We start from the raw sequence: 144179 nt of genomic DNA, 5'->3' as shown, positions 1-144179 counted from the left end.
GGACAGTTAGGGATAACTTCATGTATGGGGACCAGACCCAAGTCAAGGAGAATTCCTTTGCGCACGCTGCATCGCATTTTGCGATGCAGCGCACGCAAAGGAATTTGTTTTATTTATTTAAATGTGTACTTACCTCCGTTCATCCATATTCCGGTGTTTACATTTCCCCACTCTGCCCCTCCTCGGCCCTGCCTCACTGCCTCACCGAACTCCCTCCACGGACCGCTACCACATTGTGCACACACCATTGTGCTACATATGCCCACCCGTGTTTAGTTTACACACACAAATGCAATAAATTCACACAGTAGTGTGCAGTTTGTGTAAACCAAGATGCTGGGAATATTAACCGATGTGATGTGTTTTAAAGCCACACAATATGCTTCCTCGCAGAAAGCAATGCGGTTGCTATTTGCACCAATATTTTACCCAGGCATTATGTATCATGTATAATCCAATAGAATTTCCGTCTGTGTGGTCCCTCATACTGCATCATTAGGCAAATAATTTAAAAGTAAAAAAACAAAAAGCAAACTATCTTCTTTGGAGAATCCAAGGCCGCTTTTGACCCGATGCTATATCCAGTTTAGTTTCAAATAAAACATTATCTCAATATAGCTGACCTTGTGCAATTCAAATGTGGCTTAGCTAAGGCCGTCCATCTTCAGGTCTACAATGACATTGTTTCCAGCTTCTATTTATGGCACGATGTTAAAGAGTTAAAGTGGAAACAGTGCCAGCTGGTGGAACCTTGAAAAGGACTACGAAGGAAGACAATGGCAGGAGCACTTACCCTCATGTCCATGTGCTTTATATATTGAAATGCTATTTTTTAAGATGAAGTGGTCAATTCCCCTTCTAGGACTCCATACCACCGCAACATTACACATTTCAACTTTTTTTCCTACTTCAAACCTATTTTTTGAAGTCTGAATTTCTCAACTGAACTTTTTCTTTTAAAAAAAAACAATTTTAAGTGCCCAAAGTGACTAAAATAACCTCCAAAAATACGGTTGTGGGAAACCAAATTATTATTGCTTAAAAATTGTATGGCAGATCTATGTTGGAGTTGCGCCACTTTTATGCCGCCGTTGCGTCACTTTTGTGACGCAGCGGCGGCGTAAACCTTGCGCCACATTGCGCCCTATTTACATCGTGACGCATCTATGGAGAGGCGTCACGGTGTAAAGCCCTGCGCCACATGAAACCAGCGTCAGGTTTCTGTGGGCGTTTCCACGCAAGGGGGGCGTTCCGTCGCAGGAACGCCCCTGAAAAGTGACTCAGTGAAATCTATAAGATTTCACTGAGTCACTTTCCCAACGCTGATGCGTCAAAACCCTGTGCCTGCTTGAAGCAGGCGTAAGGCTTGACGCACCATGTTAGGTATGGGGTAGGTTGCAACAGTGCTGAAGTCGCGTCGCGCTTGCGACACAACTTCAGCACTGCGCCAACCTTACGCCGGCAGATACGTCACGCATCTGCTTGTCCTTGCGCCACGATGCACCGCATTGTGTAAATGCGGCGCATCTGCGGTGGCGCAAAGGCAAACTTGCGTGACGCATCTTCCCTGGCGCATCCATGCTGATTTGCAGGGATGCGCCAGGGAACATAAATCTGCCCCTGTATTTTTACATGTTGACAGAAGCTCTAAACAGGGCCCTGGTGGGGTATATAGAAAATGTTAAGGCTGCCATGTTAATGTTATTACGTCACATTACGTAACACTATCCTATCAGTCGGAGTTCTTTACCGAACTTCCATGCGCGGATGTGCTACAATATATCATGATGATGATAAAAAATACCAGTCATACTATTCTGTATATTAGAAAAAAATAGAGGAGAGAGAAAGTGAGTAAAGGCACTCAGTACGTCCTCCCAAAATCCAAATAGTATCACCGAAAGTACCAAGCCCTGACATGTCAAATATGATATGTCCTGCTCCAACTGCTTGAGTGAACTTTACTTTGTGTGAAAACTTTTTTTAGTGGATGGCTTTCCTGAAAGATTGCACAAGGTGTAAAAATATTTTATTTGAGAAGGGTATTACTACAGATTGTCAACGCTTTTTAATGCGTATGTTTTATATAATATTGATGGAACAATGTCTTTTAGAAAGATTGGGATTATAATATACCGAACACATATAACATTTTGCATACATATTTATATAAGTTTAATTTGTAATACACAGATGTCTGTCTATCTGTGGATGTAGGAAAGTGATATATGTTTTAATGCAACGATCTTGAGGTCAAAGGGAAATCGTATTTTTGAATGGTTTTGTGAAAAGGAAACAGAGACCTCACCTACACTGGGTGGCATGCTTCAAATTCGGGCAGCAATAGATTCTGTTATGAGGGCTCACAGGTCTTTTTGGCATTGGTATTGGATCTTTAAGGTGAGGTATTTTTATAGCTCAAGATATGCAGAGCTAAGGGAATCATTAGGTTAGGAAACTCTGATATCCCCGCTGTGAACACTATTTAAATAGTGAAGCCTTTCTAAGTGATCCCTTTGCCTGCTAGTGGGTTCACTAGCTTGCACTACACCCTTTAGAGACATAGCATCACATCTGAATGGGGTGGGCGTGCTAATGTCTAATGTGCGGCAGGTGACTCCACCACAGAAGTTGCAGCATGGTTCGGTTTTAGGAGTTTGTTAACGATCAATACACTTTTTATAACAAGGACCATACTTTGTTTATGTTTCGTTACAAGAATTCTGTAAAAAATAGATTGAAACGACATACACACATCATTATTACACAAGTAAAGAGAGAAAACGAACGCATAGGGTTATTTGAGATCCTGAGGAATGTCTAGAATCCTGCAGGCGAGATAGATAGGCAGAAACATGTTGACCAGCACTTAGAAGCCAGGAAGGGCCCTACTAACCTGATCCTACTGGTTTTTTATTCTGTAGTGGCAAGAAAAAGTTATTAAATCCTTTGACTATCCCTACTAAACATAATTTTAACAATAATTCTATTCAACTATCTTTATTCGATTTTCATGACAAAAGTCATAAAAGTGTACAAGAAATTACAATATCAATACATTATAAGTAAAACAGTGTTACATATATAGGCTAAAAACAGCAAAAGATTGAAGTAAATTATATCATCAAGTGCATGTTGCATAGCCAGATTCTTCATAAGATAAATCACAGACCACAAGTAACTGGGATAGGTGATATAAAACACTTCCTTCGACACACAAAATGTGCAAAAGAACAAAATGTGCAAAGTGCTTCGATTAGATGAATGATCAGAAGGACATTTAATTAAAACTTTCACCAATCATAGGTTTTAGGGAATGTTACCAAGCAATGAAGAATGTCAAATCTAAAACGAGTCATACAAGGTTAGGTTGCATGTCATTGGTAACAGGGACCATTTTGTTTTTGACAATGCTAGGTTTAGCTAGTTCGATGGCCATTCTGTGTTCCTCAAGAAAAGATAAACATAACTTTTTAAACTCCTTCCTACTGAGTATCTGTAATGTATCGGTTCACAAAATATTTAGCATTTTCCAAATCCAAAAAGGTCTATTTCATAGAAGTCAGCCAGGTAATTGCGAGAGAGGAGGATGATTGAAGAAAGTCATTAATGATCTTACGATTTGGTACAGAGTCATCACAAGACCAAATCGTGTGCCTTAGAAGAATTGGTCGGATTCTGATTGTGTGAATTAAAAAAGGGCCCCCGAGTTCGGAATGGCAGACCAAAGAGGAGCAACTCTTGGGGACTGAGAGGTGATTCTTAAAAAAGGCATCCTCTACCAGATGAAGAGGGTTGATGTTGCTGTATCCCCAAACTCCCACCCCATACAAAGCTGTTGACATGCAATTGACCTTATACATAGTTAGCCTTTTGTTCAAAGGTCTTTTGCCAAGTTTGGTAGGAACATTTACCTGCACTGTGGAGGCTTTCATAAAGTGCAACTTCCTGGAGTTAATGTCCTTTTTCCATGAGCTGTGTGCAGGATCTGCAAATAAGAACAAGCATTGGCATAGCCAACAGGTATCGCCTTTGGGACCTTATAAGTATTTAATTATGCAGCACAATATCCTTGGTGCAACATCAACTGTTGCATGGCTAAACACTTATAATGTCCCAAAGGCGAGACCTATTGGCTATGCCAATGCTTGTTTTGACTTTGCTTCTATGCTTAAGTTTAACACAGGACGGCTTAAAGGCATTTGACACAACAAGGACATCACATTTGATTGTTAGAGAAAAAAGAATATTTTCCATAAACACCCATTTCATACACTTGCATAATACTTTTCTTAAAATGTCCGTGAATCCTTGCTGATTTTTTTCATTGCTTTTAATTGTTATTGGTACGCATGTGGGTACAATGAAATTGTGCACATTACTTCTTTGCCAGTGGAAATTAGTTTAATCACAATTCTATTTAAAAACACAATGTGTCACCTTTGAAATACTCTACTACAATTAGTGACATATTTTCTTATTAACTCATCTATAATTATTGCGCCTTGGTTCCATGCCCTTGCCCTTTGGTAGTACGATCTTAGAGCATTACTGTCTTAAACGCCACTTCTTAAATATTACTCAATTCGGATTATTGTTTTACTTGCTTGAAAGGATGAAAGCTTGAGTCAGTCCTGCACATACTGAAACCTGTGACAAGAAGGTTGCACAGAGATCTCTGCAGACACTCTCAATGTATCTCACTGGCACTATTGGATTTGTTTCTATGAGGTGATCGAGTCCGCGCTGATCTAGCGACCCTTGGGTAACTTGTATCTGTTTCTCTCAGAAGGGTTTGAATTGAGTGGCTCTTGTTGTATGACAGCGGTCTGAAACCCTTCGATCTACTCCGGCCTGGAAATCTCTGCTCAAGCATCCAAAACACTGTGAAGATAGCTCAGTGGGTTTAGCGCCTATGATGGGGATCTCTGTGCAACCTGCAGCTAGCCGGTTTGATTGGGGTTGCTATTTACAGCGTTTGGAAACTGCAGCTCTTGGCATAAAGACCTCTGCCAGCAGGAGCAGCGCGATGTGGTCCTACCAGGGCTGCTGACGTTCACGGGTGCTCTGTGAATCGTCTGCATGGGGTGCGTGGCTCCCACAGCCGCGTCCAGTTTATCCTCAGGCACCAGCCTCATTATGACCACTAGGGGGCAGCGGAAGCTGGCAATGCTAAAGCAAGGCACCACCGTCTGGCAAAACAAGGAAGGAAAGAGCAGAGAGTGAATGAACCGAGGATGAATCTCAGACTCGTCATAATAATCGCATTACTTACAGGTAGGCAAGCTGGAGAATTCACAGAAAGCCATATACCCCACCCACGCACCCTTGGGGTATCGGAGAATGGGGCTATAGCACAGAGAAGGATGCAGAATAAACAGAAGCTAGAAAGTCTCGGCTTGGCTCTCTTTTGTCTCAAAATTCCCAGCTGACCTCAGGCCGAGCCAGAGCCGGACACCATGCTAGAGCGAGTCCGAGTCTTCAGTGTCCTGACCCCCGCTGAATGGCACCCGTGCAAGTTGTTTGATTTGCACGACAAAAATAACATGGAGTGACACACAGACAGTTTTTCAATATACATTTAATGGCACATATTCACTGTGAGTCCAAGCCTTAAGTGGGTCGGCTGTCACACCAGGCAATAAACAACAAGATCAGCGGCAAAACTGTAAGCGCTGCGATCACCAGGGCCAGCACGACCATCATCTGTTTCCAATTAATGTGAACACGAGAGAGGGGCGAGATAATTGGAAACAGATGGCGCTGATGCTCGCTCCCGAGCACCCCAGGCCAGGGGCGAAAGAAGGCAGGACATGCACCCGCCTTGGGCCAATTTCGTGCTGTCTTTCTTAGAAAGACGCATGCAAAGGCCAACCGCGGGTTAATTAAAAAAAAGCACACGCACAGAGTTCAGAGTTGAAAAGCCCTTACTAAATGCCTCGCAGAGAAGCGCATACGCGCTGGCTCAGGCGAGACCTAAAAAGTAGCAGAAAAACCTAGCGTGACATCGCCAACCTGAAAATTACAGCACTTCGTGATTTTCCACCGACGTTTCATTATGAATGTTTTTCCTAGGTTCACGTTTAGGTCCAGATACTGAATGTGATTAACAAAATAAGTGAGTACCCGGGGAAGCCCAGAGGGGTGCGTGACATAAGAATGGCATCGTCAGTATAGAGTAGGGATGGGATTGGGTGATGCCCAATCTGAGGGAGGTTCCTGCAATTTCGTGTCAAAACAGTACCCAAGCAGGCAATGTACAGAGTAAACAAAGAAAAGCAAGTGCAGAACCCTAACTAACCCCTCTCTGAATGCCGAATGCAAAAGTACATTCACCCCTGAGACCACTGAGTACCCTAGCCCTACTTCCCAAGTACAAGTCTCTGAGAAAAGATATTATTGGCGGGTGTACGCCAAGCTCTCACATAATACTCCACAATTTATCATGCAAAACACGGTCAAACGTGCTAGATGAATCAACAAATGCTAAAAACAAGTGTCCCTTCTTAATCAGAGTATACGTTCCAATTACCAAATTCAGATTGAGTACCTGTTCAATTGTCTCCAGAGCTCTGCAAAAACGATCCTGTAAATCAGAGACTATCTCACTGTTTTCCACCTTTGAGAAAGCCATCCTTTTTGGCCCTGTTCACCCTAATTTCTTAACTTATTTATTTTATTTATTTGGTGATATTTGACTCTGACTGTGCCCTGGGCTCTGGTAGCCAGGCCCAGGACCAGTGCTCTGATGAAAAAGGTATATGGTAATTAGGTATAATTATAATTGGCAATGACAGACCCTGTAAGTCCCTAGTATATAATGGAGCAGGAGGGATTCAAACTATCTATAATTCCCTAGTATATAATAGGACTGGGGGGGTAGGGCGGGTTTAGAGGCAAGTAGATTTCTTGCACTGGAGAGTGCATTACTGTGTTGCCTGCTGTCATTTTTAAAGACAGCCTTTCCTTGCAGACTGTCTTTAAAAGTAAATTATATTCAAATTTGGCTTTGGAAGTAAAGGTACTTCCAAAGTGGTAATCTACCTTATTTTTACATTACATCACCCCTAAGATTTCCCCTAGGTGCCCAGCGGTGGGATGCCTTGTAACAATAATCAAAGACATTTTAAAATATGTTTCATAAGCCCTGGTGTGGGATAAAACTGCCAATTCCGTATTCCCCATTGTAGATTATTAACTCCACAGGCCAACAATGGGATATGTTATTTACGTATAAATATTGCTGGGAAGGGGCTAAAAGATGACATTCAAAGATTTGAAAGATTGGCGATGATAAATCCAACAACTTGCTTCTTTGAATCTATCATAACCAGTACAGAGAAGAGGTTATAGAACTTTCTTTTTTGTGAGTCAAAATGCAGCCTAATACCAGCCTTTCCTGATTGGTCGGCCTTAAGAAGCTTAGCCAGGCTGCTTTGATGAGGTGATAAGTGGCCTGCATAGAGCAGAGGTTATTTGACGAGGAGAGCTCTGCAGCTGCAGAAAATAGGCCAGGTCGGGGGCTGGGTAAATCAAACTGGGCTTCAAAGAGAGCAAGATATTAAGGAATGTCAGCAAAGCCTACCCCTCCTCCTGTAACCCAAGCCAGATGGCAGGCCCGGGAATGGAATTTGCAGGAGATGGAGGGGGGGTGTTAATGGAAAGGAACTACACTAGTAGACTGGTTTAACCAGCTCTTACTTCAATGGAGAGCGAATCTCCATCTTGCATTTTAAAGTGCAGTGCTTTGTGGGACAAAAATATACCACACTTTGGAGGAAGCTGTTATGCTTTTGGGTGGCACCCGGCACCTCATTGTCCAGGGGTGCCCCACTGCTTGTCGTCCCAGATCATTGAATAAATATGTGAGATTTGCAAAGCAACTCAAATTTGCAGCCTGCAACTACAAGAAGGATTGCCCTCCTGGAGCAGGATCTGCTCCTTGAATGACTGCTCTTGTTGCACACTTGTAACTACAGCTCTGAGGACTTTGCCTTGCTTCAAAAAGTATTAAGGAGTGGACTCCCTGAAAGCAACAGGTAAACAGAGCTTCCCTGCACCATCTCCATCAAGAAGTCCCTAGCCTGGAGAGCATCCAGTGGACCGTTGAGGATTTGGCCGGGTGCATTGTGGGAATTGTAGCCCAGACGTCCACGGACCATCTCAGAACTTCTAGACTCTTAGATTTGTGATTTAGACCATTTCAACCCTCAAAAGGAACATCAGGAAGAAGTTCCAGGAATTTGTAGAAGTTTGAAGGAACTTTTGGAAAAAGTTCCATAAGTCCATCGTCGAGAATCAAGCAGACTACCTTCAACTGCAACACTGCTTGGATTTCAGATTAGCCCCACCGAAAGCTCCAGAGCTCTATACTTCCAAGATTTGATCGGGGTCTCAGGGAAAAGCAATCCAACAACGTTGCATCAAAATTGGCGTGCTGGAGGGGACCGCACAACTTTGAGAAAAAATCCCCCAGAAACGTTTCTGTCTTGAGGTAAAATTTGGACCGGGACCTCCCGATTGGTGGATCCGACCAGGGTTCCATTGCAGTCGGCCTCAAACTTTGACTTTGTCCCGGTCAAGCAGGACCAGATGTTCCACGTTGGCGCTCTATGTTTTTAAGCACTATAAAGTGGTTAGTCATTAAAAATTCATATCTCCAGTTCCCTATATTGGGGTTTTGTCATTTTGGTGTCATTTTCAAGATACAAATATTTATTGTTTTATAAATTGGTGTGGTATTTTTATTATGTGTTGTGTCTTACTTATTTAAGGTATTGGTGTATTTCAATGCTTTACATACCAGTCTCCTGAGATAAGCATGCCTTCTCACAGCCAGCTATCAAGGGTTGAGCCAGGGGGTAATGTATTGAGACCTTGCCTGGACCTTATATTGCTCGGGTGGCCTTATTGCTAGTGGTAAGTGCATACTTACCCTACCAATAACCCATCCTTCATCACTGCCCATTGATATAATCTGTTCAATAATATTCAGCCTCTGAAGTTCACCAGAGAATCGAGCAATGAGTTAGAACAATAGCAGGCTGGGTTTGAGGAATCCCCCCTTTTAAAGGTTGGGACAATTAAGGAATCCGACCAATTGTTCAAATAACAGAGCAACAACTCACCCCCATCACCAGGGTCAAGATTGGGCCTCAAAAAGCTATGTTAACCTTACAGAGATCAATAGAGATTCCATCCAGGCCGGGTGCTTTACTGCCCTTACTAGCCATGAGGGCCCTCCTCATCCAGGGGAAACAACAGACTACCATGGTTACGTGGGGGTTCCACTGCATCAGCAAGCCGCGGCCCTGGAAGGGCCAGACTGGGAATGGAATTGATGTTTAAGAAATGGATCACCCCGTCAGATTCAGTTAGGGCAGTCGCCTGTCTTGGGGCCCTGCTGTTCCTTAAAAGGGGACTGTTGATAACGTGTCAGAAGGCTGAGCAATCTTTGGTGTTACTTGATTGAAACAAGAACTCTCAGACTGCGATCTTTAACTCTTTTTTCCTTTATTTCAATGCTAATTTATAGTCACGTCTACACACCTTTACTTCTAGGCTGAACATCTTCACTTCCAGGCTGCACAAGTTCCCTTCCAGGCTGTCCACCTTCTCTTCCAGGCTGCACACCAAAACTTACAGGATACAAATACATTGACTATCCTTGCTAAACATAATTTTAACAATAATTAATTACCCCTGGAGCTATCATAATACTTCTCATGAACAAAATAAAAATAGAATGCAAAAAGGATCTTTTGGTGAGTCTGGCTATGAGTATTTGTTGCTTGCAAAGAGCGATCACAATGATGAAGCATGTCACCTAGCGTGCATGTGGAGTCTGTGTTCTTTTAATGGAAAATCTTCCACTGAACTTTTTTTAATAGTTGACGAAACGATGGTGAAGTAGGTAAGACCACGCTACCCTTCTCAGGCCTTAGTACCTTTGGTGATAGGATAATCTTCTGACTAACAACAGAATAGCAAACATGCCCCCAAACAAGTCAACCCAATAACAGCTGTGCTGCAATGAGCTGCAACCAGAAACCAATACAGTGGTTCCAATTAAATGTCAATTTAAAAAAGTTTATTTACATTTGCTACTAATAAGTTTTCATTATGTTATGTTATCAAAGAACAGGGGCCAGATCACACAAATGACATGGGGCACTTGTGCACTACAGAAAGGGCAGAGATACTTGTGTGGTCCCTTCTGAAATTCCAATTGCTCTGTGAGGCATTTTGTGCTTGAGTCACACGATGTTACTTACATGGGGATATGGCCCTGTGCAAATGAGGGACACAACTCCCATTCAAATGAGGAAATACCTTTGCCTGTGTGTCATATTTACCACCAGCAGGAGCAATGAGGCTGTCTGGAAGTACACTAGCTGTGCACTATCTAAGAAATGGAGTAAGGCTTGTGCACCCCAAAGGTTGACTTCTGGTAGGGGGCACAGAAGGTCCCAGGAACCCCTGAGGGTACAGTCTGCATCCACTTCTGAAGGTGCCCCTCACCCCAACAATGACTGTCTGTGTTCACCTGTAGTGAAGTGCTTTTTGGATCTCTGCTCTACCTTTCATAGCTGCTGACCTTCGGCTCCAGACTGGGACTATAGACCTGATTAAAAACAATTAGCCTCATTTACAAGAGAGTGCCGCAGCACGGCACCGCATGCCGTTTGGCTGCGCCACGCTGCAGAACATTCAAAGCACGAGATTCGACATCTATACAATAATATGTTGCATTCCTATGCTCTCCCCTGCGCTGGCGCACAACGGGCTGCCATGTGCCGAAGCAGGCACTCTTGCCCCCATGGTGCAAAGATGCCTGCGTCATAGGGATGATTGTAAATGTGCAAGAAGGGTTTCCTTTCTGCACATAAACAATCAGAAATGGCATTGCTCAACTTCTATGTGTGCTGCATTAGCACACGTTGAACTTGCAAAACGTTGTTATTGTAATAATTGTTTATGTGCAGGAAGGGACACCTTCCTGTACAAAAACAATTATCAGAGTTGATTTCATCATTCTATGTGTGCTGCAGAACACACCACACAGAAAAGAGGAAACAAACATGGAGAAATTAATACATTTCTCCTCGTTGCACCTCTCTACGTCTCCCCTGGGGAGGTGTAGCATTCAGACACATTTCCAGGTTTATTATTTCTTGTAAATCTGGAAATGTGTCAGGTTCCATGGGTGTTGCGTGGGAACACCCACAACACCACCCCTGGAATGCCCCTTTCATGCAAAGTGCTGCGTGTAAAGGGGCATATTTATATGGACAGGAAGAGTCACGCAGGAATAGTGAATATGGGGCAGCAAAATGTGCCACTGGTGCGTCACAAAAAGTGACGCACCGGTGCCGGTAGCACATGGGGCTTGTAAATAAGCCCCAATATACTCACACCAGCACCAGCGTAAACTCAGAATTTGTGCTTGCAATAGAGAGTGTGCATTTTCTTAAGTATTTGGGCACACATTCCCAATCTGCTCCATGCACACAAAGGGTTCCAATGAGGTTGTTTGTACACTGGCACAGACTGGGGCTTATATGTATTTGGATGTGAGTAGTGTTCCTCCAGCTATGACAGACATCAAAAGGAGCAGCACTGGATTAGCAGGAGTAAAGAGAGTTTATTCCATAACAGGCCTTAATGCACGGACGCTATTGGTCAAATACATCAATTCTAATGAGACATTCATGAATTCTCCCACACAGATCACCCTCAGTTCAGTTTGTAAATTAATCAAACAAAAAAGCAGCATGTTACTGTAGCACACTCAGAGTACTGACAACATAGCAGTCTGATTGCAGCATCTTTAATTATAAACATTTATTTTTAAATGCACTGACTTTCAGATTTTTAATTTTATTTATCTGTTTATATGAAGGTGCTTTGATTCCTTCATTATGCTAATTATTGATCCAGTACTTTTCACTGCACCAAAATACAATATAAAATATTATGCTAGGGTTAATATTACTGTGCTAGCTTTAAAATAACACAATTAGATAAATTGCCAATTTAATTATAGTCCTTGATTATTTGAAGAGAGTACCTCCCACCGATCTTTGATTCTTCACCATTCCCTAATATATAGCAAATTATTATGTTAAGTTGTTATTGCTGTGAACATTTTAAAAAGCTTCACTAACAAATGTTTTGATTACAAAAGAATTCCCAAACAAAATATGTGGACTACATTTTTTTATCTGTTTTTCTATATAAAAAATCTAACATGATGTATCACACTCTGTTGTAGGTGTTGTTTTCTCTGAATGGAGTTCACTGGGCATTGTGAGCTGTAAATCCCCACAAGCAAGTGCTTTTTTCACTGAAATGAGGGAACTACATTTAGTAGCATCTGAATTTATATTGTACTCTTCGAACGGTGTGGTCCTATATATTGAGTAGGAAATAACATTATAACTTAACACCACAGCATACCATTGAGGACAAACATTTGACAGGTAAGTTGTATAGATTTTCTGTACTTACCTATGCATTTATGTATCTTACAATATAAATATATCTTCAATGTACATAGATATGGAGTTAAAAATGGTAAATCTATACTTCCATATATGAGCTTACTTTTCGATATTTTGTCTCCGCTATTTTAGCTACTGTATTAAAGTATAACAATATTTGATGTTTAGTATTCAAGACTACAAGCCTTCAAATAACCTGGTGAAAAGAAATGTTTCAGAGGACAATGGTTGAACAAGAATTAGATTGACATTTTGCAGTCTACCAAAAAACAACAATCTGAAAATTATCCTTCAACAGATTTTGCTCATGGACTTTGCCCATTTGAAATCCAAGCTTTATTATTATTCATTTTATTTTTCTCAAGCTTTAACAGTGTAAAATGAAGTTATTTTTCTCATTCTTTACCATTTCATTAAGTATAGGGAGCTGATTAAAAACAGCAACGTTTTAAAAAAAATAATGTCTACTCTCTTGAAGAAAATGGTTACCACAGAATACCTTTTTTCCCTAGTACAACCAAAAAGTTCCAAATGACCTTTGAAGACTTTGCACTTAAACACATGTTGGGAGAAAATCAGTGGCAAGGAGATCTGAAACTTGAGAGCCAGCATTTAAAGATGAGAATAAAGCAAAAAATAATCAATGTGGCACTTATTTACACATCTCAAATGTTTTATTTTCTGGAAATTAAGATTGAAGGATAAAAAAGGCCATAGATTAGAGGATTTTGAGATTTGGAAGAATTTATGTAGTTGAGGAGTCATATTTATTATAGGGATTGACTGATTCTTTGCAAGATAGCTGGCTCCATCAGATTCACAAAGCAGAAGTAGATTTGGAAGGCAGATGGACTTGCAATAATATTGTGAAAGGCCTAGGTAAAAACACAAAATTTAAGGCCTGATGTGCAAACCTATTTTGCTGTTGTCATTGTTGTGATTTGCTAAATGGGTGTGTTGCAACCACAAAATATGTTATTACTGTGTACAAAACCCATTTTAGGAGTTTGGAAACCTATACTGACTCTTAAGACAGATTACAAATAGATACCAATTCAATATTTTGGAGGAGGCATGCTGTAGATATCCCTCCCAAACTGCAAATTGGTGTGTGAAGTATCAGTGCCAACTTTTATCCGGTTGCAAAGAATTGAAACATTAATGACTCCAGAGTTTGGTGGTAATGCAGCCGCAAAAAAGAAGGCCCACCAATGTGGAACAGCACTTCTTTTCTCGCTTGAAACTTCAAGTGGCATGTGCCTAACAGCCTGTTGAGATCAATTAACAGCTAAAGATTGGAATTTTTCTGGGGCCGTGGTCTGGCGCCGAAGAAGATGGCGGCTGGTTGATGCCACTCCGCTCTGAAACCTGAGGAATTCTGTTTTCCTGACCTGTTGCCGCATTTTCAATCAATCAATCAATCAGGGATTTGTAAGCGCGCTACTCACCCGTGGGGGTCTCGAGGTGGTAGGGGGTGGTGGAAGTAGCTCCGCTCAGTCGAAAAGCCAGGTCTTGAGTGTCTTCCTGAAGAGGTTCAGGGAGGGGGCGCGTCTGATGTTGATCAAGAGCTTGTTCCAGGTCTTGGTCATTATGTAGGAGGATCTTCCACTAGTTCCGGCCCTGCAGATGCGTGGAATGTAGGCGAGGGCGAGGTTGGTGGATCGGAGGTTTCTCTTGGGTGCGTGGAAGGAGATTCTGTCATTGAGGTATCGGGGTCTGTGTTGTGGAGGCATTTGTAGGCAAGGGTGTGCATCTTGAAAGTGACTCTCTTTTCGACAGAGACCCAGTGGAGGTTACGCAGGTGTTCGGTGATGTGTTCGGGTTGAGGGATGCCGAGGACGGGTCTGACTCCAGTGTTCTGTATGGTGTGAAGCTTGAGGAGCAGAGACTTGTTGATCCTGGAGTAGAGGGCATTTCTGTAGTCCAGTCTGCTGGTTATGAGTGCATGGGTGACGGTCTTCCTTGATTTGGGGGCGATCCATTTGAAGGTCTTGCGGAGGATGCGGAGGGTGTAAAAGCAGCTGGATGTGACGGTGTTGACCTGACCTGTCATGGAGAGGGAGGAGTCAAGAATGATGCCGAGGTTTCGGGTGTGGTCCGTGGGGGGGTTGCCGAGGGCGGTGAGCCACCAGGTGTTGTCCCATGCAGAGGGGGAGGGTCCGAGGATGATGACCTCTGTCTTCTCCGAGTTGAGCTTCAGGCAGCTGCTGCTCAACCAGGATGTGACGTCCTTTATTACTTCCTGGAAGTTGAGTCTGGTGGTGATGGAGTCCTTAGTGAGGGAGAGGATGAACTGGGTGTTGTTGGCGTAGGATACTATGCTGAGTCCGTGCTGTCTGATGATGGCTGCGAGGGGAGCCATATAGATGTTGAAGAGTGTGGGGCTGAGCGATGATCCGTGGGGTACTCCACAGTTGATGTCTGTGGGTTCGGAGAGGTAGGGTGGTAGGCTGATCCTTTGGGTTCTGCGAGTGAGGAAGGAGAGGATCCAGTCAAGGGCAGTTCCCTGTACGCCGGCCTCGTGGAGTCTGACGGTGAGTGTACGGTGGGAGATGGTGTCGAAAGCTGCCGAGAGGTCGAGTAGGATCAGGGCCGCGGTGTGTTCTTGGTCGAGAAGGGTGCGGATGTCGTCTGTAGCAGTGAGTATGGCAGTCTCGGTGCTGTGGATGCTGCGGAATCCGGATTGGGAGGGGTCAAGGATGGAATTTTCTTTGATGAATTTTGTTAGCTGGGCATTGACGATCTTCTTGGTGAGTTTGGCCGCGAAGGGGAGGAGGGAGATGATTCGGTAATTCTTGAGGTCCGTGGAGTCTGCTGTAGGTTTCTTGAGCAGGGGTCTGACTTCTGGGCGTTTCCATTCATTGGGAAAGTTGCCGGTCTTGAAGGTGGTGTTGATGGTGCATCGTAGTTCTTGAGCGATGGTGGTGGCAGCTCTGTGGTAGATGTGTGGTGGGCAGGGGTCCATAGGGGCCCCTGAATGGGTGCCTTTAATGGTCGAGGTGGTGTGTTTGGTGGTGACTGCGGTCCAGGAGGAGATGGTGGGTTGGCTGGCGTTGCTGGAGGAGGAGGTGGTTTCGGAGTCAGGTTGTTGAAGTTGTCGTAGAGGCCCTTGATTTTCAGATGGAAGTGGGATCCAAGCTTGTTGCAGAGGTCCTGGGAGGGGCTGATGTCCGTGATTTTGCAAGGGGGTTTGGTGAATTCCTGGATGACGCTGAAGAGTTCCTTGGAGTTGCTGATGTTGGCGAGGATCTTGTTTTGGATGAAGGTCCTTTTGGTGGATCTGATGCGCTGGTGGTATTCTGTCATGGTGTTCTTGTAGGTGGTGTGACTTGCTGTTTCTCCAGTTCTTCTCAAGGCATCTGCAGGTGTGTTTGGATTCTTGAAAGTCAGTGGTGAACCTGGTGGCCTTTCTGGGGCGTTGTCTGTCGGAGTTGCGTAGGGGTGCAAGCTCGTCTGCGCAGTTGGAGATCAATCTGTGGAGTTCTTTGGCTGCGAGGTTGGTGTCAGTCGAGGTGGATGGGGCGTTGCGGTCGAGGGTGGAGTTGAGCTGCTCTTCAGTGATTATGCTCCAGTTCCTTCTGGGAGGGCATGGTGCAGGCTTGGGGGCAGTGGGTTTGTTGACGTTGAAGTGTAAGCAGGGGTGGTCCATCTAGGGGGGTTGCATGGTGTAGCTGAAGTGGATGTTGTTACCTCCTACGAAGATGGGGTCAAGGGTGTTCCTGCCTTGTGGCTAGGGGTGGTGACGAGCTGTTTCAGTCCAATGTTGGTGAGGTTGTCCAGGAGGGTGGCAAAGTTGGGGTTGCTGGTGTTGTCGAGGGGGAAGTTCCGGTCTGCGATGAGTATGTAGTCCATGGAGGTGATGGCGTGGGGTGCGATGAAGTCAGTGATTGTTGCGGTGAATGTGGCATGAGGTCCGGGGGGTCTGTGAGCGAGGGTGCTATGGAGTGTGGTTCTCGGGCTGGTCTGGATTTGGAAATGAAGGTGTTCGGTGGTGGAGAGGGAGTCATTTGTGGTGGAGAGTCGGAGGGAGTTCTTGTGTGCGATGGTGAGTCCCCCTCCTGAAGGTTGGGGAGGTCTTTCCTCTGGATGGCGGTGGCGATGTTCAGTGCAGAGGAAGCGTTGGTCTATGTTTCTGTAAGGAAGACGACATCTGGTCAGAGGGTGTCAAGGAGGTCGCAGATCTCAATGGCGTGTCTGTGTAGGGAGCGCACGTTGAGGGGGATGCACCTCAGGGTTTCGGAGGTGTTGGCGTTTGGTGTGTTGGTTGGTGGCTGTGGGGGTGCTGATGGTGTTGAAGGTCTGGCGGCAGTGGAGGCACGAGAACTGTTCGTGTGTGGTGCTCAGCATGGATAGCTGGCAGTTGTTGTTCCTCCCGGGTTTCAGTGCGAGAAGGGTAGCTGAGTCATAGCGGTGGATGGTTGGAGATCCAGGGTTCCTGGCGCTGGTCACGGTCGGAACCAATAAACAAAAAAGTTACCTGCCTATCTGAGATACCTTGATAGGGCCCTAGACAGAGGGTCCCAAATGTTGCCTACAAGCACCGGCCTTGACAATAGTGGATACAAAATCCTCAAATGATTTTATCAAAAATATTTTTCATTTTTATTTCCATTTTATCAGAGACAGGATTGTCAATGTGATATTTAAACAATGTACATAAACATAAAGTCCCACAAAGCTCACTCAAAACTATCAGTCATACTAACATGCATTCAAATAAACACATACATTCATAACAATTGGGAAACAAATTTGTAACATCACAAATAAATCAAGACGGTGAAACTGTCATGTGATGTTCAAATGACAGAATCTCGGGCATCTTCCTGATGGTAAGAGGAATTACAGTCCATAAACACGAGATGGGTTAAACGCCAGCATGACAAATTCTCATGTATCATCCTGGTGGTGAAAGGAATTACAGTCCACAAACACGAGATAGGTCACGGTCGGGTCACGGACAGACGCAGAAGGCTTGCGCGGTGCGTCCACAGCGCTGCCGCGCAACGGCCGCCATTCAGTAAGGAAAGAGGGAGGGAAAGCTGAGTTGGAAGGCGGGAACGTGGGCCGCAGGGGAGAGGGGTTGCGGCGAAAACAGAATAACAGTATCAAGATAGCACAAACAGTTAAACAGGAACAACTACAAGAAAAAGACAAAATAGGCTAAATTAAACACAGGTGACACAGGAATAAAAAAACAGGCAGAACAAGGCAGAAGGTCACAGGGGCAGGCTCGAACCCTACCAGAGCAGCGGCAGCAGAGGCACAATCGTGGAGCCACTGGGGGAGAAGGCAGGTCACTTACCAGAGGTCAGGTCTTGCTCACCCATCCTAGCACCGGCCACCATTAAGTAGGGGAGGAGGGAGAAAAAGCTGAGCTTGGAGGCAGGAGCGTGGGCGGCAGGAGGAAGGTGTTGCGGTGAAAACTGAATAACAGTATCAAGATAGCACAAACAATTAAATAGGAACAACAGTACAATTTGGGAAAGGAAAAGGCAAAATAGGCAAAATTAAACACAGGTGACACAGGAATGGAAAAAGGGCACAACGAGGCAGAAGGTCACAGGGGCAGGTTTGAACACTACCAGAGCAGTGGCAGCGGAGGCACAACGGTGGAGCTACTGGGGGAGAGAGCAGGTCACTGACTGGAGGTCAGTGACAGGAGGTTTTGCCACCTGTTTCGACCCAAGGTTTCTTTCGGTGAACTGCTCTTGCATCACATGATGCCTTCTATTAGCAGCGGTAAGGGCCCATTAACAAGCTTTTTGGTATGAATGCTGTGGTGCGTCTCCGTGAAACAAATGGAAAATCTCGAAAATCACAGCAGACGTAACAACCTGCAAATCTATGGTTTTGCCGACGTATTGGAAGGCTCCAATCCTATATACTTCTTTCAGTCATTTGTTCCTCAAATATTGGAGTTTCCAGAATCCCCTCTATTAAATATACAAAGAGCGCATAGATTTGGCCGTATTCCTCATGCTTGAATACCTCAGTGCAAACCAAGAGGCATCATACTCTACTTCCTAGAATACACTGTCTTATTGAAAGTCTTACAGGCAGTCAAATTCAAACGTTGCATCTCCTGGCAATATGCTCTGTTATTCTTCTCACAGGACTATGCTAAAGTCACAGCAGATAAATGGAAAAGTTTCCTGGCCATGCATCCAGCATTACAAGACTTGAATTCCAGATTTGGCTTAATCCATCCATGCCTCTCTAAAGTGACTAATAAGAATAAAAAAAACACCTACGAAGATCCAGCTTTACTTCAATGATTTTTGAACAGCTGTAGAGAAGAGTCCATGAAAATTTGCAAGATCATCTTCTACTTGATATCATCCCTCTTCTACTATGACAAATGTAATTTTACACTGTTTCCATTAATTTTTTCTGACATGTCCTAAATAATTGTCTTCTCGCTTATGTTTCCCTCTACCAGGTGTTGTTTCCCCTGTTCCACCCACTGTTGTAATTCGTCTGGATTATTTTCCTCCTCGTGATCTCTCTCGGAGTTGTTTCACTGACTGTTGCGTGTTCTCTTTGTGGCCTCAACACCCTCCACTTATGTTTGAGTCTTTCCACCTATGTTTTCTCTCTTTTTTCTTCCCTTTCCTTTTTTCTTTCCTTTTTCGTCTTATCTTTCCTTCTCTGCATTTCTTTTATCTCCTTCTTTCCATTTGATATCTTATCTTATCTCTATTTGAGTGCTCTGCTTTTTGTTTTGCTAAGTATTGCAGGTTCTTTATTACAGCTACATTTGCTGTAATGTTGTACATTTTTACTTTATATAGCTTATAAATGACGTTACGTGTTGTTTCCTAGAATGTTAAAGGTTTGGGTAAGCTTATTAAAAGGCAAACTGTTCTTACCCATCCATCTAATGTCATATCAGATATTGTTTTCTTACAAGAACCCCACTTAGTTGCTTCAGAAGTCTTAAGACTTAAACACCAGTGGGTGTGGAATGTCTTTTCCTCTCCAGGTTTAAGCAAATGAAATGGGACTTTGATTCTTTGTCACAAAAAACTTACAGTTTCCCTACTTTCTCAAGATTCAGATGATGAAGGACATTGGTTAATTGTTCACCCTAAAGTTAATGATATACATATTTCCTTGTTTAATGTATATGCTCCTACTAAACCTGATGGTAATTTTTGGCCGCACATTTTTACTCTTTTGATGTCCATATGTTATTTTCGGTGGCGATTGTAACTTAGTTATTGACCCATACATTGATATTGATCGTACATCCAAAGCACCTTTTATCCCTTCTACAATGCACCGACACTTTACCACCCTAATTTCCCACAGGCCTCTTGTTGATTCTTGGAGATTTTGTAATACACAACTCTGTGAATAAACTTTTTTCTCACCTACTTACCTATCTCAATCGCGCATAGACTATTTAATTGTTTCTAAAGCATTAAGACAACATATATTGCAAGCAGGTATTGGACCTATATTGATTTCTGACCATGCTCAAGTAATTTTAGATTTTGAGTGACTCCGGGTTAATGTCACCAACAAAAGATGGCACTTTAAAACTTCTTTGCTAATTGATCAAACTTTCACTTCCTCTTTTGAGGCTTTTAATATTGAGTTCTTTAATTGTAACACATCCTCTGTTTCATCATTCTTTGTTGTGTGAGATGCCTTTAAAGCTTCAGCCAGAGACTTTATTTTTTCTTATGTTGCTAAAAAGAAAAAGAAAATTCCCAACGAGCACTTGAAATTCTCAAAAATATTAAATTACTAGAAACACTTTATACTACCACTAATTCCAAAGCCGATCTTAATAATCTCACTCTAGAAAAATTTAAATATAACAAATTATCTACAGAAAATGCAAACTCCTACCTTCTTAGAGGCAGTGCTCGCTATTATGGTGGCGAAAACTGAGCGCAAGCTCCTTGCCGCATATCTCAAGATCAGAAAAGATCGTACAAATATTGAAAATGTCTTAAACTCTGATTCATCTCCATCGACTAAAAATTTAGATATTCTGGAGGAATTCACAAATGAATATACCTCTCTTTACACCCCCGAAATCATCCAGGATTCTATTGACATAAAAAATTATCTTGCTTCGATTCAAAAATAACTTCCCACAGATACGGACTTTTCGCCATTGGAAAGTGATATTTCTGTAAAAGTAGAATTTTACTCCCACTTCTCCAAATTTCTTCTACCATATCTCCATTCTTTATTTGCACTTTTCATTTCATCTAATGCCTGCGTTGGTACCTTGCAAGAAGCTCTTATCTGCCTAATCCCTAAAGAAAAAAGAGATCCTCATTTTTGTAAAAATTACAGACCAATATCATTAGTCAACTCTGATTATAAACTATTTGCCATAATATTTGCACTTCGAGTAGAACCACTTTTACTGTCCATTATTTGTAAAGAACAATCTGGTTTCATTAAAGGTAGGAACATCTCTGACAACACCAGAACTTTATTTGATGTGTTGCATAAATCCAACAAGTACTCCCATTCACTTGCAGCTATTTCTCTAGATGCAGAAAAAACTTTTGACAGCATGGATTGGTCTTTTATTTTCTACACACTATCCTGGTTTGGTTTCGGGCCCAAATTTATTTCCTATTTTTCTCTATTTCGTATTTTTCTTTATTATATACATTACCCAAAGCTTATGTTTTTGCAAATGGTTCCATTTCTGATTATTTCCCTTTACAAAGTGGTGTCCGCCAACGATGTCCACTCTCTTCACTTCTTTTCATTCTTGCATTAGAGACTTTTCTTGCTACAATTAAACAAAACACTAACATATATGGTTTCCAACATGGTAAACCTCATATTAAAATGAGTGTCTATGCAGACGATATATTATTATACCTAAGCCAGAATAGTCTCTTCCAGCTTTCACTGCAGAAGTCAATACTTTCTCTTTACTTTGTGGTTATAAATTAAATCATGATAAATGTGAAATCCTCCCTCTCAACGTTTTATGTTTTAAACAAGACTTTGGTTCCACTAATTTCACATGGAACTCACAAAAAATTCAATATTTAGGTCTTTGGTTTGCTCCTTCTATAAAACATATTTTATCATTAAATATGACTCTAGTTCTCTCCACAATATCTAATTCTAAATGGCACCCTCTATATCTATCCTGGTGGGGGAGCTTGATACTATCAAAATTATGCTTGCTCCTGTTATCTTCTATATTATTTCCACTATTCCTCTCAATGTTCCCTCATAGTTTTTCAAAAAAATCTATTCAATTTTATCTACCTTTTTTTGCAATAAAAGAAAACATGTATGTCCTTAGTCATGCTTAAAAGCAACAAATCGCATTGTGGTGTAAACTTCCCTGATGTTCCAACTTATCATAATGACTTTCTTCTTAAACAACTTTCTAAATGTTTAAATCAGTCAACTTCAGATCCATCTCCACTGTGGAAGGACATCAAACTCTCCTTTCTTTCTCCTTTTTCACTCCAAGAATCTCTTACATTTACTCATAAGACACATTTTTCATCTTCTCTTATGAATAAAACAAACTCATAAACTATTTCAATCCATGCTTATTTCACACCTCCCAGACAATGACCGATTTCTTAATTCTTCAATTCGGCATAATCGCCTCATACAAATTAATAATAAAGCTATTTTATGGAAGACTTGGTGAGACAAAGGTCTGCGTTGGGTTCACCAACTTTACTCAAACGATACATTTCTTACCTTTCGTGAAGCACAGTCACTTTACAAGCAACCAAAAGCATATTCTAACAATTTTAAGGTACTGATCCAAACTGTATCTTCTTCTTTGTCTTCACTATCTTTGATTTCACCTCCTATATTATCTCAAAATATTATTCTTCCCATATTAAGTGCCCAATCAAGTGCTTCATCTATTTACAAATTCCTCAACAAACTCCCAGAACACAGAAATAAGACTAACATCGAACTACAGTGGGAACATGACTTTCATACTTCTTGGTCCACTACATTTTGGGATAAATTATGGCTAAAAATTCGGTAAGACCTCAAGATCGGTTAGTACGACACAAGCGCTTTTCTTTTCATACAACCGACTTATGTTTACTCCAACGTCCTTACATAAGTTCAAGGCTACAATTACCCCAAATTGTTGGTCATGTAATGCTCTAAATGCTGATTTATATCACATGCTTTCCTCTTGTCCCTACACTTACCAGTTCTGGTTGAAAGTATGGTCTCAGATCAATGTAATGTTTCACACTCATTTCTCTTTTTCACCTATAAACATTTTTCTAGGTATACTTTCTGAACATTGGCAAGCCCTTTCATGTAACAAGGACATTGTAGATTTATTTTTTGCAATTGCATTCTAACAAATAACAAAAAACTGGAAGCAATCCACACAACTTTCTTTTCAAGCCTGGTGGTATAGTGTTTGCTACAATCATCGATTCGATCGTGCATATGTCTCTCCTCTATCTCTACTCCTTTAAAGAGAACATATATAGTCCCCTGTAACTATTTTTCAGATGCTTCTGGTCCAAAATTTACCTAACACCATCCCTCATTGGAAGAAGTCCCCAAACCGCCATGAATCACCTTATTGGTATATTATATATTTTTTATCTTTCTTTTCTAAATTTATTTTACAGCAATCATTCCTTAAATTGTTGATATTTCTTTATAATGTATTAAGCTCTCCTGCTGCTTTATTATATATATAGTTATATTACAATTACATGATCTCCTTTTGGCTTTTTCTCTTTGACAGTTATTGTAACCTTTTCCATATATGCAACTACTCAGATTTTTTTCTAACGTTTGTATTGTTATTAGCTCACTTATTGTTAATAAGCACATTGCTACTTTACTTGATTGTATATATTTGTCTGAATCTCTTTAAAAAATAAAGTTTCTTTTTTCAAACTAAAAAGATTTGAATTTTCTAGTTCTAGGCTAAATGCACAGGGCTGCAAATCCTACCAATGTGCTACCTGTTGGAACTTCCTTCTGTACTTCTTGAGAGCTTGACCTAGCCTTCTTAAATTCTGATGTAAACATGGCTCTTTGAATAACTTGACCAATCTACTTAGGTTTCTAGTTCCTTCAGCAGCTGTGGACACATCACCCGTGGACTCTATCCATGAGTGAGTGCACGCTCTACAAACACCTATGATAAAATAAATACAAATATGTCAGATACTCACACTGGTTTTGGCCCAACATAGAATTTGGTTGACAGAGGTAAAATGGTAAGGGTGGCGTAGGACTATATGCCCGCCATCCTGTATTTAGTCTGCCGCCAAATTGAGAGTTCACTGCTGATCCAGTTCACTAAAAGCCACTGAAACTTCTGGTGTGCATCTTCATTGGTGGCAGATACTTACACCAAACCGTTGAGTTTTACATTTTTCAAAAACAAACTTCCTATGCAGGAGTGTGTTTTACAAAAATTTAAATTATTGGTCCCCCACGTCATGGGAGTTTTCTCCCATGATGTGTGAGTCATTTTTAGGTCTAGCTTTAGCCAAGACTTTTTGATTTACTTTTAATAATATTATACTTATTTAAAGGGACTTTCAGCCAGCTGTCTTCATCCATTGGTGTGTTGGTGTGCCATTCACATTTTGCTTCCGCCTTCTACAGCATATAGCATGGGGCCAGCCCACTTCAGCCACTAGATAGCATCACTATGAGTAATTGTATTTTGCTCTTTCCCAAGGAGCAGACCCACACAAAGTAGTTCTCTTGAGTGCCAGTGTTTTTGTTTTTACTTTATTGCTTTTGCCTTTGTGTTTAGAGTCTGATGCGATAGCAGAACATTTTCTGTCAGCTCTTCTATGTTGAGCACAGGGCACATTCCAGCCTTATCCATTCCTGTCTCCAGCTAATGGTGTTGTAAACTTCCTTTTGGAGTGGCATTTATTTATCTGACTTCTGCTATTTCACAGCATAACACATTGGGGGTAATTTACAGCCCTTTGTGCCACCAGTATGTCACTTTTTCCCATATTAAAAGTGACACACCAGCGGTGCAAGGGTCTTGTAAAAAAGCCCCATTGTGTCCATTTGAAACTGTTCTTCATGAAGCTGACAAGTTTTTTCAGTATGTTTTATGTCTGGTGTTAGCCAAGAACGTTTGATTTTGCTACAATTATGTGAATGTCATAGAACTCATCAGAGTTTCAGCCAGACTTCATCCATTAGTCAATTTTTTTGCCATTCACATGTTTCTTCCAGCATGCAGCATGCATCATGAGACAGTGGGATAGCACACTTCAGCAATTGGTTGATTTTGTCTTGATTTATTGCATGCTGCTCTTTCACAAGGAACACATCCCCACACACAGCAGTCCCTTTCACTGTCAGGGACTAGTATGGTAACTTGTGCTTTATCTAAACCCACAAAATATTTTTGTCTTTAATCAATGATTATTTCAGATAGATAGATGATGGACAGACTGCTACCCCAACAAGAGGATTTTTCAGAAACCATAATGGAACAAAAGAAGAATTGCCAAAACCAAAAGAGAGATGGCCAATGCCAGACCTATGGGCTTTATCAATGCTTGTTTTATTTTTACTGTCCCTCACGCCATGTTTACCTGGCAGTGATGGAATGAAAAAAAAGCCATGTGACTGCCCACTCTAAATTGGGCGCATGGTTTACCTCTGATGGCCTTTAATCAGTCAGGCTTTTGGAAGAGTATGGCAAGATATGGCAAGAGTAAGCTTTGTCATCAGCATTCTTTGAATGTGCCTAGTCCTAAATCTCACAGGTTGATTGAGAGTTTGACAGAGATAGTACTTTGTCACCATGGCGATGAAGTGCTCTCTCCATCAAACTCTAAATAGGGCCCTTATTTTGTTTTCAGTTCATGTGACAGTCCTTAATAACAGTGTTGAACACCATGGTTTCCCCAACTCAGTAGTGCTACTGTATTGGCCAAAAAAATCAATCATCACCCAAGATGCACTTCTACAATACCAAAGGCAGGGGTGTGTTGTGGCAACTCTCCCTTTCATTCTCTACACTGCTGACCAGTGGCATGTGCCATTTAAAACTTAACTACTTCCTCCTTACTGTGCAATGCCCCACTTGAGTGTATAATGCATGTGGACAATAATGAAATGAAATGAAATGAAATGAAATGAAAAAGAATTTCTAAAGCGCATGGCTGCCCTTGAGCGTCCCAGCGCTACGTGTACACACAGACAGACCTCCTCTGAGCCGCATCCAGAGATGTTAGTCATTCTGGGGGAAAAGGAACGTTTTAAGGGATTTTCGGAATCTGGTCAAGCTAGGTTCTTTCCTCATTGATGTTGGGAGGGAGTTCCATAGCTGACCCGCGTTTATTGAAAAGCGGCGTCCTCCGGTCCTTGTTCTTTTTGCTCTCGGGATAGATACCAGGTTTTCCTCGCCAGAGCGGAGCGTTCGTGCTGATTTGTAAGGGCGGATCAGATCTCTGAGGATCGGAGGGCCTGTGCCTTGGAGGACTCTGAACACTGTACAGAGCGCTTTGAATTTCACTCTTGCTCTTATGGGCAGCCAATGGAGCGCTTTCAAGGCCGGTTTTGCTGACGTTCTTCTGGGTGTGTTCGTCAGCAGTCTTGCAGCTGCATTCTGTGCCCTCTGGAGCACGTTCAAGGTGTATTCCGGTGCAGCCAGGAAAAGGGCGTTGTTATAATCCAGTCTTGACAGAATAAGGCCCTGTACCAGCAATTTCCTAGAGTCTAATGGGAGTAAGGGCATGACTTTCCGTATTGAGCGGAGCAGCCCATAGCAACACCCTGCAGTTTTTTTCGCCTGAGTGTGCATCGACAGCTCCGGTTCAAGCCAGACGCCGAGACTTTTTATGGATCCCTTCGGGGTCGGAGGATCTCCTAGACAAGTCGGCCACATACATTTGGGGAGGGAGGTGCAGAGATTTCCCAGCAACATCACCTCGGTTTTGGAGGCATTGAGCTTGAGTCTTGAGTCGGCCATCCATGCCATGATGTTGGTAAGGCAGGCGGCAAACTTCTCACCATGGCTTTCTGCGAGCGAGAGCGAAACAATCAATTGGGTGTCATCCGCGTACGTTGCGAGTTTCACTCCAAAGGGTGCGACCTCCCCCTCCAGTGGGGCCATGTAGACGTTAAAAAGCGTAGGGCTCAGTGAAGAGCCCTGCGGGACACCACACTGAAGGGGGGTGGGCACTGATCTATTGTTGCCCTCGCACACTTGATATGTTCGATCACTCAAGAATGACATTAGCCAGGTGAGCGCCAGGCCTCTTACTCCCAGCTCCTCCAACCGGTGGATCAAGATCTTGTGATCCACCGTGTCAAATGCCGCGCTCAGATCCAGGAGGACCAAGGCTGCTGATCCTCCTGAATCTAAGATGCACCTGCCCTCTTCTACCCCTTTGGGGAGCACCACACTAGGAATACAATAGTTATTGACAAATTTGGACCCAAATTCAGCGGGTTTGGGGGCAGCAAAGAATGGTCACTCCTTCCAACTATTCATACCTAGGGGTTTGAGGCAATTTTATGATGAACTGCTCTGTTGGTCAAGTTAGTGTACGGTCAAAGGTATGAATTGTATTAGCGAGGCTGAGTTAATTTCACATAGCATATTGGCAGAACACCTTTACCCCAATGTTGAAGAATATGAAGTTAAAGATGTACCCTCTACCTATGCATGTTGCAGTTTCCAATGTGGATCAAATGTTTGACAAGCTCTTCGTTATCAAAATATATAGCATCGTCAACTGCCAGGAATTAGAGAATCTGAAGCGAAATCCTAAATCTCATTGGAAATTGTTTTGCCTCGATGACCTACACAGTTAACGAGGACTTTCTAGATTATGCAGTGTCAATTTCCAAGATATTACACATGCTCTCTTTCTAGCTATGAGTGAAGAATAATCATTGGCACTCTTCTGGAAAAAGCAGTCACTTTTAAGGTACTTTAAGTTCTTGGAACCCCTGTATGATCTGAGGTTTACTCTAAAATCAGGCAAGCCGAAGTCTGGAATATCAGAGGATGAAATGCGGGTAAATGTCCCTCAGTTTAGGTTGAGGCAGACAGGGCAGAGATTAGAAGAATAAAAAGTATATGCTATGTTAAAGGTGAATGTACCACTCTATCATCCAATAATTCAGTATGCAGGGCCAAATAGTGTGCATTAACAAATGCTTAGTCCCAAAGTGCAACCAGTTATGAATAATGTATATAGGTTTGTAATGAAGTCATGTTAGATCTTCATTGTTATAATGGACCTGTCAAGGTGCCATAACAAATGCTCAAACTATTAAAATACTATAGTAGAAGATTAGCTGAAAGAAAGAGGATGCATGTCAGTGGGTTATAAATCCACCTTGGTACAAATTCTCATTTTACATTCATACAAATACGAGTGTCAGACAGCACAAAATTGAGATAGATTTGTTAAAGTCATTCAGAATCCGAACAGTTGTTCAAGTTCTGATCCATAAAGGCAATAAATGAGATTGATCATCACCAGGACTGTGCAACTCTGCAATGCAGCCAAAATATGTTATTGTCTTAAACAGATCATGCGATCCAACGTCGATTATTACAATCGCCACACAGCATAGTCTTATCTAACTTTCCACCTCTGATAGCGTTCCCGATATTAACATGTCTACATGCCCGAAGAGGAGATTCTGCTTGCAGGAAATCAAATATGATGTGCACTAATTGATTAAAAGGCATCAGGCAAGGGTCGAATATTGACAACTAATGTAAACAAAATTGGCAGTGTGCCAGATTTGTGTAATTTAGTTTTGTGTAATTCAGGGAAATTTAAGGGAAACAACACAAAATTATGCGAAATGCATCTCCACGTCCATTTTGGACACAAAGACACATTTTTAGCTAAAAAAAAAGCATTTGCAATGCAATCCGTCTCGCCTTTGGGACCTTACATGTATTTAGCTATGCAGAACATTAGCCTGGGTGCTGAAACATCTACTGTTCTTTAACATAGAGGGAGAGTAAGCACCAAACTTCATGACACACCAGGTATGGGAACACATGGAGAGAAATATTACCTTTCAGTGGTCAATGGTATAGTTCAAAGCTCTGTTTTTAATATAAAATCAGGACCTTCAGTGGCCATATCACTGAAAATACAAGATTTGAAAAACATATTATTGTCTACAGGTGCTTGTGCAAGACAACTTCTAAGGACTGGAATTTAGAGAATGCTAAAGTGATTCTGGTATTTTACTGACCTCTGCTGGTTGTTTTCTATCAAGAAAGTTAAATAGTGGCAGTTGCCAGAAAAATAAAAAAACGAAAGTCCCTCAGCAGAAAGCAATTCTGGTATTTTTCTGACCTCTACTGGTCGATTTCTATCAAGACAGTTAAATAGAGACAGTTGAACGAGCAGAAACCAATTCTGATAATTTATTGACCTCTACTGGTCGTTTTTATCAAGACAGTTAAATAGAGGTAGTTGAACAGAAAAAGTCCCTAAGCGGAAGTAGACAAGTTCTAGCGCTGATCTCCAGAGTCCACAAAGTTCATATACATATAGGTATATTCTAAAGTATATATAAGAGGTCTCAAATGCTCGACCTAAAAAATAGGCAAAAAACACAAGCATCACAACCTCAGCCGCTCCTGTTCTTGTCTTTCACGTTTCTCCCCTGCACTCATGTCAAACGTTTGCCATGAGCTACACCCTGTTATGCAACATGGTGTAACATTGCAGTTTCAGGAATTATGCATAGCAAATGCAACATGAAATTATGCAAAGCTACCTCTGTGCTAAGGAAATTTAGCCTAGGCCTAGAGAAAATTGACTTTTTTCAAAAGTGTTGCTTTGTAAATTTTGTTTTTGACTTAAGGAATAAGGACTGGCGGGGGTGCATCCAATTGGTAGATGGGGAAAATATAAAAAAAGCGGAATAAATTTGGACTGTCGAGAACGATCCCGAATCCGCCTTGGCGCATGCATGACAACTCACATGGCGCCGTCATGTGACACACAGCTTCATACAGTTTCACCCTTCGTCACACGGTGACCTAGTGAAGAAGCGCCATCACACAAGGAACTGGAGACCCTTCCCTTTCCTTTCCACCTCAGATGTGGATGCTTTGCAGAGTGGGGCTCCATTGAAGACCTCCGCAGCAGTCTGTACACATACATGTAGGCTGTGCCGACACAGTGGTGAAACTCCAGTACATATACTACTGAAATGGCGAGCCTTGATTACCCCTAGGACGAAATTGTTTTGCCCACTCTTAATAAGGACCATCATTTATACATATGAAGTCACCATGGATTTCTGTTTAAAGGCAATTACATATTTCGAGAAGGCTAGAGTTTCTAAATATATGAAGTTGCCTTTAGCATTGTCTAAATGCATTTCCTGATCTTCGAAATGGACACCGGCTAAACGTATATCATCGCAGCTACTGATTTTATTAGAATGAATGTACATATTTCAAAGGTGTTCTGATGAAGCTTATAGTTGTGCATTTTAAGTACATTATTATTTGGCTTGTGAGTGTATCTGTATGAGATTGATCATCTTAAACCTGCATTAGTATGCCTTAATCTGCTCCCTCCGATATTCCTGTATTATTTATTGTACACTGCTGTCGAAAGCTGAATGAATTTTGACACAAAATGAATGAGGTCGTCTTCCAAAAAGGGCTTTCCTTCTTTTGTTATTGTATCTGACATAAAGACAAAATAAAATACATTAAATATAAAAGAAGCCGTAGCAAAGCCTATACATCTGGTATACATTTTCAATTACCAGCAGAGATGTTGGCTTAGCCACTGCTTAATAAAAATGTACTCGATTTCTCAAATTAAAAAAAGATATATTACTTAAATTGACAATGTAGAGTACCACTGCCAACTGTTAACCTTTTTTCCCTCCAAGGATTTTTTTTTCATAAATTCAGATCCGTTTACTGTAAAGAAAACAGGTTGATCAAATTACTTTATTTAAACGCGATAGCAGATCTGATGGTCTGCTGTCTCCAGTAGGCCATCATCCCTGTGATGATGGCCTACTGGAGATAGCATCCTACTGGATTCAGGCTATCCTGGCTGATGAGGGGTGAAACCCCCAAACCGGTCCTTGAATGCGTGATTCTGGTCCAGAGAGGACCTAGCTTGGCCGTTCGGACTGGACTGTTCCCAGGAGGCACAGGGTCAAGACTGATTTGCATATGGCCAGGTCTAAACTGGGGTGGCAAGGTGAGCAAAAGAATGATGGATGTAACCCAGATCTCTTGACTGGGGATGAATGTGTTGATTTGTTCTGCATTCCGTCCATCAAATGTGTGTCTTTTGCATTCTCTAGACTAAAGCAAGGGACCTCAATTTTATTTGAAGATGAGTAGTCGGTTTTCCAGTCTAAATATGGTTTTCCTGGAGTCACAGTTCCACTGTGGGGATGGTGTCCGCCCAGCACTGTGGTGTACTACTGGCTAGCTGGAGGCACGATTTCTGGATAAGGGTAGGTGTTGTGAAGTAATCCCAGAGTCTACTAACTTCCCTGTGAATCTCGCCATGGTTTGCATTTCGAAACAGACACCATCCTAATAGTGTCTCAACTTCTGTAATTCCCACACAATATGAACTATATAGGTTTCAGTGCCCTGGCAGCTCCTGCACTTGGAGTCGCCCGAGATCTTTGCGTGTATCAGTCTGTGTGAAGGCCTGTTCTTACAGTGTAATATTTTATAATATCCCAGTTTCAGTCTGGCCACTCGCAAATGTTTGTTGTGATGCAGTAAGAGGTCAGTCCAATCTTCGTCAGTAAAGTCAAGGAGTAATCTGTTGGACCACCAGTTTTTCAACTCCGTCCATGTCTGGGTTGAGATGGTTGCATCACTGAAGAGTTTATGCAACCCCAAGACCATTCCCCTTTAGGTTCCTCATGTCCTGATATAAGATCACAATGGAAACTTCAACAAGGTAATGGGAAACGGCTCTATGGTTCACATTTGGCAATGTGCCTAATGGGCGAAACCTCCACGATAAATGGGGCAAAAGCTTTTATCTGGTACGAGCTTCTGTGTAGGACATCAGTCTGTCGTACTGGTCTAATTTTTTCACCCCTTTCTGAATGAAGTCTGTCCATGTGGGTTCCTGACCTGCAGTCTTAATTTTGCCATTGCTCCTCAAGGGGGTCCCCACTTGTATATGTCCATCTGCATGCAGTATTCGATGCTCCTTGCGTCGTGCATGACTCACAGAATTGAGTGAGATTTATTAAGTTTATGTTTATCTGCGAAGTATAACATACCCAAAACAGCAATTGTACCCAACGAGGCGTTTTTGATGGAGGCACACCTTGGGTGTTCCAGTGAGGAGTGTAGGACATAGTGTAGTTGTCCCAATTGCAATGACAACCAGAATATTCTGGGTTTTGTAGCTGAAGACCCTCGCGTTCCTGTGTTGGAATATTATTTTTTCATTTTCTTTCTGGATTTTTTCATCCCCAGATGAACAGCTTGATTATACGGGAGAGATCGACAAGGATTATTTTATGCATCTCTAATGGGATATAGATTTTGGCAACTTGTTCTTTGCCCCACAATTACGGGTTCAGGGCAGACCATTTCTCTATATCGTGTCTGACTTTGGTTAGTAGGGGATGCTGGTTGTCGCCCATTACATCGGAAAGTACTTCACAATACACTCTGGTGCCGATCACAATCCGGTAAAAACCGGGTACGAACCGTCGGACGGAGCATATTCTCCGTCCGACGCGTACCCGGTCGTCAAAATATACAAACATGGAATTACGATTCGCACGGGTACACCATTACCGTACGAATCGTAAAAAAGACCGACCGAACAAAAAACACCTACCAATGCGATCCGGGAAAGCGCCGACCTGACGTCGGGACGCACGCAGCCAGCCATTCACGACCCAGGAATCACGATTCGCACCGACGTCACCCCGCACGGTGAATATTTTGCGGCAGCCAAAAACTGCCGGGAAATCAGGACGACGCGAACAAGGACCACCAGTACGCGACGGACAGACGACGACGCGAACAAGGAGGACCAGTACGTGACGGACAGACATGGACCCGAACCTACGAGTCATCCCTGCCCTCATAGCAGTCCACCTCCTCTACAGGTTACGACGCAGACGCCGCAGAAGGTCAGAATAACTAAGGGAGGGGGGAAAGTGGGGTGGGGTGGGGGTGGCACTACCAGGGCAGGCCACAAAACAACCACATGAGTGACACACTACACATGGCCTGGACATACCTGACTCCCATGCCCTGGTCACCACGAGGGGGTGGGGGCGTGTCCTGATAATCCAGCGACCGCCACAACGGAAGTCCGTCACCACGCGAACCGGCAACACAACCAGACAGGTACGTCCCGTACCCACGCCTGAAGAGCGTGGGTACGAGTCGGACCACGCCCACACACGTCACCCCAACAATGGCGGGACGGATCGCACCCACGTGGCAAAGGCCTGGGTACGGGCCGCACAAACATCACATAGCGTGGGGACGGATATGTACGGACCCTACCCCCACCCCGTATGCAAGGAGCGTACCCCCCACCCCAACAGTGAAAGTACGACCCGTACCCCCACCCGCGTATGCAAGGAGCGTACCCCCCTGCCCAACAGTGTAAGTACGACCCGTACCCCCACCCACGAATGCATGGAGCGTACCCCCCATGCCAACAGTGTAAGTACGACTCGAACCCCCACCCACGAATGCAAGGAGCGTACCCCCCAGCCCAACAGTGTAAGTACGACCCGTACCCCCACCCACGAATGCAAGGAGCGTACCCCCCACCCCAACAGTGTAAGTACGACCCGTACCCCCACCCGCGAATGCAAGGAGCGTACCCCCCTGCCCAACAGTGTAAGTACGACCCGTACCCACACCCGCGGACGTACGGAGCGTACCCCCAGCCCAACAGTGTAAGTACGACCCGTACCCCCACCCGCGGACGTACGGAGCGTACCCCCAGCCCAACAGTGTAAGTACGACCCGTACCCCCACCCGCGGACGTACGGAGCGTACCCCCAGCCCAACAGTGTAAGTACGACCCGTACCCCCACCCGCGAATGCAAGGAGCGTACCCCCCTGCCCAACAGTGTAAGTACGACCCATACCCCCACCGACGAATGCAAGGAGCGTACCCCCCACCCCAACAGTGTAAGTTCGACCCGTACCCCCACCCGCGAATGCAAGGAGCGTACCCCCCACCCCAACAGTGTAAGTACGACCCGTACCCCCACCCGCGAATGCAAGGAGCGTACCCCCCTGCCCAACAGTGTAAGTACGACCCGTACCCACACCCGCGGACGTACGGAGCGTACCCCCAGCCCAACAGTGTAAGTACGACCCGTACCCCCACCCGCGGACATACGGAGCGTACCCCCAGCCCAACAGTGTAAGTACGACCCGTACCCCCACCCGCGGACGTACGGAGCGTACCCCCAGCCCAACAGTGTAAGTACGACCCGTACCCCCACCCGCGAATGCAAGGAGCGTACCCCCCACCCCAACAGTGTAAGTACGACCCGTACCCCCACCCGCGAATGCAAGGAGCGTACCCCCCTGCCCAACAGTGTAAGTACGACCCGTACCCACACCCGCGGACGTACGGAGCGTACCCCCAGCCCAACAGTGTAAGTACGACCCGTACCCCCACCCGCGGACGTACGGAGCGTACCCCCAGCCCAACAGTGTAAGTACGACCCGTACCCCCACCCGCGGACGTACGGAGCATACCCCCAGCCCAACAGTGTAAGTACGACCCGTACCCCCACCCGCGAATGCAAGGAGCGTACCCCCCTGCCCAACAGTGTAAGTACGACCCGTACCCCCACCGGCGAATGCAAGGAGCGTACCCCCCTGCCCAACAGTGTAAGTACGACCCGTACCCACACCCGCGGACGTACGGAGCGTACCCCCACCACACCAGTGTCAGTAGACTCGTACCCTCACCTCTAATGCAGTGTGCGTAACCCCACCGTGTATGTGCCAAGCGCACATATCCAGAAATCGGAGGTGTGTGTGCAGAGTCCACCCAGCAGTGCCCTGAGACAGGAGTGGTGGGTGTGGAGTCCTCCCAGCAGTGCCCTGAGACAGGAGGGGTGGGTGCCCATCACTCCCAGCAGTGCCCAGAGACAGGAGGGGTGTGTGCAGAGTCCTCCCAGCAGTGCCCTGAGACAGGAGGGGTGGGTGCAGAGTCCTCCCAGCAGTGCCCTGAGACAGGAGGGGTGGGTGCCCATCACTCCCAGCAGTGCCCAGAGACAGGAGGGGTGTGTGCAGAGTCCTCCCAGCAGTGCCCAGAGACAGGAGGGGTGTGTGCAGAGTCCTCCCAGCAGTGCCCTGACACAGGAGGGGTGGGTGTGGAGTCCTCCCAGCAGTGCCCTGAGACAGGAGGGGTGGGTGCCCATCACTCCCAGCAGTGCCCAGAGACAGGAGGGGTGTGTGCAGAGTCCTCCCAGCAGTGCCCAGAGACAGGAGGGGTGTGTGCAGAGTCCTCCCAGCAGTGCCCTGACACAGGAGGGGTGGATGTGGAGTCCTCCCAGCAGTGCCCTGAGACAGGAGGGGTGGGTGTGGAGTCCTCCCAGCAGTGCCCTGAGACAGGAGGGGTGGGTGTGGAGTCCTCCCAGCAGTGCCCTGACACAGGAGGGGTGGGTGCAGAGTCCTCCCAGCAGTGCCCTGACACAGGAGGGGTGGGTGCAGAGTCCTCCCAGCAGTGCCCTGACACAGGAGGGGTGGGTGCAGAGTCCTCCCAGCAGTGCCCTGACACAGGAGGGGTGGGTGCAGAGTCCTCCCAGCAGTGCCCTGACACAGGAGGGGTGGGTGCAGAGTCCTCCCAGCAGTGCCCTGACACAGGAGGGGTGGGTGCGGAGTCCTCCCAGCAGTGCCCAGACACAGGAGGGGTGGGTGTGGAGTCCTCCCAGCAGTGCCCTGAGACAGGAGGGGTGGGTGTGGAGTCCTCCCAGCAGTGCCCTGAGACAGGAGGGGTGTGTGTGGAGTCCTCCCAGCAGTGCCCTGACACAGGAGGGGTGGGTGCGGAGTCCTCCCAGCAGTGCCCTGAGACAGGAGGGGTGGGTGTGGAGTCCTCCCAGCAGTGCCCTGAGACAGGAGGGGTGGGTGCAGAGTCCTCCCAGCAGTGCCCTGACACAGGAGGGGTGGGTGCAGAGTCCTCCCAGCAGTGCCCTGACACAGGAGGGGTGGGTGCAGAGTCCTCCCAGCAGTGCCCTGACACAGGAGGGGTGGGTGCAGAGTCCTCCCAGCAGTGCCCTGACACAGGAGGGGTGGGTGCAGAGTCCTCCCAGCAGTGCCCTGACACAGGAGGGGTGGGTGCAGAGTCCTCCCAGCAGTGCCCTGAGACTGGAGGGGTGTAACACATGTGTGTGAGGCCAGAATTATCCACATGCATACTGGCTACAAGGGAACATGTCCCCATGAACTCATGTCAACAGACTCCACACACAAGTACAGTGATCACCAAGGATGCCACGATTGTCGCAGGTGGAGACATGGCCCTGCATGCATGGCCAAAGTAGAAGGGCTCCGTCACACACACAGCTCATGTAGACACAGCTCTGCGCTAAACATTGGGAACACCCTGCAGGGAAGAAAGCTGGGTACACAGAGGAAGGAATACACCCTTGGACAAGTGCACCATGCAGTAACTGCCTACATGAACAAAGAAAGTTAGCCAACACCTTGTGATGGCACACAGATCACAGGGTCCCACCAATGAGCAGTACACTACTACATATCCCACACACCCAAACCCTTACACACCACCCAAAACCATGTAGCAGCCCCACCAACACCAATACCAGCATAGCAGTAGTGTGATAATGAAAACAAAATTAAGCTTTATTCTGCAGGAGCACAATGTCCGTGGATCGCAGGCAGTTCAATCTTCACAAAGCCCATAGGGCAGTCAATGATTCTCAGCTGGATGGGGGACACAGTGGGATGCGTGTCCCCTACCTTGCCTGCACAGTCAAATGGCATCGTCTTCCACACTGGTGAGGGCATCAGGGGGGGGGGGGAGCAACAGGCACCGCAGGGACATCAGGGCAAAGGGGCGGCGTTGTGGGTGCAGGGATGGAGGAGTCCACCACAGGGGGTGGGTCAGTGCCAAAGGCGGAGGCCAGGATGGCACTACACACCTTTGCAAGGTCATCCAGGGAGTCCCCTGCACCCGAAGGGACCTCAGGCCCCAAGGAGGGGGGGGGGTCAGAGGGATGGGTCGCAGCGCCACCGGGGGAGGGTGGAGACAGGGGGGGAGACTCAACCACCCTGACCGGGGACCTCCGTGACCGCTTGCGTGGTGGTGTAACTGTGGGGCTCAGGGACAGAGCGGCCATGAAGGAGTCCTTGGGGGAGATGTGGCCAGGAGAGCTGAGGGGAGGGGATTTGGAGGGAGTGGACTGGGTGGAATGCGGACTCCCACTATGGCTGCGTGTCACACGTTTGCCCCCCGACCCAGTGGGTGTGCCTACCTCACCCTGTGTGTGCGTGTCAGGAGGAGTGCGGTGGACCTTCCCTGCTGGTGTGGTGCCCGTGTCCGTTGATGTGGGTGCATGCCGACGTCTGGGTGTACGTGTGACAGGCATGGGAGTGGGAAGTGTGGATGGGGCAGGGGTAGGTGGGGGGAGGTCGCGCTGCAGGAGACCCACTGCTGCAGTCAGTGTGGAGTCGATGGACCTCAGCAAGTTGCGTTGGTCAGCCTGCGATGAATGAATGCCCTCCAAGAAAGCCTCGATGTTGGTGAGGGTTTTGCCGTGGGCATGGAGGACATTAAGGATCGCAGCCTGACCAACCTGCAGTTGCCGCTGGATGTCCACAGACTCTGCATTGGCGGCAGCAGTGGAGACAGGGGCAGGGGGCGCGGTGCCTGGCAGGAAGGAGACATGCTGTGACCGGGCACGCTGGGAAGGGACACGAGCAAGTGGGAGGCGGCTGGTGGAAACTGAGGGGGCGGTGCGAGGTGTTGTTCCGCTGTCAGCTGCTGGTGCAGCCTCCGCCCACTCGGAGACATCGTCCCCGGACCTGTCAGCTTCGTAGTCTGATGTGCCAGTCGACAGGTCCTCGGCCACACTCTCCTCCGCCTCTGTCCCACTCGATGTGCCAGCCCCGATGTCACGGCTGGCACTGGTGCTCGGTCCCTCCGCCTGGTCTGTGTCCATGTCTCCCTCTGTGTCCCCCGACGATGCTGTGGGCAGGGTGGAGAGACAGAAATTATTCAGACACCTGTACACATCTGTCACATGAGTCCAATCTACATAGGTAACATTGCATGGCCTGAAAAGGAAGATCCCTAACATCTACTGAACAGGGTACCGATGTAGGGCATGCAACACACAGTTGGTTGAGCCACCATGCCACTGAAATACCATGGAGAGCATGAGACAATAGCGAAACACAGGAAAAGGAGTCTGACATAGCACCCAGGTCCTGGGGACAATCCAGCACTGCATCTGCACCACACAGCGTTTGCGAAAATACCGATGACCAGGGACCATATCCATGAACTTGAGACACATGCTGCATAGGTAATGCTGAAAACATGCACAACATGACTCGGTCACTGCACATTGCGTGTGTGTCCAGGCACATCACACACTGCCCAGACCCAGCAAGTGGTAATCAGGATTTAACACATAGGCATTGCCCGCCCCAACAAGACCCTACACGAGGCAAATTGTGGAGACACAGGTGGCACCAACATCTCATGGTCTGGGTGATACACACAGGGGCAGGCAAAAAGCAAGATTGGACGCCAAACAGCCAAGGTGCGCCTGTACAAATAATGAGGTACCAGTGCCCATCCTCAGATGAGTATAACAAGACACACAGGCACTGGCAACTGTGAGTATGAAGAAGGACAATCAGGTCAGGCTGCACAGTGGACACCTGTACAAATTAGCACGTCTATATACATGGTGACAGGGGACAATGGCACAGAGCACAACTTACGCTGTAGACACTGACAGTGGCCACGTTCATGATGACACATACACCACTGAGGAAAAGGTGCCCCAGGGGACAGTAGTGGGCACGCAACTACATGCTACTGAATGGTAATGACAGCAACACACGTCACCATCCCTGCACTATGTGTATCGCACAGTCATGCACATCATGTCACAGGCCACTACATAGGACATGCGCGCTGTAAGGCATGACACATGAGAGACCAACTCCCATGTCTGGAGTCAGCATCAGTGCCAACTGACATGGAACCCACATGCAGTGAACTTGACAGTGCACAGGCAAGGTCCCACAACCTGTTACACACCACCCCCACACATGATGCTACAGACATTGTTCCCGTGGACAAAGCGCCAGCCTACATTACCCTGGGAAGGAGTGACTACACACAGACCAGGGAACACATTGCAAGGAGGGGAAGGGTGGCAGGGGCACAGCGCTATACTGGGCCAAACAGGATCTGCACAGCACCTTTAAACCCTGCCAGTGGATTCATGCTACTGTGCCCTTACAAATGCCGGTGACACACAACAAACACACATGTACCTACCCCCTTCCGGCTGCTGCATCGCCTGTAAGCGCCTCTCCAGGTCTGGAAAGACCACCGGCAGCACACGCCTGTGGAGGTGGCTCAGACGGCGGCGGCCGCGGTTCTTGTGGCTCTCAGGTGAGTCCCCCAGCAGGAGCCGTGCAATCCTCCGCGTCCAGCACCGGATATCCTGCCAGCGTTTCCTCACCTGGGCCAGGCGCCGCCTCCGACCATCCACACCCCTCACGGCACTGACGGCGGTCAGCCAGATCTGCTCCTTGGCAGTGGCGCCTACCTGTGAGGAGGAACAAGTGACACCACATCAATACACCAGCCACATGTCACAGAGAGACATATGGGTACAAATTAGCTGGTAACAACAAGGCATGTCATGCAGCCAACGCATTGCACCTTTGTCATAGGGACATCATCCCCTGGTGAGGGAAAAAGCAGTACGTGCCACAGTGGGTACACAGGTGGAATGATGGCAATGTCACAATCAATGATCTAGGCTCACACTGTGCATCACACCCACCCCTCCTGGCTCAGGGCACTGCTGTGAGGACTCCACACCCACCCCTCCTGTCTCAGGGCACTGCTGGGAGGACTCTGCACCCACCCCTCCTGTCTCAGGGCACTGCTGGGAGGACTCTGCACACACCCCTCCTGTCTCAGGGCACTGCTGGGAGGACTCCACACCCACCCCTCCTGTCTCAGGGCACTGCTGTGAGGACTCCACACCCACCCCTCCTGTCTCAGGGCACTGCTGTGAGGACTCCACACCCACCCCTCCTGTCTCAGGGCACTGCTGGGAGGACTCTGCACCCACCCCTCCTGTCTCAGGGCACTGCTGGGAGGACTCTGCACACACCCCTCCTGTCTCAGGGCACTGCTGTGAGTGATAGGCCCCCACCCCTCCTGTCTCAGGGCACTGCTGGGAGACATCAGGCACCCCCCCCCCTGGGACCCCCCCGACAGTACATGGCATGTGTGTTACACCTGGACGCAATGGCAGAAGTCACAGTCACCACATAGGGACAGTCTGTGGCAGTGGCCTATGCACTCACCTGATAACCTGGTCGCCCATACAGCATGGAGTACTGTGGGAGGATCACATCCAGCAGAGCCATGTTCTCCTCCAGGGTGAATGGCTGTGTCCTCTCCACAGCCCTTGACATGGTTCCAGGGAATCAGTAGCAGCAGCTGGGTCGACGAATGCAAAGATGTGCAGGCAAGTGCTCCCTCATGGGACCTGGCTGCCTTATATGTGCCCTTCTGCCCAGTCTCATGCACAGGAGTACAGAGAGATTGGTCACTCACATTTGCATCCTATGTTTCCACCAATCCCTTCAAACCTAGCAGTCTGTGGGTTCTCTATCGGTTTCATTCTCCTGCATGATGTCAGCCCCACAAACACATTGCAACAAAGTAGACAAATCCCAACTGACTTCTGCTGTGCACCTTCCAGAACAATTTCCAATTTTGAACTTGGTCTCCATGACAACCAGCATGCATGTAGGCCTTAATACTTGTCCCCCATGTAATTTGGAGCATCACACACAGGTACGGTGCGTGTGGGGGCCCTAGGGCACCCCAAATGCATGGCAACGGCCCGTACATGCATGCCTACGCTCTCCATCACTTTTGGTCTGCACGCGTATGCGTACTCGTAGTGGTACGGACCGTACACTCGCATCTACGCTCACTATCACTATGGGTCTGCACGCGTATGCGTACCCGTAGTGGTACGGACCGTACACTCGCATCTACGCTCACTATCACTATGGGTCTGCACGCGTATGCGTACCCGTAGTGGTACGGACCGTACACTCGCATCTACGCTCACTATCACTATGGGTCTGCACGCGTATGCGTACCCGTAGTGGTACGGACCGTACACTCGCATCTACGCTCGCCATCACGATGGGTACACATACGGCAGCACTCCCACAGTGATTTGGGAACATGCACAGGCCCTCTCAGCAGCAGTACGGCGGATTTTACACATCACTGTGGTGATAGGCGACACACATGTCGGAATAGGGCGGACATACTTGTCCATGGATGGACATACTTGTCCAGGAATGGACACCAAGGCATCGTCTGTGCATTACCACATGTGTTGGGCACAGGTGTCACAGGCTGTGATGTGGAACATGTCTCCTGAGTGGAGAAGGCACCAGATGTATGATGAGATGTGTACATGTGTACTGTGTGAGGGTGCAATGTGTGCCAGGCATGCCCTTGACTCCTTTGACATGTGTGCATGTGGGACTGCGCACTTGGGGTGAGCTTCACTGGCATGGCACGGACACCAACACACGGAAGTGTCCCATGATGCCCGGTACAGGGGTCATGACACATGACTCATCACTACCCACAGTGCACAATGTGACTATGCCATATATGTGTCCGGGATTTACATCGGGTTGATGTTGTTGCACCCTCAAAAGCTGCAGCCGTTGCAGCAACCAACATGTGGCTGTGTGTAGATTGTCATTGCACACTGTTCCCAACACCATGCCACATGTGTTACCGGATGTGAGGTGCACATGTATGCAAGGGACACGGAGTAGCGTGACAAGGCCATGTCAGCAAACTCACAAGGAATGTGTGGGGAGTCATGACATGTGCACCTTCATGGCAAGGTGTGTGGGCTGGACTAGTGTAATGTCATGTGACCTGTGGCTCAAGTGTTCCGCTGCCAGTCTCTGCAATCAGCATCACACTTCTGCTGATGTGTGGGTGTATGTCACTCCTGTCTTGCGTCGGGCAGTGCACTTGCACTGGGACACAGCTATTCCCATGGCGTGGCATGGGGAGGTTCTCAATCACCGTGTGTAGCTGGGTCTTGGAAGGAGTGTCACCTTGCATCCATACGTGTCCTGGGCATGTAGCACATGCCTGACTCCCTATGTGGCATGTGTGTATTGGCAGATTTACATGTGCTCAGTAGACATGAGTTGTTCTCGTAGTGCACTCACTCTTCCTTGTCACTTCCAAATTACTGCAGAGCGCCTCCTGTTGCCCGAAGAATTCCAGACTTGGCCACCATGCAGGAGAATGACAGGATCCGGCTCTACCGCTTCACCCAACCGTTGATTCTGGAGCTGACGGCGAGACTGGCACCACACCTGCAACCGCAGCACAGGTATCCTACGGCACTGACACCCCAGCTGAAGGTAATGGCTGCCCTACATTTCCTTGCCACGGGTACCTTCCAATATACCATAGCTCATGTTGGTGGCATGTCCCAGAGCATGTTCAGCGGTGTGCTGCATGATTTCTTGGAGGCCATGTTGATTCACCTGGATGACTTCATCAAGTTCCCAACCCCTGAACAGATGACTGAGGTCAAGCGTGGTTTCTATGCCCTGGGAGGGATGGCCCATGTCATTGGGTCCATAGATGGGACACATGTAGGTTTGGTACCACCACACGCACGGGAGGTGGCGTACCGCAATCGGAAGCACTACCACTCCATCAATGCCCTTGTGGTGTGTCTGTCCAACATGGTGATTTCACATGTCTGTGCTCGTTTTCCAGGATCAGCACACGATGCCTACATCATGAGGCGTAGCGGGATGCCTGATATGATGATGCAGCTGCGCAACGAACGTGCATGTGTTGTTGGTGGGTACAGTCTGTCTGTCCTGTATTCTGTTTGGCCGAGCAGCACTACCGCTTCGCCAGTTCTAACGATATCCATGTGCTTTCCATTTAGGGGACGCTGGCTATCCCAACATGCCTTGGCTGCTGACACCTCTCCGCAACCCCATCACGCCGGCCCAGCTCCGCTACAACACCGCCCATGGCCGGACAAGGCGAGTGATAGAGAGGACGTTTGGCATGCTGAAGAGCCGATTCCGGTGCCTCCACAAGACCGGCGGCGCACTCCCATATGCCCCGGCGAAGGTCTGCAAGATCTTCATGGTCTGCTGCATGCTGCACAACATGGCAGTTGAAAGAGCTGTGCCCCTCATCCTGGATCAAGATGACGAGGACCATCCACCCGTGGAGGACGAAGGGCTTGGCAATGGGGCTAGTGATGTGGAGGATGTGGAGCCGCAAGAGGACATCCGGACTCGGCTCATACGCGACTTCTTTGCTTAGTGGTGAGTACCAGGGTCTGAGTGTGCACGCATTGGTCCCCGTGTGGCATGCGTTGTGATGTGTGTCTCCACCTGCATGTATGGCACGTGGGTCAGAGGTGTGTGTGGGTGTGTCACTGGAGTGATGGTGGCAGTGATGGTAGTATTTCCCCAGGCATAATTGTGACCTAGCATGTTGTCATACATACATGTGTCGAGTAAATGCACATGCAAGTGGCTGTGCTTCTTGTGGCTGACTTCTTGTGTGTCTCTCTTCCCCAGGTACCTGCGCATGCCGTTTGCTGGTTGCATTGTTGTGGCACTGCTATTCCTCATGGACATGGCATCGTGGGCTGACTCAGCGTTACAGGCACGGACACGTTTGGAAGTCTCCATGGGGTAAGGGATGCATCTGGGGTGTATTGGGTGTGGCAGTTGTTCACGATGTGTGCACACTGCCCCGGTCGGGGTTTGGGTCCTCTGCAGACATGTGGCATCCCCATGGGACACGACATGCAGCTGGGTACACCTGAATAGATGGGCTGCCTGGTTGTCAGTCATCAGTGATGGGATGGTGGATTGTGATGAAGGCATCAATGTGTGTGACACTGCCCTCGGACACATACGGTTAACATTGTCTTGACATGGCGTGGGACTTCCACATCAGCGGATGTATGGTGTATGGCAGGCTCTCCGTGAGCAGCTGTGGGTATTTAGCTATTATCCGACACTTGTGTGCCAGTTCCATGGCTATCACGCATTTGTGCTGCAGAAGGGGGGTGCCAGTGTTGGAGCCACATGTTACTCCACATGATGTGTTCATGTGTACTTCAAGTTGCCTCTGCAATCCCAAACACATGACTATTAAAGGTGTCCCTATGCCTCCAAGGTGCCTCTTCTCAGTCAATGCTGGTGTGTTGGCACGGTGCATCCTGCATGTCTGGCATGGTATTCCCTGATTGTGGCTATGTGTCAATGTGTCGAGTGGCAAGATGCAAGCTGTGTGTGTGTGCTGAGACTGTGTAATGGGCATGATGTCCATGACTGTGTGGGTATTGTGACATGTGCCATCCCCATGCATCCAACGTTGTCCATGACCCCATTCTCTGCATCCACCGGACTCAAGCTTGCAGGACATGGTTCTGCCACCTGTCTACACGTACCTGGGTGCCCCCCAGGACACGGGCCAGGATCCCTGACCTCTGCGCATGAGTGTTGCTGTACTCAATGTGTCTGTCAGCACGGTTGTTCGGCCACCCCCTCAGCTGGTTCTGACCATCACGGGTGTGTATGGTGCTCCATGTCTGTCTTGCCTAGAAAACTGTGACCCATGTGTCCTGTGCCAGACTCAGGCCCCAGGGTGTGGATGGTTGAAGTGAACAGATGACTCAGGCATGTTTAGACTGTACAAGACACATGTTAGGTAATAATGCTACCAGCAGGCATCTACTCTTAATAGTGTGATTTATTATTGGGGGGGGGGGGCCAAGTGAGGGCCTTTCCGGGATTAGGGAATCCAAAGTTCAGTAGGGGAGTTGGTGTCCTTGCCATTGGAAATCCTCAGAGTCCATGCCACAGTCTTTGTCAACATTGGTCAGCCAGTGACCAGCAGGGCCATGTGGCAGAGAATGTCTCTTGATGCTGTGATGCTGTTGCTCCAGTGGGCCAGGTGCCAGGCCAGGTGTCCTGGGAGATGGTGATGTAGCAGCCACCCTCACGGTCCTTTCCGTGGACGACCCGGCTTCCTGCGGGGAACCTCAGCAGCAGGCCGTGACGACGTCTGGGATGCTCCGTCGGATGTTTCCTCCTCCTCCTCATGATCCCTCCCTGTGGGTGGTGATGTTCTCCGCCTTCTGGCACAGGGAGGGTCGGCCATGGTGTCGGCCATCCGACGGAGTTCAGCGTGAATCCCCTGGGACGCCGTCACTTGCTGAGCCTGTCTGTCCTCCATCCTCCGTTGGTGTAGCTGTAGACAGGCTATTAGCTCCGCATGTTGCTGGGCCTGCTGGACCTTGATCCCCTCGAGGACGGACACAACCTGGGCCATGCCCGTGGTGTCCTGCCGGTATGAGTCCAGGATGTTACGGACATGGGAAAATACCGGATCCCCAGCCAACTGGTCAGGCTTGCGCCTCCGCCGCTCTCCACTCCCACCACCCCTGCCCACTTGCGTCTGGCCTGCACTTGTGGGCACATGGGGTCTCCGGGACCCCTGAGGGGTGGCATTGGCGTTGTCGCCTGCCTCCTCCTGGGTGCCCGGGACACCGTGTCCCTCCTGGCGAGCCTGGCTGCATTGTGGTGTTGGGGCAGGGATCCTGGGTGTCTCCTGGGATGTGGCAGGAGTGGGGGTGGTGGTTGGCACGGTTGTACCTGACGCAGGTGCTGCAGGTGGTTGGACACCAGAGGGGCCAGGTCGGTCGGGGTCGTCCGCAGAGTGGTGAGAGTGGTCGCTGCCGGTGGGATCGGTCTCCTGCAGATCCGGGTCCTGTGAGTGTTCCCCCCCAGTGTTGGGGGGTGCAGCACGACGTTGACCTGTGTGTGAGAGAGACAATGTTAATTTTGATCCATGCAACATCCATGTTTCATCCGTTACAAAGTTGGCACATTTCCTCTTGGAATTAGGATCTGTCTTGCATTCCACTCACAGTGCACTTGTGCATGTGTGTGTCCCTTGGGCACCAATTTGGCCCCTTTAACTATGTGTGGCACAGTCTTACTTGCTGCGTCAAGTGTGACTGCAGTCAGCAGTGGAGTGTGCATGTGTGCCGAGCTATGCGTTTGCGCCTTCCTTGTAGCACTGTACATGTGCACATGGAGTGGATCCACACACTCATATGATGCAGGTGGCTGTCCTTGTGCTCGTGTACAGGTTGTAACATGGCCCTGCGTTTTGCCATGATGAAGAGGGGGGGTTCTGGCACTGGGCACCCTTGTCTACATGCACGCAGTCCACCTGCTGACGAGCAGACATTCCCACACACCAAAGGACTGATTTGCTCTCCCTGTGTCTCCCTCCTTCTCTGTCCCCCTCTCCCTCCCTCTCTGTCCCCCTCTCCCTCCCTCCGTGTGTCAGCCTACTCCCTCTGTCCGTCTCCCTCCCTCTCTGTCCCCCTCTCCCTCCCTCTCTGTCCCCCTCTCCCTCCCTCTCTGTCCCCCTCTCCCTCCCTCCGTGTGTCAGCCTCCTCCCTCTGTCCCCCTCTCCCTCCCTCTCAGTCCCCCTCTCCCACCCTCTGTGTCCCCCTCTCCCTCCCTCCGTGTGTCAGCCTCCTCCCTCTGTCCGTCTCCCTCCCTCTCAGTCCCCCTCTCCCTCCCTCTCTGTCCCCCTCTCCCTCCCTCTGTGTCCCCCTCTCCCTCCCTCCGTGTGTCACCCTCTGTCACCTTGGCCCAGCTTCCTGGGCACACACTGTTAGCAGATCTTTGAGTGGCCCTTGGCCTGTTGATGTGAGTTTGTTTCTGATCTCCAGGCACCCATTTTGTCTGCTGTGTGTCTGTGCGCTGCTGCTGTGGTGGTGTGTGCTGCCACTCTTTCACACTGTTGGCTGTTCATTAGCTGCTGGCATGTGCAAAACAGTGCCTTCACCCCCATGTGTTGATGCAAGGCGTCCGCCATTTGCTGGCAAGTCATTCCTGTGTTGGGACACAGTGTTTGTCTGGCTGTGACCTAGGCCATATGGGCAGAGGGCATTGTTGTCTGCTTTGGAGTCGCACTATGTGATTCTTGGTGCCCAGCCTCCCGCCATCCGGGTTACCGTGTCATGTGTTGTTGTCTTCTGTGGCCTGTGACTTGACATTGTCCAGCTGGGTGCATGGGGCATGGTGGCAGCAGTGGCATGTGCCTGCTCATGGAGTGTGGTTGAGTAATGCGATGGCTTGTGGTGGTTGCGTGCCTGTTATTGATTTTGGTTGTGGTTGCAGTTCCCCCCATGTGAGGTGCGTTGTTTGTGTACTCACCCGGGTCTCGGAGTCCTTCTACTCCTTCAACTGCCTCCACCGGCAGTATGGCCATCACCCTCTCCTCCCAGGGATGGTACTGTACGGCTCTGCGGGAGGGCCCTCCTCCGGTGGCGTTGGCCTGGTCGTGTTCCTCCTGCCTCTTGGCTCTGACCCTCCTCCGCAGATCGTACCACCTGTTCTGGCAATCCTGCTTGGTCCTCCTGGTGTCCGCAACAGCATTCACAGCATCGACGATGGTCTGCCACATGGCTGTTTTGGCTGCCTGGCTGGTGCTTCTGACCAATGTTCCAAAGATCTGTGGCTCGACTCTAAGGATTTGATCAACAAGGACCTCCAACTCTCGGTGACTGAACTTTGGATTCTTGGTAGTGGGCATGGTGAGGGGTGTGGGTGGGGATGGTGTGGGTGTGGGGGGGGTGTGGATGTTGGGGGGGGGGTGTGGATGGTTGTGTGTGTGTGTGAATGTGATGAGAGGGTGTTTGTGAGGGTGGTCGTTTGAAGGTGTGCAAGTGTAAGGTGTGGTGTAGCTTGTAGTCTGGTTCTGTGGTGTCTGGCAGCAGTGAGTCTGTTGGAAAGGCTCATGGTTTGTGTGTGTGGGCCCTTTTTATTGGTCCATGGGTGGGTGTGGCAGTTTTTGAATTTTGGGTGGGTGTGTTATAAGGAGTGGTGGTGTATTGGGCCTCTGTTTGTTTTTGGCAGTTGCAGGTCAGTGATTGTGTTATTTAAGTGGTTGTTGGCCATGTTTAGTGGCTGTGTGCCTTTCGACTGGTGTATTCTTGTGTTGTTTTATTTTGTCCTGGTTGTGTACGTGCGTTTTGAGCGTGTGTACGGTGTGTACATGGGCCATTTGGTTGTACGATTTTGTCCTTGTGTGTGGCTTTGTAAGACTCGTACATGCGGTTGTGATGTTGGGGCATGGGGTGCGCTCCGTACTTAGGAGGTTGTGTTGGGGGTGCGCCAGGAACGTACTGGGGTGGGGGTACGACTGGAACGTACTTGGGTGTAGGTACACGGGGGGTACGACACGTACAGGGGTGGGGGGTGTACATTGACGGTGGTACGACACGTACTGGGGTGGGGGTACGACTGGAACGTACTGGGGTGTAGGTACACGGGGGGTACGACACGTGCAGGGGTGGGGGGTGTACATTGACGGTGGTACGACACGTACTGGGGTGGGGGTACGACTGGAACGTACTGGGGTGTAGGTACACGGGGGGTACGACACGTCCTGGGGTGGGGGTACGACTCGAACGTACTTGGGTGTAGGTACACGGGGGGTACGACACGTCCAGGGGTGGGGGTACGACTGGAACGTACTTGGGTGTAGGTACACGGGGGGGTACGACACGTCCTGGGGTGGGGGTACGACTCGAACGTACTCGGGTGTAGGTACACGGGGGGTACGACACGTACTGGGGTGGGGGGGTGTACATTGACGGTGGTACGACACGTACTGGGGTGGGGGTACGACTGGAACGTACTGGGGTGTAGGTACACGGGGGGTACGACACGTACTGGGGTGGGGGTACGACTGGAACGTACTGGGGTGTAGGTACACGGGGGGTATGACACGTCCTGGGGTGGGGGTACGACTCGAACGTACTTGGGTGTAGGTACACGGGGGGTACGACACGTCCAGGGGTGGGGGTACGACTGGAACGTACTTGGGTGTAGGTACACGGGGGGGGTACGACACGTCCTGGGGTGGGGGTACGACTCGAACGTACTTGGGTGTAGGTACACGGGGGGTACGACACGTACTGGGGTGGGGGGGTGTACATTGACGGTGGTACGACACGTACTGGGGTGGGGGTACGACTGGAACGTACTGGGGTGTAGGTACACGGGGGGTACGACACGTACTGGGGTGGGGGTACGACTGGAACGTACTGGGGTGTAGGTACACGGGGGGTACGACACGTACTGGGGTGGGGGGTGTACATTGACGGTGGTACGACACGTCCTGGGGTGGGGGTACGACTGGAACGTACTTGGGTGTAGGTACACGGGGGGGTACGACACGTCCTGGGGTGGGGGTACGACTCGAACGTACTGGGGTGGGGGTACACGGGGGTACGACACGTACAGGGGTGGGGGGGTGTACATTGACGGTGGTACGACACGTACTGGGGTGGGGGTACGACTGGAACGTACTGGGGTGTAGGTACACGGGGGGTACGACACGTACAGGGGTGGGGGGTGTACATTGACGGTGGTACGACACGTACTGGGGTGGGGGTACGACTGGAACGTACTGGGGTGTAGGTACACGGGGGGTATGACACGTACTGGGGTGGGGGTACGACTGGAATGTACTGGGGTGTACATAGACGGTGGTACGACACGTACAGGGGTGGGGGGGTGTACATTGACGGTGGTACGACACGTCCTGGGGTGGGGGTACGACTGGAACGTACTTGGGTGTAGGTACACGGGGGGTACGACACGTCCAGGGGTGGGGGTACGACTGGAACGTACTGGGGTGGGGGTACACGGGGGTACGACACGTACAGGGGTGGGGGGGTGTACATTGACGGGGGTATGACACGTACTGGGGTGGGGGTTCGACTGGAACGTACTGGGGTGTACCTAGACGGGTGGGGGTATACATACACGGGGGGTACGTGTCGGACGTACGGGGGCTGGGGGGAGTGTTGGGCGCGTATGCGGGCACATGTCTCCATGGTTGCTATGGGTGTTCGGTGCGGACGGTGTTTTTTCCATACGGTTGTACGCTCGGACGCACGGGATGGATCGTGATTCCTCGGTCGGACTTGGCTTTTCACGTTTGTAAGGTAAATCGTCCGAGGACGTGTCGGACACATTTTCCGACCCGAGGACGTGTGGGGAATGATTCCCAGTGCGGTTCGTATGGACTTTTTACCATGCGAATCGTGATTGCCAGTTCGTACGGCACTTGTACGATTCGTACGGTAAAAAGACCCGATACGAGTCGCACGGGGGAATTTTTTACCGGATTGTGATCGGCACCTCTGTATTCATTCAGTCTCATCAAGCTCCAACTCACACTAACTCACCCTTGTCACTAGCTCTTGGTCTTGCTGACATCAATGCAATCTTGCATTTATTCATTTACTCAAAATTCACCCACTCACACTAATGTAATAATGACCTACACTCATACAATAAACCATAATCAGCTTATTCAAGAGCCTTACTCCTGCAGTAATTCACATGCGTACACTTATGCATTCATTTACTGTCTCACAATCATACGTTCACACCAGCTCATCTGCGACCCGCACTAGCTCATATCAACGTCTTCAGGCACATGATCAGCAGAATTAAAAAGGCTATCACACTAACTCTAGTGTGGACCTCACTCATACATTCAGGGCACTGCCCTCATGCACCCAGTCACACCAACTCACTAAATGTCCACAATCATGCACTTCATTAAATTAGCAGACTCATGCAGTCACTTAGTTTCTAATTAGGTATCCACTCACCTCAGATGGTGGTAGGAAGTTTTAAAGAGCAATGAGAGCTGTGAAGGAGCTGAGTGGGGGAGTATGAGAAGATATAGTGTGATAAAAAAATAATGCGATGCAGAAATATTGTTGTCAAGAATATCTTTTCTTCAGGTAAGTAATATTGTTGTTAATATAGTTTCCAATAATACAGTTTAAGAAATATAGTTTTGTATATATTTGATTGTATTTTAGTTCATATATTTATTGTATGTGTTATTTTTTGGCATAATCATTTTATTTAAATATAGTTTGTAATTTCAAGTAATATATAATGTGTAATTTAATTGCTAATAGCAATGTATAGTACTATAGCAGGTTATTGGATTTTTTTATGGGGATAGGGTGGGGAGGTATGTAAGTAATAAATTATAAATTAATGAATAATTCATAAATAAGTATGTGATTCATATCAATTATGTACATTATGTAATTCTGATTTATTGTAGTTATATTTTAGGTGTGGGTTGCTAAGTTTATAGGGGTATAGGGTGGGAAGTTAATTTAGTAATAATTAATTAACAATAATGTATTAAATATTTATATATATGTAGTTAATATTTAGCTGAATAATATTTATGTAAATTGAGTAATAACTATATATTTTAGTTATATTTTAGGTGTGGGCTTTTGGGTTTGTAGGGATACAGGATGGGAAGTATTGTTAATGAACAATTAATTATTGACTATTCATTATTTAATTGATGATTAAAAATGTACATAATTTAATACTGATGTATTTTAGTTATATTTTGGGAGCGAGTTGCTAGATTTGTAGAGGTATGGGTTTGGAAGTTAATTAAGCAATAATTAATTAGCAATTAAGGGGCCGATTACGATGCAGCCCGCAAAGGCTCCGACCCCAGAGGCAATCAGAAAGTAAACCGCACAGTTATTTTGGCTGGCTCACAACTGGCTTGGAGAGCCCATCAGCCAATCAGAATCTGGCTAGTAATCTCAAGGGCGGGCCTTTCTGCCCTTGAAATTACAATGCACGGTTTCCAACATGGTTTCTATGCCGGCCTGTCCGGCCCCCTGTTGATTCATGCGCCTTGTGGCTGGCACCTTGAGGTGCGTGCCACGGGGTGCAAGGATGAACTACACCTCCCTTTCTTTAATGGGAGCTTGTGTTACGCTGGTTTAAGGCCATAACACGAGCTCCCATTGAGGAAAGGGAGCATGAGACTGAACAGTGTTCGATCGCATTGAAATGAGTCGGTCCAGACTGCTGACCGGGTGTCGGTCAGTCCCAGGACTGAGTCGGTGTCGGGCGGAACATATTCTGTCCGACATCAAAATAAGCCCCTAAACATTAATTGTTAAATAATTATACTAATTCATTTTAGTTACATTTTGAGTGTGAGCTACTAGGTTTGTAAGGGTATAGAGTGGGATGTTAATTACGTAATAAATGAATTCATAATGTTTATTAATCAGGTGAATTTGTTATATATATATATATATTCACTGAAAAAACCATAGGTTACACACATGTTATAGTTAGCTGGACATTTCACTCGTGAAAAACCAATGAAATTCCCCCGTTATAGTTAGTTCAGCTAACTATAACTCGCGCCCCCGCAATGCACTGCTGATGACGTCACATATTACATCACTCATGACATGGTCAGTGACATCACTCATGACATCACTGATGAACAGTTTTTTTAATTTTTGCAATTAATTTTTCTCCACTTTTTTTTTTTTATATAAATTCTTGGGGTGCGCGCTCTGAGCGCGCTCCTAGTACAATTTCGTACGTTTTTTATGAATACCGTCGTACGTTATTTACGTACGCATATATACGTCATAGTGCGCGCTGGGAGCGCGCACCCAGTACGTATGCGTACGTACGTACGCATGCGTGCGTGCGTCCTACGCGCTCCACGTGGTTTACTTCCGCATACGCTTAAATTACGCGCAATAACGGTCGCGTATACGCGTGTTCAACGTATGCGCGCTACATACGCGCATATGACATATGCACATGCGCACCTACGCGTTCGCGCATACGTAATCACGAGGTGCGCGCTCGGAGCTTGTGCAGTGCGCGCACCTCGGGTATATGCGTAATAAAACAACACTTCTTATTGGTTATCATTACTTTCAGTTTCTGATTGTTTCAACACCACACCCAATCCCCTCATGGCAAGTCATGTGATCAAGAATCATCACTTTTGATTGGTTTGAAGTACTTTCAGTTCCAGATTCTTCCCAAACCACACCTACTCCCCTCATTATTAGTTCTGATTCCTTTGGAGAAGGAGCTATTCTGTTGTTGAGAGACAATGGCTGAACAGCAACCATCTTCAGACAGTGACCAGGACACTCTTGAGAGGCAGAGGAGCAGGAAGCAGAAAGACAGCTTTATATGGCTGTCCACACGCTGCACTGATTGCGGTAAACTTATTTCTGTGTGTGAGACCAGTCTTGATCTCATTCAGAGAAAATTTGATGCCCATGAGTGCAGTAGGCCATAGATGTTTTTTCTTTTTTTTCGTTTTTCTCTTCCGGTTTCCCTCCATTAACTCAAGGGCTCTTTTAAGAGCCACTTATAAACTTAACCCCAAAAATTTTTTTGGGCGGATTTTTTTTTTCCTTTTTTTTTGGGGTGCGCGCACCCTGCGCGCACCCAAGGTTTTTAAATAATGTTTTTTTTTTTTTTTTTTTTAAATTTAATGTACAAAAAGAGGAGAAGAAATGGAAGCATGAAAAGGGAGGATTGAGTAATACTGATATTTTTCACTTATTTAAAAAAAAAAAAAAAAATTTTAGAAAAAAAAAATTTAAAAGTATTTTGCAAGGGAACAGAATTAATATTTTTTTTTCTTTCCAGTTCTGCAAAAAAAGAAAAAAAGTATTAATATTCAATCATACATTACAAAAAGCATTACATGTTTTTACATATTTTACAAAGCAATTTTTTGCCCTTTTTTTGCTGTGTTCAGAATTTTTCATTTTTCACTTAAAATAGTGAAAACAATTGTATTCATCATTTAACAGCGGGCAAAAAAAAAACAATCTGAAAGATTGCTTAAAAAAAGCCCTAAAACTTTCCTCACTAAAATATACCTTGTTAGAAATATTACATATATATTACAAGTACTTCTCTAGATGAATAAAAATTTTCTAGACAAACCGTCTTTAAACCTTGTCGCAAAAGCACACATGCCAAAATAATTTCTGTCAAAGGAGTCCACAATTGTTTTTATTACTTTTCCTTTAGGCCAAATAGTAATTTTAAAATCCTTTTTAAGTGATATCTTCAATTATAATCCTTTAAAAATACAAAAAATGCTTTGTTCAGATGCAGTTTTTAGTTTTCAAAATTTAGGTTTCAGAAAAATTAAATAAGAATTGGGTAAATCATAAGGCAAACATTGCTTGAACATCAATTGGGAATCATTACACAGTGTCCAGCCTTTTTCACATTTAAGATAAACTGTGTAATGCCCAGAAGTTACAGTAGGTCCTTCATGAAAAATTATTGCAACTGTAACAAAAGTTTTTCCAGAAATTGATAATTGTTGTCCTGTAAACTTCTTTATTAAAGTTTCCAATTTTGAACCATCAGCTCTACAACGTTGCATCATTAAAATTACATACTGACCATATTTCTGTAAAAATAACGTGGAAAACATGTCAGATTTGCATTCAGAACATTCCATGTTATGATTGGCATCTTTAACTAATTTACTAAAAGTCACTGATTTACTCTCTGGTAATGGTAAAAATATGAACCTTTCTGAATCAACATTACTACTACATGTGTTCATACAGTTTTCACAGCAATGTTCCCATTTGTAAGAGACACCAAATACATTTTCTACTTCTACTCCTTCATCTTCAAGTACACTCAAAATATATATCAAGAATTCCTGTGCATCTTGCTGGACATTTTCTTTAAACTGTGTAGAACCACAACATACATCTAAAAGATTTCTAACATCAGTAGCGCTTTCTATTTCAGTTTTATCATTACTCAGCTTCTCATAAAGGAGACTCAGCAGAGAACACAATCTTTTTCCATGATTTACTGTTATCTGTTCTAGCAACTTTTCAAGATAAAATACAACATTCAGCACTACATTTGCATAGCAGTTGACACCAGAGCTATTTTCAAAATGGCAACCAACAACGTCTTCAACACTGTCCTTTTTCTTTTTCCTTGCTATCACATCACTGTCCTTTTTTTTTTGTTCTGTTCATCCACATTACAGATATTTTCAAATCTCCTTTTCCGAGAAACAACATGTTTTTCAATCACAGGATACTGACCTAAATGAGGAGCATAGGTTCTTCTTCATCTATTGTACTCCTTTACACAGTTTGTATCAGCACTAACTTTTGAGTCATCAAAGTCTATCATAAATAAACCAGATAATGTTTTTACTCGTGACAGAGCAACATATGCCATACCTTCTTTGAACACAGTAGAACCAATGTTTACAAAAGCACTATCTACAGTCAATCCTTGCGACTTGTGAATAGTTACAGCATATGCTAGAGAAAATGGAAACTGCTTTCTACGCACATATAAGTCTTTTACAAGCATGAAACGAACTGAACAACGACAAATGTCTTTAACTTCTTCTATCTGATCAAATTTAATTTTCAATTCCTTCTTTTTTCTGGTAATTAATAAAACCCACAACTCTTCCCATAGCTCCATTCACTAAACCTTTTTCTACATCCAAATTTCTCCTTAAAATCACTCTACAATTCATGCAAACATATAGATTTTTTTCTAATCCAGCTGTTTTGGAAATGTTCTTCTCTAGTGAATCCAATTTATTTTTCAGTTTGCCTGTTAATGTAAAAGTAATTCTTTCATGCTGAATTTTGTCCTCTGCTTCCATTTTCTTAATCTCTTCCTTTTCCAATTTCAAAAGTTCCTCATTGAATATTGAGCACTCACGTAGTGTTGGCATTAAGCAGATTACAGTATTTTTTTCTGCAATGTTCTGGTATATTTTCTCTGCAACTATTTCTTCATTTGGAAATAAATTATGTAGCAACCGACTCTGTAATGCTTTTTTGCCAACTTCTGTGAGTAGTCCAATTCTGATATCTTTCAGAATATTTGCATAATCTTCATCGTTTGCTTGTCTCATATTGGTAGTGAGTTCTTTGCACTCAAAGAACGACCAAATATTCGCATTACCAATGCTTCCTAATGACTTCTTCGTGTCTTCATGTGTCACAGTATTAAACTCTGGTTGTCCTTTAACTGGAGTGAGCTGCAGAAGATCTCCAAAAACTATGACGTGTTTACCTCCAAATAACACGTCATAGTCTCTCTTAAGAATTTGTTGCATTCTTAAATGCACAAAGGCAAGCATTAAATTTGAAACCATGCTCACCTCATCAATAATGAGAACTTGCATCTTCTTCAACACTCTTGAAACTTCGAGGCATGCTTCTCCAGTTAGCTTGTGGTATTCTATTTTGTTCTCATGCTCCACTGGTAACATTAGCAAGCGGTGTAAGGTAATTCCTTTTATGTTATAGGCTGCTAACCCAGTTGGAGCAGTTACCACACAAGACAAATTTGAAGCTGTTTTTTGCTGTAGGTAGCTTCTGATGACTTTTATTAAGAAACTTTTACCAGTTCCAGCTTGTCCACTCACATACATCCTGTTTGGTTCAAATGATGTGCATGAGCACTCTTTCTTTTCATGTAGTAATCCATGATCAATTTTTTTGGTGACTTCTTCATAAATTTCTTTTTGTTCTTCATTCAGTTGTTGTTCCAGATTTAGTAAGTCGATTGAATCTTCCTGTGCTTGATTCATAGCCGTTTCTACTTCAGTCATGGCTACTGCAGCTTCATTGTCTATGATTGGTTGTCCTAGGGGATCTTGACTAAGTGTTCCTGAACTTTGGCTGTCTTGAGAACTGTCTCTAGCTACTTCAGCTGCAATTTTTGCTTCCTGTTCATTTTCTTCATTTAACATTTGGACATAAGTTGTGAAAGTACTGCATTCTATGCTGTCTTTGCTAACATTAAAGGAATCTTCATAGCTCTGAAATTCTCCCAGTAGTTCGTCCTCTGAACGCCATGGTTTAAACAGCTGTAAAAGAGCCAAGTAGTAAAATTCCTTTTTGTCAGTAGTTTCGCAACTGAGCTTCCTGTGATTTATCAAACTTCCTTTTGTTTGCTTCACCAAACATCCTTCCTCACCAATGACTTTATATTTTCCATTGTTGATGTCTTCTGTGGCTTTCCGTGAAAAAATGTAGTTCTGCAGCACTTCATAGAGACACATGTTCTCAAGATGATGACTTCTCTTTGGGTAATATGTGTCCAACATGTTTGATTTCAAAATATCTGTACTTTCTGGGTCATTCTCGGCCAAATATTCAATTTCTCCAACAGATTTCAGTACCCGATTTCTCATTCCTGCAAGGCCTAAGCTTACCCAAAATATTCTTCTGGAGTTCGAGTACAGACTTGCAGATGATAACCTATCTGAGCATTCGTAGGATCCAATTTCTCGATGCGATAACATCTTTAAACTGAAACTGTACAGCTTCTTACTGACAGTCTTTTCATGAGAAATCTCTTCCCACATTTCCTTCAATTCTGTTTTCTCAGATTTAGTGATGTAAGATGTCACATACCGAGCAACAAAAATAGAATTGTCTGCCAAATACTGAATATCCATGTTAGCATTCCACATGGATAAAATGACTGGGTTGAAATCATTTATACATTTTGACTCTTCTTTTCTTTTTAGGTTGTAGGTATTTTTGGGAGATTTTCTGGTTATAGTATGTCACACAGCTGACATAAAACTGTTGACTCTTCCTTTTGAAAGAACAGGTCTAGGAAATCCAAATCGACACTTTGTGTAGAATTTATCTTTGGTCTTGTACTTCCGTCGACAGTATTTTCCACAGCGATGACTTTGGAAACGTAAAACTTGTTCTTTTAACTTTTTCTCTTCTGTGCTTTTAGGTATAGCACATGTTGCATATTCTTCAATGAAAGATAACACTGCTTCATCAGTATCTGTTCCAAACTTTGGGGCATCCTTGATCCACAACAGCATATGAATATGAGGAGCACCTCTTGCCTGGTACTCTTTTCTCCAAAAGAAATCCACTACTTCTCCAAGAGGTGGATTTTTTTTATTGCAGATGAAGGACATCATAGCCTCAAATCTATGATTGAAATATCTGCAAACATTAACTGGATCCAATGAGCACAGTTCTCCTGCTGTCTTGTATTCAATGTTTTTAATGTTTGAATTTGCCTCTCGTAGAAAATCCAGTAAATCATCCGAAGCGTACTCGGCACAGCTTAGGGTTAGAAACCATGTAGGAGTTCCTAAATTCCGTAACATGCATTTTAATTCACCATGGCGTCGGTACCAATATTCATTTGTCCCACGCTGACAAGCCATCAAATTGATCAGTTGTGTTTCCAAATGATCATCTCGGTGCTGCACTTTCTCCATAAAATCCTTAGCAGACACATTTTGTAAATATACTCCACTTTTTAAAATGTGATTTACTGCATAAGATAATGCAGACAAGTCGCTTTCAAATAAAAGATGGAACAAATAAGGAATACTTTGACGAAATCTTGGATCTTCTGCATATAATCTTGTAGTCCGATCCTAGTTGTAGGACACCCCCGCGCCGCACGGCCACCAGCTGCTGCGTGTGCCCCCTTGCCTGCCCGTTGCCTGCCTCGCTGCTGCCGCGTGACCACGCCCCCTCCTTCGAGCGGCGTGGTCCGTGCTCGCCTGCTGGTGTAACTCTGTTATTGTTTTCATTGTTTTTGTTTTTGTCGTTCCTTAGTGCCTGTTTAGTATTTCTCCGATCGTATTAGCGTTTTCCTTCCTGTTTGCCCCCTGGTGTAACTCTGTTATTGTTTTCATTGTTTTGCTTTTGTCGTTCCTTAGTGCCAGTTTAGAATTTTTCCGATCGTATTAGCGTTTTCCTTCCTGTTTGCCCCTTGTCTCGCCGCCCTTCGTACTCCCTCCCCGCTTCCCGCCACCGCCACTAACCCCGCCCCTTTTCCCTTCTGTACCCTCCCCGCTCCCGCCTCCCAGCTGCTCCGCCCCCCGCGCACTTGGCCATATATGGCGACCATGCGACGCAGGTGAGTGTGACCTAGTTGTAGGACACCCCCGCGCCGCACGGCCACCAGCTGCTGCGTGTGCCCCCTTGCCTTTCCTGCCCGTTGCCTGCCTCGCTGCTGCCACGTGACCACGCCCCCTCCTTCGAGCGGCGTGGTCCGTGCTCGCCTGCTGGTGTAACTCTGTTATTGTTTTCATTGTTTTTGTTTTTGTCGTTCCTTAGTGCCTGTTTAGTATTTCTCCGATCGTATTAGCGTTTTCCTTCCTGTTTGCCCCCTGGTGTAACTCTGTTATTGTTTTCATTGTTTTGCTTTTGTCGTTCCTTAGTGCCAGTTTAGAATTTTTCCGATCGTATTAGTGTTTTCCTTCCTGTTTGCCCCTTGTCTCGCCGCCCTTCGTACTCCCTCCCGCTTCCCGCCACCGCCGCTAACCCCGCCCCTTTTCCCTTCTGTACCCTCCCCGCTCCCGCCTCCCAGTTGCTCCGCCCCCCCGCGCACTTGGCCATATATGGCGACCTTGCGACGCAGGTGAGTGTGACCTAGTTGTAGGACACCCCCGCGCCGCACGGCCACCAGCTGCTGCGTGTGGCCCCTTGCCTTGCCTGCCCGTTGCCTGCCTCGCTGCTGCCGCGTGACCACGCCCCCTCCTTCGAGCGGCGTGGTCCGTGCTCGCCTGCTGGTGTAACTCTGTTATTGTTTTCATTGTTTTTGTTTTTGTCGTTCCTTAGTGCCTGTTTAGTATTTCTCCGATCGTATTAGCGTTTTCCTTCCTGTTTGCCCCCTGGTGTAACTCTGTTATTGTTTTCATTGTTTTGCTTTTGTCGTTCCTTAGTGCCTGTTTAGTATTTCTCCGATCGTATTAGCGTTTTCCTTCCTGTTTGCCCCCTGGTGTAACTCTGTTATTGTTTTCATTGTTTTGCTTTTGTCGTTCCTTAGTGCCAGTTTAGAATTTTTCCGATCGTATTAGCGTTTTCCTTCCTGTTTGCCCCTTGTCTCGCCGCCCTTCGTACTCCCTCCCCGCTTCCCGCCACCGCCGCTAACCCCGCCCCTTTTCCCTTCTGTACCCTCCCCGCTTCCGCCTCCCAGCTGCTCCGCCCCCCCGCGCACTTGGCCATATATGGCGACCGTGCGACGCAGGTGAGTGTGACCTAGCTGTAGGACACCCCCGCGCCGCACGGCCACCAGCTGCTGCGTGTGGCCCCTTGCCTTGCCTGCCCGTTGCCTGCCTCGCTGCTGCCGCGTGACCACGCCCCCTCCTTCGAACGGCGTGGTCCGTGCTCGCCTGCTGGTGTAACTCTGTTATTGTTTTCATTGTTTTTGTTTTTGTCGTTCCTTAGTGCCTGTTTAGTATTTCTCCGATCGTATTAGCGTTTTCCTTCCTGTTTGACCCCTGGTGTAACTCTGTTATTGTTTTCATTGTTTTGCTTTTGTCGTTCCTTAGTGCCAGTTTAGAATTTTTCCGATCGTATTAGCGTTTTCCTTCCTGTTTGCCCCTTGTCTCGCCGCCCTTCGCACTCCCTCCCCGCTTCCCGCCACCGCCGCTAACCCCGCCCCTTTTCCCTTCTGTACCCTCCCTGCTCCCGCCTCCCAGCTGCTCCGCCCCCCGCGCACTTCGCCATATATGGCGACCGTGCGAACGCGCAGCAGTCACGCGCAGCGGGCGCGCCGATTGTGCGCCGAAGGCGCGCCAAAGGTAAGCCCGTCTGCGCCCGTCCACGCCTGGACCGCGCCCAGTGCCAGGACCCCTGGCCCTCGAGGACCCCGACCGACCCGCCTGACGTACACCGCCGCCACCCTCATCGCACTCAACACCGGCCGAGTCCCGGGATGCTACCGAGCCACCCCACGACGCGTCCACGGACCCTTCAGCTGCAACACCTGCAAGTTCACCTGCATCCGGACCTGCCCGACACCAGCACCTGCCAAGCCGAACACCAGCAGCAACCACCTCAAGTGCATCCTGCTCAACACCCGCTCCGTCCACAGACACGCCATCGAACTCTGGAACCTCCTAGACACCACAGCCCCTGACGTTGCCTTCATCACGGAGACCTGGATGAACGCCTCCTCAGCGCCCGACATCGCCATCACCATCCCAGAAGGCTACAAGATCACCCGGAGGGACCGCAACGCCAACCAGGTGGGAGGTGGCATCGCCATCATCCACAGGAACACCATCCGCATCACGACCAGCACCGACAACACCCCACCCTCCGCCGAACACCTACATTTCCAGATCCACACCGACCCGAAGACCACCCTCAGAGGCACCCTGATCTACCGACCTCCGGGACCACGCACTCAATTCAGCGAGGACATCGCCGACTTCGTCAGCCCGCACGCCCTCCCCTCCGCCGACTACATCCTCCTGGGAGACTTCAACTTCCACCTGGAGAACAACAACGACTGCAACACCAGCACCCTGCTCGACAACCTCGCCAACCTTGGACTCAAGCAGCTGGTGTCCACCCCCACCCACCTCGCCGGACACACACTCGACGCCATCTTCTCATCCAGCAAAGACATCACCTTCAGCCACGCCACAGAACTCCACTGGACGGACCACAGATGCATCCACTTCACCTTCAGAAGAACGACGACCCACCACCACCAGCAACAGGCTGCCCGAAGTAGCTGGAACAAGATCACAGCCGACCAGCTCACCGCTTCCCTGAGCCAGCACCCTCCGACCAGCTCAGCGAACCCCAGCCAGGCCGCCGACAACCTCTCGAAGTGGATCAGCAAATGCGCAGACGAACTCGCCCCTCTGAGGATCCCGCCCAGCAGACCCGGCAGTAAGAGAGCCCCATGGTTTACCGACGAACTCAAGAGCTCCAAGAAGAACTGCCGAGCCCTCGAGAAAGCCTGGAGAAAGGAACCCACGCCGGACAACAGGACCACCCTCAAGCTCGCCACCCGGAAACACCACCAACTGATCCGCAACGCCAAGAAAACGGCTTTCAAGAACCGACTGGACAACAACGCACACAACTGCAAGGAACTCTTCAACATCGTGAAAGAGCTCTCCAACCCCAACGCCGGAAACAACGACATCACCCCATCGCAAGACCTCTGCAACTCCCTCGCCTCCTACTTCCACAACAAGATCGCGGACATACACAACAGCTTCAGCACTCAACCGGCGCACGCCACGACCGCAGCAAAGCCGCCCACCACCACCCTCCGCGCCTGGACCCCGGTCAACACCGAAGACACCGTCCGCATGATGAACTCCGTCCACTCCGGATCTCCGACCGACCCCTGCCCTCACCATGCCTTCAACAAAGCCGACGCTGTCATCGCACCCCACCTGCGGGACATTATCAACACCTCATTCGACACCGCCACCTTCCCCGAGAGCTGAAAGCACGCCGAACTCAGCGCTCTACTCAAGAAACCTACAGCAGACCCCACCAAACTCAAGAATTACCGCCCCATCTCTCTATTCCCGTTTCCTGCCAAAGTCATCGAGAAGACCGTCAACAAACAGCTGGCCGCCTTCCTCGAGACGAATGGATCCCTCGACCCATCGCAGTCCGGATTCCGTGCCAACCACAGCACCGAGACCGCCCTCATCGCCGCCACCGACGACATCCGAGCCCTGATGGACAACGGAGAAACAGCGACCCTCATCCTCCTAGACCTCTCCGCGGCTTTCGACACGGTCTGCCACCGCACCCTAGTGCAGCGCCTCAGCAACGTCGGAATCCAGGAGAAGGCACTGGAATGGATCGTCTCCTTCCTCGACGGAAGAACACAGAGAGTCCGCCTACCACCGTACAAGTCAGAGGCCACCGAAGTCATCTGCGGCGTCCCTCAAGGATCCTCGCTGAGCCCTACTCTCTTCAACGTCTACATGAGCCCCCTCGCGGCCATCGCACGCCAACACAACCTCAACATAATCTCCTACGCCGACGACACCCAGCTGATCCTCTCCCTGACCAACGACCCCGCCACCGCCAGAGCCAACCTGCACGAAGGGATGAAAGAGTTAGCCGAGTGGATGACGACGAGCCGCCTGAAACTGAACTCAGACAAGACGGAGGTCCTCATCCTGGGCTCCTCGCCCTCCGCCTGGGATGACTCCTGGTGGCCCCCCGCCCTGGGCACCGCACCCAAACCGACGAACCACGCACGCAACCTGGGCTTCATCCTGGACTCCTCCCTCTCCATGACCAGGCAAGTCAACGCCGTCTCCTCGTCGTGCTTCAACATCCTGCGCATGCTTCGGAAGATCTTCTGGTGGATCCCCACGGAGACCAGGAAGACCGTCACCCAGGCCCTCGTCACCAGCCGACTGGACTATGGCAACGCACTCTACGCCGGAACCACCGCCAAGATCCAGAAGAGACTCCAGCGCATCCAGAACGCCTCAGCCAGACTCATCCTCGACATCCCACGACACAGCCACATCTCTGGACACCTTAGAGACCTGCACTGGCTCCCGGTCAACAAGAGAATCACCTTCTGTCTCCTTACCCACGCACACAAAGCTCTCCACGATCAAGGCCCGAGCTACCTCAACAACCGCATCAACTTCTACGCTCCCAAACGCCACCTCCGATCTGCCAGCCACGCCCTCGCCGCCGTCCCACGCATCCGTAGAACCACTACAGGAGGAAGGTCCTTCCCCTACCTGGCCGCCAAGACCTGGAACTCCCTCCCGGCCGACCTGCGCCTGACCCAAGACCACCTCTCCTTCAGGAAGAAGCTCAAGACCTGGCTGTTCGAGCAGTAGCGGCACCCCCCCCCCCCCAAGCGCCTTGCGCCTTGAGACCCTACGGGTAGGTAGTGCGCTCTATAAATGTCTTTGATTGATTGATTGATTGATTGATCCTCAGAAGCAGGAATCTGTTCTGGGCGTTCATCGTATCGTCCACCTTTTCCTGTAGGAAACAGCTGAGGAAAACATCGAGCTTCCAAGCTCTTCTCCCATACACTCACGGGAGTTCCTTTTGCTTTCTTCATCTGAAACAGATCAATAGTGTCTCCCATAACTTCTTTTGAATGAAGAGGATGTATGCTAAAATGTTCATAAATTTCTTCTTCCTTTGACTTGTCCACTTTTTCAATTTGACCAGTTGGTGTTTCTGTGTCTTCTTGTAAATCTTCTTCTTCTTCATCTATATAAATTGATTCATACCATTTATTATTTTTTTTCAAATACAAATTTGCTCTTTGTACTTTTCGTACATCCACCAGCTCCTGCCAAATCTTCTTATTCTTTGTAGGTACACCATTAACCAGAATTACTAATGGTTCAGTTTCCAAAGTATCTGCATCAATAGTTTCCATATTATTTTTTTTCAAATCCAAGGGCAAATACACCACTCTTCCTTTTAAACCTCTCAGTAAATCAGAAGGAGGTAATTTACCAGTTTTGGGCTCCATACGTACTATGGTCTGGAACGGATGAACACATTGAATGAGTATAGACTCATATGTATTTAATTCAGAAAGTTTGGCAGGAATAGCATCCAATTCTAAATTATTATGTACAGCTCTGGTCGGCATTCTATTTTCTTCTAACTTGTTATAACAGTATTTACAAATACGCTGATCTTCACCCAATTCAAAACAATTTTCAAGAAATATATATGTTGCAAAATCCTTCCACTTATAATTATCTTCATTTTCACTTTTTTTATACAGATCAACATTCCTTGTTTGAATTTTATAATGACTTCTGCGGCAACAAATACAAGTAATATTTGGTCTTTCATTAGAGGTGATAGTAAATTTTGTCATTTCATCCTCAAAATTTTTAGTAATAATGAGTTCTACATTCTGTTCCTCATTTTCCTCATTTACTGTGTCCTTTTCTGCACTTTCTTGTTCTGGACCAAAGTAACAAAACTGAATCTCATCAGTAACCTTCACTACATCTGATACAGATCCACGGAACAGAGCATTATTTAACTCATTTAACTTTACTGCTGAACTTTTAGCAAAATACAATGTTCTCACAAACTTTCTCATTTCAGTATGATGAACAGCCAGCATCCTAAAATGATGAAAAACACTTTTACACACTTTTCTAGATAGACAAGCCAGAGAATGTCCCTGCAAACCAGTATTCTCTCTCACTCTGCATGGATCTAGTGTTTGAAGCACCTTCAACTTCTGTTTTACACTCTTTTTACTATATTCTCTTAGAAAGTCACGTAATTTATCAATAGATTCCTGACGCACAGTACAAATACTACTACAGTTCCAAGTGTACACTGGGGCTTTTGGACGTCTCCCCATAGCCTCAGCAGCCATTACTTCTTCCTCATTTCTTGGGACCATTTTCTCTTTTTCCATCACACAACCATCCTTAACTTCATATGCTCTACCATTGGTGTCAACTGCATGCAACAAACTATTACTTTGAAGATAACTCTCTTCATTAACAATGGTTCAGTACTTGAACTGTGTTTCCATTCTCCCAAGAACACTTTACAAAAGTTACTTTTTTTCACTTCTCTTTTCCTTTTGCTTTGTGACTTCATTGCATTCAGTAATTTATCTAATCTACGCATCCTATTCAAAATTAGAATAAAAAGTTTTCTTTTTATTTCCAAAGCCTTACTTACAATATTTTCTATAAATTTTTTTTTCTTTATAAATTTTGTTTTTTTCTTATATTTTTTCACATCCTTTAGCAAATTTAACATCACTCTTCTCTGAAACATTTTTCGACGAATGTTTTTAAAATCTAATTTTCGTGTTACATCAGTTCGACATACTTCTGATTGTACATTAGCTTTTTTTTTTGCTGTTGACTGTGTTGTTGCTTTGTACATAAAACACTGTTTGTTTTACAGTTATTTTTGCCATTTTTTTGTTTTTGGAAAATCTTTTTTAAAAAATCTCTTCTCTGCTTACCAGTAGACTTTTTCTTTTTGCCATCACCAGCTTCTCCTCCTATTTTTTTTTTCCCAGTTTTGTCCAGATATACTTGTTGTTGCTTTTCTTTCCTCTTTCTTGTCCTTAAAGGCATTTTTTTTTTCACTGTTGCTCAGCAATACCTGCAAGGAACTTAAAAAAAAATCCTTTTTGTAATTATAATTCATTAAAATATTTTTTTTTACTTTTCATTAATTTCAAATGTTTTTCCATTTGCCTCTCATTTGTGATTTACTAATTTGTGCACAGTGCTAACCACCACAGTTGAAAAAAAACAAGGTGCCCCTTTCCTGCAAGTGCATGTTTTACAGAACAACTGCAACACAAATTATATCTGTGGCCACAATTCCTGTGCGCACACAGCCTCATGGTGTGCTTCTAACCAGAAAACAGAATTTGATTTGCAAATTCAAAGCACATTTACTACTCTGGTAGATCAAGTGATAATTGCTGTTACAGCCTTACACATTTTCCTTGTAGATCACAGAGGCAGAAAAGAGCACATTTCCGAACAGCTACTTAATACCATAAGCATCTGCAACCTGGGTGAGTGTTTAGAGTAGAGCAAAGAAAATGAGACTTTGGTGACGTTGAATGTGTTTGCATTACACACAGACCTGAGTAGTACGCATGGGAGTGTTGGAGAAGCTGCTGCGTGTGACCCAAGAGTGTGTTTCTGCAGACTATGTATTGTCAGCTGCAAGAGACATGAGCAAGGAGATTTCCAGAACTGCATGAAGACTGCAGGGATGTACGTAACAGTGCATGTGTGCTAAGGGATAATTTGTGTAAACACAACAGGCTGCCCCTTTCCTGGGACTGCATTTCTTACTGAACAACATCTTCACAAATTAAATCTCTGCCCACAATTCCTGTGCGCACACAGACTCATGCTATGTTTTTTGGAACAAAACAGTGTCCCTGAATAGTACCAAATTACTGTTACAGCCTGACACATTTCCCTTATCATTTACAGAAGCAGAAAACAGCACATGTCCTAACAGCTCCTTAAGACCATGACTATGTGTTACAGGGTGAGTGATTAGACTAGATCAATTTAAATGAGGCCTTGGTGACGTTGAATGTGTTTGCATTACACAGTGCTATCTGAAAAAGTACACAGAGCTGAGTACTACACATGAGAGTGTTGGAGAAGCTGCTGCGTGTGTGCCAAGAGTGTGTTTCTGAAGACTGTGTATTGTCTGGTGCAAGACAGATGAGCAAAGAGACTTCCAGAACTGCATGAAGACTGCAGGGATGTATGTAACAGTGCATGTGTGCTAAGGGATAATTTGTGTAAACACAACAGGCTGCCCCTTTCCTGGGACTGCATTTCTTACTGAACAACATCTTCACAAATTAAATCTCTGCCCACAATTCCTGTGCGCACACAGACTCATGCTATGTTTTTTTGAACAAAACAGTGTCCCTGAATAGTACCAAATTACTGTTACAGCCTGACACATTTCCCTTATCATTTACAGAAGCAGAAAACAGCACATGTCCTAACAGCTCCTTAAGACCATGACCATGTGTTACAGGGTGAGTGATTAGACTAGATCAATTTAAATGAGGCCTTGGTGACGTTGAATGTGTTTGCATTACACAGTGCTATCTGAAACAGCACACAGAGCTGAGTACTACACATGAGAGTGTTGGAGAAGCTGCTGCGTGTGTGCCAAGAGTGTGTTTCTGAAGACTCTGTATTGTCTGGTACAAGACAGATGAGCAAAGAGACTTCCAGAACTGCTTGAAGACTGCAGGGATGTATTTAACAGTGCATGTGTGCTAAGGGATAATTTGTGTAAACACAACAGGCTGCCCCTTTCCTGGGACTGCATTTCTTACTGAACAACATCTTCACAAATTAAATCTCTGCCCACAATTCCTGTGCGCACACAGACTCATGCTATGTTTTTTTGAACAAAACAGTGTCCCTGAATAGTACCAAATTACTGTTACAGCCTGCCACATTTCCCTTATCATTTACAGAAGCAGAAAACAGCACATGTCCTAACAGCTCCTTAAGACCATGACCATGTGTTACAGGGTGAGTGATTAGACTAGATCAATTTAAATGAGGCCTTGGTGATGTTGAATGTGTTTGCATTACACAGTGCTATCTGAAACAGCACACAGAGCTGAGTACTACACATGAGAGTGTTGGAGAAGCTGCTGCGTGTGTGCCAAGAGTGTGTTTCTGAAGACTCTGTATTGTCTGGTACAAGACAGATGAGCAAAGAGACTTCCAGAACTGCTTGAAGACTGCAGGGATGTATGTAACAGTGCATGTGTGCTAAGGGATAATTTGTGTAAACACAACAGGCTGCCCCTTTCCTGGGACTGCATTTCTTACTGAACAACATCTTCACAAAATAAATCTCTGCCCACAATTCCTGTGCGCACACAGACTCATGCTATGTTTTTTGGAACAAAACAGTGTCCCTGAATAGTACCAAATTACTGTCACTGCCTGACACATTTCCCTTATCATTTACAGAAGCAGAAAACAGCACATGTCCTAACAGCTCCTTAAGACCATGACCATGTGTTACAGGGTGAGTGATTAGACTAGATCAATTTAAATGAGGCCTTGGTGACGTTGAATGTGTTTGCATTACACAGTGCTATCTGAAACAGCACACAGAGCTGAGTACTACACATGAGAGTGTTGGAGAAGCTGCTGCGTGTGTGCCAAGAGTGTGTTTCTGAAGACTGTGTATTGTCTGGTGCAAGACAGATGAGCAAAGAGACTTCCAGAACTGCATGAAGACTGCAGGGATGTATGTAACAGTGCATGTGTGCTAAGGGATAATTTGTGTAAACACAACAGGCTGCCCCTTTCCTGGGACTGCATTTCTTACTGAACAACATCTTCACAAATTAAATCTCTGCCCACAATTCCTGTGCGCACACAGACTCATGCCATCATTTTAGGCACATAACACAGGCTGCTCCTTTCCTGGGACTGCATTTCTTACTGAACAACAACTTCATAAATTAAATCTCTGCCCACAATTCCTGTGTGCACACAGAGTCATGCCATCATTTTAGGCACATAACACAGGCTGCCCCTTTCCTGGGACTGCATTTCTTACTGAACAACATCTTCACAAATTTAATTTTTTGCCCACAATTCCTGTGCGCACACAGACTCATGCTATGTTTTTGGAACAAAACAGTGTCCCTGAATAGTACCAAATTACTGTTACTGCCTGACACATTTCCCTTATCATTTACAGAAGCAGAAAACAGCACATGTCCTAACAGCTCCTTAAGACCATGACCATGTGTTACAGGGTGAGTGATTAGACTAGATCAATTTAAATGAGGCCTTGGTGACGTTGAATGTGTTTGCATTACACAGTGCTATCTGAAACAGCACACAGAGCTGAGTACTACACATGAGAGTGTTGGAGAAGCTGCTGCGTTTGTGCCAAGAGTGTGTTTCTGAGGACTGTGTATTGTCTGGTGCAAGACAGGCTGCCCCTTTCCTGGGACTGCATTTCTTACTTAAGAACATCTTCACAAATTAAATCTCTGCCCACAATTCCTGTGCGCACACAGACTCATGCCATCATTTTAGGCACATAACACAGGCTGCCCCTTTCCTGGGACTGCATTTCTTACTGAACAACAACTTCATAAATTAAATCTCTGCCCACAATTCCTGTGTGCACACAGAGTCATGCCATCATTTTAGGCACATAACACAGGCTGCCCCTTTCCTGGGACTGCAATTCTTACTGAACAACAACTTCACAAACTAAATCTCTGCCCACAATTCCTGTGCGCACACAGACTCATGCTATGTTTTTTGGAACAAAACAGTGTCCCTGAATAGTACCAAATTACTGTTACTGCCTGACACATTTCCCTTATCATTTACAGAAGCAGAAAACAGCACATGTCCTAACAGCTCCTTAAGACCATGACCATGTGTTACAGGGTGAGTGATTAGACTAGATCAATTTAAATGAGGCCTTGGTGACGTTGAATGTGTTTGCATTACACAGTGCTATCTGAAACAGCACACAGAGCTGAGTACTACACATGAGAGTGTTGGAGAAGCTGCTGCGTGTGTACCAAGAGTGTGTTTCTGAAGACTGTGTATTGTCTGGTGCAAGACAGATGAGCAAAGAGACTTCCAGAACTGCATGAAGACTGCAGGGATGTATGTAACAGTGCATGTGTGCTAAGGGATAATTTGTGTAAACACAACAGGCTGCCCCTTTCCTGGGACTGCATTTCTTACTGAACAACATCTTCACAAATTAAATCTCTGCCCACAATTCCTGTGCGCACACAGACTCATGCCATCATTTTAGGCACATAACACAGGCTGCCCCTTTCCTGGGACTGCATTTCTTACTGAACAACAACTTCATAAATTAAATCTCTGCCCACACTCCCTGTGTGCACACAGAGTCATGCCATCATTTTAGGCACATAACACAGGCTGCCCCTTTCCTGGGACTGCAATTCTTACTGAACAACAACTTCACAAACTAAATCTCTGCCCACAATTCCTGTGCGCACACAGACTCATGCTATGTTTTTTGGAACAAAACAGTGTCCCTGAATAGTACCAAATTACTGTTACTGCCTGACACATTTCCCTTATCATTTACAGAAGCAGAAAACAGCACATGTCCTAACAGCTCCTTAAGACCATGACCATGTGTTACAGGGTGAGTGATTAGACTAGATCAATTTAAATGAGGTCTTGGTGACGTTGAATGTGTTTGCATTACACAGTGCTATCTGAAACAGCACACAGAGCTGAGTACTACACATGAGAGTGTTGGAGAAGCTGCTGCGTGTGTGCCAAGAGTGTGTTTCTGAAGACTGTGTATTGTCTGGTACAAGACAGATGAGCAAAGAGACTTCCAGAACTGCATGAAGACTGCAGGGATGTATGTAACAGTGCATGTGTGCTAAGGGATAATTTGTGTAAACACAACAGGCTGCCCCTTTCCTGGGACTGCATTTCTTACTGAACAACATCTTCACAAATTAAATCTCTGCCCACAATTCCTGTGCGCACACAGACTCATGCTATGTTTTTTGGAACAAAACAGTGTCCCTGAATAGTACCAAATTACTGTTACTGCCTGACACATTTCCCTTATCATTTACAGAAGCAGAAAACAGCACATGTCCTAACAGCTCCTTAAGACCATGACCATTTGTTACAGGGTGAGTGATTAGACTAGATCAATTTAAATGAGGCCTTGGTGACGTTGAATGTGTTTGCATTACACAGTGCTATCTGAAACAGCACACAGAGCTGAGTACTACACATGAGAGTGTTGGAGAAGCTGCTGCGTGTGTGCCAAGAGTGTGTTTCTGAAGACTGTGTATTGTCTGGTGCAAGACAGATGAGCAAAGAGACTTCCAGAACTGCATGAAGACTGCAGGGATGTATGTAACAGTGCATGTGTGCTAAGGGATAATTTGTGTAAACACAACAGGCTGCCCCTTTCCTGGGATTGCATTTCTTACTGAACAACATCTTCACAAATTAAATCTCTGCCCACAATTCCTGTGCGCACACAGACTCATGCCATCATTTTAGGCACATAACACAGGCTGCCCCTTTCCTGGGACTGCATTTCTTACTGAACAACAACTTCATAAATTAAATCTCTGCCCACAATTCCTGTGTGCACACAGAGTCATGCCATCATTTTAGGCACATAACACAGGCTGCCCCTTTCCTGGGACTGCATTTCTTACTGAACAACATCTTCACTTTGCCCACAATTCCTGTGCGCACACAGACTCATGCTATGTTTTTTGGAACAAAACAGTGTCCCTGAATAGTACCAAATTACTGTTACTGCCTGACACATTTCCCTTATCATTTACAGAAGCAGAAAACAGCACATGTCCTAACAGCTCCTTAAGACCATGACCATGTGTTACAGGGTGAGTGATTAGACTAGATCAATTTAAATGAGGCCTTGGTGACGTTGAATGTGTTTGCATTACACAGTGCTATCTGAAACAGCACACAGAGCTGAATACTACACATGAGAGTGTTGGAGAAGCTGCTGCGTGTGTGCCAAGAGTGTGTTTCTGAAGACTGTGTATTGTCTGGTGCAAGACAGGCAGCCCCTTTCCTGGGACTGCATTTCTTACTGAACAACATCTTCACAAATTAAATCTCTGCCCACAATTCCTGTGCGCACACAGACTCATGCCATCATTTTAGCCACATAACACAGGCTGCCCCTTTCCTGGGACTGCATTTCTTACTGAACAACAACTTCATAAATTAAATCTCTGCCCACAATTCCTGTGTGCACACAGAGTCATGCCATCATTTTAGGCACATAACACAGGCTGCCCCTTTCCTGGGACTGCAATTCTTACTGAACAACAACTTCACAAACTAAATCTCTGCCCACAATTCCTGTGCGCACACAGACTCATGCTATGTTTTTTGGAACAAAACAGTGTCCCTGAATAGTACCAAATTACTGTTACTGCCTGACACATTTCCCTTATCATTTACAGAAGCAGAAAACAGCACATGTCCTAACAGCTCCTTAAGACCATGACCATGTGTTACAGGGTGAGTGATTAGACTAGATCAATTTAAATGAGGCCTTGGTGACGTTGAATGTGTTTGCATTACACATTGCTATCTGAAACAGCACACAGAGCTGAGTACTACACATGAGAGTGTTGGAGAAGCTGCTGCGTGTGTGCCAAGAGTGTGTTTCTGAAGACTGTGTATTGTCTGGTGCAAGACAGATGAGCAAAGAGACTTCCAGAACTGCATGAAGACTGCAGGGATGTATGTAACAGTGCATGTGTGCTAAGGGTTATTTTCAGTCTTGAACATATGGCATCTACATGTGCCTTTCCTATTTTGAAAGGGAAATCTACCCTGTTGGTTTCAAATTTTTTAGCTTTTACCTCCAATTTGCGATTAAGTGATTTCTGCTGAGTGCTAACCACCACATTTGAAGAAAACTAGCTGTCCCTTTCCTGCAAGTGCATGTTTTACAAAACAACTGCAACACAAAATACATCTCTGGCCACAATTCCTATATGCACACAGACTCATGCTGTGTTGGTAGGCACAAAGCACAGGCTGCCCCTTTCCTGGGTCTGCAATCCTTACAGAACAACAACTTCACAAATTAAATCTCAGACAACAATTCCTATATGCACACAGACTCATGCAGTGTTGGTTGGCACAAAACACAGGCTGACCCTTTCCTGGATCATCAATTCTTACAGAACTATTGCTTTTTTCAAATGTGCTGCCATTTTCCTCTCTTTTCTTTCAAAGTGATTTCTGCTAAATCCTAACCATCACAATTAAAAACAAGCTGTCCTTTTCTTTCAACTGCAAGTCTTACTTTTCAACAGCAACGCAAATTAAATCTCTGTCAATAATTCTTCTCTGCACACAGACTCATGGTTTGATGGTAGGCACAAAACAGTATTCCTCATTGTTACCAGTACACATTAACTTATGGTGAAAACATAGTCCTTAATATCTTACAAGTTCAAGACAGTTAAATATCTCACAAACCTCAAAATGTGAAACATAACTTTTGAAGAAGATTCACAATTCTAATATTTATCTCAAAAATCACCACATACTTTCCCTCTCAAACTCATAACTCACCTTTAAAATTAGTTAGTTGTTTAAGAAATGTGCCACTCAAACAGCAGACTATCAGAGTCAGAATATCAGAGCTCTACACCTCTCTCCTCTCTGCAGAACCAGTAAATGGCAATGTTTCCCTCTCTTTTTTCACACATATACATGTTAATTTCCAATCTCAGTGCTTCCCACTTTTTTTCAAATGAAATCACACATTTCTATTGGTTGAAAACTTCAACCCCTTTCCAAATGTACCCTTCCCCCAACTTGACTTCTGCCTGCTACCATAGCAACAGGTCATGGAACACAGGTGTGAGCAGAGAGGTCAGAAGTTCAGCAGATAATGTTTCATTTCCAAAGAGCAAGAGTGCTTGACTTTTCAAACCTAACAGCATATCCAAACTAATGTTCTTTGCTCACACATTTTTCTGAACCAATACAAAACATGCTTTTTAAAATTTAAACATACAGCCTAGTTTTTAGTGTAGAATTGTTTGAAACAGCCAATGAGTTCTTTTTATAAAACAAAGTATGTGTGCCCCCATTTTTCAACTGGCTTTCATTTCTTTTTGCCTTTCTACTGAAAGACACCTCCTGAGTGCATCCAGATCTCCTTTGAAGATGTTCACAGTGTGGATTGTAGGTCACAGCTATGTCTTCTGGAGTGAAAAATTTGCAGAAAAAAGAGGTATGGTGAGAGACCTTGCTTTGCCAAATGTAGACATTAAATGGATTGGTCAGAGAGGGTTAAAGTGGCACCAATTAATGCCTTTGGTGAAAACCTTTCTACATCTCCTACAGCCTAACCTTATTATTGTGCACTGTGGTGGTAATGACCTAGGCACTTTAACTGGGGTAGGTCTAGAAATGCTTATTAAGGACACCTTTGTGCAATTGATGTCGCTTTTTCCACAAACTGCCTTCGTATATTCTAACATATGCCAAAGGCAAAAGTGGAACTGGTCCAACCAATTTTGTCCGCAGATTGACAAAGCAAGGAAGCACGTCAACAAATCTATTTTTGCTTTCCTCAGAGACTATGGTATGGGTTCTATATACCACAACAACTTGCGTTACAACATGCAAGACATTTATAGAGGAGATGGTGTACACTTCACTGATGAAGGCAACAGAGACTTCCTCTTGAACTTTAGACTCTGCATCGGTACTTACTTGTAGGTACCAGAAAACACACAATAAACACAAGGGCTCTTTTTAGAGCCACCTTATATCTAAACACTTTTTTCGGGTGCGCGCTGGGTGCGCGCACTCGGCGATATTTTTTTCCAAAATATAAATCTTTTTTTTTGCCCTACAAGGTCCTACTGTGACCCCCTTACAATGCCTAGTGGGTCAATATCTCTCCACTCTGCCCCCTTTTCAAGTTCTCCCCCTTTGCTTATCACCCCCTCTTTATGCAAGAGACAAAATGGCGGCCGCCGCTTCCTGATTTCCACCGATTCGAATGTTTACTGACATCTAACAACCAATCAGAAGTGCGCTCGCGCACGGCAAGGTGCGCGCACAGGACTTGCTCAGTGCGCGCACGGTACGCGTGTACAGATATATATTGATTTAAATGCTAATTTCTCAGGAAATACTGAACAGATTTACACCAAACCTGCAAAAGGCACTTCATGGACCTTATGGCTACCTCTCTGCCAAATTTCACATAATTCTGTTCAGCCGTTCGGACTGTAGCTGCGACTAAAGTCCCTATGGAAAAATCCATGGGGAAAACGCGTTTTGGGACCCCCCCCGTTTTTCTCTGCCCCTGCTTGACGTTTCACCCCGAAACTTTCAGGGTAGGAGCTGAGCGGAGCGCCCCATTAGTTTTGAAAATTTTGCGAGGATTCGTCAACCGGCGCCAAAGTTATTCAAAATAGAATTTTGAGATTTCCTATGGAAACACGGTCCAAACTATAACTACCTACTGGCGACCGCCAGTAGGTTATATATATATATATATATTACCTACTGGCGGTCGCCAGTAGGTAGTTATAGTTAGGACCGTGTTTCCATAGGAAATCTCAAAATTCTATTTTGAATAACTTTGGCGCCGGTTGACGAATCCTCGCAAAATTTTCAAAACTAATGGGGCGCTCCGCTCAGCTCCTACCCTGAAAGTTTCGGGGTGAAACGTCAAGCAGGGGCAGAGAAAAACGGGGGGGGTCCCAAAACGCGTTTTCCCCATGGATTTTTCCATAGGGACTTTAGTCAATATCTCTCCACTCTGCCCCCTTTTCAAGTTCTCCCCCTTTGCTTATCACCCCCTCTTTATGCAAGAGACAAAATGGCGGCCGCCGCTTCCTGATTTCCACCGATTCGAATGTTTACTGACATCTAACAACCAATCAGAAGTGCGCTCGCGCACGGCAAGGTGCGCGCACAGGACTTGCTCAGTGCGCGCACGGTACGCGTGTACAGATATATATTGATTTAAATGCTAATTTCTCAGGAAATACTGAACAGATTTACACCAAACCTGCAAAAGGCACTTCATGGACCTTATGGCTACCTCTCTGCCAAATTTCACATAATTCTGTTCAGCCGTTCGGACTGTAGCTGCGACTAAAGTCCCTATGGAAAAATCCATGGGGAAAACGCGTTTTGGGACCCCCCCCGTTTTTCTCTGCCCCTGCTTGACGTTTCACCCCGAAACTTTCAGGGTAGGAGCTGAGCGGAGCGCCCCATTAGTTTTGAAAATTTTGCGAGGATTCGTCAACCGGCGCCAAAGTTATTCAAAATAGAATTTTGAGATTTCCTATGGAAACACGGTCCTAACTATAACTACCTACTGGCGACCGCCAGTAGGTTATATATATATATATATATTACCTACTGGCGGTCGCCAGTAGGTAGTTATAGTTAGGACCGTGTTTCCATAGGAAATCTCAAAATTCTATTTTGAATAACTTTGGCGCCGGTTGACGAATCCTCGCAAAATTTTCAAAACTAATGGGGCGCTCCGCTCAGCTCCTACCCTGAAAGTTTCGGGGTGAAACGTCAAGCAGGGGCAGAGAAAAACGGGGGGGGTCCCAAAACGCGTTTTCCCCATGGATTTTTCCATAGGGACTTTAGTCGCAGCTACAGTCCGAACGGCTGAACAGAATTATGTGAAATTTGGCAGAGAGGTAGCTATAAGGTCAAAGAAGTGCCTTTTGCAGAGTTGGTGTAAATCTGTTCAGTATTTCCTGAGAAATTAGCATTTAAATCAATATATATATCTATATGCGTGCAGCGTGCGCGCACTGAGCAAGTCCTGTGCGTGCACCCTGCCGTGCGCGAGCGCACTTCTGATTGGTTGTTAGATGTCAGTAAACATTCGAATCGGTGGAAATCAGGAAGCGGCGGCCGCCGTTTTGTCTCTCGCATAAAGAGGGGGTGATAAACAAAGGGGGAGAACATGTAAAGGGGGCAGAGTGGGGAGATATTGACCCACTAGGCATTGTAAGGGGGTCACAGTAGGACCTTGTAGGGCAAAAAAAAAGATTTATATTTTTTCTAAAAATATCGCCGAGTGCGCGCACCCAGCGCGCACCCGAAATTTAAAAAAAAAAAAAAAAAAAAGAAAAAAAACTCCATTTAAGTGATTGGATATAAGGTGGCACTAAAAAGAGCCCTTGTGTTTATTGTGTGTTTTTTGGTACCTACAAGTAAGTACCGATGCAGAGTCTAAAGTTCAAGAGGAAGACTCTGTTGCCTTCATCAGTGAAGTGTACACCATCTCCTCTATAAATGTCTTGCATGTTGTAACGCAAGTTGTTGTGGTATATAGAACCCATACCATAGTCTCTGAGGACAGCAGAAATAGATTTGTTGACGTGCTTCCTTGCTTTGTCAATCTGTGGACAAAATTGGTTGGACCAGTTCCACTTTTGCCTTTGGCATATATTAGAATATACAAAGGCAGTTTGTGGAAAAAGCGACATCAATTGCACAAAGGTGTCCTTAATAAGCATTTCCAGACCTACCCCTGTTAAAGTGCCTAGGTCATTTCCACCACAGTGCACAATAATAAGGTTAGGCTGTGGGAGATGTAGAAAGGATTTCACCAAAGGCATCAATTGGTGCCACTTTAACCCTCTCTGACCAATCCATTTAATGTCTACATTTGGCAAAGCAAGGTCTCTCACCATACCTCTTTTTTCTGCAAACTTTTCACTCCAGAAGACATAGCTGTGACCTACAATCCACACTGTGAACATCTTCCAAGGAGATCTGGATGCACTCAGGAGGTGTCTTTCAGTAGAAAGGCAATAAGAAATTAAAGACAGTTGAAATATGGAGGCACACATACTTTTTTATTAAAAAAAAGAACTCATTGGCAGATTCAAACCATTTTACAGTTAAAACTAGGCTGTATGTTTAAATATTTAAAAGCTTGGTTTGTATTGGTTCAGAAAAATGTGATACCACAGAACATTACTATGGATTTGCTGTTAGGTTTGAAAAGTCAAGCACTCTTGCTCTTTGGATATGAAACATTGTCTGCTGAACTTCTGACCTCTCTCCTCACAGCAGTGTTCCATGAGCTGTTGCTATGGTAGCAGGCAGAAGTCAAGTTGGGGGAAGGGTACATTTGGAAAGGGGTTGAAGTTTTCAACCAATAGAAATGTGTGATTTCATTTGACAAAAAGTGGGAAGCACTGAGATTTGAAATTAACATGTATATGTGTGAAAAAAGAGAGGGAAACATTGCCATTTACTGGTTCTGGAGAGAGGAGACAGGTGTGGAGCTCTGATATTCTGACTCTGATAGTCTGCTGTTTGAGTGGCACATTTCTTTCTCAACTAACTATTTTTAAAGGTGAGTTATGAGTTTGAGAGGGGATGTATGTGGTGATTTTTGAGATAAATATTAGAATTGTGAATCTTCTTCAAAAGTTATGTTTTACATTTTGAGGTTTGGGAGATATTTAACTGTTTTGAACTTGTAAGATATTATGGAGTATGTTTTCACCATAAGTTAATGTGTACTGGTAACAATGAGGAATACTGTTTTGTGCCTACCATCAAACCATGAATCTGTGTGCAGAGAAGAATTGTTGACAGAGATTTAATTTGTGTTGCTGTTGAAAAGTAAGACTTGCAGTTGAAAGGAAAGGACAGCTTCTTTTTAATTGTGATGGTTAGGATTTAGCAGAAATCACTTTGAAAGAAAAGAGAGGAAAATGGCAACACATTTGAAATTAGCATTAGTCCTGTAAGAATTGCAGTCCCAGGAAAGGGGCAGCCTGTGTTTTGTGCCTACCAACACAGCATGAGTCTGTGTGCATATAGGAATTGTTGTCTGAGATTTAATTTGTGAAGTTGTTGTTCTGTAAGGATTGCAGACCTAGGAAAGGGGCAGCCTGTGTTTTGTGCCTACCAACACAGCATGAGTCTGTGTGCATACAAGGAAAATGTGTCAGGCTGTAACAGTAATTATTACTTGCTCTACCACAGTAGTAAATGTGCTTTGAAATTGCAAATCAAATTCTGTTTTCTGCTTAGAAGCACACCATGAGGCTGTGTGCGCACAGGAATTGTGGCCAGAGATGTAATTTGTGTTGCAGTTGTTCTGTAAAACATGCACTTGCAGGAAAGGGACAGCTTGTTTTCTTCAAATGTGGTGGTTAGCAGTCAGCAGAAATCACTTAATCTGAAATGAGAGGCAAAAGCTAAAACATTTGAAACCAACAGGGTAGATTTTCATTTCAAAATAGCAAAGGCACAGGTAGTTGCCATATGTTCAAACCTGAAAATAACCTTTAGCACACATGTACTGTTACATACATCCCAGCAGTCTTCATGCAGTTTTGGAAGTCTCTTTGCTCATCTGTCTTGCACCAGACAATACACAGTCTCCAGAAACACACTCTTGGCACACACGCAGCAGCTTCTCCAACACTCCCATGCGTAGTACTCAGCTCTGTGTGATGTTTCAGATAGCAGTGTGTAACGCAAACACATTCAACGTCACCAAGGCCTCATTTTCTTTGATCTAGTCTAATCACTCACCCTGTAACACATGGTCATGGTCTCAAGGAGCTGTTAGAACATGTGCTGTTTTCTGCCTCTGTAAATGATAAGGAAAATGTGTCAGGCTGTTACAGTAATTTTGTACTATCCAGGAACACTGTTTTGTGCCAAGAAACACAGCTAGAGTCTGTGTGTATACAGGAATTGTGGGCAGAGATTACATTTGTGAAGTTGTTGTTCTGAAAGAATTGCAGTCCCAGGAAAGGGGCAGCCTGTGTTATGTGCCTAAAATGACGATATGAGTCTGTGTGCGCACAGGAATTGTGGGCAGAGATTTAATTTATGAAGTTGTTGTTCAGTAAGAATTGCAGTCCCAGGAAAGGGGCAGCCTGTGTTATGTGCCTAAAATGATGGCATGAGTCTGTGTGCGCACAGGAATTGTGGGCAGAGATTTAATTTGTGAAGTTGTTGTTCAGTAAGAATTGCAGTCCCAGGAAAGGGGCAGCCTGTTTTCTTTACTCAAATTATCCCTTAGCACACATGCACTGTTACATACATCCCTGCAGTCTTCATGCAGTTCTGGAAGTCTCCTTGCTCATCTCTCTTGCACCAGAGAATACACAGTCTCCAGAAAAACACTCTTGGCACACACGCAGAAGCTTCTCCAACACTCCCATGCATAGTACTCAGTTCTGTGTGATGTTTTAGATAGCAGTGTATAACGCAAACACATAAAAACATCATCAAGGCCTCATTTTCTTTGCTCTAGTCTAATCACTCACCCAGGTTGCACATGCTCATGGTATGAAGTAGCTGTTAGGAAATGTGCTCTTTTCTGCCTCTCTAAATGATAAGGAAAATGTGTCAGGCTGTAACAGTAATTTGGTACTATCCAGGAACACTGTTTTGTGCCTAAAATCACAGCATGAGTCTGTGTGTATACAGGAATTGTGGGCATAGATTTAATTTGTGAAGTTGTTGTTCTGAAAGAATTGCAGTCCCAGGAAAGGGGCAGCCTGTGTTATGTGCCTAAAATGACGGCATGAGTCTGTGTGCGCACAGGAATTGTGGGCAGAGATTTAATTTGTGAAGTTGTTGTTGTGAAAGAATTGCAGTCCCAGGAAAGGGGCAGCCTGTTTTCTAAACTCAAATTATCCCTTAGCACACATGCACTGTTACATACATCCCTGCAGTCTTCATGCAGTTCTGGAAGTCTCCTTGCTCATCTCTCTTGCACCAGAGAATACACAGTCTCAAGAAACACACTCTTGGCACACATGCAGCAGCTTCTCCAACACTCCCATGCGTAGTACTTAGCTCTGTGTGATGTTTCAGATAGCAGTGTATAACGCAAACACATAAAAACATCATCAAGGCCTCATTTTCTTTGCTCTAGTCTAATCACTCACCCAGGTTGCAGATGCTCATGGTATGAAGTAGCTGTTAGGAAATGTGCTCTTTTCTGTCTCTGTAAACTATAAGGAAAATGTGTCAGGCTGTAACAGCAATTATCACTTGCTCTACCACAGTAGTAAATGTGCATTTAAATTTCCAATCAAATATTGTTTTCTGCCTAGAATCACACCATGAGGCTGTGTGCGCACAGGAATTGTGATCAGAGATTTAAAGTGTGTTGCAGTTGTTCTGAAAGACTTGCACTAGCAGGAAAGGGGCAGCTTGATTTTTTTCAACTGTGGTGGTTAGCACTCTGCACAAATTAGTATATCACAAATGAGAGGCAAATGGTAAAACATTTGAATATAATGAAAAGCTTAAAAAATATTTTAATGAATTATAATTACAAAAAGGATTTTTTTTTAAGTTTCTTGCACGTATTGCTGAGCAACAGTGAAACAATAAAAAAAAATGCCTTTAAGGACAAGAAAGAGGAAAGAAAAGCAACAACAAGTATATCTGGACAAAACTGGGAAAAAAAAATAGGAGGAGAAGCTTGTGATGGAAAAAAGAAAAACTCTACTGGTAAGAAAACTAAAGTTTTCTTTAAAAATATCTTCAAAAAAAAAAGAAAATGGCAAAAATAAATGTAAAACAAACAGTGTTTTATGTACAAAGCAACAACAGAGTCAACAGCAAAAAACAAAAGCTAATGTACAATCAGAAGTATGTAAAACTGATTTAACACGAAAATTAGATTTTAAAAACATTCGTCGAAAAATGTTTCAGAGAAGAGTGATGTTAAATTTGCTAAAGGATGTGAAAAAATATAAGAAAAAATCAAAATGTATTAAGAATTTTATTTTTATAGAAAATATTGTAAGTAAGGCTTTGGAAATAAAAAGAAAACTTTTTATTCTAATTTTGAATAGGATGCGTAGATTAGATAAATTAGTCAATGCAATGAAGTCACAAAGCAAAAGGAAAAGAGAAGTGAAAAAAAGTAACTTTTGTAAAGTGTTCTTGGGAGAATGGAAGCACAGTTCAAGTACTGAACCATTTTTTAATGAAGAGAGTTATCTTCAAAATAATAGTTTGTTGCATGCAGTTGACACCAATGGTAGAGCATATGAAGTTAAGGATGGTTGTGTGATGGAAAAAGAGAAAATGGTCCCAAGAAATGAGGAAGAAGTAATGGCTGCTGAGGCTATGGGGAGACGTCCAAAAGCCCCAGTGTACACTTGCAACTGTAGTAGTATTTGTACTGTGCGTCAGGAATCTATTGATAAATTACGTGACTTTCTAAGAGAATATAGTAAAAAGAGTGTAAAACAGAAGATGAAGGTGCTTCAAACACTAGATCCATGCAGAGTGAGAGAGAATACTGGTTTGCAAGGACATTCTCTGGCTTGTCTATCTAGAAAAGTATGTAAAAGTGTTTTTCATCATTTTAGGATGCTGGCTGTTCATCATACTGAAATGAGAAAGTTTGTGAGAACATTGTATTTTGCTAAAAGTCCAGCAGTAAAGTTAAATGAGTTAAATAATGCTCTGTTCCGTGGATCTGTATCAGATGTAGTGAAGGTTACTGATGAGATTCAGTTTTGTTACTTTGGTACAGAACAAGAAAGTGCAGAAAAGGACACAGTTAATGAGGAAAATGAGGAACAGAATGTAGAACTCATTATTACTAAACATTTTCAGGATGAAATGACAAAATTTACTATCATCTCTAATGAAAGACCAAATATTACTTGTATTTGTTGCCGCAGAAGTCATTATAAAATTCAAACAAGGAATGTTGATCTGTATAAAAAAAGTGAAAATGAAGATAATTATAAGTGGAAGGATTTTGCAACATATATATTTCTGGAAAATTGTTTTGAATTGGGTGAAGATCAGCGTATTTGTAAATACTGTTATAATTGGTTAGAAGAAAATAGAATGCCGACCAGAGCTGTACATAATAATTTAGAATTGGATGCTATTCCTGCCGAACTTTCTGATTTAAATACATATGAGTCTATACTCATTCAATGTGTTCATCCGTTCCAGACCATAGTACGTATGGAGCCCAAAACTGGTAAATTACCTCCTTCAGATTTACTGAGAGGTTTAAAAGGAAGAGTGGTGTATTTGCCCTTGGATTTGAAAAAAAATATGGAAACTATTGATGCAGATACTTTGGAAACTGAACTATTAGTTATTCTGGTTAATGGTGTACCTACAAAGAATAAGAAGATTTGGCAGGAGCTGGTAGATGTACGGAAAGTACAAAGAGCAAATTTATATTTGAAAAGGAATAATAAATGGTATGAATCAATTTATATAGATGAAGAAGAAGAAGATTTACAAGAAGACACAGAAACACCAACTGGACAAATTGAAAAAGTGGACAAGTCAAAAGAAGAAGAAATTTATGAACATTTTAGCATACATCCTCTTCATTCAAAAGAAGTTATGGGAGACACTATTGATCTGTTTCAGATGAAGAAAGCAAAAGGAACTACCTTGAGTGTATGGGAGAAGAGCTTGGAAGCTCGATGTTTTCCTCAGCTGTTTCCTACAGGAAAAGGTGGACGATACGATGAACGCCCAGAACAGATTCCAGCTTCTGAGTATCGGACTACAAGACTATATGCTGAAGATTCAAGATTTCGTCAAAGTATTCCTTATTTGTTTCATCTTTTATTTGAAAGTGACTTGTCTGCATTATCTTATGCAGTAAATCACATTTTAAAAAGTGGAGTACATCTACATAATGTGTCTGCTAAGGATTTGATGGAGAAAGTGCAGCACCGAGATGATCATTTAGAAACAAAACTGATCAATCTGATGGCTTGTCAGCGTGGGACAAAAGAATATTGGTACCGACGCCATGGTGAATTAAAATGCATGTTACTGAATTTAGGAACTCCTACATGGTTTGTAACCCTAAGCTGTGCCGAGTACGCTTGGGATGATTTATTGGATTTTCTACGAGAGGCAAATTCAAACATTAAAAACATTGAATACAAGACAGCAGGAGAACTGTGCTCATTGGATCCGGTTAATGTTTGCAGATATTTCAATCATAGATTTGAGGCTATGATGTCCTTCATCTGCAATAAAAAAAATCCACCTCTTGGAGAAGTAGTGGATTTCTTTTGGAGAAAAGAGTACCAAGCAAGAGGTGCTCCTCATATTCATATGCTGTTGTGGATCAAGGATGCCCCAAAATTTGGAATAGATGCTGATGAATCAGTGTTATCTTTCATTGAAGAATATGCAACATGTGCTATACCTAAAAGCACAGAAGAGAAAAAGTTAAAAGAACAAGTTTTACGTTTCCAAAGTCATCGGTGTGGAAAATACTGTCGACGGAAGTACAAGACCAAAGATAAATTCTACACAAAGTGTCGATTTGGATTTCCTAGACCTGTTCTTTCAAAAGGAAGAGTCAACAGTTTTATGTCAGCTGTGCGACATGCTATAACCAGAAAATCTCCCAAAAATACATACAACCTAAGAAGAAAAGAAGAGTCAAAATTTATAAATGACTACAACCCAGACATTTTAACCACGTGGAATGCTAACATGGATATTCAGTATGTGGCAGACAATTCTATTGCTGTTGCTTGGTATGTCACATCTTACATCACTAAATCTGAGAAAACAGAATTGAAGGAAATGTGGGAAGAGATTTCTCACGAGAAGACTGTCAGTAAGAAGCTGACAGTTTCAGTTTAAAGATGTTATCGCATCGAGAAATTGGATCCTACGAATGCTCAGATAGGTTATCATCTGCAAGTCTTTACTCGAAATCCAGAAGAATAATTTGGGTCAGTTTAGGCCTTGCAGGAATGCGAAATCGGGTACTGAAATCTGTTGGAGAAATTGAATATTTGGCCGAGAACGACCCAGAAAGTACAGATATTTTGAAAACAAACATGTTGGACACATATTACCCAAAAAGAAGTCATCATCTTGAGAACATGTGTCTCTATGAAGTGCTGCAGAACTACATTTTTTCACGGAAAGCCACAGAAGACATCAACAATGGAAAATATAAAGTCATTGGTGAGGAAGGATGTTTGGTGAAGCAAACAAAAGGAAGTTTGATAAATCACAGGAAGCTGAGTTGCGACACTACTGACAAAAAGGAATTTTACTACTTGGCTCTTTTACAGCTGTTTAAACCATGGCGTTCAGAGGACGAACTACTGGGAGAATTTCAAAGCTATGAAGATTCTTTTAATGCAAGCAAAGACAGCATAGAATGCAGTACTTTCACAACTTATGTCCAAATGTTAAATGAAGAAAATGAACAGGAAGCAAAAATTGCAGCTGAAGTAGCTAGAGACAGTTCTCAAGACAGCCAAAGTTCTGGGACACTCAGTCAAGATCCCCTAGGACAACCAATCGTAGAAAATGAAGCTGCAGTAGCCATGACTGAAGTAGAAACGGCTATGAATCAAGCACAGGAAGATTCAATAGACTTACTAAATCTGGAACAACAACTGAATGAAGAACAAAAACAAATTTATGAAGAAGTCACCCAAAAAACTGATCATGGATTACTACATGAAAAAAAACAGTGCTCATGCACATCATTTGAACCAATCAGGATGTATGTGAGTGGACAAGCTGGAACTGGTAAAAGTTTCTTAATAAAAGTCATCAGAAGCTACCTACAGCAAAAAACAGCTTCAAATTTGTCTTGTGTGGTAACTGCTCCAACTGGGTTAGCAGCCTATAACATAAAAGGAATTACCTTACATCGCTTGCTAATGTTACCAGTGGAGCATGAGCACAAAACAGAATACCACAAGCTAACTGGAGAAGCATGCTTCGAAGTTTCAAGAGTGTTGAAGAAGATGCAAGTTCTCATTATTGATGAGGTGAGCATGGTTTCAAACTTAATGCTTGCCTTTGTGCATTTAAGAATGCAACAAATTCTTAAGAGAGACTATGACGTGTTATTTGGAGGTAAACACGTCATAGTATTTGGAGATCTTTTAAAGCTCACTCCAGTTAAAGGACAACCAGTGTTTAATACTGTGACACATGAAGACACGAAGAAGTCATTAGGAAGCATTGGTAATGCGAATATTTGGTCGTTCTTTGAGTACAAAGAACTCACTACCAATATGAGACAAGCAAACGATGAAGATTATGCAAGTATTCTGAAAGATATCGGAATTGGACTACTCACAGAAGTTGGCAAGAAAGCATTACAGAGTAGGATGCTACATAATTTATTTCCAAATGAAGAAATAGTTGCAGAGAAAATATACAAGAACATTGCTGAAAAAAATACTGTAATCTGCTTAATGCCAACACTACGTGAGTGCTCAATATTCAATGAGGAACTTTTGAAATTGGAAAAGTAAGAGATTAAGAAAATGGAAGCAGAGGACAAAATTCAGCATGAAAGAATTACTTTTACATTAACAGGCAAACTGAAAAATAAATTGGATTCACTAGAGAAGAACATTTCCAAAACAGCTGGATTAGAAAAAAATCATATGTTTGCATGAATTGTCGAGTGATTTTAAGGAGAAATTTAGATGTGGAAAAAGGTTTAGTGAATGGAGCTATGGGAAGAGTTGTGGGTTTTATTAATCACCAGAAAAAAGATGGAATTGAATGTTTAAAAATAAAATTTGATCAGATAGAAGAAGTTAAAGACATTTGTCGTTGTTCAGTTCGTTTCATGCTTGTGAAAGACTTATATGTGCGTAGAAAGCAGTTTCCATTTTCTCTAGCATATGCTGTAACTATTCACAAGTCTCAAGGATTGACTGTAGATAGTGCTTTTGTAAACATTGGTTCTACTGTGTTCAAAGAAGGTATGGCATATGTTGCTCTGTCATGAGTAAAAACATTATCTGGTTTATTTATGATAGACTTTGATGACTCAAAAGTTAGTGCTGATACAAACTGTGTAAAGGAGTATAATAGATTAAGAAGAACCTATGCTCCTCATTTAGGACAGTATCCTGTGATTGAAAAACATGTTGTTTCTCGGAAAAGGAGATTTGAAAATATCTGTAATGTGGATGAACAGAACAAAAAAAAAAGGACAGTGATGTGATAGCAAGGAAAAAGAAAAAGGACAGTGTTGAAGAGGTTGTTGGTTGCCATTTTGAAAATAGCTCTGGTGTCAACTGCTATGCAAATGTAGTGCTGAATGTTGTATTTTATCTTGAAAAGTTGCAAGAACAGATAATAGTAAATCATGGAAAAAGATTGTGTTCTCTGCTGAGTCTCCTTTATGAGAAGCTGAGTAATGATAAAACTAAAATAGAAAGTGCTTCTGATGTTAGAAATCTTTTAGATGTATGTTCTGGATCTACACAGTTTAAAGAAAATGTCCAACAAGATGCACAGGAATTCTTAAAATATATATTGAGCGTACTTGAAGATGAAGGAGTAGAAGTAGAAAACTTATTTGGTGTCTCTTACAAATGGGAACATTGCTGTGAAAACTGTATGAACACATGCAGGAGTAATGTTGATTCAGAAAGGTTCATATTTTTACCATTACCACAAAGTAAATCAGTGACTTTTAGTAAATTAGTTAAAGATGCCAATCACAACATGGAATGTTCGGAATGTAAATCTGACATGTTTTCCACGTTATTTTTACAGAAATATGGTCAGTATGTAATTTTAATGATGCAACGTTGTAGAGCTGATGGTTCAAAATTGGATACTTTAATAAAGAAGTTTATAGGACAACAATTATCAATTTCTGGAAAAACTTTTGTTACAGTTGCAATAATTTTTCATGAAGGACCTACTGTAACTTCTGGACATTACACAGTTTATCTTAAATGTGAAAAAGGCTGGACACTGTGTAATGATTCCCAATTGATTTTCAAGCAACGTTTGCCTTATGATTTACCCAATTCTTACTTAATTTTTCTGAAACCTAAATTTTGAAAACTAAAAACTGCATCTGAAGAAAGCATTTTTTGTAATTTTAAAGGATTATAATTGAAGATATCACTTAAAAAGGATTTTGAAATTACTATTTGGCCTAAAGGAAAAGTAATAAAAACAATTGTGGACTCCTTTGACAGAAATTATTTTGGCATGTGTGCTTTTGCAACAAGGTTTAAAGACGGATTATCTAGAAAATTTATATTCATCTAGAAAAGTACTTGTAATATATATGTAATATTTCTAACAAGGTATATTTTAGTGAGGATAGTTTTTGGGCTTTTTTTAAACAATCTTTCAGATTGTTTTTTTTTTGCCCGCTGTTAAATGATGAATACAATTGTTTTCACTATTTTAAGTGAAAATTAAAAAATTCTGAAAACAGCAAAAAAAGGGCAACAAATTGCTTTGTAAAATATGTAAAAACATGTAATGCTTTTTGAAATGTATGATTGAATATTAATACTTTTTTTCTTTTTTTGCAGAACTAGAAAGAAAAATTAAAAAACAAAATTCTGTTCCCTTGCAAAATACTAAAAGTTTATTTTTTCCAAATAAGTTATTTTTTAAAAAAAATAAGTGAAACATATTTGTATTTCTCAATCCTCCCTTTTCATGCTTCCATTTCTTCATCTCTCTTTGTACATTAAATTAAAAAAAAAAAAAAAAAATTTTAAAAAACATCCTAGGGTGCGCACAGGGTGCGCGCACCCCAAAAAAAAAATGTAAAAAAAATAAATCCCCCCAAAAATTTTTGGGGGTTTAGTTTTTAAGTGGCTCTTAAAAGAGCCCTTGAGTTAATGTAGGGAAACAGGAAGAGAAAAACGAAAAAAATGAAAAAACATCTATGGCCTACTGCACTCATGCGCATCAAATTTTCTCTGAATGAGATCAAGACTAGTCTCACCCACAGAAATAAGTCGACCGCAATCAGTGCAGCGTGTGGACAACCTCGCCAAACAAGGTGGTCCAAAAAGAGGTGTGGAAGAAGGCAAAGGCACCACTGCAGAAGAAGTGCTCGCCTGAGCTGCCGAAGATGTGCTCGGCTGAGCTGCTGTAGATGTCGTCGGTTGAGCAGGTGGAGGGTTTGCTCCAGAAGCTCGACGAAAAGATACTGGATGCATTGCCTCAACATGCCTCGTCATTGTGTGTATGCTAAAAGAATATTTCTTGTTAGCATTCCCACGTGATAAGACTTTTTGACACAATGTACAAGTAACTTTCGGTGCATTTACCTTTTTTTGTCCCTCTGGGAAAGTAAAAAACTGCCATATAAAGCTGTCTTTCTGCTTCCTGTTCCTCTGCCTCTCAAGAGTGTCCTGCTCAGTGTCTGAAGATGGTTGCTGTTCAGCCATTGTCTCTCAACAACAGAATAGCTCCTTCTCCAAAGGAATCAGAACTAATAATGAGGGGAGTAGGTGTGGTTTGGGAAGAATCTGGAACTGAAAGTACTTCAAACCAATCAAAAGTGATGATTTTTGATCACATGACTTGCCATGAGGGGATTGGGTGTGGTGTTGAAACAATCAGAAACTGAAAGTAATGTTAACCAATTAGAAGTGTTGTTTTATTATGCATATAACCCGAGGTGCGCGCACTGCGCAAGCTCCGAGCGCGCACCTTGTGATTCCGCATGCGCGAACGCGTAGGAGCGCATGTGCATACGTCATATGCGCGTACGTAACGCGCATACGTTGCACACGCTTATACGCGAACGATAACGCGCGTAATTTAAGCGTATGCGGAAGTGAACCGCGTGGAGCGCGTACGACGCACGCATGCGTGCGTACGTACGCATACGTACTGGGTGCGCGCTCTCAGCGCGTACTATAACGTATGTATGCGTACGTAAATAACGTACAACGGTATTCATAAAAAACTTACGAAAACGTACTAGGTGCGCGCTCTGTGCGCGCACCCCAAGAATTTATATAAAAAACAAAAGTGGAGAAAAATTAATTGCAAAAATTAAATAAACTGTTCAAGTTTATCCTAATTGAAACTTAAAAAAAAGAGCAAAAACAAATAAAAGTTTACAGAAAATATAAAAATGAATACATAGGAATTTTTTTTTTATTAAAAAAAAATATATATAATTTAATAATTCAAAAATTATCATTTAAAAAACCGTACAAATTCATTGAAAAAACCATAGGTTTCACACACGTTATAGTTAGGAATTAGCATTTAAAAAACCTTGCAAATTCACTGAAAAAACCATAGGTTTCACACACGTTATAGTTAGGTGGATATTTCACTCGTAAAAAATCAATGAAATTCCCCCGTTATAGTTAGTTCAGATAACTATAACTCGCGCGACCGCCACTCTATCACAAGGATGATGTCATCAGTGATGTCATGAGTGATGCCACTGACCATGTTATGAATGATGTAATATGTGACGTCATGAGCAGTGGATTGCGGGCGCGCGAGTTATAGTTATCTGAACTAACTATAACGGCGGAATTCCTAACTATAACGTGTGTGAAACCTATGGTTTTTTCAGTGAATATATATATATATATATATATTCCACAATTGTAGCTCCACAGAGATCCGTATCCACGAAGAATGGAAGCCACGCAAATCCAAAGTAAGGCACAGTTCTTTTATTTTATTCAGAGCCGAGTTTCACCAATCTGACGCGTTTCAGGCATCTGCCCTTGCTCACAGACAGTCAGTTAGTAAAAATGAAGCCCATTAAGTACCCAAAGGTTTACAATTGGTTGCATTTTTTTCTTTTTCTCAGCACCATGTGACATTCAAAAAGTGATGACATACTACTCAGTTTGAAATCCGCATAGTCTGTTTTCCAAACATTTTTACAAAACCCCAAGTGTTTATGTTTTGTATATTGGTTAAAGTCCAAGAACCATAAAACATGAGCTAAATGCATAACTTTAAGTATATATAAACCAAAATATTGAAGCATGTATATATTTACATAATTTTTCGCATATAATGCTAAAATCCTACTCGATGTGTTAAAGACCGTTGTTATATTAGTATCCATATCGGATTAACTGTGCAAATAACGCAATAAAGTGCAAAAATTGTTATTTGTGCAAAAATAGCAAACACTTAAAACATATATATAAATATCGCAGATTAAAATTCATTAATCCAGTGCAATTATAAATATATATGCTAAAATAAAGTGCAAAAGTTCAATGTGCAAATTACGCAATAATGTAAACACACAGAGAAAAAATGTGCAAATTCTGCAATTTTTTAGATATGGAAACCTGTCTTAGACATCACATTGAAGCCTCATTATTCTACTGCATAAAATGCAATTGTTATGTCACGCAAAATTTATATTTAACGCTTTAACATTAATAATAATATTTATAAAGCTCTCTAAACAAAACACTCAAGATGAATTGACTATTAGTTCAGAATCAGAGTCTAACCAGGCAAATAAATGTGTCTATGTCAATAAATGAAGTGAAAAAAATGTGTATCCCTGAATTATATATCTAACAAAAACAGGGAAAAATTAGAATAAAAAAAGGGAAAAATGGGATATTAAAACATAGAAATTCTTATAGATATTCGTGAAAGCGAAAGTGACATAATACTCTACCAAGATCTAATCATTAATAATGTACGTTTCTATATCAAAGAAATACATGCAGGTCATCCGTCGTGTTTAACCCATTGGGGAATCTGCTATCTAATTCTAGAATAAATTCAGATTCTAGTCTTCTTAGCATCTTATCCTGGTCTCCACCTCTTCTGGCTTTTGGAACCGAGGCGATAACAAAATAATTGAGGCATTGCAAATTGTTGTTGTGGCAGGTCTTAAAATGCCTCGCCACCGGATATGATGCATCATTGTTTACAATAGCACGCAAGTTCTGAAGAATTCTGACATGCACTGGCTGTTGGGTACTCCCAACATATCTGAGATCACAAGTGCATGTTAGCACATATATAGCAAATTCAGTTTTGCAGGTAAAAGACCCACGTATATCCAACAGATCTGGGCTAAACGGTGTACGGTATTGGGTGGTGTTCTTCCCCAAATTTACACGCTCTGCATGTGGAGAAGCGTTTAAATCCCGGCCGGGATTTCAACCACTCCTCCTGCTTTCTTAACTCAGGAAAGTCATGGCAGACATGAGTTCTCAAGGAGGGTCCCTTACGATAAGTTATCGTTGGACCATCCGGTAGTCTAGGTTTTAAGACTAAATCCGTTTTAAGTACAGGCCAACGCTTCTGGACAATTGATCTAATTTGTCTTGCCTGTTTACTGTAGGCTATAATTAATCTAGGGGATTTGTCCGTATTGGTAGAATCACTGTCTAAAGATGTATTAGATGTAGACAAAAATAGTGATTCCCGAGTTCTAGCTTCTGTTTTAAGAACTGCCTGTTTCAAGACCGATTTGCTATATCCCCTCTGTCTGAATCTCTCCAGAGCTTCCATAGTACAGATTTTCAGATCCCTGTCTGTACTACATATCCGTTTAAGCCTCAGTAGTTCTCCAAACAGAATGTTGTCAACTACATGTCTAGGATGTGCACTGCTGGCATGAAGGATATTATTTCCAGCAGTGCTTTTCCGGTAAAGTTTGGTGGCCAAGTGATTATCATGTATAAACACTTTAACATCTAGAAACTCTGCTTCACAATTACTGATAGAAGAAGTGAATTTTAGATTCTCCTGATTGTTGTTGAGGGAATTGATGAAATTAGTTGCACTTTCATGATCCCCCCGCCACAAAACAAAAACATCGTCTATAAAACGAATCCAAAGCACCACATGTTCATTGTAGATGTCACTGTGCGTTCGCCTGAGGACATGCTCCTCCCACCAGCCTACGTGTAAACACGCATAGCTAGGGGAGAAGCATGCCCCCATTGCAACGCCACGTTTCTGAATGTAAACATCACTACCAAATAAAAAGAAGTTGTTATTGAGACACCAACTAGTAAGTTCTATCAATAATTTGTTATGGTTATAACAATTTATGGGTCTTTTGCCAAGGAAAAATTCTAAAGCTCTGAGCCCAGATGCATGTTCAATACTAGTATAGAGCGATTCGATATCTAAGGTGATAAATAGCATATCGTCGCTCCATGAAGTATTCTTAATTCTCCTGATAAAGTCCCCAGTGTCTCTAATGTAGGTAGGTAGGCCTTTCACTAAATCTTGCAGGAAGTAGTCGATATATTCTGTCACATGTTCCGCTACTCCTGCAATCACTGAAATAATTGGGCGGCCTGGAACTGGAACAACTTGTTTGTGGATTTTGGGTAAAAGATAAAATTTGGGTAATACAGGATGTTCAACGTGTACAAATTCATATTCCTGTTTTGAAATCATGCCTTCCCTTTTCCATTTGTTTAATAGCTTTTTTAGTACCTCCTTGGCTTCATTAAAGTTCTTAATGGTAGTCTTAGAATAGCATGATGGATTATTCAACTGTTTTATTGCTTCCTCAGTATATGCTCCTTGAGGCCAAACCACCACGTTTCCTCCTTTGTCCGCGGTGGTAACAATGATCCTGTGATCTTTACCCAATTTTTTAGTCAGCAGTAAATAATCTTTTTCATGTTGACTTTTATATCTTTTCCTATGTTTTATTTTGTGGTACAATTTTTTGAGATCCTCCACCACTACATCTTGGAAAACGTCAAATGAGTCCCTTGGCATAGTAGAGATGAATTTTGATTTCGGTTTGAATGGGCTGATGTTTGCTCCCATCTGCTCAATTAAAGCCATTCTGAGTTCCTCCTGTGTGGACGCCATGTCCCCATCATTCATGTCATTGGTCGCCAATTGGTGCAGCGCCAAAAAAGTTTTGGTGTCTCTAGCTGGTAAGGTTAAAGGGTTCACTATAACAGCAGTATTGATGGATGGATCCTTTTCATTCAGGCCCTCCTTGATACTGAAGAACTTTTTTATTTTTAACTTTCTGATGTATAAATAGATATCAACTCTCGTTTTTGTGTAGTTGAAATCCGAAACCGGACAGTATGTCAGTCCAAGACTCAAAAGTTGTTTCTCGGCTTCGCTCAGGGTGATTGTAGATAAATTTATAATTGCATTGTTATCTAGTGTTTTTTTCGCCAATATTGCTTTTTTTGTTTTTTGGGCGATTTTGTGTTTTTTCCGACGTTCACCCCTCCTTTTGTTGCATCTTGCTCTTTTTGCTGTTGTTGACCCTTTTGTGGTGGTTTGGTCCGAGGTCGTAGTGTCTGGAGCCTGTCCGACACTAAAAAATCCACCTCTTCACCTAAATCAAGAATAATTGTATTGGGGTCCCATGTGCTGCAGCCTTCTTCATCCGATGAAGGCCCACTCGTTAGTGATTCATTGTCACTTGGCTCCTGATTCGCATTGCCCTCTTTATTTGCTATTGCAGAAGTAGACGCTGCTGTCAAATTAATTTGTTTTGTTGATTTTGCCTGCTGTGCTTGTTGCGCAAATTTCGTTCTTTTAGCGCTATCGAATTTTCGGGCAAAAGTGTAAATTCGACCCTGGGCATAGTCCTCCTTATCCCGGGCGAATTTATATACTTTGCGCGCCTTAATTTTTTCTTCCTGCTTTGCAAGTCTCTCCTTTATTTCTTTTCGCGTTTTAGTGATCATATCATTCTTTCATGAGTGCCTCCCTATCAATGCTTGCATATTTGACTAAGATTTGCAATAGTTTCGCCGAGGATTCTAGATTAGTATGCCCCCATTCTTTCACCATGTTCGGATTAGGCTTCTCATAACTTGGAGCCAATAATATACGGAGCCCACGAGGTACACGTTTCTCCTCCAAATACATTGTCAAAGATTTATGTTCCCACCACTTTGACATTTCCTGATACATGCTTTTTTCCAATCTTTTTAGCGCCGCTTGTATTTGGCTTTCAACAGTGTTCTCAACCACACTTTGTTGAATTGTATTGCTAGTTCCTGAGTTCAACATTACTTTAGGCAGATTTGAATAGAGTGCAGCCGCCGCCGCTTCTCTGCCATGAAGAATTTCATCCGACATTGTGGCAAAACACTCGAATTGCTCTATATTATATACAGCTGTCTTAGACCTGAGCAAAACTCGCTTCAAGGCTCCTAACGCTGTGTGCCAAAACAATCCTCCCCACCGTGTCAATGACTCCGGTTCACTCACCGCATAGGTTACTTTTGTAGCAGGACGCCATTTGATGCTGGAAAGGACGCCGCTCATTAATCACCTTCGCCTAAGCTTCACGAACCAAGCGATCACGGGGGTTGCCGTTGGAGAAATCCCTTTGAGGAAAACAAACGAGTTGATTGTACAAAGCAGCCAGCTTCCAGGGAGTGGAAATGCCTCGGACGCAATCACTTTCCGAAATTTGAATTCCACAATTGTAGCTCCATTGCTTTATATTTGTATAAAGCAATGCTGGATTACAGAGGGGTGACCAAAAAGATTTATCAATTTTTGACATGTAGCACCAACTTTGTAATCTATGCCATAGAATGCACATGTAAACTCTGGTACATTGGTAGCACTACATGCGCAGCAAAAAAGAGGATATTAGAACACCAAAGAGCGATAACTAACAACGATCCCAAATATCCAGTCGCTCGGCATTTTTATGACTGACATTACTCCAATGTATCGGAGATGAGCTATCTGATTTTGGAACATATCCCCAAGAATCCGCGAGGAGGGGATAGGCTTTAAGACAAAGGGAATCTAGGTACATCATAGATCTCCAAACCAAGACCCCGGGAGGGCTGAACATGGATGAGGAAATGTCAACTCACCTTAAAATCGGATCCTAGTCCAGGACCTAGAATTGCTTTGATGACATGGGTTGTTAGAGTGATGGCATTAACTGCATGAATGGAATACATTCTGAATGAAATTTAGTCCAAGCAGCAGATACGTTTTACACCTTTCTAGCCTCTAGTTTGCAATGTGAATTGTTGACTTTGTATTTCACGGTTTTAATCTTGGTTTTTATTATTTGTATCTTTTTACAGGAGAGAAGGAAGGGGCCCCTCCACATGACAGCACCTACACGGGCATCCTACCCTTTTTCTCTACTTTATTATGCACTTTTTCATACGTTTTCACTGTTTGTATATTCGTTCAGCAGTCTTCAGAAAAGTCTACCTATCATATGTGTGGTATTTGAATATTATTTTCCTTATGTTGATATGTGTGTGCAGACACCTAACTGTCGAATTTGAGAGTAGCACTCTGTCGATAATGAAGATATGTATTATTACATTGTAATAATGAATGGTCAGGTTTAGCTGAGGATATATCTTCTGTTCGTAGCCCACTGGGGCAGTACGATTATATATTTCCACAATAACTGGTAAGTCCGGGCACGTAATCACGTGCGGAGACTCAGAAATATACTATTGTTATATCCCCTTGAGGTAGCTATTCCATAACCTGATACAAATTACCATCATTTCAAATCTGTAGTGGGAGCACTGGCCCCGTGAGTTCATGTGAGGGTTGCTACCTACATGGTAGGGTGGAAGGACTCGTTTTTCCCCATCTAGTATTATGCCTATTGCCGGCGTTATTAGTATTAGGTAATAGTAGTGGCAATTGCCATACATACTAACATGCTGTATCAACAGAGAGCTAGAAATTATATTATTTTCCACACAGTTGATTTTTACGTTGTTGAAATAGGTCATCTCATAAAAACTTGTATGCACCTTGCCAAATATTTATTGCATTGTTGGCTGTTGGGACACCGATCCAAAATGGAGATTGCATTAGAAGGTGTCACCATACAACCTCGTGGTTAACCCTTTTTGATCAAGTTTATAATGAATTTCTTGATTTTCTTGACAAATAGCAATATTGTATTATGCATGCATGTTTAACCTGGTACAAACATTTTAAGTACATTCAGGCTTACTAAATACAATATGTAACCTTTTGGTTTTGCACAGTGTAAGATGGCCGCTGATTTTCGGCTGTTTGTTTGCCCAACAGAGTAAGTCCTTTGTTGATCTTGATTATGATAGTGACCGTAAGCATATGTAAGACTGCTGTTCGTGATTTTCTTTTACACGTGAACAAGGCTGCTCGCCGAAACGCGTTGTGTGAAATAAAACACTTGATCATCCACTATTTTGGAATCTGTCTTACTCTACTGAGAGCATACTTCACTTTTGCCTGTAATTGGAAATATATATATATATATATATATATATATATATATATATATATATATATATATATATATATATATATATTACCTACTGGCGGTCGCCAGTAGGTAGTTATAGTTAGGACCGTGTTTCCATAGGAAATCTCAAAATTCTATTTTGAATAACTTTGGCGCCGGTTGACGAATCCTCGTGAAATTTTCAAAACTAATGGGGCGCTCCGCTCAGCTCCTACCCTGAAAGTTTCGGGGGGATTCGTCAAGCGGGGGCCGAGAAAAAAGGGGGGGCCCAAAACGCGTTTTCCCCATGCAATTTTCCATAGGGACTTTAGTCGCAGCTACAGCCCGAACGGCTGAACAGAATTATGTGAAATTTGGCAGAGAGGTAGCCATAAGGTCCATGAAGTGCCTTTTGCACGTTTGGTGTAAATCTGTTCAGTATTTCCTGAGAAATTAGCATTTAAATCAATATATATATCTGTAAGCGCGTACCGTGCGCGCACTGAGCAAGTCCTGTGCGCGCACCTTGCCGATCGCGAGCGCACTTCTGATTGGTTGTTAGATGTCAGTAAACATTCGAATCGGTGGAAATCAGGAAGCGGCGGCCGCCATTTTGTCTCTCGCATAAAGAGGGGATGATAAACAAAGGGGGAGAACTTGAAAAGGGGGCAGATTGGGGAGATATTGACCCACTAGGCATTGTAAGGGGGTCACAGTAGGACCTTGTAGGGCAAAAAAAGAGATTTATATTTTGAAAAAAAATATCGCCGAGTGCGCGCACCCAGCGCGCACCCGAAAAAAAACTTTTAAAAAGAAAATAATAAAAAATCGCACTTCAGTGTTTAGATATAAGGTGGCTCTAAAAAGAGCCCTTGTGTTTATTGTTTGTTTTTTGGTACCTACAAGTAAGTACCGATGCAGAGTCTAAAGTTCAAGAGGAAGACTCTGTTGCCTTCATCAGTGAAGTGTACACAGTCTCCTCTATAAATGTCTTGCATGTTGTAACGCAAGTTGTTGTGGTATATAGAACCCATACCATAGTCTCTGAGGAAAGCAGAAATAGATTAGTTGACGTGCTTCCTTGCTTTGTCAATCTGCGGACAAAATTGGTTGGACCAGTTCCACTTTTGCCTTTGGCATATGTTAGAATATACGAAGGCAGTTTGTGGAAAAAGTGACATCAATTGCACAAAGGTATCCTTAATAAGCATTTCCAGACCTACCCCAGTTAAAGTGCCTAGGTCATTTCCACCACAGTGCACAATAATAAGGTTAGGCTGTGGGAGATGTAGAAAGGTTTTCCCCAAAGGCATTAATTGGTGCCACTTTAACCCTCTCTGACCAATCCATTTGATGTCTACATTTGGCAAAGCAAGGTCTCTCACCATACCTCTTTTTTCTGCAAATTTTTCACTCCAGAAGACATAGCTGTGACCTACAATCCACACTGTGAACATCTTCAAAGGAGATCTGGATGCACTCAGGAGGTGTCTTTCAGTAGAATGGCAATATGAAATGAAAGACAGTTGAAAAATGGGGGCACACATACTTTTTTTTATAAAAAGAACTCATTGGCTGTTTCAAACCATTCTACACTAAAAACTAGGCTGTATGTTTTAATTTTAAAAAGCATGTATTGTATTGGTTCAGAAAAATGTGTGAACATAGAACATTAGTTTGGATTTGCTGTTAGGTTTGAAAAGTCAAGCACTCTTGCTCTTTGGAAATGAAACATTGTCTGCTGAACTTCTGACCTCTCTGCTCACACCTGTGTTCCATGACCTGTTGCTATGGTAGCAGGCAGAAGTCAAGTTGGGGGAAGGGTACATTTGGAAAGGGGTTGAAGTTTTCAACCAATAGAAATGTGTGATTTCATTTGAAAAAATGTGGGAAGCACTGAGATTTGAAATTAACATGTATATGTGTGAAAAAAGAGAGGGAAACTGTGCCATTAACTGGTTCTGCTGAGAGGAGAGAGGTGTTCAGCTCAGAGATTCTGGTCTGATAAACTGCTGTGTGACTGTCACATTTCTTTCACAACTAACTAATTTTAAAGGTGAGTTATGAGTTTGAGAGGGGGTGTTAGTGGTTAATTTTGATATAAAAAAAAGAATTATGATTATTTGTTTAAAGTTGTGATTTACATTTTCTGTTTTGCGAGATATTTAACTGTTTTGAATATGTAAAATATTATGGAGTATGTTTTCACCATAAGTTAATGTGTACTGGTAACAATGAGGAATACTGATTTGTGCCTACCATCAAACCATGAGTCTGTGTGCAGAGAAGAATTGTTGACAGAGATTTAATTTGTGTTGCTGTTGAAAAGTAAGACTTGCAGTTGAAAGAAAAGGACAGCTTCTTTTTAATTGTGATGGTTAGCATTTAGCAGAAATCACTTTGAAAGAAAAGAGAGGAAAATGGCAGCACATTTGAAAAAAGCATTAGTTCTGTAAGAATTGATAACTCAGGAAAGGGGCAGCCTGTGTTTTGTGCCTACCAACACAGCATGAGTCTGTGTGTATATAGGAATTGTTGTCTGAGATTTAATTTGTGAAGTTGTTGTTCAGTAAGAAATGCAGTCCTAGGAAAGGGGCAGCCTGTGTTATGTGCTTAAAATGATGACATGAATCTGTGTGCACACAGGAATTGTGGGCAGAGATTTAATTTGTGAAGATGTTGTTCAGTAAGAAATGCAGTTCCAGGAAAGGGGCAGCCTGTGTTATGTGCCTAAAATGATGGCATGACTCTGTGTGCACACAGGAAATGTGGGCAGAGATTTAATTTATGAAGTTGTTGTTCAGTAAGAAATGCAGTCCCAGGAAAGGGGCAGCCTGTGTTATGTGCGTAAAATGATAGAATGAGTGTGTGCGCGCAGGAATTGTGGGCAGAGATTTAATTTGTGAAGATGTTGTTAAGTAAGAAATGCAGTCCCAGGAAAGGGGCAGCCTGTTGTGTTTACACAAATTATCCCTTAGCACACATGCACTGTTACATACATCCCTGCAGTCTTCATGCAGTTCTGGAAGTCTCTTTGCTCATCTGTCTTGCACCAGACAATACACAGTGTTCAGAAACACACTCTTGGCACACACGCAGCAGCTTCTCCAACACTCTCATGTGTAGTACTCAGCTCTGTGTGCTGTTTCAGATAGCACTGTGTAATGCAAACACATTCAACGTCAGCAAGGCCTCATTTAAATTGATCTAGTCCAATCACTCACCCTGTAACACATGGACATGGTCTTAAGGAGCTGTTAGGACATGTGCTGTTTTCTGCTTCTGTAAATGATAAGGGAAATGTATCAGGCTGTAACAGTAATTTGGTACTATTCAGGGACACTGTTTTGTTCCAAAAAACATAGCATGAGTCTGTGTGCGCACAGGAATTGTGGGCAGAGATTTAATTTGTGAAGATGTTGTTCAGTAAGAAATGCAGTCCCAGGAAAGGGGCAGCCTGTGTTATGTGCGTAAAAAGATGGCATGAGTCTGTGTGCACACAGGAATTGTGGGCAGAGATTTAATTTGTGAAGATGTTGTTCAGTAAGAAATGCAGTCCCAGGAAAGGGGCAGCCTGTTGTGTTTACACAAATTATCCCTTAGCACACATGCACTGTTACATACATCCCTGCAGTCTTCATGCAGTTCTGGAAGTCTCTTTGCTCATCTGTCTTGCACCAGACAATACACAGTGTTCAGAAACACACTCTTAGCACACACGCAGCAGCTTCTCCAACACTCTCATGTGTAGTACTCAGCTCTGTGTGCTGTTTCAGATAGCACTGTGTAATGCAAACACATTCAACGTCAGCAAGGACTCATTTAAATTGATCTAGTGTAATCACTCACCCTGTAACACATGGACATGGTCTTAAGGAGCTGTTAGGACATGTGCTGTTTTCTGCTTCTGTAAATGATAAGGGAAATGTATCAGGCTGTAACAGTAATTTGGTACTATTCAGGGACACTGTTTTGTTCCAAAAAACATAGCATGAGTCTGTGTGCGCACAGGAATTGTGGGCAGAGATTTAATTTGTGAAGATGTTGTTCAGTAAGAAATGCAGTCCCAGGAAAGGGGCAGCCTGTGTTATGTGCGTAAAAAGATGGCATGAGTCTGTGTGCACACAGGAATTGTGGGCAGAGATTTAATTTGTGAAGATGTTGTTCAGTAAGAAATGCAGTCCCAGGAAAGGGGCAGCCTGTTGTGTTTACACAAATTATCCCTTAGCACACATGCACTGTTACATACATCCCTGCAGTCTTCATGCAGTTCTGGAAGTCTCTTTGCTCATCTGTCTTGCACCAGACAATACACAGTGTTCAGAAACACACTCTTGGCACACACGCAGCAGATTCTCCAACACTCTCATGTGTAGTACTCAGCTCCGTGTGCTGTTTCAGATAGCACTGTGTAATGCAAACACATTCAACGTCAGCAAGGCCTCATTTAAATTGATCTAGTCTAATTACTCACCCTGTAACACATGGACATGGTCTTAAGGAGCTGTTAGGACATGTGCTGTTTTCTGCTTCTGTAAATGATAAGGGAAATGTATCAGGCTGTAACAGTAATTTGGTACTATTCAGAGACACTGTTTTGTTCCAAAAAACATAGCATGAGTCTGTGTGCGCACAGGAATTGTGGGCAGAGATTTAATTTGTGAAGATGTTGTTCAGTAAGAAATGCAGTCCCAGGAAAGGGGCAGCCTGTATTATGTGCGTAAAAAGATGGCATGAGTCTGTGTGCACACAGGAATTGTGGGCAGAGATTTAATTTGTGAAGATGTTGTTCAGTAAGAAATGCAGTCCCTGGAAAGGGGCAGCCTGTTGTGTTTACACAAATTATCCCTTAGCACACATGCACTGTTACGTACATCCCTGTAGTCTTCATGCAGTTCTGGAAGTCTCCTTGCTCATGTCTCTTGCAGCTGACAATACATAGTCTGCAGAAACACACTCTTGGGACACACGCAGCAGCTTCTCCAACACTCCTATGCGTACTACTCAGGTCTGTGTGTAATGCAAACACATTCAACGTCACCAAGGCCTCTTTTTCTTTGCTCTACTCTAAACACTCAGCCAGGTTGCAGATACTTATGGTATGAAGTAGCTGTTAGGAAATGTGCTCTTTTCTGCCTCTGTGATTTTCCAGGTAAAATGTGTAAGGCTGTAACAGCAATTATCACTTGATCTACCAGAGTAGTAAATGTGCTTTGAATTTGCAAATCAAATTCTGTTTTCTGCTTAGAAGCACACCATGAGGCTGTGTGTGCACAGAAATTGTGGCCACAGATATAATTTGTGTTGCAGTTGTTCTGTTAAAAAATGCACTTGCAGGAAAGGGGCAGCTTGTTTTTTTTCAACTGTGGTGGTTAGTACTGTGCACAAATTAGTAAATCACAAATGAGAGACAAATGGAAAAACATTTGAAATAAATGAAAAGTAAAAAAATATATTTTAATGAATTATAATTACAAAAAGGATTTTTTTTTAGTTCCTTGCAGGTATTGCTGAGCAACAGTGAAAAAAAAAATGCCTTTAAGGAAAAGAAAAAGGAAAGAAAAGCAACAACAAGTATATCTGGACAAAACTGGGGAAAAAAAATAGCAGGAGAAGCTGGTGATGGCAAAAAGAAAAAGTCTACTGGTAAGCAGAGCAGAGATTTCTTTAAAAAGATTTTCAAAAAACAAAAAAATGGCAAAAATAACTGTAAAACAAAGAGAGTTTTATGTACAAAGCAACAACACAGTCAACAGCAAAAAAAAAAGCTAATGTACAATCAGAAATATGTCAAACAGATTTAACACGAAAATTAGATTTTAAAAACATTTGTCGAAAAATGTTTCAGAGAAGAGTGATGTTAAATTTGCTAAAGGATGTCAAAAAATATAAGAAAAAATCTAAATTTATTAAGAATTTTTTTTTTATAGAAAATATTGTAAGTAAGGCTTTGGAAATAAAAAGAAAACTTTTTATTCTAATTTTGAATAGGATGCGTAGAGTAGAAAAATTAGTGAATGCAATGAAGTCACAAAGCAAAAGGAAAAGAGAAGTGAAAAAAAGTAACTTTTGTAAAGTGTTCTTGGGAGAATGGAAACACAGTTCAAGTACTGAACCATTTTTTAATGAAGAGAGTTATCTTCAAAGTAATAGTTTGTTGCATGCAGTTGACACCAATGGTAGAGCATATGAAGTTAAGGATGGTTGTGTGATGCAAAAAGAGAAAATGGTCCCAAGAAATGAGGAAGAAGTAATGGCTGCTGAGGCTATGGGGAGAGGTCCAAAAGCCCCAGTGTACACTTGGAACTGTAGTAGTATTTGTACTGTGCGTCAGGAATCTATTGATAAATTACGTGACTTTCTAAGAGAATATAGTAAAAAGAGTGTAAAACAGAAGATGAAGGTGCTTCAAACACTAGATCCATGCAGAGTGAGAGAAAATACTGGTTTGCAGGGCCATTCTCTGGCTTGTCTATCTAGAAAAGTGTGTAAAAGTGTTTTTCATCATTTTAGGATGCTGGCTGTTCATCATACTGAAATGAGAAAGTTTGTGAGAACATTGTATTTTGCTAAAAGTCCAGCAGTAAAGTTGAATGAGTTGAATAATGCTCTGTTCCGTGGATCTGTATCAGATGTAGTGAAGGTTACTGATGAGATTCAGTTTTGTTACTTTGGTCCAGATCAAGAAAGTGCAGAAAAGGACACAGTAAATGAGGAAAATGAGGAACAGAATGTAGAACTCATTATTACTAAACATTTTGAGGATGAAATGACAAAATGTACTATCACCTCTAATGAAACACCAAATATTACTTGTATTTGTTGCCGCAGAAGTCATTATAAAATTCATACAAGGAGTGTTGATCTGTATAAAAAAAGTGAAAATGAAGACAATTATAAGTGGAAGGATTTTGCAACATATATATTTCTTGAAAATTGTTTTGAATTGGGTGAAGATCAGCGTATTTGTAAATACTGTTATAATAAGTTAGAAGAAAATAGAATGCCGACCAGAGCTGTACATAATAATTTAGAATTGGATGCTATTCCTGCCGAACTTTCTGAATTACATATGAGTCTATACTCATTCAATGTGTTCATCCGTTCCAGACCATAGTACGTATGGAGCCCAAAACTGGTAAATTACCTCCTTCTGATTTACTGAGAGGTTTAAAAGGAAGAGTGGTGTATTTGCCCTTGGATTTGAAAAAAAATATGGAAACTATTGATGCAGATACTTTGGAAACTGAACCATTAGTAATTCTGGTTAATGGTGTACCTACAAAGAATAAGAAGATTTGGCAAGAGCTGGTGGATGTACGAAAAGTACAAAGAGCAAATTTGTATTTGAAAAAAAATAATAAATGGTATGAATCAATTTATATAGAAGAAGAAGATTTACAAGAAGACACAGAAACACCAACTGGTCAAATTGAAAAAAAAAATGGACAAGTCAAAGGAAGAAGAAATTTATGAACATTTTAGCATACATCCTTTTCATTCAAAAGAAGTTATGGGAGACACTATTGATCTGTTTCAGATGAAGAAAGCAAAAGGAACTCCCGTGAGTGTATGGGAGGAGAGCTTGGAAGCTCGATGTTTTCCCCAGCTGTTTCCTACAGGAAAAGGTGGACGATACGATGAACGCCCAGAACAGATTCCAGCTTCTGAGTATCGGACTACAAGACTATATGCAGAAGATCCAAGATTTCGTCAAAGTATTCCTTATTTGTTCCATCTTTTATTTGAAAGCGACTTGTCTGCATTATCTTATGCAGTAAATCACATTTTAAAAAGTGGAGTACATTTACAAAATGTGTCTGCTAAGGATTTTATGGAGAAAGTGCAGCACCGAGATGATCATTTGGAAACACAACTGATCAATCTGATGGCTTGTCAGCGTGGGACAAATGAATATTGGTACCGACGCCATGGTGAATTAAAATGCATGTTACGGAATTTAGGAACTCCAACATGGTTCCTTACCCTAAGCTGTGCCGAGTACGCTTGGGATGATTTACTGGATTTTCTAAGAGAGGCAAATTCAAACATTAAAAACATTGAATACAAGACAGCTGGAGAACTGTGCTCATTGGATCCGGTTAATGTTTGCAGATATTTCAATCATAGATTTGAGGCTATGATGTCCTTTATCTGCAATAAAAAAAATCCACCTCTTGGAGAAGTAGTGGATTTCTTTTGGAGAAAAGAGAACCAGGCAAGAGGTGCTCCTCATATTCATATGCTGTTGTGGATCAAGGATGCCCCAAAGTTTGGAACAGATACTGATGAAGCAGTGTTATCTTTCATTGAAGAATATGCAACATGTGCTATACCTAAAAGCACAGAAGAGAAAAAGTTAAAAGAGCAAGTTATACGTTTCCAAAGTCATCGGTGTGGAAAATACTGTCGACGGAAGTACAAGACGAAAGATAAATTCTACACAAAGTGTCGATTTGGATTTCCTAGACCTGTTCTTTCAAAAGGAAGAGTCAACAGTTTTATGTCAGCTGTGCGACATACTATAACCAGAAAATCTCCCCAAAATACCTACAACCTAAAAAGAAATGAAGAGTCAAAATTTATAAATGACTTCAACCCAGTGATTTTATCCATGTGGAATGCTAACATGGATATTCAGTATTTGGCAGACAATTCTATTGCTGTTGCTCGATATGCGACATCTTACATCACTAAATCTGAGAAAACCGAATTGAAGGAAATGTGGGAAGAGATTTCTCACGAGAAGACTGTCAGTAAGAAGCTGTACAGTTTCAGTTTAAAGATGTTATCGCATCGAGAAATTTGATCCTACGAATGCTCAGATAGGTTATCATCTGCAAGTCTTTACTCGAAATCCAGAAGAATAATTTGGGTAAGCTTAGGCCTTGCAGGAATGAGAAATCGGGTACTGAAATCTGTTGGAGAAATTGAATATTTGGCCGAGAATGACCCAGAAAGTACAGATATTTTGAAATCAAACATGTTGGACACATATTACCCAAAGAGAAGTCATCATCTTGAGAACATGTGTCTCTATGAAGTGCTGCAGAACTACTTTTATTCACGAAAAGCCACAGAAGACATCAACAATGGAAAATATAAAGTCATTGGTGAGGAAGGATGTTTGGTGAAGCAAACAAAAGGAAGTTTGATAAATCACAGGAAGCTCAGTTGCGAAACTACTGACAAAAAGGAATTTTACTACTTGGCTCTTTTACAGCTGTTTAAACCATGGCGTTCAGAGGACGAACTACTGGGAGAATTTCAAAGCTATGAAGATTCTTTTAATGCTAGCAAAGACAGCATAGAATGCAGTACTTTCATAACTTATGTCCAAATGTTAAATGAAGAAAATGAACAGGAAGCAAAAATTGCAGCTGAAGTAGCTAGAGACAGTTCTCAAGAAAGCCAAAGTTCAGTAACACTTAGTCAAGATCCCCTAGGACAACCGATCATAGAAAATGAAGCTGCAGTAGCCATGACTGAAGTAGAAACGGCTATGAATCAAGCAGAGGAAGATTCAATCGACTTACTAAATCTGGAACAACTTCTGAATGAAGAACAAAAAGAAATTTATGAAGAAGTCATCAAAAAAATTGATCATGGATTACTACATGAAAAGAAAGAGTGCTCATGCACATCATTTGAACCAATCAGGATGTATGTGAGTGGACAAGCTGGAACTGGTAAAAGTTTCTTCATAAAAGTCATCAGAAGCTACCTACAGCAAAAAACAGCTTCAAATTTGTCTTGTGTGGTAACTGCTCCAACTGGGTTAGCAGCCTATAACATAAAAGGAATTACCTTACATCGCTTGCTAATGTTACCAGTGGAGCATGAGAACAAAATAGAATACCACAAGCTAACTGGAGAAGCATGCCTCGAAGTTTCAAGAGTGTTGAAGAAGATGCAAGTTCTCATTATTGATGAGGTGAGCATGGTTTCAAATTTAATGCTTGCCTTTGTGCATTTAAGAATGCAACAAATACTTAAGAGAGACTATGACGTGTTATTTGGAGGTAAACACGTCATAGTTTTTGGGGATCTTCTGCAGCTCACTCCAGTTAAAGGACAACCAATGTTTAATACTGTGACACATGAAGACACGAAGAAGTCATTAGGAAGCATTGGTAATGCGGATATTTGGTCGTTCTTTGAGTACAAAGAACTCACTACCAATATGAGACAAGCAAACGACAAAGATTATGCAAATATTCTGAAAGATATCAGAATTGGACTACTCACAGAAGTTGGCAAAAAAGCATTACAGAGTCGGTTGCTACATAACTTATTTCCAAATGAAGAAATAGTTGCAGAGATAATATACCAGAACATTGCAGAAAAAAATACTGTAATCTGCTTAATGCCAACACTATGTGAGTGCTCAATATTCAATGAGGAACTTTTGAAATTGGAAAAGGAAGAGATTAAGAAAATGGAAGCAGAGGACAAAATTCAGCATGAAAGAATTACTTTTACATTAACAGGCAAACTGAAAAATAAATTGGATTCACTAGAGAAGAATATTTCCAAAACAGCTGGATTAGAAAAAAATCTATATGTTTGCATGAATTGTCGAGTGATTTTAAGGAGAAATTTGGATTTGTCGGAAAAGGAGATTTGAGAATATCTGTAATGTGGATGAACAGAACAAAAAAAAAAAAGAACAGTGATGTGATAGCAAGGAAAAAGAAAAAGGACAGTGTTGAAGAGGTTGTTGGTTGCCATTTTGAAAATAGCTCTGGTGTCAACTGCTATGCAAATGTAGTGCTGAATGTTGTATTTTATCTTGAAAAGTTGCTAGAACAGATAATAGTAAATCATGGAAAAAGATTGTGTTCTCTGCTGAGTCTCCTTTTTGAGAAGCTGAGTACTGATAAAACTGAAATAGAAAGTGCTACTGATGTTAGAAATCTTTTAGATGTATGTTGTGGTTCTACACAGTTTAAAGAAAATGTTCAGCAAGATGCTCAGGAATTCTTAATATATATTTTGAGTGTACTAGAAGATGAAGGAGTAGAAGTAGAAAACTTATTTGGTGTCTCTTACAAATGGGAACATTGCTGTGAAAACTGTATGAACACATGTAGTAGTAATGTTGATTCAGAAAGGTTCATATTTTTACCATTACCACAAAGTAAATCAGTGACTTTTAGTAAATTAGTTAAAGATGCCAATCACAACATGGAATGTTCTGAATGTAAATCTGACATGTTTTCCACGTTATTTTTACAGAAATATGGTCAGTATGTAATTTTAATGATGCAACGTTGTAGAGCTGATGGTTCAAAATTGGATACTTTAATAAAGAAGTTTACAGGACAGCAATTATCAATTTCTGGAAAAACTTTTGTTACAGTTGCAATAATTTTTCATGAAGGACCTACTGTAACTTCTGGACATTACACAGTTTATCTTAAATGTGAAAAAGGCTGGACACTGTGTAATGATTCCCAATTGATTTTCAAGCAACGTTTGCCTTATGATTTACCCAATTCTTACTTAATTTTTCTGAAACCTAAATTTTGAAAACTAAAAACTGCATCTGAAGGAAGCATTTTTTGTAATTTTAAAGGATTATAATTGAAGATATCACTTAAAAAGGATTTTGAAATTACTATTTGCCCTAAAGGAAAAGTAATAAAAACAATTGTGGACTCCTTTGACAGAAATTATTTTGGCATGGGTGCTTTTGCGACAAGGTTTAAAGACGGTTTGTCTAGAAAATTTTTATTCATCTAGAGAAGTACTTGTAATATATATGTAATATTTCTAACAAGGTATATTTTAGTGAGGAAAGTTTTAGGGCTTTTTTTAAGCAATCTTTCAGATTGTTTTTTTTTTGCCCACTGTTAAATGATGAATACAATTGTTTTCACTATTTTAAGTGAAAAATAAAAAATTCTGAAAACAGCAAAAAAAGGGCAAAAAATTGCTTTGTAAAATATGTAAAAACATATAATGCTTTTTGTAATGTATGATTGAATATTAATACTTATTTTCTTTTTTTGCAGAACTGGAAAGAAAAATTAAAAAAAAAAATCTGTTCCCTTGCAAAATACTTTAAAAAAAAATGTTTTTGAATTTATTTATTTTTTTGAAAAAATAAGTGAAAAATATTAGTATTACTCAATCCTCCCTTTTCATGCTTCCATTTCTTCACCTCTTTTTGTACATTAAATTTAAAAAAAAATAAAAAATTACAAAAAAAAACCTTGGGTGCGCGCAGGGTGCGCGCACCTCAAAAAAAAAAAAAAAAAAAATACGTCCCAAAAAATTTTTGGGGTTAAGTTTATAAGTGGCTCTTAAAAGAGCCCTTGAGTTAATGGAGGGAAACAGGAAGAGAAAAACGAAAAAAAAGAAAAAACATCTATGGCCTACTGCACTCATGGGCATCAAATTTTCTCTGAATGAGATCAAGACTGGTCTTACACACAGAAATAAGTTTACCGCAATCAGTGCAGCGTGTGGACAACCTAGCAAAACAAGGTGGTCCAAAACGAGGTGTGGAAGAAGGCAAAGGCACCACTGCAGAAGAAGTGCTCGGCTGAGCTGCCGAAGATGTGCTAGGCTGAGCTGCTGCAGATGTCGTCGGTAGAGCAGGTGGAGGGTTTGCTCCAGAAGCTCGACGAAAAGTCACTGGATGCATTTTGTTAACATGTCTCAACATAGTGTGAATGCTAAAAGAATATTTCTTGTTAGGATTCCCACGTGACAAGACTTTTTGACAAAGTACACATGTAACTTTAGGTGCATTTACCTTTTTTTGTCCCTCTGGAAAAGTGAAAAACTGCCATATAAAGCTGTCTTTCTGCTTCCTGTTCCTCTGCCTCTCAAGAGTGTCCTGGTCACTGTCTGAAGATGGTTGGTGTTCAGCCATTGTCTCTCAACAACAGAATAGCTCCTTCTCCAAAGGAATCAGAACTAATAATGAGGGGAGTAGGTGTGGTTTGGGAAGAATCTGGAACTGAAAGTACTTCAAACCAATCAAAAGTGATGATTCTTGATCACATGACTTGCCATGAGGGGATTGGGTGTGGTGTTGAAACAATTAGAAACTGAAAGTAATGATAACCAATAAGAAGTGCTGTTTTATTATGCATAAACCTGAGGTGCGCGCACTGCGCAAGCTCCGAGCGCGCACCTCGTGATTACGTATGCGCGAACGCGTAGGAGCGCATGTGCATATGTCATATGAACGTACCTAGCGCGCATACGTTGAACACGCGTATACGCGACCGTTATTGCGCGTAATTTTAGCGTATGCGGAAGTAAACCGCGTGGAGCGTGTAGGACGCACGCACGCATGTGCACGTATGTACGCATACTTACTGGGTGCGCGCTCCCAGAGCGCACTATGACGTATATTTGCGTACATAAATAACGTACGACGGTATTCATAAAAAACTTACGAAATTGTACTAGGAGCGCGCTCAGAGCGCGCACCCCAAGAATATATATATAAAAAAAAAAAAGTGGAGAAAAATTAATTGCAAAAATTAAAAAAACAGTCAAACTTTATTCTAATTGAATTTTTTAAAAAAAAGCAAAAACAAATAAAAAGATACAGATAATATATAAATGAATACATAGGAATTGTATTTTTAATAAAAAAAAAAAAATTCAATTAAATAATACAAAAATTAGCATTTAAAAAACCGTACAAATTCACTGAAAAAACCAAAGGTTTCACACACGTTATAGTTAGGAATTAGCATTTAAAAAACCTTGCAAATTCACTGAAAAAACCATAGGTTTCACACATGTTATAGTTAGCTGGACATTTCACTCGTGAAAAACCAATGAAATTCCCCCGTTATAGTTAGTTCAGCTAACTATAACTCGCGCCCCCGCAATGCACTGCTGATGACGTCACATATTACATCACTCATGACATGGTCAGTGACATCACTCATGACATCACTGATGACATCTCAAATGACATCACTGATGACATCATCCTTGTGACAGAGTGGCAGACCTCCTCTCACCCTAATATAACCTTTGATACACACATTTAAAAATAGACACTAACATTTTCAAAAAAATGGACATACCAATACCAGTTACAACAACCTCTTGAGTAATTCTAAGATCCACATACACATCCACTCATTCACCAACAGTCCTATACAGTCACTCATACATGTACTCACTCATCATATGTACTCATACATCTATACATCCTGTTACACAATGCCACTCATCCACAGAGTTACTCACACACATAATCACTCATGCTAATAAAGGAAGAAACATACATTTACTTGCATATACATTTATACACACACCACCACACTTACTTCTACGGGAACTTACACATACTTAGTCTTTTAAACAATCACTTATAGAAACACATACTTATTCATACAGGAACTCTTTCAATCTCTCACTCTCACATATACTCACTTATATCCACCAATCGTCACATATACTAGTTTAAAACATATGTAGTTACTGATAAAGACACTATTGAGACAGTCGTTCACTCACTAACACACCCATACACACACTCATCCACCCATACAGTCCTGTACACATGCTGTCTTCAACACATACAAATAGAGAGTCACTCAATCATGCACCTATGCACTATGTAATACCCCCCACCGAACCATGCAGACACTCAGACTGATACTCAAAAAACCAACTAATAACCTATATAGACACCCATGTAGCTACTCACCAACCCATGCAGCCACTTATACACAAAGTGAGAGACTGATACAGATATTTACATATTTAAACATTACTCACTAAGCCATGTATTCACTAAGATACACTTAATCAGTCAGTTATACAATCTATTTTTTAAAAACAAATCATCCATTTAGACACTTATATACCCATTTATTCTTCCATCGACCTTGAGATATACATATATAAAACATATTTAATTTTCAGAAAAACACACATTCACTGGATGATGTCATCAGTGATGTCATTTGAGATGTCATCAGTGATGTCATGAGTGATGTCACTGACCATGTCATGAGTGATGTAATATGTGACGTCATCAGCAGTGCATTGCGGGGGCGCGAGTTATAGTTAGCTGAACTAACTATAACGGGGGAATTTCATTGGTTTTTCACGAGTGAAATGTCCAGCTAACTATATGAATATATATATATATAAATATATATATATATTATCTACTGGCGGTCGCCAGTAGATAGTTATAGTTAGGACCCTGTTTCCATACGAAATCTCAAAATTCTATTTTGAATAACTTTGGCGCCGGTTGACGAATCCTCGCGAAATTATCAAAACTAATGGGGCGCTCCGTTCAGCTCCTACCCTGAAAGTCTCAGGGTGAATCGTCAAGCGGGGGCCGGGGAAAAAGGGGGGTCCCAAAACACGTTTTCCCCATGCATTTTCCCATAGGACCTTTAGACACAGCTACAGCCCGAACGTCTGAACAGAATTACGTGAAATTTGGCAGAGAGGTAGCCATAAGGTCAAGGAAGTGCCTTTTGCAGGTCTGGTGTAAATCTGTTCAGTATTTCCTGAGAAAATAGCATTTAAAAGCATATCAATATCTATACGCGTGCAGCGTGCGCACACAGAGCAAGCCCTGAGCGCGCACCCTGCCGTGCGCGAGCGTAATTCTGATTGGTTGTTACATGTTAGTAAACATTCGAATCGGTCAAAATCAGGAAATGTCGGCCGCCATTTTGTCTGTCACACTAAAAAGGAAAGGTGGAGACCGTGAAAAGGGGGCAGGGTAGGGAGTTCTAGACCCCCTAGCCATTGTCAGGGGGGCACAGTAGGACCACGAAGGGCAAAAAAAAAGATTTTAATTTTTAAAAAACATCGCGAAGTGCGCGCACTCTACGCGTACCCGAAAAAACCTTTAAAACATCACGACGTGCGCGCACCCAGCGTGCACCCGAAAAAAAACATTAAAAAAAATAGAAATAAAAATCACGTTTAAGTGTTTAGATATTAGGTGGCTCTAAAAAGAGCCCTTGTGTTCATTGAGTGTTTTTCGGTACCTACAAGTAAGTACCGATGCAGAGTCTAAAGTTCAAGAGGAAGACTCTGTTCCCTTCATCATTGAAATGTACACCGTCTCCTCTATAAATGTCTTGCATGTTGTAACGCAAGTTGTTGTGGTATATAGAACCCATACCATAGTCTCTGAGGAAAGCAGAAACAGACTTATTGACGTGCTTTCTTGCTTTGTCAATCTGTGGACAAAATTGGTTGGACCAGTTCCACTTTTGCCTTTGGCATATGTTAGAATATACAAAGGCAGATTGAGGAAAAAGCGACATCAATTGCACAAAGGTGTCCTTAATAAGCATTTCCAGACCTACCCCAGTTAAAGTGCCTAGGTCATTTCCACCACAGTGCACAATAATAAGGTTAGGCTGTGGGAGATGTAGAAAGGTTTTCACCAAAGGCATTAATTGGTGCCACTTTAACCCTCTCTGACCAATCCATTTAATGTCTACATTTGGCAAAGCAAGGTCTCTCACCATACCTCTTTTTTCTGCAAATTTTTCACTCCAGAAGACATAGCTATGACCTACAATCCACACTGTGAACATCTTTCAAGGAGATCTGGATGCACTCAGAAGGTGTCTTTCAGTAGAATGGCAATATGAAAAGAAACACAGTTGAAAAATGGAGGCATACATACTTTCTTTTGATAAAAAGAACTCATTGGCTGATTCAAACCATTTTACAGTTAAAACTAGGCTGTATGTTTACATTTTTAAAAGCATGTTTTGGATTGGTACAGAAAAATGTGTTCCCACTGAACATTACTTTGGATTTGCTGTTAGGTTTGAAAAGTCGAGCACTCTTGCTCTTTTGATTTGAAACAATGTCTGCTCTGAACTTCTGACCTCTCTGCTCACACCTGCGTTCCATGAGCTGTTGCTATGGTAGCAGGCAGAAGTCATGTTGGGGGAAGGGATGATTTGCAAAGGGGTTGAAAGTTGCAACCAATAGAAATGTGTGATTCCATTTGAAAAAATGTGGGAAGGACTGTGATTTTACATTAACATGTATATGTGGGAAAAAAGAGAGGGAAAAATTGCCATTTACTGGTTGTGGAGAGAGGAGAGAGGTGTACAGCTCTGAGATTCTGGCTCTGATAATCTGCTGTTTGAGTGCCACGTTTCATTCTCAACTAATTAATTTTAAAGGTGAGTTATGAGTTTGAGGGGGGAAGTATGTGGTGTATTTTGATATAAATAATAGAATTGTCATTCTTGTTTTAAAGTTGTGTTTTACATTTTGTGATTTAGGAGAAATTTAACTGTCTTGAACTAGTAAGATATTATGGAGTATGTCTTCATTGTAAGTTAAGGTGTAGTGGTATTAGTGAGGAATATTGTTTTGTGACTAGAATTACATCATGAGTCTGTCTGCACACAGGATTTGTTGACAGAGATTTAATTTGTGTTGCTTTTGTTCTGTTAGCCTTGCACTCGCAGAAAAGGGGTAGTTTGTTATCTTAAAGTGTGATGGTTAGCATTCAGCAGAAATCATTTACTGATCAGTGAGAGGCAAATGCAAACACATTTGAAAATAGTATGGTACATTTTCCTACCACTTTAAAAGTTGTGTTTTACATTTTATGTTAAGGAAGATATTTAAGTGGCTTGAACATGTTATATACTATGGAGTATGTCTTCATTATAAGTTAATGTGTACTGGTATCACCCAGGAATACTGTTTTCTACCTAGAATCATACCATGAGACAGTGAGCACACAGGAAATGTAAACCGAGATTTCATTCCGGTTGGTCTTGCTCTATTACCCTTGCACTCGCAGGAAAGGGGCAGCTTGTTTTTTGTAACACTCTAGTCTAATCAGTCACCCTCTAACACATGGTCATGGACTCAAGGAGCTGTTAGGACATGTGCTCCTTTCTGCCTGTGTAAAGTAGAAGGAACATGTGTCAGGCTGTTACAGAAATGATCACTTGCTCTACCCCAGTAGTACATGTGCTTTCAAATTGCCAAAGGAAATATCGCTTTCTGCCTAGAATCAGACCATGAGCCTGTGTGCACACAGGAATTGTTGTCAGCGTTTTAATTTGTGTTGCTGTTGTTCTGTAAAACTTGCACATTCAGGAGAAATCAGTATCTCAAAAATGTGAGGCAAATGCAAACACATTTGAAAATAGCATGGTAGAGTTTACATCAATTCTTGCAATGGCTGAGGTGGTTCCTACATGTTGAAAACTCTAACCCTTACCACACATGTACTCTTACACACATGTCTGTACTCTTCATGCAGTTGTGGGAGTCTCCATGCAGATCTCTCTTGCAGCTGACAATACACAGTCTCCAGAAACACACTCTATGCACACACGCAGCAGCTTCTGCTACACTCCCATGCGTAATAGTCAGCTCTGTGTGCTGTTTCAGATAGCAGTGTGTAACGCAAACAGATTCAACGTCACCAAGGCTCATTTCCTTTGCTCTAGTCTAATCAGTCACCCTCTAACACATGGTCATGGTCTCAAGGAGCTGTTAGGACATGTGCTCCTTTCTGCCTGTCTAAACTAGAAGGGACATGTGTCAGGCTGTTACAGTAATTATCACTTGCTCTACCCCAGTAGTAAATGTGCTTTCAAATTGCCAAAGGAAATATCGCTTTCTGCCTAGAATCAGACCATGAGTCTGTGTGCACACAGGAATTGTTTTCAGTGTTTTAATTTGTGTTGCTGTTGTTCTGTAAAACTTGCACATTCAGGAAAGGCCCAGCTTGTTTTCTTCCAATGTGTTGGTTAGCACTCAGCAGAAATCAGTATCTCAAAAATGTGAGGCAAATGCAAACACATTTGAAAATAGCATGGTAGAGTTTTCATCAATTCTTGCAATGGCTGAGGTGGTTCCTACATGTTGAAAACTCCAATTAACCCTTATCACACATGTACTCTTACACACATGTCTGTACTCTTCATGCAGTTGTGGGAGTCTCCATGCAGATCTCTCTTGCCGCTGACAATACACAGTCTCCAGAAACACACTCTTTGCACACACACAGCAGCTTCTGCTACACTCCCATGTGTAATAGTCAGCTCAGTGTGGTGTTTCAGATAGCAGTGTGTAACGCAAACAGATTCAAAATCACGAAGGCTCACTTCCTTTGCTCTAGTCTAATCAGTCACCCTCTAACACATGGTCATGGTCTCAAGGAGCTGTTAGGACATGTGATCTTTTCTGCCTGTCTAAACTAGAAGGAACATGTGTCAGGCTGTTACAGTAATGATCACTTGGTCTACCCCAGTAGTAAATGTGCTTTCAAATTGCCAAAAGAAATATCGCTTTCTGCCTCGAATCAGACCATGAGTCTGTGTGCACACAGGAATTGTTGTCAGAGATTTAATTCATGTTTCTTCTATTTTGTAAGAGTTTGACTCGTAGGAAAGGATCAGCTCATGTGATAGGATTTGAAAAGTTTTAAAAAAGAAAATGTAATGAATTTAAATTACATAAAGGTATTTTTTTTTTGTTTTTTGCAGGTATTGGTGAGCAACAGTGAAAAAATATAAAGATGCCTATAAAGTCAAGAAAAAGAAAAGAAAAGAAACAACAACTATATTTGAAGACGACTGATAAAAAAAAAATAGGAGGCGAAGCACGTGTTGGAAAACAGAAAAAGTCTTCTGGTAAGCAAACTAAAGAATTTTTAAAAAATATCTTCAAAAAAAAAAAATGATCGAAAGATACATTCAAACAGTGTTACAAGTACAAAACTACAACAGAGTCAACAGCAAAAACAAAATGCTAATATAGACGAAGAGTATAGAAGTTAGGAAGAGTGACTTAACACGGAAAATAGATTTTAAAAACATTAGTCGAAAAATGTTTCAGAGAAGAGTGATGTTAAATTTGCTGAAGGATGTGAAAAAATATAAGAAAAAAACCAAATTGTATAAGAAAAAGAAATTAATTGAAAGTATTGCTATTAAGGCATTAGAAATAAACAAAAAACTATTCATTTTAATTTTGAACAGGATGCGTAGATTAGATAAATTAGTGAATGCAATGAAGTCACAAAGCAAAAGGAAAAGAGAAGTCAAAAAAAAAACTTTTGTAAAGTGTTCTTAGGAGAATGGAAACATAGTTCAAGTACTGAACCATTTTTTAATGAAGAGAGTTATCTTCAAAGTAATAGTTTGTTGCATGCAGTTGACACCAATGGTAGAGCTTATGAAGTTAAGGATGGTCGTGTAATGGAAAAGGAGAAAATGGTTCCAAGAAATGAGGAACAAGTGATGGCTGATGAGGTTATGGGAAGACGTCCTAAAGCCCCACTGTACACTTGGAATTGTAGTAGTATTTGTACTGTGCGTCAGGAATCTATTGATAAATTACTTGACTTTCTAAGAGAATATAGTAAAAAGAGTGTTAAACAGAAAATTAAGGTGCTTCAAAGACTAGATCCATGCAGAGTGAGAGAGAATACTGGTTTGCAAGGACATTCTCTGGCTTGTCTCTCTAGGAAAGTGTGTCAAAGTGTTTTTCACCATTTTAGGATGCTGGCTGTTCATCATACTGAAATGAGAAAGTTTGTGAGAACATTGTATTTTGCTAAAAGTCCAGCACTAAAGTTAAATGAGTTGAATAATGCTCTGTTCCGTGGATCTGTATCAGATGTAGTGAAGGTTACTGATGAGATTCAGTTTTGTTACTTTGGTCCAGAACAAGAAAGTGCAGAAAATGACACAGTTATTGATGAAAATGTGGAAGAGAATGTAGAACTCACTGTTAGTAAAAATTTTGAAGATGAAATGACAAAATTTGCTATCATCTCTAATGAAAGACCAAATATTACTTGTATATGTTGCCGGAGAAGCCATTACAAAAATCAAACAAGGAATGTTGATCTGTATAAAAAAAGTGAAAATGAAGATAATTATAAGTGGAAAGATTTTGCCACATATATATTTCTGGAAAATTGTTTTGATTTGGGTGAAGATCAGCGTATTTGTAAATACTGTTATAACAAGTTAGAAGAAAGTAGAATGCCAGCTAGAGCTGTACATAATAATTTAGAATTGGTTGATATTCCTCCAGAACTTTCTGATTTAAATACGTATGAGTCTATACTCATTCAATGTGTCCATCCATTTCAGACCATAGTGCGTATGGAGCCAAAAACTGGTAAATTACCTCCTTCGGATTTACAAAGAGGTTTAAAAGGAAGAGTTGTCTATTTGCCATTGGATTTGAAAAAAAATATGGAAACAATTGATGCAGATACTTTGGAAACTGAACCATGAGTTATTCTGGTTAATGGTGTACCTACAAAGAATAAGAAAATTTGGCAGGAGCTGGTGGATGTACGAAAAGTACAAAGAGCAAATTTGTAGTTGAAAAAAAATAATAAAGGTATGAAGCCGTTTATATGGATGAAGATGAAGAAGAAATACTAGAAGACACAGGAATACCAACTGGGCAACTTGAAAAAGTGGATAAGTCAAAAGAAGAAGAAATTTATGAACATTTCAGCATACATCCTCTACATTCTAAAGAAGTTATGGGAAACGCTATTGATCTGTTTCAGATGAAGAAAGCACAAGGAACTCCCGTGAGTGTATGGGAGGAGAGCTTGAAAGCTCGTTGTTTTCCCCAGCTGTTTCCTACAGGAAAAGGAGGACGATATGATGAACGTCCAGTACAGATTCCTGCTTCTGAGTATCGGACTACAAGACTATATGCAGAAGATCCGAGATTTCGTCAAAGTATTCCTTATTTGTTCCATCTTTTCTTTGAAAGTGACTTGTCAGCACTATCTTATGCAGTAAATCACATTTTGAAAACTGGAGTACATCTAAGTAATGTGACTGCAAAGGATTTTATGAACAAAGTGCAACAGCGAGATGATCATTTGGAATCTCAATTGATCAATTTGATGGCTTGTCAGCGTGGGACGAATGAATATTGGTACCGACGCCATGGAGAATTGAAATGTATGTTTCGGAATTTAGGAACTCCTACATGGTTCCTTACCCTAAGCTGTGCTGAGTACGCTTGGGATGATCTTCTGGATTTTCTTCGAGAGGCAAATTCAAATATTGAAAACATCCAATACAAGACAGCAGGAGAATTGTGCTCATTGGATCCGGTTAATGTTTGCAGATATTTCAATCATAGATTTGAGGCTATGATGTCCTTCATCTGCAATAAAAAAATCCACCTCTTGGAGAAGTTGTGGATTTCTTTTGGAGAAAAGAGTACCAACCCAGAGGTGCTCCTCATATTCATATGCTGTTGTGGATCAAGGATGCTCCAAAATTTGGAACAGATTCTGATAATGCAGTTTTAAGTTTCATCGAAGGATATGCAACATGTGCTATACCTAAAAGCACAGAAGACAAAAATTTAAAAGAGCACGTTTTACGTTTCTAAAGTCATCGGTGTGGAAAATACTGTCGACGAAAGTACAAGAGTAAAGATAAATTCTACACAAAATGTCGATTTGGATTTCTACGACCTGTTCTTTCAAAAGGAAGAGTAAACAGTTTTATGTCAGCTGTGCGACATACTATTACAAGAAAATCACCTAAAAATACCTACAATCTAAGAAGAAAAGAAGAGTCAAAATATATAAATGACTACAACCCAGTCATTTTATCCATGTGGGAATGCTAACATGGATATACAGTATGTGGCTGACAATTCTATTGCTGTTGCTCGCTATGTCACATCTTACATCACTAAATCAGAGAAAACGGAATTGAAGGAAATGTGGGAAGAGATTTCTCATGAGAAGACTGTCAGTAAGAAGCTATACAGTTTCAGTTTAAAGATGTTATCGCATCGAGAAATTGGATCCTACGAATGCTCAGATAGGTTATCATCTGCAAGTCTGTACTCCAAATCCAGAAGAATAATTTGGGCAAGTTTAGGTCTTGCAGGAATGCGAAATCGGGTACTGAAATCTATTCGAGAAATTGAGTATTTAGCAGAGTTCGAACCAGAAAGTACAGACATTTTAAGAACAAACATGTTGGACACATATTACCCACAAAGAAGTCATCACCTTGAGAACATGTGTCTCTATGAAGTGCTGCAGAACTTTATTTTTAAACGGAATGTCACAGAAGATATCAACAATGGAAAATATAAAGTCATTGGTGAGGAAGGATGTTTGGTGAAGCAAACAAAAGGAAGTTTGATAAATCACCGGAAGCTGAGTTGCGACACTCCTGATAAAAAGGAATTTTACTACTTGGCACTTTTGCAGCTGTTTAAACCATGGCGTTCAGAGGACGAACTACTTGGAGAATTTCAGAGCTATGAAGATTCCTTCAATGCTAGCAAAGACAGCGTCGAATGCAGTACTTTCACAACTTATGTTCAAATGTTAAATGAAGAAATTGAACAAGAAGCAACAATTGCAGCTGAAGTAGCTAGAGACAGTTCTCAAGACAGTCAAAGTTCTGGGGCATTCAGTCAAGATCCTCTAGGACAACCGATCATCGAAAATGAAGCAGCAATAGCTATGAACGAAGTGGGAACAGCTATGAATCAAGCTCAGGAAGATTTAGTAGACTTAACATATTTGGAGGAGCAACTGAATGAAGAACAAAAACAAATTTATGAAGAAGTCAGAGAAAAAATTGATCACGGATTACTACATGCAAATGAAGAGTGCTCATGCACATCTTTTGAACGAATGAGAATGTATGTAAGTGGACAAGCAGGAACTGGAAAAAGTTTCTTAATTAATGTAATTAGAAGCTACCTACAGAAGAAAATGGATTCCATTTTGTCTTGTGTTGTTACTGCTCCAACTGGATTAGCAGCGTATAACATCAAAGGAGTTACCTTACATCGTTTGATAATGTTACCTTAGAGCATGAGAACAAAATACAGTACCACAAACTAGCAGGAGAAGCATGCTTGGAAGTTTCAAGAGTATTGAAGAAAATGAAAGTACTGATTATTGATGAGGTAAGCATGCTATCAAACTTAATGCTTGCCTTTGTGCATTTAAGAATGCAGCAAATTCTGAAGACAGACTTTGACGTTCTATTTGGAGGAAAACACGTCATAGTTTTTGGAGATCTTTTGCAACTTACTCCAGTTAAAGGACAACCGGTATTCCATACACTTACACATGAAGACACAAAAAAGTCATTAGGAAGTATAGGCAATGTAAATATTTGGACATATTTTGAGTATAAGGAACTCATTACCAATATGAGGCAAGCCAATGATGAGGACTATGCAAGTATTCTGAAAGATATAAGAATTGGACTACTCACAGAACATGGCAGAAAAGCATTACAGAGTCGATTGCTGAGTAATTTGTTTCCAACAGAACAAATAGTTCCAGAGAAAATATACAAGGAAATTGCAGAAAAAAATACTGTAATCTGCTTAATGCCAACACTACATGAATGCTCTGTATTCAATCAAGAACTTTTGAAATTGGAAAATGAAGAGATCATAAAACTGGAAGCTGTGTATAAAATAGAACATGAACGAATAACTGTTATATTGACAGGCAAATTGGGTACTAAATTGGATTCTCTGGAGAAAAACATTTCAAAAACAGCTGGTTTGGAAAAGAATCTTTATGTGTATGAACTGTAGAGTAATTTTAAGACGTAATTTGGATGTAGAAAAAGGTTTAGTGAATGGAGCTATGGGAAGAGTTGTAGGTTTTATTAATTACCAGAAAAAAGTTGGAATTGAATGTTTAAAAATAAAATTTGATCAGATACAAGAGGTTAAAGACATTTGTCGTTGTTCAGTTCGTTTCTTGCTTGTGAAAGACTTATATGTGCGTAGGAAGCAGTTTCCGTTTTCTCTAGCATATGCTGTAACTATTCACAAATCTCAAGGATTAACTGTTGATAGTGCTTTTGTAAACATTGGATCTACTGTGTTTAAAGAAGGTATGGCATATGTTGCTTTGTCACACGTGAAAAAAGTATCTGGTTTATTCATGATAGACTTTGATGATTCAAAAGTAAGTGCTGATGCAAACTGTGTAAAGGAGTATAATAGATTAAGAAGAAGCTATGCTCCTCATTTAGGTCAGTATCCTATGTTTGAAAAACGTGTTGTTTGTCGGAAAAGGAGATTTGAGAATATCTGTAATGAGGGTGTACAGAAGAGAAAACAAAAAAATAGTGATGTGCCTGCAAGCAAAAAGAAAAAGGACAGTGTGGAAGAGGTTGTTGGTTGTCATTTTGAAAATAGCTCTGGTGTCAACTGCTACGCAAATGTAGTGCTGAATGTTGTATTTTATCTTGATTTTTTGCAAGAGCAGATAACACTAAATCACGAAAAAAGATTTTGTTCTTTGCTGAGTCTCCTGTATGAGAAGCTGAGTAATGATAAAACTAAAATAGAAAGTGCTTCTGATGTTAGAAATCTTTTAGATGTATGTTCTGGACGTACACTGTTCACACAAAATGTCCAGCAAGATGCACAGGAATTCTTGATGTATATCCTGATGGTACTGGAAGATGAAGGGGTAGAAGTAGAAAATTTATTTGGTGTCTCATATAAATAGGAACATTGTTGTGATAACTGTATGAACACAAGCAGTAGTAATGTTGATTCTGAAAGGTTCATATATTTACCATTACCAGAGAGTAAAACAGTGACTTTTAGTAAATTAGTTAAAGATGCTAATCACAACATGGAATGTTCTCAATGTAAATCAGACATGGTGTCAACGTTATTTTTAAAGAAATATGGGCAGTATGTAATTTTAATGTTGCAACGTTGTAGAGCTGATGGTTCAAAATTGGACACTTTAATAAAGAAGTTTACAGGACAACAATTATCAATATCTGGAAAAACTTTTGTTGCAGTTGCAAAAATTTTTCATGATGGACCTTCTATAACTTCTGGTCATTACACAGTTTATCTTAAATGTGAAAAAGGATGGACACTGTGTAATGATTCTCAATTGATTTTCAAGCAATGTTTGCCTTATGATTTACCCAATTGTTACCTAATTTTTCTGAAACCAAAATTTTAAATACTAACATCATCATTGGAAGAAAGCATTATTAAAATTTAAAAGGATTTAAATTGGATATTTCGCTCAAAAGAGATTTTAAACTTACTATTTGGCCGTAAGGAAAGGTAAAACAAACAATTGTGGACTTCTTTGACAGATATTATTTGGGAAAATGTTCTTTTGTAACAAGGTTTACAGACGTTATTTTTTGGAAATTGTCATTCTTCTTAAAAGGTATTTTTAATATTTCTATTAAGGTATGTTTTAGTGAGGATACATTTGGGGCTTTTTTAAACAATCTTTCAGATTGTTTTTTTTTTGCCCGCTGTTAAATGATGAATACAATTGATTTCACTATTTTCAGTGAAAATCAAAACATTCTGAAAACAGCAAAAAAAGGGCAAAAAATTGCTTTGCTAAATATGAAAAAACATGTCCTGTTTAATAAAGTGTATTGTTGAATATTAATACTTTTTTTCTTTTTTTCAGAACTAGAAAGAAAATTTAGAAGATGTTATTCAGTTATGTTTGCAATTAAATAAAAACATTTAATTCTAAATTATTTTTTTTGATGGTCAGGTAAGTTTAACATATCTGTATATGTCACTGGTTTCGTTTCATGCTTCCTTTTCTTCACCTCTCCTTACTCTACTTTTCTCATTTCTCTTCTCACTCTCTCTTCCTGCTTTACTACTCTTTTGTAACTCCCTCACTCCTTCTATACTACTCCCCTACCTTTACTACCTCCATCACTAATTTGTCATCCATGTTTCTTTTTCTGTATCCACATGTCTTAGTCTTTTTAACTGCCTTACTCCTTCTCAGTTGTTTGCTCTCTGTGTCTGTATCTGTCACTCTCGGTTTGTCTGTTTCACCCTTAATTTCCTTAACATCTCTGGGGCACATTTACAAGCCACCTGCACCACCACTACGTCAATTTTCAAGACGAACTAGTTGAGCAGGGTGCTTTTCCATATTTACAAGGAGAGGATAAGCCTCTTTGTGTGTCTTTTCCTCTCCTTGTAAATACAGGCAATTCGAATGCAGCACTAAAATGAGCTCTTATCTTTTTTGGGCACCTATACATAAGTACTGATGCAGAGTTTAAAGTTTAATAGGAAGACTCTCTTCCCTTCATCTGTGAAATGTAATCCATCTCTTTTTTAATTACTTTGCCATTCCGCTCTCTTTCTCAGGGAGTCCCTGAAGGTTTACTAAAGGTGAAAAAAATGTGTTTTTTTTTAAAAAAAAAACCCATTGGGTGCGCGCTGGTTGCGCGCACTCTAAAAAAAAAAAAAGAAATAGATTCTAAAAAACAAGTTTTTGTGTTTTGATTTTAGGTGGCTCCAAAAAGAGCCCTTGAGTTAATGTAGGGACAGAGGAAGAGAAAAACGAAAAAAAGAAATAAGAAAATTATGGCCTTTCGCAAAGATGCTCCTCAAATTTTCTTTGAATGAGATCAATACTGCTCTCACCCAAAGAAATAAGAGAACCACAATCCATGCAGTGTGTACTCATCCTCCCAAAACAAGGACGAATATCCAAAGGTGTGGAAGAAGGTGAAGGCACCACTGCAGAAGAAGTGCTCGCCTGAGCTGCCGAAGATGTGCTTGGCTGAGCTGCTGCAGATGTCGTCGGCTGAGCAGATGGAGGGTTTGCTCCAGAAGCTCGACGAAAAGTCACTGGATGCATTGCCTCAACGTGCCTCGTCATAGTATGAATACTAAAAGAATACTTCTTGTTAGGATTCCCACGTGACAAGACGCGCTGACACAGTTTGCAGGTGACATTTGGTGCATTCACCTTCTTTTGTCCCTCTGGAAAAGTGAAAAACTGCCATATAAATTAGTCTTTCTGCTTCCTCTGCCTCTGTCTCTCAATAGTGTCCTGTTCACTCTCAGAAGATGGCTGCTGCTCTGCCATTGTATCTCAACACACAGATTAGCTCCTTCTCCTAGGGAATCAGAACTAACAATGAGGGGGGTGGGTGTGATTTTGGAAGAATCTGGAACTAAAAGTACTTTGAACCAACGAAAAATGATGTTTCTTCATCACATGACTTGCCATGAGTGGATTGGGTGTGGTATTGAAACAATATGAAACTGAAAGTAATGAAAACCAATTAGAAGTGTTGTTTTATTCATCACATACCCCGAAGTGCGCGCACAGAGCAAGCTCCCTGCGCGCACGGTACAATTACGCATGCGCGAACGTACTACGCGCGTACGTAATGCGCATACGCAACACGCGCATATGCGTAAACGTTAGCGCGCGTACTCTACGCATTTACGGAAGTGTACCGCGTGGAGTACGTACGACGCACGTAAGCATGCGTACGTACGCATGCGTACTAGGTGCGTGCTCCGAGCGCGCAGTGAAACGTATGTATGCGTATGTAAATAACGTACACCGGAATTCATGAAAAATGTACGCAAACGTACTAGGTGCGCGCTCTGAGCGCGCACCCCAAGAATTTATATAAAAAAAAAAAAGTGGACATAACTTAATAGAAGATATTAACTATGCTGTTCTACTTTATCTTAATTAAAACTTTTAAAAAAATGAGCCACACCAAATTAAAGGATACAGATAATATATAAATGTATACGTAGGGAAATTTTTGAAAAATAAATATTTAATAAATATAATTAAAAAATACAAAAATTAGCATTTAAAAAACCTTGCAAATTCACTGAAAAAACCATAGGTTTCACACACGTTATTGTTAGGAATCAGCATTTAAAAAACCTTGCAAATTCACTGAAAAAACCAGAGGTTTCACACACGTTATAGTTAGGAATTAGCATTTAAAAAACCTTGCAAATTCACTGAAAAAAACAGAGGTTTCACGCACGTTATAGTTAGGAATTAGCATTTAAAAAACCTTGCAAATTCACTGAAAGAACCAGAGGTTTCACACATGTTATAGTTAGCTGGACATTTCACTCGTAAAAAACCAATGAAATTTCCCCATTATAGTTAGTTCAGCTAACTATAACTCGCGCACCCGCAATCCACTGCTGATGACGTCACATATTACATCACTCATGACATGGTCAGTGACATCACTGATGACATCACTGATGACATCTCAAATGACATCACTGATGACATCACTGATGACATCATCCTTGTGATAGAGTAACACATCTTCTCACACTCTAATATAACCTTTGATACACCGACTAAAAATGTAAGAGTTCCATTCTCAAAACCATACATACTCCAGTACCAATAACTACATACCCAATTATTAACTCTTAGGTCTACATACACCTCCAGTCATTCACCTGTACAGTCACTCATACTTACAGTCACTCCATACAAAACTATCATATGCATTTATACACCTATATAGACACTCACACACCACCAATCATCAATAGAGGTACTCTCACACCTAGTCAGTGATGCAAATAATCACACTCCAATTTACTCACCTAGGCAGTGAAACACACTCAAGTTCACTTACTCATAAAAATATTATCATATTCTTACGCTCTTATAGAATCATTGATACAAGCACACACTCATCCATACAGTCACTCTCAGAATCACACACTCTCACATCTACCCACTTATATACTCTTGCACACATATATACTGCCTTTCACATATGTAGTTAGTCACAAATGTACCACTGACATATACATTCAATCCCTAAAACACCCATACATTCACTCACTCAACCTTACAGTCCATCACAGATGCAGTCTTAAAACCATGCACCAATAGAATCACCCACTCACACATCTATGCATAGAGTGACACACATCCTACCCACACAAACACTCATGAAACCACACAGATACTTAGACAACCAATCAATTACCCATATTGAGACTCATATAGTTGTTCTCAAAACCATGCAGCCACTTATACACCAACATACAGACACATACACACATTTACACAGTTTACTCACTAGTCTGCAGTAAGATACATTTAATGACTAACTTAAAGAATCATGTTATGCACCACAGAAAATCATCCTTTTACACACTTGTACACCCACTCAGTCTTAAACAGGCCCTTCCCTATATATATTAAACATATTGAAATTTTTCAAAAACACATACTCACTGGATGATGTCATCAGTGATGTCATCAGTGATGTCATTTGAGATGTCATCAGTGATGTCATCAGTGATGTCACTGACCATGTCATGAGTGATGTAATATGTGACGTCATCAGCAGTGGATTGCGGGTGCGCGAGTTATAGTTAGCAGGTAACTATAACTTGCGTGCCCACAATAAACTGCTGATGACGTCACATATTACATCACTTTTGACATGGTCAGTGACATCACTCATGACATCAATGATGACATCTGAAATTACACATTGTGGATTGTGGTCGCGCAAGTTATAGTTACCTGATCTAACTATAACGTGGAATTTCATTGGTTTTTTTACGAGTGAAATGTACAGCTAACTATAACTTGTGTGAAACCTATGGTTTTTTAAGTGAATTTGCAAGGTTTTTTAAATGCTAATTCCTAACTATAACGTGTGTGAAACCTATGATTTTTTCAGTGAATTTGTACGGTTTTTTAAATGCTAAGTTATGTATTTATGTACCGTGCACGCCTCGGCATTTTTTACAAAATATCAATTGTTTTTTTCTCCCTTGGGGGTCCTTAGATTTATATATTAAATGTGATTGTTAATTCTTTTTTTTTTTTTAATTTTTTTTTACCGTAAGCGTACGGTAAGCTTACCGTACGCGCACTCTGCGATTTTTTTTAAAAATTATTAAATGTATTTTCCGTACTTTTGGGTCCTTCTTGGACCCCCTGACAAACACTAGGGGGTCTGCAACTCTCTTCGTTGCCCCCTTTTCACGTTCCACACTTTTGTTTCTCAGTGCGAGAGACAGAAAATGGCGGCCGACACTTCCTGATTTCGACCAATTCGAATGTTTACAGTCATGTAACCACCAATCAGAATTGAGCTCGCGCACGGCACCGTACGCGTACGGTAAGCTTACGGTAAGCGCACGGAGCGCGCTTACAGATATATATATTGATTTAAATGCTATTTTCTCAGGACCTACTGAACAGATTTACACCAGACCTACAAAAGGCACATCCTTGACCGGAGGACTACCTCTCTGCCAAATTTCAAGTAATTCTGTTCAGCCGTTCGGGCTGTAGCTCGGACTAAAGGTCCTATGGGAAAATGCATGGGGAAAACGCGTTTTGGGACCCCCCTTTTTTCTCAGCCCCCGCTTGACGAATCCCCCCGAGACTTTCAGGGTAGGAGCGGAGCGTAGCGCCCCATTAGTTTTGAAAATTTCGCGAGGATTCGTTGACCGGCGCCAAAGTTATTCCAAATAGAATGTTGCGGATTTCCTATGGAAACACGGTCCTAACTATAACTATCTACTGGCGACCGCCAGTAGATAATATATATATATAGATAGATAGATAGATAGATAGATAGATAGATAGATAGATAGATAGATAGATAGATAGATAGATAGATAGATAGATAGATAGATAGATAGATAGATAGATAGATAGATAGATAGATAGATAGATAGATAGATAGATAGATAGATAGATAGATAGATAGATAGATAGATCCATGATCATGTCCTGCTCCAGCCCAAGCCACTCGTACGGTAGGCAACACGGCAGGGTAGCCAACCCTAAATATCCACAAAAATCCCGTGCTTAGGTCACTTGTAATTCAGTTTTACAAGAAAAAACACTGGTGCCGTGGCGTCTATAAACAGATGTGTTTATTTAGCCATGACGCATTTTGGAATTACGTCACTCCTTTCTCACGGGCAAGGTTTGTACACCTTTGCTTTCTTTTAAAGAAATATGTGCTCAATTCATGTGCATAATAGTAGACATAAACAACATCTTTCAAACTGGTCACCGAAAGTGTATCAATACAGTTATTGTATATCAACAACTGAGGGAAATGCATCATATTCCGCATCATATTAAGCATTGGTAGACAAATTGATGGAAAATTATTTACAACATATAGTGGCATATTTGAGTGTACTAGTATGAGCAGACTCGTGTCATGAAAAGCACGCCATTGCCCAGTGGTATAACTGACTAATCAAAATGTTAGTTTTGAAAATCAAAACAAATTAAATAACCGCCGTGACTGGTGATATTTCAATCATTAGTTCAACCCCATTGGGTATTCATTAATGACCTGAGACAACCTCCTCGTTGTATTCATGATCAATTGTCCGTTCACTGATTCAATTCAATTCTGCCCTCGTGGGCAAACATATCACTACCTGGCGCTTGAAATTGTAAATAAAGCTCATCGCTACATTTTTTAAAATAACCACAAAAACTCACTTGATTAATGGTATTTCTGCTCTAGTGAGCACAAATATTACCAATCACCAATCTGTGAAATGAATTCATATTCATCTGCTGGTGTGTAGACAGATATTAAAGCTCTTCTGCATCCCTCATTGGTATCTGTAATAGACCAGACAGAAACAATCAAATTAAAAATGTGATAAAAAGTGCACTAGATGACAGTATGATACAAAATTTAATACCTTATAAAAACATCTTAATTATACATGAGGACAGCTGTAAATGCACCATTTACCCGAAGTTAACGGACATTTCTTCATCAAGATTGCGATCTGTTGGAGACAGAGTATTGTATTTGACAACCCTTTTCAACTCAAGCTTTCTTAATTCCAAGGTCCTATTGCCTCCTCTTTCTCTAAGGGGTATACTGTCAAGGACATAGAATTTGTGCAGATTGGCATTCTGGTTGCGACATATATTGAAATGACGTGCAATTGGATATTGCTTGTCATTTTTCTTTATGGCGCGAAGATGTTCTAGCACTCTCTTTTTCAGCTTGTGGATCGTGCTCCCTATATAAAATTTATCATAGGGACATTTCAATGCGTAAACAACAAAATCTGTGTTGCAAGACAAATGTTTCATGATTTTGTGTGGTGGTTTCTCTTTACAAATTTTTTATGATTTACAGCTATTGCTATATTCGCAGGCCTTACACTGATTGCAAGTGAAAAAGCCCTGGACATCTCTATGTTTTTTCACCTGGTTGATGAGACTCCTACTCGGAGTCTCGTAAAGATTTTGATTTCCTAAATGTTATAGCTGGATTTTCTCCTAAATATTCACTCAAATCATCATCAGTTCTCAAGACTTCCCAAAATTTTCTCAAGCATGTCTTTATCTCCCAAGCTTGGCTGTGATAAGTAGTGTAAAATCTAATTGGTCCTTTATCATTATTGATTTTATTTTTGGGGATGAGCAAATCATTACATTTGAATTCATCAATCTTAGAGATTGCCTGTTTAATAATTGCCTTGCTGTAACCTCGTGCTAAGAATCTTTGAGTCATTATGTGTTTTTCTTGAAGGTAACTTTCTTCTGTACTACAGTTTCTTTTGGCCCTTAATACCTCCCCAAAACGGATGCTATGAATCAGATTCTTGTGATGGCAACTCTTTGCATGTCACAGGCTGTTGCCTGCCGTGCTCTTCCTAAATAGCTTGCTTGTTATCCTGTTGTCCTGGATCTCTAATTTAAAGATCGAGGAATTCGATTGTGTTGGTGTTTGTTTCACTTGAACTGTAAGTTCAGAGAATTATCATTCAGTGAGATCACGATATCCTGAGCCTGGACTTTGGTTCCTCTCCAGATACAGAAGATGTCATCTCTGTATCTGACCCAGAGGACGACGTTGTCATTGAAATGTCTGATGTTATTGACCACTTGCTTCTCCCACCAGCCGAGGTAAAGTCCTGCAAAGCTGGGGGCGAAGCAAGTTCCCATCGCCATTCCCTGGGTTTATCTGTGCAACTGTTTGTCAAACAGAAAAAAATTGCTTTTGAGGCAGATATGAATCATCTCCAAAAGTATTTCTGTATGTAGAAGAAAAGACAATGATCTTCCCTTCAAAGAAATATCTATACGCGTCAATGCCTAGATCTTGAGGGATACACATTGTAAAGGCTCTTTACATCCATACTCATCAGTATGTAGTCCTTACCCCAGGTAATTTCATTGACAATTCTAAGAAAATCACCTGTATCCTTTACATACGATGGCAATGATTGAACCAATGGCTGTAAAAAATAATCCATGTATTTAGATATATTTTACAGCGAACTACCCCTGGAAGACACAATTGGTTTTCCCGGGGGGTTTGTGGCATTTTTATGTATTTTTGGCAAAAGATATAACGCTGGGATTTTAGGATCTTTACATACGGGAAACAAGTATTCGTCCCAGTCAAGAACACCCTTGTCACGCCAATCAGTCAGTTTATTTAAGACATCTTTGTTGGCTTCCTCATATTCTAGTTTAGATGTAAGGCAAAATCTGTCCTTGTCAGACAACTGTTTAGAGCCTTCATCTAGGTACATTTGGAGCGGCCAGATAACAACATTCCCTCCTTTGTCTGATTTTTTAATTACGATGTCAGTAGACTCTTCTAACTCTTTCAATGCCTCTCCATTTATTTTCTTGAGGTTCTGCAGTGTTGGATTTATGTGATTCCATTTTTTGTAATTCCCTGATCATGCCTTTCTCAAAACAATTAATGGCATCATTGCTTATCTGAGGAATAAAAACAGATTTAGGTATAAACCCCGTCTCACATCTCATCCCTACATCAATGTCAGTATTTACAAGGTTTAAAAAGGGATCATCAATAAAATGTTCCTAATTTTCCAACTCATGCATTGTATGTAAAATATCAATGTCATTGGTGGTGAGAACAGATGGGTTAGCTTGTGCTCTTTACACTGTTTGTGGTTTTTTGGTGCCAAACCATTTTTTTAATTTGAGTTTCCTAATGAACCTGAAAAGGTCGATGTGTGTCTCTGTGTAATTGAATTTGGAGGATAGGCAGAAAGATAGCCCCAGAGATAACACTTCGAGCTGGCTATTGGTAAATGTGCGATTAGAAAGATTTACCACTGTCATTGTGTCCATCATTTTCTCGCCTTTTGGCCCCTTGTAAGTACTCCCGCGAAGCTGTCTGATGTGTTGCTGCTGGTAGATTTAGCTTTGCTTCCTCCTCTTCCTCCTCGACCATGACCTCTGCCCGGGCTTTCGCTGTGTGCTTGTGTGATTTGCTTTCCTCTGGCCATGAGCTTGAATTCGTTTAAAATACGAGCTTTTACTCCACTTGGCTCCGATTGGACAAAAATGTCACTTTCACTGTTATCACTGTCCACTGTTTCAATTGTTGTTGCCTCTGTGTTCTTTTGTTCTGCATTTGTGGAAGTAATTGCCTTTGAGGTTGATGGTTGTTCCTGCCCAGCTGGCTCATTGTTAGCTTTCCTCAGTTGATTGAACTTTTTACCGAATGTGAGAATCTGTCCTTTGTTGTAGTCAATCTCATCGCGTTAAAACTTTCTCTGTTTTTTTGCGTTTATTTCCTCTTCTATTTTTTCCAATTTTTTGTCATTTCTGTTTCAAACTCCTCTTTGCTGTATAATTCTTTCAGTTTTTTTGATGATCTCCTCACTTTCTTCAGTCAATTTAATGCAGTCTCTTTCTGCTTATTTAATTAGGATTCTTAACATGTTGGTGGAACACTCATGATTATTTGTCATCCACTCATCAATCATATCTGGATCTGGTTTTTGAAATGTTGGTGTGATAAAATGCAGAGACCCCGTGATATTCTCCCACATTCTATATACTGTCACCACTTGGGCTGCTCTTTTTTTAAAAATCTTCCATAGATTGTCCCACAGTTTACGTTTGTTTTCCAATGCGCTGCCATTAGCTGGTTCAACTACATTAGCACTTTGTGGTGCTGCTGATCTTGTAAACAGCTTACTTGCTGCCTCTCGTCTTTTGATATCTCTCGTTGTTGCCATGATATCTATTTAGCACTGTTGGGGCTAAAACTTGCAGTGTTTTTTACTGCTGACACATGTAGTTAGTGCGGAATCAAAGTTCCTAACTTGGCTCCGTCGAAACCGTAAAGCTCCCCACAATTAACCAGTTCAGCCTCACTAGGATAACACTCTCTCCGTCAAAATCAGTGAACGGACAATTGATCATGAATACAATGAGGAAGTTATCTCAGGTCATTAATGAATACCCACTGGGGTTGAACTATTGGTTGAAATGTCACCATTCACTACGGTTATTGCATTTGTTTTGATTTTCAAAACTAACGTTTTGATTAGTCAGTTATACCACTGGGTAACGGCGCGCTTTTCATGACACGAGTCTGCTCATACTAGTACGCTCAAATATGCCACTATGGGGCCGATTCCGATGATCGGTCAGGAGCCGTAACCGACCGACCTGCTGTCGTGGGTTACGGCCCTGCAAGTACGATGCAACCGAACAGGGTTCGGTCGCACTCGTATACTTCACAATGCAAGCATGCATTCCGAGCGGAATGCTTGCTTGCATTGTGAAAAGCAGGGGTGCAGTTCATCCCTGCACCCTGTGGCCGGTACCCCAAGGTGCCTGCCTCCGAATGCAGTGATCCACAGAGGGGCACCATAGGTGCCCCCAGGCAGCCAGTCGGCAGCCTCACAGCCATGGGGGCCCTACCGGCACGAAAAGGCAGTGAAAAACTGCCATCATACTCCCTCGGTCGTAAAGAGGCGGCCGGGGGAGTACTGAGGGATTTCCGGAGGTCTGACGGGCTCTCCGAGCCTGTCGTCCGCCATCCGGAAATCCGAATTGGATTCCTTTCCGACTGAGGCCATCAGAATGGCTCAGTCGGAAAGGAATCCGGCCGACACGTTCCGATTCGGTCAGAAGGGCACCGACCATCATTCGGAGCCCTTCCGGACGAAATCGGATTCGGCCCCTATATGTTGTAAATAATTTTCCATCAGTTTGTCTACCAATGCTTAATATGATGCGGAATATGATTAATTTCCCTCAGTTGTTGATATACAGTAGCTTTATTGAAACACTTACGGTGACCAGTTTGAAAGATGTTTTTATGTCTACTATTATGCATGTTTCGTTAAAAGAAAGCAAAGATGTACAAACCTTGCCCGTGAGAAAGGAGTGACATTACACTGAAACGCGTCGGGACATTTTGTTGCTAAATAAATACGTCTGTTTATAGAGGCCACGGCACCAATGTTTTTTCTTGTAAAAATGAATTCCAAGTGACCTAAGCACAGGATTATTGTGGAGATATAGCTTGATTGAGTCACGATACATGCAGACTGGATGTCTATCGTTCTCTACCTTGTTCAAAAGTGGCATCAAGAATGCAACCATTATTGAATGGATTTCATTTGCCCATACAGGGCTTGATTAAGACTTTATGCCTATTAATTAATTTCAGTGTATCAGCACTATATAAGGAGTTCGATTTTCACTGATTGTTTGGTATTATTAAGCTGCCTCTCAATTCGTCATTTTTAATGTTGATTCATGTTGGCACAATTATGTCACCGTGCGAGATTAACGCTTTTTTCATTTATAATAATTCGCTACTTTGTGAAAGTCTTTCGTTCATGTTGATTATTAATGAACCAGAAGTGTAAATAATGAACCGGATATAATTGAGCCCAATGAACTGCATCCTGTAAACACAGTGGAAAAAGGCGCTAATGCCGAAACATGTCCTGGCGTCTATCTCGGAATAATAAATTATAATATCCGAGTACCTTGTTTGTGTGCGGTCCCCTTCATTCTTCGAGTGGAGTTCTAGAGCTGAATATATTTATATATATATCCCACAGCCAAGCGAGCAGAGCAATGCCATCGCCTTACCCGTGCCTCATCCGACGGCGTTCCACAGCGGGACGGCGTGTCCCAAAACAACAAATCCAACGCTGGTTTACCGGTAAAGAAACAGCATGCCGTGGACCAAAGTCATTGCAAGTAGTGATTTATTGAGAAAAAGGCTTCAACAAACCACCACTGCCCCTCTCTTGCAACACCAAATCTCCAGATTAGTAGTCCTCTCCTGGTATGGCGGATGGTCCTTTAAAAAAGGCACCGCAATGGGAACATCAAAGCCCATTCCTGCACAACATAGACTGTGATGTCCATGGCATACAGGAAAGGGGGTGCATGCACACCGTGGGACACACCATGTGCCCTTCTGCATGCATCCTATGGGTCATGAGGCACCATGGGCCCCTATAGGGCCCCCTTTGTTTCCTTACCACCACCCTAACAAATGCGGTCCCACCATTGTAGTTAGGGTCACAGTGAGGAAAGTTGTAATAATCTTGGTGGTGCTGCAGCATTCTCAATACCTACTCTGGTATTCTCAGTTGTAATTAAAAACAACACATAAACAGCTATGTAGATAGTATGAGCACATACGTTGACGAGGAGTGCATTATACAGAAAGAGAAGAAATATTAAAAAAAGAACCTGAAACCACACATCATGAAAGCCTAGTTTGCACAATGTACATCCAGAATAGGTATCAGGTTAAATCTCAACAGCAAACATATAATGAAAAAGAAGTTTGTGCTGCCTAGTAATGATACATTTAAGGTATGTGTCTTTTTTAGGAATAAAGGGACAGCACACTAATTTGAAGGTCCAATCTTCTTAGATACTCATATGGTGTTCATGAGTTATTTTGAATTTGTACAGAACCATTTTTTTTATAATTTTATGATGCCTCAAAAACGTTTCATTGTAACTTAAAATTGAGCCAGGGAGGTAACTGACTCTTTGTAGAGTATGGGTTGCTAGAATGCTAATCTTCCTGACCACCTCATATTTCATTCGTTATACTTTCAGCTGTCATGACGGCCTAATGGAAAAGGCAATTTGAGCTCAAGAGATGAAATAAGTACAAGATCAAACAGTGGATCAACTGAAACAACACATGTCATCTATGTCATAGAAAGTACCTGCAGAAACATCTAAGTAGGCAGCACTATAAGACCTTTGAAAATAAGGATTCAGGAGCTCGATAGAAACATACACAAAATATAAGCTAAAACACCACTATTGGAACACTACACACAATATCATGTACACAACAAAGTGTTTTTCTTTTGTGCAATTGAAAAAATATCACACCTCCCCAGGGGAGGAATTAGAAAACTGAGACTTCGAAAAAGACAGGCTGAATGGATTTTGAAAAGGAATATAGTCTGCCACGGTCTAAACAAAGAAGCAGAAATGCACTATTAGTTGTACTAATGTCCCTCTTGATTGGTTTGAATTTGAGCAGATTTACTTTACATACTCTGTTGATCACTAAACACAAGTGCAATTCCCTCCACTTACAAATGCCAATTCTATTTGGTATTAACACTCTACTTAGCTGTGAAGTTTCTAAGGTTCATGAGAGATGAGTTGCTCCAGACCAGCTTTTTTTCAAGAAAACAGTTGGGCTGGAGCAGCTAGTTATGTATGTACCTTGAGAGAGCTGATCCTAAATCACTTCACACAACAATGTCTTTGCTAATATGCTACAAGTTTGTACAAGAACATAGCCTTAGAAGGACTTTAAGGGCTTCAATTCCTTATTTTTCTTCTTTTACTTACAATCATTCAAGGGCCCTCCTGTTTCATTGTTACACATACAACACAGTCCTATCAGATACCACTTTGAGTTGAGTACTATATGTAATATCTCTAATATTGCTGTTACCCCAAAGGATTATCAACTGCTACATAATACAAGCCTCTTTAATACTACTCCTTATGCTATACCGCTTCTTGTTATTTCCACAATTTTATGTGACCAAACTCACAGTCTTGGACATTATACCACATTTTATATTCTCAGTATTTTATGTTACAAAACTCAGATTCTTGAGGATATACTGTCATATTGTATACCACTTAGAGCTGACTCACTATCTTATATTAATGTTTTTGTTGTTACCTCAATGAATTACTAATGAATTACTAACCACTATCTGACTAGACTACTCCTAGTATGAGACCGTAAACCTCACCCCATAGTACACTCTCCATATGTCCAAGCCTCCATCCCATTTGAATGCCTTGTGGACAAGACTGTCACAACATACCACTCTAAACAACACAGATCTAAATAAATATGGTACCCATGCAAAGCAAAAATGCTTATTCGGACCCTAACCAGATGTGCTTCGGATGCAGTGTAAAACCACAGGTACATTTTCCTTACTCTCTAATACCTTTGTTTCCATCCACCTGATTATGCTCCTAATAAATATGTCCCCTGAGGGATCTCAGATAAATTGATATGCTTCACACAGGCTTTTTCTCTGAACATATTATGTCCATAACAAACTTGCCCCCAAACTATTATCAATCACTGCGCCCCTGCTGTAAATCATCGTAATTCTGCACAGTCCAATAACTAGACTTTTCACATAAGTTTCCTCTAGATATTCTAGTTGTTCTCCATTTACATCTCACAAGGTAAAGGAACCATAGCTCCTCCCCCCCATGTATTGCTCAGTCCAGTCTCCAACTACACATATACCTTTGCTCAAGGTGGCGGCCATTACCTCACAAGTTACATACCAGATCTATCCATCATGCCAGTGACACTGGGCCTTCTGGTTCCTGTGCTGAAGTCCCCTTAAATAGTAAACAAGAGAGCCCGTCATTCACAAGCAGATACATTCCAGCCTGCATCATGCTGATGACTGGCAACAATACTCATTGACCATCCTTAAAGCTTTATCAATACTGGTAAGTTGCACCTTGCACCTCTTCTTCATTTGGGGTGCACTGCTATGTTTCTGATAATGCCGACTTAACCTTGTTTACTTTGGTTATAAGAAAGCCAGCCTAAGATCCTGCTTAGGACTCTACCCCCTTCCAAGCTATTGACCACATACCAGTAGGCCATCACCTTACAGTGTCACAAACACCGCTACTGTTTGCACCCTTATGTATAGTATCTTGTCTTACCTTTTCAGTGTGCTACTTCATTGTAATTGTAATTGCATTTATATAGCGCTTACTACCCTTGATGATCCATTGAAGCATTTTACACCAGCACCACTGCTCTAGAACCCAAGGTTAGTGGTTAGTCCAGTGCTATTGGTTACGGTCAATTATTTGAATTAGTCTTGTTTGCCCAAGCAAATAAATTCTATTAAGTCTTTCCAGTTTGTTGATGGAGGACTACATTATTGGGGGCTAGTTGAGCTCAACAGTGGAGGGTATGTGAGCTCATTAACAGAGTTGGTGGGATTAATAGATGAGTTAGAGGAGATTAGGTGTTGTTAGAGTGCATAAGTATGACTTTGAGAGGAAGGATGAGAGATTGTGATCTTGTAAATGCGCTGTGGCCAATTTGCAGAAACACAATAATAGAGAGTAAGGCAAACATGAATGGTACATTGTAAGTTGTGTTTAGAGGAGGCACTAGAAGATGGAAGGGAAGAAGAGGGACATTTGAAAGAGAGAGAGAAAAAGGAAAAGAAAAGGAGAGGTGAAAATCAGAAATGCTAATTAAACGTCCATTTTTCATGCCGGATTTCAGGGATGTAAAGAATATTTTTGAGACAGCATGCAGTTTGAGGATACAAGAATGTAGAAAGAAACATTATTTACTTGTGAAGATTGTGCTATGTAAGGTGTTTATGATAGGCACTAGAATTAGGTAAACCATCTGTATGGTGCTAGGCTGCTGCTAGACTTCTAATCTAGCTATGTCTAACCATTTCTGAAAGTGAAATCTAACATCTTAATCAGGTAACACTTCTATAAACCTGAAGTGAAAACAAACAATAGCCTTTAACTACAGTCAGTCAGTCAGAGACATCACTCTGCTAATGATGCCTTCCATGTTATATTGGTGAACCAGACTTCTCTTTAGATGGGCTAAAATGTCAGATGCTTCCTAAACACATGCAAAGTATTTCAGTAACTAGTCAGCTATACTTTTTGATGAATGAAACCTGCACCTAAGTACAATTGCAGGTGGCACTTTAGGATGGCACCTGGTCACCTCCAAGACAATGCCAGTGGCTTTAGGTGTAGCAAATTTATAAAACTCCCTGATTCCTCCCCAGGGAAAGAGACAATGAAAGAAAAACATAAAGGTGTAAGAGGAACAAGAGCAAGAGAGGGAGAGGGATAGATAGAGAGACAGAGAAGGGGAGAGCAAGAGAGAAAGAAAGAGAGATACAAAGAGATGCTGATAATGGGAGAAACAGAGAGACAGAATGTAACTAAGACTGAGAGTGAGGAAAAGAGTTAGAGGAGAAGTTCAGACAGAGAGTGTGAGAGAGAGATCTGCCAAATTATACTTTCCTATCCATCACAACATTTTAAGGCAAGGTTTGGATACTAATTGACTAGACACATAAACCGCCAACCACTTCTGAGGAACACATAACAGCGTAGCAGTAAGTAAAGAAAAGGACAACAAGATCCACTTATATGATGGAGACCCTACCTGTTGCCTGGGTCTACAGCTTGAATTTTGAGGTTTTACATTTATTAACATTTTTTAATTGTTTTAATTTTTGGGTTTATAATCGTAGAATTTTTTAAAATAAATAAACATTCTTGAATTAAGAAAATAAAGTTTTAGGAGCAGGATGCAATGGATTTAAGGGCAATGAGTGGAGCAGGGCTTTAATACATAGGTACCAATTTAAATATCTGAGTGCTAAGTTTAAATTTTCCTAGTTATGGGGTTATCAATTTTAATTTTACATTATTAAAAATTCTCATTAATAGCAAATTAGAGTTTTGGGGTGGGATTAAAAGGATATAGGGGTAATGGGTGGGGACATGTATTAGTACTCCCAGTTTAATTTTAATATTTGAGTATAAAATATTAAAGAATGTAAATATAGGGTGCATGATATTAAATTAATTTTTAAGAAAATAATTTTGAAAACTGTAGAACAAAGTTTTAGGGATGGGATATAAGGGATTTGGGTGGAGAAGTGTATTAATACTCAGGTATGTACTTTAATACCTGAGTATTAATTTAATCAAACAAAGTTTTAGGTCATTTAAATGTTACATTTATTTTTAAAAAATAAGGTTTTAGACACTAGAACACAAACTTTGAAGGACTGGCTGTAAGGGATATAGGGGTATAGGGTGGGGAAGTGCAGTAATACTCAGGTGTTAACTTTAATACCTGAGCATTCATTTTAAGCCAAATGTATTACACAATCTGTATTATACAAGATAAAACTAAAATTAGCAGGCACACATAGAATATATATTTTTTAAATTAAATCGAACACCACCAACATTAGTTTTTAAAACTATAAAACCATTTTTATTAAATTTATTGTAAAAGATATAAAAAACACACTTAGGACTTAACTACAATGTTGGCCGGAGACTTTCTGACTGACATTGTAAGTTTACGACCGCTGGTCAGAGGTTTTCTGGCCGACATTTTAGGTTTAAAGTCCAACCACCATATTATAATGACGGTAGTTGGAGTTTAAACCGGCCAGGAAATCCGACGCGTCTCCAGCGGGCCCCTTGCCAGTCGAAAAGGCCTCATAATACCTTAAGGATGACATTTCCACCGTCAGGATTATGATGACACTTTCCAACAACAGTTCCATGTCGGCCTTTCTGACATGGAACTGCTGTCTGAACGTGTCTTTGGGGGCCCTAGCAGGGCCCCTACCCTCTATACCCTCCGCATACTACCCTGCGAGGCACCTTTGGCACCCCCCTTAACATCCCTGTACCTTGTGGCAGGCATCATGAGGCGCCTGCCACACAGTGCAGGGATGTTTGGAAACATACATTTTTTTATGGGAGCTTATGCTGTGGGCGTTTTCCGCCTCCCCCATAAGCTGCCATTGAAAAATGTCTGTTTTCGTCCACACTGTGTGCGTTCACATCCAAATGATGCGGTCGGAACCACCGACCTGAGGCGGGTGGTTCCCATTCCACAGCGGTGTTGGGAGGACGGCAGAGTTAGAATAGCAATTTTAGCCCCAGTCACTGTCCAGCACCTTCCCTGAGGTGAGTACTCGGTAGAGTTAGAATAGTAATTATGTACCCCAGTCACTGTCCTGCACCTTCCCTGAGGTAAATACTCAGCAGAGTTAGAATAGAAATGTTTCGCCCAGTCACTGTTCAGCACCTGTCCTGAGGTAAGTACTTGGCAGAGTTTGAAAAGTAATTTTGCCCCCAGTTACTTTACTTCACCTTCCCTGAATATATCATAGGTTCTGATTTAATTATAATTTTGCTATCATTTTTCTTGAGAAAAAAAAGTTGAAAGCTACCTTACATTGTTGAAGTCATAGTAAATGTCCTCAAAATGTGGGTTGAAAATAACTTTGGCAATGTCTAATAAATTAAAAATAATTTTGCACAAATATGTTTTCTGGGTATATCGTTAGTATTTTAATATGGCAATTATTGTTAATGGTATACTTACTTGTGTAGATAGATGGCAGTATTTAAAAATGGATGTGCTGTACTCCTCTGGTCTCACGGGTGCATGTGGTCATGTAAGAAGGCAGTGTACCACTCAATACAAAATAGTGGACAGCAGCTTTTGTAAGTTTTATGGGGAAGTTCGATAATTCATATTGAAATATCTGTTGGAAAGTATTTTTTCCTGGTTTAAAAAGTGACTAAATGTGTATTTATTTGGTTTGTGAAAAATAAAGCATTTTGGACCTTCATCACATTTTGTGACAGCCATCTTCATTGAGGAAAAGGCTCATTACTCAAATTGAAATGAAAGAAAGATTAGTTAATACATGACAAAGCTCTTAGACTTCTGTACAAAATATTTTTACTATGTTGAGATGTGTTTTTTAATTTTAATTTTTGTTTAATGTGAAAAAAATGTATAAAGGGTTGCCTTCTTTTGCGCTGTGTTGCCTCAATTTATAATGATATTTTGGAAATTTGCCTAGTCTTGAATTGTTTTGGCTTGAGTTGTGTGGCAGTATTCTTTTGGAAAATATTTGCATAGGGCTGTGATGGAGTGCAAAGTTTTGTGATATATTGCAATGTGTTGTGTAATGCTGTGTGGATATTTGCCATGCAAAATCATTTAATTCATAGAATGTTGTGATAATATAATATGTTCCATCATGATTATATCGTTCTTATACATATGTTTTTTCTTTTTTACTATCCTTAATATTACCATTTATTGCTGTTTATTTAATTTATAATTATTGCCATTTTCTTTTTGTTAAATTGCGTAGTAAAGGTTTGCATGGAAATAGTATGTGTGGTAAAAGCATGCATGGTAATAATATTTATAATGTGCCTCTATGTATGTTTGTTGTAGACACATATGTGGTAAAAGTCATGCATGGTAAACGTGTATGCGTGGTTAAGACTGCGTTGCAAAGGCTTTGTATGGTAAAGGCACGTGTTGTTCCTTCATACATCTGGTAAATTCACCTTGAGTGACTGCCTTTAGCCCTTTCACAAGGAGCACATCCACTAACAAGTTAGTTCTCTCCAGTGCCAGTGTTTTTGTTTTCAATTTATTATTAGATTAGTGATCCTTTGTTTATAGAGCCTGATGTGATAGTAGGAAACTTCTACCAGATGAGAGCACAGGGCACATTCCAGCTTTATCAGTTCCTGTCTCCTGTCAACGCTGTTGTAAATCCCTTTGTTTATCTGACTGCTGCTTTTTCACACTGTGCAAGCAGCTCACTCTAAATATAAACTTGTTATGGTGCTATTTCTTAACAGCCCTAAGGCCCTGATTACGAGTCTGGTGGTCCACAGACCGCCAGATTCGTGGGGGCGTGGCGGTCTCCCAACAACCCAATTACGACTTGGGCGGTGGAACAGTCATGGACTGCCGCCAGGGACCTGCCGGTGAGGTGGCGCGGTAGTCCAGAGGCCGCAATAAGCTTGGCTGGACCGGCTTGGTGGAACTTTTGAGTCCATGCCGTGCAGGAAATGTTTTTGGCGTTCCCATTGCGGTGTCTATTTTTAAAGGCACCACTATGGGAATGCCCCAAAAAATCGTGAATTTAACTCGTAATCTGGCGGCCGGTCTGACCATGGGCTTGGTGGTGCGGACCCACCGACACACTGTTAAACTTGTAATTGGGCCCTAACTGCCTGTCTGTCACTCCTTCATTTTGTTCTTCTTCCCCTGCACTTTTTCTTTCTTCTCTTTTGCCTTGCTCCTTTTTCTTTCTTTCTTTCTTTCTTTCTTTCTTTCTTTCTTTCTTTCTCCCGTCTTTCTTTCCTTCTATCTTTCTTTCCTTTTTTTTCCATTCTTTCGTTCCTTCTTTCTTTCCTTCTTTCATTTCTTCTTTCCCTCTTTTCTATTTCCTTTCATTGTCCATATTTCTTTCTGCTTTTCTTGCCTTCTTTTCATCTTTCTTTCTCTCTTTCCTTCTTTCTCCTTCTGCTTTCTTTGCTCCTATTTGTCTTTCTTTCTTTCTTCCATATTTCTTTCTCTTTCCTTCCTTCGTGCTTCCCTTCTTTTCTTCTTTCCCTCTTTTTTCTTTCTTTCTTTCCTCCTATTTGTCTTTCTTTCTTTCTTTCTCACTTTTTTCCTTCTTCTTTCTCTCCTCCTATTTGTCTGTCTTTCTTTCTATCTTTCTTTCCTTCTTTCTTTCTTTCTTTCTTTCTTTCTTTCTTTCTTTCTTTCTTTCTTTCTTTCTTTCTTTCTCCCGTCTTTCTTTCCTTCTATCTTTCTTTCCTTTTTTTTCCATTCTTTCGTTCCTTCTTTCTTTCCTTCTTTCATTTCTTCTTTCCCTCTTTTCTATTTCCTTTCATTGTCCATATTTCTTTCTGCTTTTCTTGCCTTCTTTTCATCTTTCTTTCTCTCTTTCCTTCTTTCTCCTTCTGCTTTCTTTGCTCCTATTTGTCTTCCTTTCTTTCTTCCATATTTCTTTCTCTTTCCTTCCTTCGTGCTTCCCTTCTTTTCTTCTTTCCCTCTTTTTTCTTTCTTTCTTTCCTCCTATTTGTCTTTCTTTCTTTCTTTCTCACTTTTTTCCTTCTTCTTTCTCTCCTCCTATTTGTCTGTCTTTCTTTCTATCTTTCTTTCCTTCTTTCTTTCTTTCTTTCTTTCTTTCTTTCTTTCTTTCTTTCTTTCTTTCTTTCTTTCTTTCTTTCTTTCTTCCACAAAGGCAAGAGGCTGGCAGCCAATTTTTGTCCAATTGGCTTTTTTAAGTCTGTGTTAGTCAAGACCTTTTTGATTATACTAAAATTATGTATATATCAAAGTTACCTATAAGAGTTTTCAGCCAGACTCTGTCCAATTGTTTGAGGTTCTGTCATTCACTTTCTTCTTCCACTCACTACAGAATGCATCAGGGAGCAATGCGTCAGCCCACTTCATCCATTGGCTGACTTCACTACGCGTTCCCTTTCGCAAAGAGCATATCAACACACAAAGAAACCTTTAGCTAATGTTTTTGTTTAGATTGATGGGGGGCTAACAGCTTCCAGAACAATACAGTTCTTCAAAACCTAGAACTGCCAAAAAGCCTAAACCAGACTTCTTGCCTTTGCCAATGGGTGTTTCCTATAAGACTCCCACATTCTGCCTTTCCCCCTTCCAAAATTAGTAGTGCAACTTTACTAGCCCAAATGATAGGGGCCTGAGTGTAATACACAATGCTGTTCATGTTAAACTGAGTTCTATATCCTGGGCGCTTAGCTTAAGAAGCCCAACTGATGCCAAACATAGCCATTGATCCACTGAGTAGATCACAGCACAAAGCCAAGTACTGTTTTTTTCTTGTATGGTTGGGTCTATTTTATAGGCATATGCCCAACCATCCAAGAAAAATCCAAGTTTC

This window comes from Triturus cristatus, chromosome 12 (assembly GCF_964204655.1).
Source record: "Triturus cristatus chromosome 12, aTriCri1.1, whole genome shotgun sequence".
NCBI lineage: Eukaryota > Metazoa > Chordata > Amphibia > Caudata > Salamandridae > Triturus > Triturus cristatus.
This window is presented reverse-complemented; position numbering follows the sequence as displayed.